Consider the following 141,699-nt stretch of genomic DNA (forward strand, 5'->3'; position numbering starts at 1 on the left):
ACTTAGCACTTGTGTTCAGCAAAACGAGGGCAACACGGCTACCACCTCATAGACAGGGGGACTGTGCGATAAATCTCCAAACAGGAGCGGCACTTCCGCGGAGCCGTGTGTATCCCCTGTCTCAAGAGGAGACTGCGGCTATGGAGACTTACATAGCCGAGTCCTTGGCACAGGGATACATACGGTCCTCCACTTCCCCGGTTTCCTCGAGTTTCTTCTTTGTGAAGAAGAAGGACGGGGGGTTTGCGCCCGTGTATTGATTACCGTAGTCTCAATCAGATCACGGTTAAGTACAGTTACCCTCTTCCACTGATTGCGACTATGACAGAATCATTACGCGGAGCGCAGTTCTTCACAAAGTTGGATCTCAGGAGCGCGTACAATCTGGTGCGCATTAGGGAGGGGGATGAATGGAAAACGGCATTTAGCACCACCTCGGGTCATTACGAGTATCTCGTCATGCCATACGGGTTAATGAATGCTCCTTCAGTCTTCCAATCCTTTGTTGACGAGATTTTCCGGGACATGCATGGGCAGGGTGTGGTAGTGTACATCGACGACATCCTAGTGTACTCTTCTACACGAGCCGAGCATGTAGCCCTGGTGCGCCGAGTGTTGAGAAGACTGTTGGAGCATGACTTGTATGTCAAGGCAGAGAAATGCCTGTTCTTCCAGGAGTCCGTCTCCTTTTTGGGTTATCGGTTGTCCGCGTCTGGTGTGGAGATAGAGGTAGACCGTGTGTCGGCCGTGCGTAATTGGCAAACTCCAACCACTGTAAAAGAGGTGCAGCAGTTCTTGGGTTTTGCTAATTACTACCGGAGGTTTATCCGGTTCGTTTGCAGTGGTCAGCTGAGGCGGACAGGGCATTTGTCAAACTGAAGAACTTGTTCACCTCGGCCCCGGTGCTGGCGCATCCGGATCCCTCTTTACCATTCCAAGTAGAGGTAGACGCGTCCGAGACCGGTATTGGGGCAGTCCTGTCACAACGGTCCGGCACGCCACCTAAGCCCCGCCCCTGTGCGTTCTACTCCAAGAAGCTCAGCTCGGCGGAGCGCAATTATGACGTTGGGGACAGGGAGCTGTTAGCTGTAGTCCAGGCCCTAAAGGTGTGGAGGCATTGGCTTGAGGGGGCTCAACACCCTTTCCTCATTCTGACTGATCACCGTAACCTGGAGTACATCCGGGCAGCTAGGAGATTGAACCCTCGTCAGGCTAGGTGGAACATGTTCCTGACCCGGTTTGTTTTTAAGAGCACATACATCCCAGGGTCCCAGAACGGTAAGGCAGACGCCCTGTCCCGGCGGTATGACACAGAGGAGAGGGCCATTGAGCCTACTTCCATACTGCCGGAGTCTTGTCTGGTGGCTCCGGTGGTATGGGAGGTCGATGCGAAATCGAGCGGGCACTGCGTGACCGACCCTACTCCCCCCGAGTGTCCTGTGGGGCGGACGTACGTTCCGCTCGAGGTTCGTGATCGTCTTATTTATTGGGCTCATACATCACCCTCCTCTGGACATCCAGGTATTGGCCGGACAGTGCACTGCCTTAGCGTGAAATACTGGTGGCCAACGTTAGCTAAGGATGGGAGGGTTTATGTCTCCTCCTGCTCGGTGTGCGCCCAGTGTAAGGCGCCTAGACATTTGCCCAGGGGTAAGTTACATCCCCTGCCCGTTCCACAACGACCATGGTCCCACCTCTCGGTGGATTTTGTAACCGACCTACCCCCTTCCCAGGGGAATACCACCATTTTGGTCGTTGTGGATCGGTTCTCCAAGGCCTGTCGTCTCCTCCCAATGCCGGGTCTCCCTACTGCCCTACAGACCGCCGAGGCCCTATTTACCCACGTTTTCCGGCACTATGGGGTCCCCGAGGATATTGTGTCTGACCGAGGTCCCCAGTTCACCTCCAGAGTCTGGGGGCGTTCATGGAACGCTTGGGGGTCTCGGTGAGCCTTACCTCGGGGTACCACCCAGAGAGCAATGGGCAGGTTGAACGAGTCAACCAGGATGTGGGTAGGTTTCTGAGGTCCTATTGCCGGGACCGGCCGGAGGAGTGGTCTAGGTATATCCCCTGGGCAGAGATGGCCCAGAACTCTCTCCGCCACTCCTCCACCAATTTAACACCTTTCCAGTGTGTTTTAGGGTATCAGCCGGTCCTGGCACCGTGGCATGAGAGCCCTGCGGTGGACGAGTGGATTCGGTGCTCGGAGGAGACGTGGGACGCTGCCCATGTCCATCTGCAGCGGGCCATCCGTCAACAAAAGGCGAGCGCCGATCGCCACCGCAGTGAGGGACCGGTGTACGCACCGGGAGATCGAGTCTGGCTCTCGACTCGAAACCTGCCCCTCCGCCTGCCCTGCCGGAAGCTGGGTCAGCGGTTAGTGGGGCCCTTTAAAGTCCTGAGAAGATTGAACGAGGTGTGTTACAGGTTACAACTGCCTATTGAGTACAAGAATATTAACCCCTCGTTCCATGTGTCTCTTCTCAGGCCGGTGGTAGCTGGCCCACTCCAAGAAGATGAGATAGGAGAGACCCCTCCGCCCCCTTTGGACATCGAGGGGGCCCCGGCGTACAGGGTCCGGACCATCTTGGACTCGAGGCGCCGGATGAGTGGTCTCCAGTATCTCGTGGAGTGGGAGGGGTACGGTCCGGAGGAACGGTGCTGGGTGCCTAGGAGGGACATCCTAGATCCATCCCTCCTGACTGAGTTCCATCGTGGGCATCCCACGCGCCTGGGTCCGCGTCTTCCTGGCCGTCCCCGAGGCCGGGGTCGGCGCACGGCTGGGGCCGCGCGTCAAGGGGGGGGTACTGTCACGGTTTCGGCCGAGACTGATCCTCCTCCTGGTTCAGGCAGGCTTCGGCGTTCGCCGTCCCCGGAGTACTAGCTGCCACCGTTGAATGTCCACCGGTCTGTCTTGTACACCTGTGTCTGTTTGTGTTCTGATTACGTGTCCTATAAGTTCCCTGTTTTGTATTGGTTAGATTGTGTGTTGTTGTCTGCCTGTATTTCGGAGCTGCGTGTTGACGCTCTGTTTGTTTGGTTAGTGTTTACGCATGGTATACGTATTCACTCGCCTCTGTTTGTTTCGAGGCCGTGTATTGTAGTTTTGCACTTTTGACTAGTAAAGTCTGTTGGACGAAGCCTCTGTGTCCTGCGCCTGACTCCTCCACCACATCCACATCGGTTCATCTGACACCATCTCTACTACGAACAGTAGTGATGGATCCGGGTGAGCCAGTACCGGGGCGGAGGTGAACAGACCCCGCAATCTACTGAAGGCCAAATCAACCTCAGCAGACCAGCGGAGCCGGGACGGCCCACCCTTCAACAAGGAGGTAATGAGAGCTGCAACCTTGCCAAAGCCCCGAATAAACCTCCAATAGTAGTTGGCAAAGCCAAGGAAGCGCTGTACCTCCTTTACCGTGGTTGGAGTCGGCCAATTACGCACGGCTGCAATGCGATCCCCCTCCATCTCCACACCTGTGGTAGTAATGCGGTCTCCGAGGAAGGAGATTGACTGCTGGAAAACCTCACACTTCTCTGACTTGGCATAAAGATCATTTTCTAGCAGTCGGACCAGTACCTTGCGAACCAGGGACACATGCTCGGCGCGCGTAGAGGAATACACCAGGATGTCATCGATGTAGACCACCACACCGCGACCAAGCATGTCCCGAAAGACTTCGTTCACAAAGGACTGGAAAAGAGATGGAGCATTCATCAAACCGTAGGGCATCACCAGGTATTCATAATGCCCTAAGGTTGTGCTGAATGCTGTTTTCCACTCATCCCCCTCCCAAATACGCACCAGGTTGTAGGCACTCCTGAGGTCTAAAAACGGGCCCCATACATTGACTCAATCACTGAAGGAATGAGGGGAAGAGGATAACTAAATTGTACCATCCCCTTATTCAGTGGTCGATAATCAATGCACGGGCGTAAACTGCCATCTTTCTTCTTCACAAAGAAGAAACTTGAGGAAGCAGGTGAAGTGGAGGGACGTATATACCCCTGGCGCAGGGACTCGTGACTTATGTTTCCATAGCCTCCGTTTCAGCCTGCGACAGGGGATACACATGACTCCTGGGAGGTACAGCGTCTACCCGAAGGTTTATGGCGCAATCCCCCTCCCGATTAGGTGGTAATTTAGTTGCTTGCGTCTTGGAAAACGCAAGCGCCAGATCATGGTATTTGGGGGGAATGCGCACAGTGGGAGTACCATCTGGACTTTCCACCGTGGTCGCACCAACGGAAACACCGAGACACCTACCCGGACACTCTCGTGACCACCCCGTAAGAACCCTCTGCGGCCATGAAAAAGTGGGGTTGTGAAGGGCTAACCACGGAATACCTAAGACTACAGGGTAAGCAGGAGACTCAATAATCAAAAAAGTGATCTGCTCAACATGCGTCTCCTGTGTAATCATGGTGACTGGTACAGTAACCTCCTTAACCAACCAGGACCCTAATGGTCGACTATCAAGTGCTCTGATGGGGAGTGGAATGGATAGGGGAACCAATGAAATGCCTTGATGGCGTGCAAATGCCCTGTCCATAAAGTTCCCAGCTGCGCCTGAATCGACTAGCGCCTTACACTGGGAAACTACCAGGTGATCGGGAAAGGAGATAGATAAGGTACAGTGCACCGCAAAGGACTCTGAACAGGTTTGGGTGTTCGTTACCTGGGGTGATGCGTGAGTACCCTGCCTACCGCCTCCAGACCCAAAAGAACGTTGACTGCGACGTGAGGTGGATTGTCCCTTCGTGCCACCAGAGTGGCACTGTCGCTGTCCTCCTGCGCTCTCTCGACCGGCGGCTCCCCCCAGCTCCATCTGCTCGGGGTCAGAGTCTTCCGGAGTGGGAACGGGCAGACCCCTACCCGGACGTCCTCTGGCTGCTAGCAGATTGTCCAGCCGGATGGCCATGTCCACCAGTTGGGAGAACGATAGCATGGCATCACGGCAAGCTAGCTCCCGTTGGACGTCCTCCCTTAGGTGGCACCGGAAATGGTCGATCAGGGCCCGCTCGTTCCACCCGGACCCCGCTGCCAGCGTCCGGAACTCCAGCACGTAGTCCTGTGCAGTCCTTGTCCCCTGCCTCAGATGGACCAGTCGTTTGCCCGCCTCTCGACCCTCAGGCGGGTGATTGAAAACGGCCTGAAAGAGGCGAGCAAACTCCCCGTAGTCCTCCAACGCGGCACCTCCCTCGTTCCACACCGCGTTGGCCCACTCCAGGGCTCTCCCACAAAGGCAGGAAACAAGGACGGATACCTTCTCCCGCTCCAGTGGCGCCGGCCTGATGCTGGAGAAATACAGCTCGAGTTGGAGTAGAAATCCCTTACAACGCGCTGCTGTCCCATCAAACGGCGGTGGCCGGGATATCTGGATCCCTCCAGGGGCTGGGGTGTAGGTGGCTGGGTCCGGTTGACCAGCTGGTCTCGATAGATCGCTAGATCGCTTCCCCCAAGCTGGCCAGCATCGAGAAATGCTCCTGGACCCTTGCCACAACTCCAGGCATGCGGTCTTCTTCTGCTGACTCCATTCAGCGGGTGAGTGATTCTGTGACGAGGTGTGAATGAAGGAGTCAGGCGCAGGAGGTAAAACACCAAAGTCCAGAGTTTATTCCGTTTACATAAAACAAACGCACCCAGCATGAAAACGAAACTATAACAAGGGAAAATATTCCACCTTGGCCAATACAAAACCGAGCTACTCACTCTCACAATAAACAATCATTCACAAAGAAAAGGGGAACAGAGGGAACATTTATACACATACTAATTAGGGGAATGAGCACCAGGTGTGTGTGATTGACAAGACAAGACATGACAAGTGGAGTGATGAGAATGGTATCGGCAGTAGCTAGTAAGCCGGTGACGACGAATGCCGAAACCTGCCCGAACAAGGAGGGGAGGCAGCCTCGGCGGAAGTCGTGACACAAGGTACGGTTGGTATACAGAAGATAGCCCTATTTGGTAAAAGACCGAGTCCATATTATGGCAAGAACAGCTCAAATAAGCAAAGAGAAACAACAGTCCATCATTACTTTAAGACATGAAGGTCAGTCAATACGGAACATTTCAAGAACTTTTAAAGTTTCAAGTGCAGTCGCAAAAACCATCAAGTGCTATGATGAAACTGGCTCTCATGAGGACCACCACAGTAAAGGAAGATCCAGAGTTACCTCTGCTGCAGGGGATAAGTTAATTAGAGTTACCAGCCTCAGATTGCAGCCCAAATAAATGCTTCACAGAGTTCAAGTAACAGACACATCTCAACATCAACTGTTCAGAGGAGACTGTGTGAATCAGGCCTTCATGGTCGAATTGCTGCAAAGAAACCACTACTAAAGGACACCAATAATAAGAAGAGACTTGCTTGGGCCAAGAAACACGAGCAATGGACATTGGACCAGTTGAAATCTGTCTTTTGGTCTGATGAGTCAAAATGTGAGATTTTTGGTTCCAACTGCCGTGTCTTTGTGAGACGCAGAGTAGGTGAACGGATGATCTCTGCATGTGTGTTTCCCACCGTGACGCATAGAGGAGGTGATGTGATGGTGTGGGGGTGCTTTGCTGGTGACACTGTCTGTGATTTCTTATGAATTCAAGGCACACTTAACCAGCGAGGCTACCGCAGCATTCAGCAGCAATATGCCATCCCATCTGGTTTGCGCTTAGTGGGATTATCATTTGTTTTTCAACAGGACAATGACCCAAAACACACCTCCAGGCTGTGTAAGGGCTATTTGACCAAGATGGAGAGTGACCTGGCCTCCACAATCCCCCGACCTCAAACCAATTGAGATGGTTTGGGATGAGTTGGACCGCAGAGTGAAGGAAAAGCAACCAACAAGTGCTCAGCATATGTGGGAACTCCTTCAAGTCTGTTAGAAAATAATTCCAAGTGAAGCTGGTTGAGAGAATGCCAAGAGTGTGCAACGCTGTCATTAAGGCAAAGGGTGGCTACTTTGAAGAATCTAAAATTAAAATATATTAATATTTGTTTAACACTTTTTTGGTTACTACATTATTCCACATGTGTTATTTCATAGTTTTGATGTCCCACTGGCTATCATAAGTTGAATGCACCAATTTGTAAGTCGCTCTGGATAAGAGCGTCTGCTAAATGACGTAAATTTAAATGTCTTCACTATTATTCTACAATGGAGAAAATAGTAAAAATAAAGAAAAACATATCTATGTTGCTAGGCAAGTACTTCATTGGTTCCTATCATGGAGTTTTGGTATTTGAGACATAGGAATGTTTATGCTATTTTCATCTGATCTGATTGTGGTTGAATTTTTCAATTCTAACTAGTTCAAGGATGTACTGATTGAACCCCCGTGTAGTTCAGTTGGTAGAGCATGGCGCTTGCAACGCCAGGGTTGTGGGTTCGATTCCCACGGGGGGCCAGTATGAAAATGTAAGCACTCACTAACTGTAAGTCACTCTTGATAAGAGCGTCTGCTAAATGACTAAAAATGTAACTGTAAAATGAATGAGTAGGTGTGTCCAAACTCTTGACTGGTACTGTAGATAGTTTAATGGGGTTGGGGAGAGGATTTTGGGGAAGGGGGAGGGTGTGGTAGAAGTTAGTAGGGATTAATTATTATTATTTTTATTTTTTCATGGTAGTACAGAATTGGGCAGATCATGATTGATCGTACATTTCAGCACAGTAGGTGGCGGCATTGCACTCAAATGATTGTTTGCGGACCGCCATGATATCATAGAAGATGAAGAAGAAAAAGAAGAAGACGAAGAAGAGTTACACCCGGAAACAGAATATTTGTTGTAGTTTTCTGCGTTTACCGCTGATGGAGCTAGCTGTGTTGTGGCGGGTAAGATAATGTATTGGTTTGTAAATTCATATTCACCAATTAATTTCAACATAGTATTCGCCATGTGGAAAATTAGTTTGTTGAAGTGTGGTCCTGTTGAGAATAATTGCCAAACGAGTAGCCAAAGTAGTTTGTTAGCTACTTAGCTAGCTAGCTTAGCTTGCTAGCCGACACACCACAACAAGAGTGATGACGCCATTGCCAACACCACTCACTCAGTAACAGCTAACATTTTAAAACTAAAGCTAACTGTATGCAAACGTCTTCATACATACTACCTCTAGCTAGCTATGTTACATAGCTGGGGGCTGATAGCTATCGTCAGTACTTTACAGAAGGAGCTGAGCAGTTAAGTATTGGCATTTAGCTTTGAGTGGTAGCTAATACTAGTAGGAGTAGCTAGTGCCCATATGTGTACAAAACATAGTGTGCATCTCTATCCTTTCCCTCATCCAATCTGAGTTTACAACTGGACAGGTAAAATCTAATTCCCTTATACTTACTAGCAAATATATTATATTCTGCCATATGGCTTCCCACCATCTTGTCAGACCAGTGCAGATCAAAGGGTTCAGAGGACACAAGGATAGGAAGACACTTTAGACTAGTAATACATACCCACCATAAACTCTTTCCATGCTTATTCTCAATCAATCTCACAGGTGGTACTACACAATGAATCTGGTCCGCAAACGCAAGTCCAGCTCTCTCAAAGGTGGCCCTGACAAATATATTAGGACAGAGAAACCACAGTCTACGAGACCACCAGCATCTTACAATGCATCATCACCACTCACAACAGAGGCCAGTGGCATTGTCACAACTTCCAAGGAGGAGAGAGGCCTGGAGGTCCATGGGACATCGTCGCCATGGAGACGATCTCCCAGGTTCAAGAGTCAAGGCCTGCTTGGCCAGGTTCACAGCGCAGACCTTGTTGCTGAGGGTAAGTAGAGGAAAGGGAGGAGGGGGCAAAGGAGAGTAGATCTCACTTCTTATTTAGCTTTAATGATACGTTTTATCTTTGTTTTGTGTCCTACCTAAGAAATTGATATATAGGTAAATAAGTGAGGCTGTTGTCTTTGCTGGATCTCCAGGTCAGGTGGAGAATGAAGAGGAGGCCGTCCAATGCAGCCCTGCACATTGCCCCCCTCAGACAGAAGAGGATACAGACACTGACCTGGTCATCACCATGGGTGAGGAAAATCTATATCTATTAACTGGTCAACCTTAGCAACTGAACCTGAAACAGTACTCACATCTTGTATACAACATGAACAAGGTTAGGAACAGTGCACAAAATGACCTCAGAGCAAGACCTGGCCCACAAATGACCCTGAAGTTAGCTCAGCTAACCATTTTCCTTTGATAGCATAAGTAAAGCATACTGTAGGAGTTCAAGACTGACTGGCTCTCTCTCTTTCTCTGTCAGATGAAAGGCATGGCGGGGGACGCAAGGGCAGCAGGAAGAAGGGAGGGGTAAAGAGGAAGAAGAGAGCTGCGGACGGAGAGGTGGGGTACAGAGAGCAGGAAGGGGCCGGTCCCGAGGTGGAGATTGACAGGGAGCTGGACCGTGAGCTGGAGAACAAGTCCAGACAACACAACCTGACCACCGCCAACGTCCGCAACATCATTCACGTGAGTGCAGAGGGTGGCCGATAGCTCCAACCTAGCCAATGTTCCTTATGCAGCTAGTGTGGACTGTGGAAGCGTCAATTTCCTACATTAGAAGTTTGCCTACAGAATATAGTACACATAGAATGACAGACAAATACAGACAGGCTGATTGTAAGCCTGGTTTGAAACATTTTTGACCTTTGAACCACAGGAAGTGATCACCAATGAGCATGTGGTGGCCATGATGAAAGCCGCCATCAATGAGACGGAGGCTGTGCCTGTCTTTGTGAGTGTCAACCATTGCATTTCCATGTCCAAATGAATAATTTTTCAATTGAGAATTGACACGGTCAAGTCTCTGTGTGCACTTTCATTCAACATCTTTCTCATCTACCTCTTAGGAGCCCAAGATGACACGTTCCAAATTCAAGGAGGTGGTAGAAAAAGGAGTGGTGAGTTCACTGTGTGTGTGTGTGTTTAGCGTAAATTTAGCTTTGTCATGTTTTGCTATTGAGTCTCTTGTAATTCAATCGTTGTGTCATTTAAGGTCATTCCCACTTGGAACATCTCCCCCATCAAAAATGTCAATAAAGAGAAGGTACCACCATCGTACTGCTATTAAAGTAGTATCATACACTCATTACCTGACTGGAAAGTATGGTACCGTACTAGAAAGGGCTGAAGTGCTTGTCTGTTTATTTTCTTCAATTTTCAGGCCCAACAGTTTGTGGACATTCAATTAGCAGAGGAAGACTCCTCTGATGAAGAGTACTGCCCCGACGAAGAGGAGGAGGACGAGACAGCGGAAGATGTAAGAGATTCATAGGATTGGGCTGTGTGTTAGCTTGTGGACTGAAAATGTCTTTTTTTTGCATACATTGTGAGGCATTCATCATGCTTACAGAGTCATTGTTGTGGTTAAAAAAGCAAAACAAAGTAGTTCAGCTTTATCACCTTTAGAATGCCAACAATAAATGATTGTAAGTGATCATAGATACGTTATGATTGGATATGTCAATCATTTAAATAAACAGAACATTTGTTGTGTTTCTATGCATCTCTATATATTGAAATGACTGTATTGAACTTTGTGTGTGTTGTAGACATTTCAGGAAAGTGACATGGAGAGCACGGCCTCGTCTCCAAGGGGAACCAGAGGAGGCTTCCACAGGAAAATAAACACAGAGTGGGACGACGACAGGAGCTGCAGCCCCATGCAGGTGACACACACACACTTCAATTCAATTTTAAATATTTGTATTTTTACCTCGAGCAATAACGTACAGTGAGGGGGAAAAAAGTATTTGATCCCCTGTTGATTTTGTACGTTTGCCCACTGACAAAGACATGATCAGTCTATAATTTTAAGGGTAGGTTTATTTGAACAGTGAGAGACAGAATAACTACAAAAAAATCCAGAAAAACGCATGTACATTTTTTTATAAATTGTTTTGCATTTTAATGAGGGAAATAAGTATTTGACCCCTCTGCAAAACATGACTTAGTACTTGGTGGCAAAACCCTTGTTGGCAATCACAGAGGTCAGACGTTTCTTGTAGTTGGCCACCAGGTTTGCACATATCTCAGGAGGGATTTTGTCCCACTCCTCTTTGCAGATCTTCTCCAAGTCCTTAAGGTTTCGAACCTGACGTTTGGCAACTCGACAGATATTCTATGGGATTAAGGTCTGGAGATTGGCTAGGCCACTCCAGGACCTTAATGTGCTTCTTCTTGAGCCACTCCTTTGTTGCCATGGCCGTGTGTTTTGGGTCATTGTCATGCTGGAATACCCATCCACGACCCATTTGCAATGCCCTGGCTGAGGGAAGGAGGTTCTCACCCAAGATTTGACGGTACATGGCCCCGTCCATCGTCCCTTTGATGCGGTGAAGTTGTCCTGTCCCCTTAGCAGAAAAACACCCCCAAAGCATAATGTTTCCACCTCCATTTTTGACAGTGGGGATGGTGTTCTTGAGGTCATAGGCAGCATTCCTCCTCTTCCAAACACGGCGAGTTGAGTTGATGCCAAAGAGCTCGATTTTGGTCTCATCTGACCACAACACTTTCACCCAGTTCTCCTCTGAATCATTCAGATGTTCATTGGCAAACTTCAGACGGCCCTGTATATGTGCTTTCTTGAGCAGGGGGACATTGCGGGCGCTGCAGGATTTCAGTCCTTCACGGCTTAGTGTGTTACCAATTGTTTTCTTGGTGACTATGGTCCCAGCTGCCTTGAGATCATTGACAAGATCCTTCCGTGTAGTTCTGGGCTGATTCTTGCATGGCGCCCCAGGCCGAGGGAGATTGACAGTTATTTTGTGTTTCTTCCATTTGCGAATAATCGCACCAACTGTTGTCCCCTTCTCACCAAGCTGCTTGGCGATGGTCTTGTAGCCCATTCCAGCCTTGTGTAGGTCTACAATCTTGTCCCTGACATCCTTGGAGAGCTCTTTGGTCTTGGCCATGGTGGAGAGTTTGGAATCTGATTGATTGCTTCTGTGGACAGGTGTCTTTTATACAGGTAACAAGCTGAGATTAGGAGCACTCCCTTTAAAAGTGTGTTCCTAATCTCAGCTCGTTACCTGTATAAAAGACACCTGGGAGCCAGAAATCTTTCTGATTGAGAGGGGTTCAAATACTTATTTTCCTCATTAAAATGCAAATCAATTCATAACATTTTTGACATGCGTTTTTCTGGATTTTTTTGTTTTTATTCTGTCTCTCACTGTTCAAATAAACCTACCATTAAAATTATAGACTGATCATTTCTTTGTCAGTGGGCAAACGTACAAAATCAGCAGGGGATCAAATACTTTTTTCCCTCACTGTATATGTAAAAACATTATTTTATTTTGTATGTAAAATTAATAAAATACAGAATATTTCCTTTTGTAAATAGTATAATATGCTCTATTCTGTTGAGATACATTTCAATGTTTATCTCAACATAAAAAAAAATAAAACTCCTTTCCTCCCAGGTTAATCGCAGCAGGTCCAGACACCTGAGGGTGGAGGTTGTCCCCATGGGCCCTCCCCCTCCCCCCCAGCCCTCCTCCTCCTCTGGCCCCCAGGGATTCTATACCACAAGGACCCCTCCAGAATTCAGCTTCCTTGAGAAGCTCCATGCCGTGGAGGAGGAGCTGGCCATCGGCCCCGTCTGCCTGGAGCCCTACCAGGTACCAGGGTGATTCCACAGCAGGATAGGTCGAACATATTTTTGCCATCTCAGATTGTTCTGGCATTTTTCACATAGAAACTTCATTGGGAGGAATGATGTTTGACAGGCTATTTACATTTGTATCACAAACCATATTTTTTGTAAATCATGATGAAAGTGGCTATTTTAGGCTCTTTTTAAACCTATACGGTAAAACCCTATAATCTGTGAACCGTACATGAGACAGACATCTGGGTGTCATTATATTCTTAGTGTGTGCTCTACAATATGGAGTATGTCTAGATTCTGAAATACAATTTTTCACACAAATGTATTCAACATAAACATTTTAATATGAATATCTCAAAAGTACCCTTTTTGATTCTGTTCATTTTAAACATATTCTTTGGAACAATATACTCCACAGAGTGGGCTTGTGCTAGCCTAATTTTGAAGTTTTTATAAATTTTATGAGCACCACCAACACATGGGAAAATGGATTCAAAGGGAACTCCCTCTACTGGTGATTTGCTGAATGTGCAGTAGGCTGTAATTGGTTAATGACCTATAATGTCAATTTCAATGTATAAAATGGTTCAGCCCTTCAAAAGTACCAGAGAGCCCACTCTGGAAATGTGACATGTTTGAAGAGTATATTGTTCCAAACAGTATGTCTAAAAATAAGCAAAATCAAAAAGGTACTTGTTGAATAAATTTATTTTCTAAATCGTTTTTCAGAATCTAGACATACTCCATATTTTAGAGCACACTATAAGGAGTAGGATGACACCAAGATGTCTGTATCATGTACGGTTCACGCATCATGGGGTCCTATAGGAGGCATGTATAGGTCTAAAAGGGCCTAAAATAGCCACTTCCTCATGATTTTCATTTCTTTTTTGATACAAATGTAAAAAGCATGTCAAACGTCTTTCCTCCCAATGAAGTTTCGATGTGCGAATTGCCAGAACAATCTGAAATATTTTCGGCCTATCCTGGCGTGGAATCGCCCACCACCCACACCAGATAATAGCTCCTGCTAGTCACAACCCATCAATTCGGTGCTCATAGATTTAGAATGGAATGCGATTTCTGCTTTCTGGGTCCTGTTCAGTAGGCTTGAAACAGGGAAAACATTTTGAAACGTGGTGAAACCGGAGGTACTACCTGAACTTGTCCAAAGAAATGCTTGGAGATTTACATGACTTTGCACTGTTAACCTCCCATCTTTCTCTCCCTTTCCCCCTCCCTCTTTCCATATTGTCTTTCATATGTCTTTTCCCCCCTATTCCTCTCCTTCCACCACCCTGTCTCCCTACCCCTCTCACAGCCACCCCTGGCGGACGGTCTAATGGCGTGTCGTACCCGCTCCAAGAGGCCCCTCCGGGACGTCCCCATGGGCCAGCTGGAGGCAGAGCTCCGTGCCCCCGACATCACGCCCGACATGTACGGGTGTGGCTCGGCCCCCGAGGACCCTGAGTGGACCCACTGGCTGCAGGGCATCATGACCTCTAACATGTACAACGATGGTGAGGGGGGTGGTGCGTGTGTGTGCGTTGCTCAATTCCAAATCCACCCCTAGCAACTACACTCGGCTGCTAGTGTAGATGTGAAATGACAATTCTATTCTAGCTATATCAGGGATGGGCAACATTCCTCGGGGGCCTGATTGGTGACATACTTTTGCCCCAGCTAACACACCTGACTCCAATAATCAACTAACCGTGGTCTTTAATTTAGAATGCAATTAGTTTAATCAGTTGTGTTAGATGTAGGGCTGAGGGAAAAGTGACACCAATCAGACCCCTGAGGACTGGAGTTGCCCATCCCTGATCTAGACTGAGTGTACAAAACATTAAGGACACCTTCCTAATATTGAATTGCCCCCCTTCCCCCTACAAGGTGTCGAAAGCGTTCCACAGGGATGCCGGCCCATGTTGACTCCAATGCTTCCCACAGTTGTGTCAAGTTGGCTGGATGACCTTTGGGTGGTGGACCATTCTTGATACACACGGGAAACTGTTGAGCGTGAAAAACCCAGCAGCGTTGCAGTTCTTGACACAAACCGGTGCGCCTGGCACCTACTACCATACCCCCTTCAAAGGCACTTCAATATTTTGTCTTGCCCATTCACCCTCTGAATGGCACACATACACAATCCATGTCTCAAGGCTTAAAGATCCTTCTTTAACCTGTCTCCTCCCCTTCATCTACACTGATTTTGAAGTGGATTTAACAAGTGACATCAATAAGGGATCATAGCTTGCACTCTGTTCCTCTTTCTCGATGTTCTCTCTCTTCCTCTTTTTTAGAGGAAGGCGATGATGATGATGACGACCCTGAGTATAACTTCCTGGCGGAGATCGACGAACCCGACGTGGAGGATTACCGTAATGACCGTGCAGTCCGCATCACAAGTGAGTTACCATGGGGACCCTAGGGACGGGGCTGCCTAGCAGCCAAGAGATGGAGTCAACTTATCTAGGCTGTGACTATGTCAGGCATTGGTCCTCATCTCCCATTTTATTTTTTATTTTTTCAGAAAAGGAAGTGAACCAGTTGATGGAGGAGTTGTTTGAGACGGTAAGAGGAGATCTATGTTGTTTGTCTGTTTCTTTTTTTCCCCCTCTCTTTCCCTCCAAACACCCCCTCTGTGTCCTTTCTTTACCCCTCTGTTTTTGGTATGTTATGTGGTTGTCTATGTATAGTTTATTTCTCTCTCTCTCTCTGTGTGCTCCAGTTCCAGGATGAGATGACTGCTCAGGAGCAAGATGGGGAGGGACACGAGGAAGAGGAGGAGAGGGAGGAAGAGGCACCTTCCCTGGGGACACCCGCCCTGGAGACACCCATCTTCAACACCCTCCCTGATATCCTGTTAGTGCACTTAAGCGCTTCATAGACAAACTGTTCTGCTGTTTGTTACACTGTCATCTTCACAAGAAGATAATTCCATATATCAAATACAATTTTAATTGTCACATGCTTGGTAAACAACAGGTGTAGACTAACAGTGAAACGCTTACTTACGGGTCCTTTTCCAACAATGCAGAGATAAAGATCCAAAAATAGAAATACTGAGACGAGGAATAAATTGTGATTGACTTTCTCAGTCAGTTCAGTTGCAAAACTGAATTCTGTATATTGATTTCAACCTCTAATCACAACCTTTATACCTTCAACTCACCCACCCAGTGACAACTTTCAACCTCCTCTGATTTGACCCTGTGTATAGCTGACCCAGTTTGACCTTTGATCCATAGGTTAGAGGAGCCCATGGCAGAGATGACGGCAGGGTGCTACTGTACGGTGAAGGAGCAGCTGGATGCCATTCGGCGTCGCCGGGCACTGCTGGAGAGCCAGGGCCTGTTGGTGCCCAGCAGCCTCATCCCCAAGCCCCGGGAGCCCCCGCCTCCATTCACCCCCACCCTCTCCCACCAACAGGGACTCCAGCTGCAGCAGCAAGTCCAACAGGTCTGGGGTCTTTGTGTCAGGGTTGGGGTTAGTTCCACAAATTCAAACCCTGTAAATTCATTTAATTCAATTCAAATTCCAGGTTAGTCTTTGAATTCAGATAATTAAATTCCAATGTTAGGTAAATTCTAAGAATTCTATTCCCAATTCAATATTATCCCCAACAATTCCTCATTCTATTCCCTCAGGCTTTCAGGCTGACCATGTCACTGTTCAGACAGCCTAGCTATACTGGAAATATAGGAATACATGTTGAAATAATTAAAAACAAATACTGCAGTAAATTTCTTACACTAAGTGCATTAAATGTACAATTATTGAATTCCAATTCCGTTCCAAAGATGAAATGATTTTACAAATTGAATTCAAATTGAATTCAACGCAAATTCTCCACTTCATGAGTGAATTCAAGAATTTAATTGGAATTTCAAATGAAATTGGAATTGACCCAAACCCTGCTTTGTGCTCTATATTTTGTTATTGAGCTTTTATCTCAATGAGATAAACCTGGTCAAAACAAACAAACATCTAAATCAAATCCTAGGTAGTGAAATCCGGGTCAAGGATCCACAATGGAAGAAAAACGTTTGTTTTTCGGTCGGTAATTACTGTATTTTCCTCTGTCTGCAGCACGTCCAGCTCCTGACCCAGGTCCACATGTTGACCAGCCCAGTGGCTGCACTGCAGAGCGAAGCTGCCGCCACCAAGCAGTTCCTGGTGAGAGAGAAACATACTGACAAACACACTTTCACTAGTACCTTTAGCTGCACCAACTTATAAACATACTCTTATTCTCTCTCTGATACTCCCACCATATATCTCTCTCTCTCACCCTCTCCATCACTCTCTACATCACTCACTCACAGATGGAGTTACAGATGTTTGCCCAGCGTGGGGAGTTGACCCGGGGCCCAGTGGAGCCAGGCTTCACCAGTGTGTTCAGAGCCTGTAACCTAGAGGCAGCACTGTCACTACTGGAGGAGCTCAGACTGTCCCCAATCCCTTACCAAGAAGCCCCTAACAAGCCACGAACATGCAGGAGAGGTAAGCGTGTGCATGCATGAGAGCCATGATGATAGTCAAATTGATGAGGTGAAGATGACTTCTAATTTACTCCATTTAATTACAACATACCTGTCTCAGTTGGAAATAGTTTGACTCATTCAGGATGTAGGCCTTATTCATGTTCAATTAATTTCGCTCACAATAACTGGTTTGTTGTGTGTTACCACGTTGCCAGTCCGAAAGCACCCGTCGATGCCCCCTCAGCTGGCATGGCTGTTTGCCACACGGCCGGTGTTCCTGTACCCTGAGCTACTGCCCCACGTCAGCCTGGACCCAGCCCTGCACTCTGCCCGCTCCGTCAGCATGTTCACCGCAGGAGAGGACTGGTAAGAATGACCTATTATAATGCCCAAATGTTATAGCTTCCTTTAATGCCCATATTGTATCTAATTCCTCATAGAATGCCCATATTATACTGAACAAAAATATAAACGCAACATGCAACAATTTCAAAGATTTTACTGAGTTACAGTTCATATAAGGAAATCTGTTAATTGAAATAAATAAATTAGGCCCTGATCTATATGGATTTCACATGACTGGGAATACAGATATGCATCTGTTGGTTACAGATACCTTTAAAAAAAGGTAGGGCCATGGATCAGAACCAGTCAGTATCTGGTGTGACCATCATTTGACTCATGCAGAGCGACACATCTCCTTCGATAGTTGATCATTCTGTTGATTGTGGCCTGTGGAATGTTGTCGCACTCCTCTTCAATGGCTGTGTGAAGTTGCTGAATATTGGCGGGAACTGCAGCACGTCGTACATATCGATCCAGAGCATCACAAACACGCTCAATGGGTGACATGTCTGGTGAGTACGCAGGCCATGAAAGAACTGGAAAATGTTCAGCTTCCAGGAATTGTATTGGGCCGTGCATTATCATACTGAAACATGAGGTCATGGCAGCGGATGAATGGCACGACAATGGGCCTCAGGATCCCGTCAAGGTATGTCTGTACATTCAAATTGCCATTAATAAAATGCAATTGTGTTCGTTGTCCGTAGCTTATGCCTGCCCATACCATAACCCCACCGCCACCATGGGGCACTCTGTTCACAATTTTGACATCAGCAAACCGCTCGCCCACACAACGCCATACACGTGGTCTGCGGTTGTGAGGCCAGTTGAACATACTGCCAAATTCTCAAAAATGACATTGGAGGCTTATGGTAGAGAAATGAACATTAAATTATCTGCCAACAGCTCTGGTGGACATTTATGCAGTCAGCAAGCCAATTCCACACTCCCTCAACTTGAGACATCTATGGCATTGTGTTGTGTGACAAAAATGCACATTTTAGTGCCCTTTTTATTGTCCCCAGCACGTGGTGCACCTGTGTACTGATCATGCTGTTTAATCAGCTTCCTGATATGCCACACCTGTCAGCTGGATGGACTATCTTGGCAAAGGAGAAATGTTCAATAACAGGGATGTAAACCGAATTTGTGCGCAACATTTTTGAGAAATAAGCTTTTTCTGAGATCTTTTATTTCAGCTCATGAAACATGGGACCAACACTTTTTAATGTTGCATTTATATTTTTGTTCAGTGTACTATATATGCTCTTTTAAATGCACAGCTTGTCCTAAATGAATTTGTTTCCGTAGTACGTAAACTTGGAATATATTTTTTTTAAATGAGTGTTAAGAACTCACTGACAGAGAAACGGAGTCCTTTACTCTCCGCCATCTTGTTTTTCCAGCCTGATCGTCCTGGGCCTGAGGAACCTGGGGGAGACCCTCCAGCCCAAGGAGCTGCTGTGTCACTACCTGCTCCGCGCCAAGAGGGTCTCTCAGCTCCGTGACCACATTGTGGAGATGTGTAAACCCACCCATCCCAACAACGTCATCAAGGTAGGACCCGGATCTACAAATGATATACAGTATTACTAAAGTAAATGTGTTAGGGGGACTGTTTATAGTTTGGGATAGTTCACACAAATGTTCTAAATAGTTTCTAGTTAGTTGTTTACTAGTTTCCTTAACTTGGACCTGTTCTATAGGCCAGGAGAGATTGCGATCCACACTCAAGATTTGTCCACATAGCCACTAACATTAATTAATACTCAACTACCATTAGCGTTGACCATAAACAATATGAATGAATGGACCTCAAAAAGTGCCTCTCCCCATGTCTTTTTTTTAAAGGCCTACCGACTCCAGAAAGTGGTCCATCCCATGCCAGTGGCCTGTGACCCAGTGAAGCCGGGTGACCTACGCCCTTCAGTGGAGAGAGAGGAGAGAGCCATGCCCGGATGGTTGAGGGTACCAACTACACTTAGAATACTACTTACATGCTTATTATTGTTAGATCTGCTAACAATAAAGGTTGTTTTGGACTGGAAGTTTGTATCAGTGAAGATAAGATCAAAGTAAAATAATTTTGGATAAAGAATGACGTTTCAGGAACCAACTAAATAGTTCATATTGATTTTAAATAAATGTTCTGTACCTACAGAGAAGTTTGCCTTATATCTACGAGGCAATCAGAGAACTCAACAGCTCGCCAGATACAGAAGCCATGTCGGCCTGTCAATCAAAGAAAGCCCCACTCGTCACTCTTCTCTTCAGATCCTCCAGAACCTTGGACTACAGCTTCCCTCCCGGGACTCGCTACCCGCCCCAACTCCCCGACAGCCTTTCATTCCAGCGCTGCGGCTTCAGGCGCTGGCACCGTCCACCACCCTGTGACCTCTCGCTGTCCCTGGCCGTATCGCACAGTGCCACCCAGAGTCTGGGAAGTGGAACTACACGCTCAGAAAGTAAAAGTAATTCCCAGACAGGTGCTGTGATTCAGCAGTGCATGGCCCACCAAAAACTGCAACCCATTCAGCCTGCAACATCCAAACCTCCTTCTCTTCAGCATCCCACCAAGCCTCATCTGAAACGTCCCCTCAGGCCTCAACCTTCCCAGAAGCCCCTGCAGGTCATCCTCAATTTGCCTGCCCCAGTGGCCGCAGCTGTCCTTTGTCCCGCCCCTTCCACCAGGGTGTTGGCCTCTCGGTTGTCACATTCCGCTCCATTGGCCAAAGACCTGGTTACTCGGAAGTGCAGCATGTTCGCCAACCTCCGCAGGCTGCCCAGGCTGCTGCCAGCTCCTCCACCCAACAACAAGAACCCTCCCCAAACAAACCTGAATACCGTGACCCCCAACAGTGGAGCAAACCACCTTTTGTTGCCCCATATGAGTAGTAGAACAGCCTCCACTATTACTGAAACCCAAACCTCGGTCTCTACTATGACTCCTATCGAACAATTCAAGAACAAATCCTCCAGGACCAGCCGGCGGGTGACGGAGAAACGCAAAAGCAGCCTGAAGAGTGAGGGGCAGCCCCAGCCTTCAGCCTCCCCGGAACCCCCTGCACTGGACCAGGCTCTGACCCCGGACGACTATGTCACAGTTATAATGGAGAAAGAGGAGGTGGTGAAGGAAGAGGGGGGAGATGAGGAGGATGAGAGGGAAGAGAAAGATGACTGTGGCAGGGAGGATGGGGATGGAGGTGATTTTGGAATGCCTCTCCTGGCCCTGTCGGAGTCCTCTGCCAGCCCCACGGGGAGCGTTGACTCCGTTAACCCCACGGAGGAGTCAGAGGAGGGGCAGGAGATAACGCTGACCCTATCGCCCGGGCCGTCGGACATGGGGGATGGAGGGTGGGAGGGTGAAGAGGGAAGGGAGAACAGAGATCAGGAGATAGAGGAAGTGTTGTCACCAGCCTCCGAGGAGTCCATGTTGTCCGTGCCAGAGCTGCAGGTGTGTGAGGGCATGCGTCACGTTGATATTACATGAAAATATTAATCCATTTTATTTACCAAGTTCTTTACCCATATCACACGTCTCATAGTTAGGGTTTGTGTGTTATCTTTCCTTGTAGGAGACGATGGAGAAACTGTCATGGCTGGCGTCAGGAGGGAGGTCAGATGACTCGGAAGAGGGTGAACGATCAGGCACACCGTCAGGTTAGCTTCCCACCAATCTTTAAACGCCACAACATGGAGAGACACACACATACAGTTTTTCCCTTGGATTTTTTTTCAGCAGCAGTGGCAGAGTTAGCAAGGGGGGGGGGTCTTCCTGCGCAGGGTGGTCGGTGGGGTCTTCCTGGGGCATACATCTATATATCTACATTATAAAATAAAAAATTGCAGTGGCGGGCACGATTTGGCAGCGGTGGTGCGCCGCTGCTAAATGCATATAGGGGAAACACTGCACATAGCATTGATATATTTCATAAACCTATTAAATCCTTTCAGATTTCTACAAAGTCCTAGGGGTCTATTTGGAATTAGGGAGTCCTCCTGCTCTTCTCCCATCTAACCACACCTGCTGGATTGGATTTGTCCTTCCCAGGCTGCCATAGTAGCAGCCCCAACCCTTCCAGCTCAAGGGATGAGCAGCATCACACTGGAGAAGTCGGAAGCAAAGGGAGGTCCAAAAGCCCACCGATCCTCTACGACGATGACGACCTACTTGACAGCGACCCCCTGAGGGAGAAGAAGGAAATAGCCTTCGCTCAGAATTATCTCAACAGGGTAAATAATAATAATTCATTTTATTTATAAAGCGCATTTCTCGCACCCAAGGCGTTTAAAAAGCTGCAAAGGCTTTGGGCTACATTTTCTGTCTGATGAACAGCCTCTCATTGTGCGAAGTTGGCCAAAAAAATCATTTGAATTGGACTGGGTGGCATTCAATCCGAAACTACATCGGAATAAGGCAGTTTGCGATTGGATGCAGTACATCATATGCAATACGTTGTTGCGCTATTTACAGTTATAGCCACCATCTCATCAACATCTTTTAGATTTCCGCCTAAATAGACTTAATAATAAACTTTATTATTTTCATGAGATGGTCATAAACAATAGCTGTTGTTGCATAGTTTTAGAAAGGTCTGGAACTCACCTTTCTGGTACATTTGTTTTATAAATTGCTGAGGTGTACTCACTTTGAGGACCCAAGCTCAAATACATAGTACAAATATTATGAAAATATGAAAAATCATATGAGATTGTTTTCCTATTCAACAAAAGTGGGGCAATAGGGCTTGAAATGACGGACATGCTTTCTAAATATAATAACAAATTATAAAGGACTTACTATAAGATATCACCTTTATTATAACAGTAAAATAAAAATGATCATACTTAGTGGCAGTACAATACTGTCACAATTTCATATAACTGACGACAGAGACATTTCTCCCAAACGTCCACTGAGTGGCGCAGAGACACCATTCAAATTCGTTACAACTTCGGCTTTAAAGATTTCGTCCTTCTGTGACCAAGAGAACGTGGTCTTGTTTCAATTCTATGAAATTATTTAGTACATGTTGAAAGCTCTAAATCCGGCTGAGAATATTACAGCGAGATGAAACCACAACTGTTGTATTCGCTAGACTCCCCTTTCATATGCCCTTTCCCAAGATGGGCTCAGTCACTCAGAGGAAGAGCAAATCAATTATATGTCTGGATAGGGCCGAAGATGTGATGTCACTCCCTATGCAAATGTAGAGTCTGAAACCTGACACTTCAAGTCAGCTCCGCTGAGAGAGTGGTAGCACAGAGCAAACAGATGGGGGTTTCTGGCACTATAAGAAACGGGACCCTACGACATTCACAGAGCGCTTTGTACACAAATGTCAGTTGGAACCAGTCCAGAACCGCCCAAAGTCCCCTATATAGGGGATTTAGCATCTAAGAGGATTTAAGAAATCCTTAATCTTACTGCAAATATAACTCTCTTGCTCTCTACTATGACCAGGTGTGCCATGCCCTGCAGGAGGTGCCGGGGCGCGTGGAGGAGTTTCTGGAGGTACTCTATGAGTTTGAGCAGGATGGAGATGAGCACACCTCTGTGGAACTCTTCACGAGGCTAAAGCATGTTCTGAACGAGTGGCCTGAGCTGCTCCGAGACTTTGCAGCCTTCCTCCATCCCGAACAAGCCCAGGAGTGTGGACTGGTATGTGCTGGCTTGGCCTCCTATACACTTTGAAAATACACACTTTTTAAACTCGTCCATTACGTGTGTGCACGCGCACATGTGTTTGTGTGCTTGCGTTTGTGTGTGTTACATCAAAACTAACTGTTATTTGTGTGTGACAGACAGTGCTCCGTCTTAATATTCCTTCTCCCCTTGCCGTAGCTCGCAGAGCAGCAGGCATTTGAGCGTAGCCGGCGCTTCCTGCGACAACTGGAGCTGAGCTTTGGGGAAAACTCCTCCCACTACCGCAAGATAGTGAGCATCCTTCAAGGAGGCCCTACTCTCAGTCCTGCTGGCATCAAGGAGGTGTGCTAGGGAGTGCTACATTGATTTCACACTCACATGAGCAGAATCTGTCTTGGAGAACAGCAGTATAACATCATTATTATCAAATCTAACAAAGCATATAGGAGTGAAATATCATAGTGGAGGAGGGTCCATTTATTTATCAGATTTGAGAGATAGTAGATTAGAACATGTATATGTCTCTCTGTCTTTCAGGTGAAGGCTCAGATAGCCAACCTTCTCCGAGGTCACAGCCGCCTGCAGGGGGAATTCTGGGTGTTTTTCAACGAGCTCCACTTACGGCCCTCGCTGCAGTGTCAGACTGAGAACAGAGGCTGTGGTGATGTGACCAACACAAACTCCACTTCCCAGAAGTCATCAGCAGCAAATAAACCTAAGAGATGCCAAGGCACTAAAACCCCAAAAGCCACACAAGTAAGGGAGGATGAAGCGGACAAGGAGAAAGAAGGGGATCACTACGTCCTCTCTGAGCACTCAGTCTGTGCCAAAAACATCTCGCTTACACCCAGTGGAGAGAAAGTCATCCTCTGGACCAGGTTAGAGCCGCTGTCCAATCTGCAGTTGCTACATACATTTGTTGACTTATAAATGAAAATGTACCGATTTGATTCTTGAAGAATATAACTTAGAAATGCCACATGAGCTTAGTTTAAACGGTCATCCCTCCTCAGAACCCAAAATATAAGCTTGTTTACTTCGATGTTTGTAAACAAAGTACATGTCAATAAATATTGTATAGCCTCAAAACATTATTACAACTATAATGTTGATCTCATGGATGGTCAGTTCTTGCATCCATAGCTTTGTCTATGAATTTGAGTGGTTACATTTCTACAGGCCCATCCGGCAGCTTTTTACCGAAACAGTGGCAGGGAAAACGCTTTGTCATTGTTTCAACTTCTGATTACCGCTTTAAGGAGTGGGATGCAAAGTGTATTGTACAATTCTGGTATATTGCCAAATAGATATTTCACAATTTAAATTGGTGTATTCAATCTTGTTTTGTGTTCGTTGTTCGTAACAGGGAGGCGGACCGTGCCATCTTGACCGCCTGTCAGCAGAAGGGAGCAAAGAAAATAACCTTTCAAGCCGTCTCCGCCCAACTTGGCAACAAGACCGCCAATGAGGTTAGAGAGAAGCATGGGGTCTTTTAGAGAGGCTGCAACAGAGTAATAGTCAGATCAGACATGGGTCCTTCTCCACTTAGTTATGGCACCACCTCTGTCTATGTTGGAGCATCTAACTCTTTTATTCCTTTACTGTAACTCTCCTAAATGTGTTCCCTCTAGGTTTGTGACCGTTTCCAGGATCTCATGCGCCTTTTCCGCTCCTCCACCCAGCGGGTGTGCTCCGACGAGGAGGTCAGTGACACAGAGCAGCCAACCAGCAGCAGAGAGCCAGACCCGGACTGAACAGGACCCAACACCAGTGGAACAGTAAAAGTCAGCTGGACTGACGAGACTGCAGTCCAAGCCACAGAAAAGGAGGGGCACTTGACTGTGCTTCCTCTCTGACTCAACACTACTGAGGGTGCAGAAATATGGGTACGTCTCCCGTTGATGGCATAAATGCAGGGCTATTACGACACAGCCAGGACTCAATGTTTATGTGCTGGTATGCATAGGCGAAGTACAAAGGTTCCAAATGTGTGAATATGTTCAGGCCATGAGGTTCCTAGTGTTATGAGGTGCTAAAATGTGAAATAGAATCCCTCTTGAATGTATGAAGGAGAAAAGTGCATAAGATGTACAAGAGGTCTTGGAGCTGTGTCGGGCTACAAGTAATATTAGATGAGCTCGAGGGCCTTCCAAATCACAAGAGACACATTGCACAGTAAGAATCAGCGTAGACAATGGTGCAATCGTGATTCATTAAATTGTCCGCTGAAATGTAAAAAGAGAATAAAAATGGACAATTGATTGCCAACTGTAGTGTTTTCATTATGACGTGGATTGACTGATACTGAAGAGTTAGAGATGTCAAGCATTCTTTGCTGGTTGCTAAATGACTGTTTGAATAAAGTGTACATCATTGTTTTATACAATGACTACCAGACTGTTATTTGCAATCAGTGATTGTTTTATTGCAATACTATGACTTTATTATGACTGTGACGCCAACCATTAAGTAGGCCTTATTATGAATGGTTCAAGAACAGTGTTAGACTATTTTATACAATGAGTTAAAAGTTGTCGTTTCCAGAACGGACTGAAAAATGCATCATTTACAACATTCATATACAATACAGTACTTTTATCCACTTCCAATAGATTTTGTGAGGTCAGCAGTAACTTAAACTACTATATACACAATTAGTACAATGCAAATGCAGTAGATGGACTACAGTAGATAAAAGTTAAACTATCACATCTCATATGTAATATACTACTCTGTATGCACTGAATATATGCTGATTGACTCCAGTCTAACTGGCAAAGTGTCAGCGTTGAGCCCATGTAAACTCCAAACGCGGGATGGAGGGGCTCGGTAAACGTGGTGTGGAATGTATGTAGGTGGGTCACTGTGTCACTGGCGACACTGTAGAAGGCTAGAGTGCCAGTCCAGACACACCCCTATTCTTTTTGAGGGAGGAAGTGGAGTGGCTATTTTAGTGATCCTCCCATTGTGACAGAAATGATATCCTTCACGATGACAGACCAAGCTAAAGGACTTGTTATTCATCCCGATCATACTTTCCGAGCCCTCGCCTTTCCTGTTGATTCTTTTATATGTGGCTCCAATGTCAACATTCGTCCTGCGCCACTCTATTTCCCAGTAACAGCGTGAAGTCAGATACTCTTTGCCCAGAACTTGGTGACAGTGCTGAAATCTATCTGGGTGATCAAGAGGTTGCTGGTTCTCTACGTTTCGCGTCACCTCTCGGTTCCCCTTTGAGAGTGACAGGTGTGGGTGCGCTGTGTTTGGGTCCAGACTGAGTAGACCGGCATCTACAGACAAGATTGAGGGCAATAAGAAAAATAGCTAGTGTCAGGCTTTGTGTTTGGGTAAACGGAACACAACTGAACCAGTGTAATTACTTTGTACAAGAGGGTACAAATTCTCTGTAACGTTAATGTTAACGTGTAAAATGCTATGCATTTGATTGACTACTTGTAATTGTAATTCCTATCTAGCACATAGACTTACATTTTCTCAGCCCTGCATTCCCCACCATGATCCACTCTGTGGAGTGAAGGACCAGTCAGTGATTTAGAGATGCATATTCCGTTGCAGTCACTATAGTTTAGTACAGAAGCTCAGAAACCCTGAGATGGTAAAAATATTTTCTTCCATTCTAGATTTTGCTGTTTCTTTTGAGTTTACCAGAGTTTCTTCAGCATACTGTGTGGATCTTCCAGTACAGTAGAACTGCTTCACTCCTGAGTGTCCTGGGTGATTGTAACTTAGGTCCAGCTCTTTCAGGTGTGAAGGGTTGGATCTCAGAGCCGAAGCCAGATAAATACAGCCTTCCTCTGTGACTCTACAGCCAGACAACCTGCAAAGAGACAAAATCAAGAACTCTTCACCTTCCTAGCATCTGGTCTTGAAAAACATTTCCCTTTAGAGAACGTTTCAGATTCTCAGAAAGCCGATTAAACAAAAGAAAAGGGTGCAACTTTGCATTCGAAACTTTTTATTTACAGAGCAAATCTATCAAGGGGAAGAGAAGAAGAAAAGAAAGAGGCGTCACTACAGACCCGGGTTCCATCCCAGGCTGTGTCGCAGCCGGGAGACCCATGAGGCGCCGCACAATTGGCCCAGGTAGGGGAGGGTTTGGCCGGCCGGGATGTCCTTGTCCCATCGTGCTCTAGCGACTCCTTGTGGTGGGCCGGGCGCATGCACGCTGACTTTGGTCGCCAGTTGTATGGTGTTTCCTCCGACACATTGGTGCAGCTGGCTTCCGGGTTAAGCGAGCAGTGTGTCAAAAAGCAGTGCGGCTTGGCAGGGTCGTGTTTCGGAGGACGCATTGCTCTCGACCTTCGCCTCTCCTGAGTCATTAAGGGAGTTGCAGCGATGGGACAAGACTAACTACCAACTGGATATCATAAAAAGGGGGGTAAAAAAATTAATAATGCAGTACAGTTGCACCCTGCCATTTTGCTTAATCAGTATCTATCATTACTAAAATGCTACACCGCAAAGCTGCTCTTACCCCATTCTCTGTACTTCACAATGCATGTCTCCCAGCCCAGCAGAGAGAAGTGCAACTCCTGAGTTTTGCAGGTTGTTGTCTCTGAGTTCCAATTCTTTCAGCTTTGAGTTGAATGAACACAAAGCTGTGGCCAAATCTGAACAGCACATACCCGTCATATTACACTCCCTCAGACTAAGAGACAAGGTAGAAAATAAAGTTGATCAAACCTGCATGGGCCCAGCAATGCTATAAAATGAGGCATTGCGAGCTGAGGCAACAATTACTTGTTATAAAATTGACACTACAAAAATTGTTTTTAAATGGATTTGTTGCTTTCATTGAACATTATGCCTTGTCTGTACGGTACACACAATAATACTCACTGCAGTATCTCTATATGACAGAATGGACTTGTCAGTCCAGCACAGAGCAGTTTCACTCCACAGTCCCCAAGGTTGTTGTAGCTGATGTCCAGCTCTCTCAGGCATGTGTTTTGAGACATGAATGCTGAGGCCAGAGTTTCACAACATCCATACGAAAGATAACAGCCAGCCAATCTGTAGTAATTAGTTTATTTAGTATAATAGTACCCTTGCAAAATGTTAGTGAGGTGTTACATATTTATTCAAAACATGTATTAGTACTGCTAGTTCACCCATACTATTGATAAACTCCACAAATGGCAATATTACTACTGGAATTATTGAATACACTGGAACCGCACTAACCCTAGTTTGCAATGTGGACTTCAGGCCATTACCCAGCAATTGAATCTCAGAGTCACCCAGGTTATTGTAGCTGAGGACCAGCTCAATCAGATGTGAGTTTGGTGACTGGAAAGCTGAGGCCAGAGTTTCTATGGATTCATGTGTCAGATTACAGCCAGACAATCTATTAGGAAGAGTGATACTGAGGATCATTTATTTAAGTTTCAAGGCAAACAAAATACATTCCGTTCACCGCTAGTCAGAAATGTGGTAGCAAAATATGAAAATATTTCAGGATGATTTTAAGAAGCAAACACCACTCACGCTAGTTTCTCCAGCTTCTCCACACTCCAGATTCCTCAAAATCATTGAAGCTGAAGTCTAGTATGTCTAGTTCCCAAAGTGGACAGCTCTGTCCAGCAGCACACAACTTCTTAACCTCTGAGCTCCCAAAGTTATTGTAGCTGAGGTTCAGCTTTTTTAGGCGTGGATCTGCCAACAGGAGAGCTGAGGCCAGAGTGTCACAAGATTCTCTGGATATATTACAGCCAGCAAGCCTGTTGGGAGGAATAAAGCAATAATTATTCCCAAACTTGATTTACCTTTTCATTTTATGTTTTATTCCCCACTAAAAATGACTGGAACATACAGTTGAAGTCGGAAGTTTACATACACCTTAGCCAAATACATTTAAACTCAGTTTTTCACAATTCCTGACATTCAATCCTAGTAAAAATTCCCTGTCTTAGGTCAGTTAGGATCACCACTTTATTTTAAGAATGTGAAATGTCAGAATAATTGTAGAGAGAATGAGTTATTTCAGCTTTTATTTCTTTCATCACATTCCCAGTGGGTCAGAAGTTTACATACACTCAAATAGTATTTGGTAGCATTGCCTTTAAATTGTTTAACTTGGGTCAAACGTGTCAGGTAGCCTTCCACAAGCTTCCCACAATAAGTTGGGTGAATTTTGGCCCATTCCTCCTGACAGAGCTGGTGTAACTGAGTCAGGTTTAGAGGCCTCCTTGCTCGTACAGGCTTTTTCAGTTCTGCCCACAACTTTTCTATAGGATTGAGGTCAGGGCTTTGTGATGGCCACTCCAATACCTTGACTTTGTTGTCCTTAAGCCATTTTGGCACTACTTTGGAAGTATGCTTGGGGTCATAGTCCATTTGGAAGACCCTATTTGCCACCAAGCTTTAACTTCCTGACTGATGTCTTGAGATGTTTCTTCAATATATCCACATAATTTTCCTTCCTCATGATGAAATCTATTTTGTGAAGTGCACCAGTCCCTGTTGCAGCAAAGCACCCCCACAGCATGATGCTGCCACCCCGTGCTTCACGGTTGGGATGGTGTTCTTCAGCTTGCAAGCATTCCCCTTTTTCCTCCAAACATAACGATGGTTATTATGGCCAAACAGTTTTATTTTTGTTTCATCAGACCAGAGGACATTTCTCCAAAAAGTACGATCTTTGTCCCCATGTGCAGTTGCAGACCGTAGTCTGGCTTTTTTATGGCGGTTTTGGAGCAGTGGCTTCTTCCTTGCTGAGTGGCCTTTCAGGTTATGTCGATATAGGACTCGTTTCACTGTGAATATAGATACTTTTGTACCGGTTTCCTCCAGCATCTTCACAAGGTCCTTTGCTGTTGTTCTGGGATTGTTTTGCACTTTTCCCACCAAAGTACGTTTATCTCTAGGAGACAGAACGCGTCTCTTTCCTGAGCGGTATGACGGCTGCGTGGTCCCATGGTGTTTATACTTGCGTACTATTGTTTGTACAGATGAACGTGGTACCTTCAGGCGTTTGGAAATTTCTCCCAAGGATGAACCAGACTTGTAGAGGTCTACAATTTTTTTTGAGGTCTTGGCTGATTTATTTTGATTTTCCCATGATGTCAAGCAAAGAGGTACTGAGTTTGAAGGTAGGCCTTGAAATACATCCACAGGTACACCTCCAATTGACTCAAATGATGTCAATTAGCCTATCAGAAGCTTCTAAAGCCATGACATCATTTTCTGAAAATGTCCAAGCTGTTTAAAGGCACAGTCAACTTAGTGTATGTAAACTTCTGACCCACTGGAATTGTAATACAGTGAATTATAAGTGAAATAATCTGTCTGTAAACAATTGTTGGAAAAATTACTTGTGTCATGCACAAAGTAGATGTCCTAACCGACTTGCCAAAACTATAGTTTATTAACAAGACATTTGTGGAGTGGTTGAAAAACGAGTTTTAATGACTCTAACCCAAGTGTATGTAAACTTCCAACTTCAACTGTATTCAGTCAATCTGGTCCAGACATCGCCACTTACTTTAGTGTTTGCAGTTTGCAGTGAGGGCTGATCAGTCCATCACAGATCAGATGTATTTCTAAATCTCCCACATCATTGTAGCTCAGATACACCTCTCTCAAGTTTGAGTGCCCAGACATGAAAGGAAAGGCCACAACTTCAAAGGATTTATCTGTGAGCTTGCAGCCAGCAAGTCTTAAGAAATTAAGAGGTTTATATACTGCTCAAAAAAATAAAGGGAACACTTAAACAACACAATGTAACTCCAAGTCAATCACACTTCTGTGAAATCAAACTGTCCACTTAGGAAGCAACACTGATTGACAATACATTTCACATGCTGTTGTGCAAATGGAATAGACAACAGGTGGAAATTATAGGCAATTAGCAAGACACCCCCAATAAAGGACAGGTTTTGCAGGTGGTGACCACAGACCACTTCTCAGTTCCTATGCTTCCTAGCTGATGTTTTGGTAGTGGTAGCATGAGACGGAGTCTACAACCCACACAAGTGGCTCAGGTAGTGCAGCTCATCCAGGATGGCACATCAATGCGAGGTGTGGCAAGAAGGTTTGCTGTGTCTGTCAGCGTAGTGTCCAGAGCATGGAGGCGCTACCAGGAGACAGGCCAGTACATCAGGAGACGTGGAGGAGGCCGTAGGGCAACAACCCAGCAGCAGGACTGCTACCTCCGCCTTTGTGCAAGGAGGAGCAGGAGGAGCACTGCCAGAGCCCTGCAAAATGACCTCCAGCAGGCCACAAATGTGCATGTGTCTGCTCAAATGGTCAGAAACAGACTCCATGAGGGTGGTATGAGGGCCCGGCGTCCACAGGTGGGGGTTGTGCTTACAGCCCAACACCGTGCAGGACGTTTGGCATTTGCCAGAGAACACCAAGATTGGCAAATTCGCCACTGGCGCCGTGTGCTCTTCACAGATGAAAGCAGGTTCACACTGAGCACGTGACAGAGTCTGGAGACGCCGTGGAGAACGTTCTGCTACCTGCAACATCCTCCAGCATGACCGGTTTGGCGGTGGGTCAGTCATGGTGTGGGGTGGCATTTCTTTGGGGGGCCGCACAGCCTTCCATGTGCTCGCCAGAGGTAGCCTGACTACCATTAGGTACCGAGATGAGATCCTCAGACCCCTTGTGAGACCATATGCTGGTGCGGTTGGCCCTGGGTTCCTCCTAATGCAAGACAATGCTAGACCTCATGTGGCTGGAGTGTGTCAGCAGTTCCTGCAAGAGGAAGGCATTGATGCTATGGACTGGCCCGCCCGTTCCCCAGACCTGAATCCAATTGAGCACATCTGGGACATCATGTCTCGCTCCATCCACCAACGCCACGTTGCACCACAGACTGTCCAGGAGTTGGCGGATGCTTTAGTCCAGGTCTGGGAGGAGATCCCTCAGGAGACCATCCGCCACCTCATCAGGAGCATGCCCAGGCGTTGTAGGGAGGTCATACAGGCACGTGGAGGCCACACACACTACTGAGCCTAATTTTGACTTGTTTTAAGGACATTACATCAAAGTTGGATCAGCCTGTAGTGTGGTTTTCCACTTTAATTTTGAGGGTGACTCCAAATCCAGACCTCCATGGGTTGATAAATTTGATTTTCATTGATAATTTTTGTGTGATTTTGTTGTCAGCACATTCAACTATGTAAAGAAAAAAGTATTTAATAAGATTATTTCATTCATTCAGATCTAGGATGTGTTATTTTAGTGTTCCCTTAATTTTTTTGAGCAGTGTATATCAATATTAACTTTGTTACAGGATGTTAAAACTGCACTTGTCAATTTTCTACAGTTTGGTTTTTCTAGCAATCACACCTTCCACATGGTTAATCATGATGCCATGAATAGTGTGCAATAGATTCAATATTTCAAACCACCATAGTGTAGAGGCAGTAGCAGCATGTTTAATACTATTGGTCATTTATTTTTGTAAGTTACATTGGAAATAACAGTAAATGCTTATGACTGAATTATGAATTACTCACGGCAGTTTCTCCAGTTTGCAGTGTGGACTCATCAGTTCAGCATCAATACACAGAACTTCTGGGTCTCCCATGTCATTGTAACTGAGGTCCAGCTCTCGCAGGTCTGAGCCGGGTGACTGGAGAGCTGAGGCCAGAGTATCACAGCACTCCTCATTTAAGATTACATTTGTCCAGACTAAACATATGGGTGAAAAGAGTACATTAATAACTATGAATTTGAATGGTTGAAGCATGATCAAGGCAATACCATGTCTTCATCACGTGCAACAGTACTCGCCTGGCACTCCTGACGTTCTTCAGGACAGGTATCAGCCGCTGTTGACCGGCTGCTAAGGTATTGTAACTCTTCTGGTCAAACTCCTCCATCCTCTCCTCTGACATCAGCAGCACATAGGCTAGGGCTGAGCATTGGTGTGGCTCCAACTCTTTGTCTGAAAGAGTTCCCGATCTCAGGGAATCCTGGATCTCCTCCACTAGAGAGTTGTCACCCAGTTCATTCAGACAATGGAACAGGTTAAGTGTCCTATCTGCAGAAGATTCCTTCTTGCTCTTGTCTTTGATGTACTTGACTGTCTGTTAAAATGTATTCCTCTCCCTTGCTGTCTATCCTGCTTCATGTTGAAAGAAATTGCAAGTGTTCACACACACTTTTTATATGGTGACCAATTGTGGTTACCACTGTGAAATCAATTAGCAATAACGAGTAGTCATTATGTATGGTTATCATGTATCATACATGTAATTTAGATGTTTATACTTTACAAACATACATTTTATTTATGTAGTTCTCAAAATCCATATAGTAGACAAACTAGTTTAAAATCTATAGGTTTACCAAACGGTTAAGTGATTAACCATTAAGCGCAGTTGGATTAAGTGATGGTCAAATTTAAACAAATAAGAGAATCATATGAAAAGTATTGTAAGCATTGCATTGTGAAAGGCAATTTCTTTATTTCTAGATGAAACTGATTAGGTTTGGTGAAAAAGTAACTGTGATTTTGTGTGTTGTACTTAGTCAATTGAAAATGTGCTTAAAGTTGAGAAAAAAAATGCCTTTTTGATGATCTGTTTTGAGTTTTTTACTAAGAGTTGTGAAATTTTACCACATACTTGTGAAAATAGTACCAAAGCGATAAAAAAAAAAAAACGAAATACATGTTTCCTGATCTTTCTTACGGTATATATTTCAGATATAGGGCAGACACTTCAGAACAAATGTCTTTTTTTGGGAGGGGGGACTATCTGTTGTTCCACGTAGTGAATTGGTAATTCAATGCGCTTGTATGGGCTAATGGCAGTAAGGCCAATGTTTTTTTGATACTTCAAGGGGTCTTAAAATTCAAAATCATATAGCTAAATGATCCTTGGTATGACCTTCTTAAAACAATTCCATATAGCTATAGCTTAGTCCTGTATGGTAGAGTAGGGTTGTACTATGATTGACGTCAAAGTGGACCAATGTACTACTTACATCGCATCAACGTATGTCCTCCTCGACCAATGACAAGACCATTTTCCGGCATATTCTGTTTATGTCCCACCTCCCACTTGTCTACTCTATTGCGTTTTTCGGAAGAGGAGCCGGCAGGTGACAGTGAGGGTCTTCTCCACAGCATAGGGGCTCTTTTATGTTTCTGTATTTCATTTGAAGATTCTGTTTACTTGAAGTATTTAGAAATATGGCTTCCTTTTTGACGCTCATCCCGCCTTTCTTGTTATCGGTTCTCATATTTTCTGGAGTGGTAGTCGCACGGGGTGATGTGCTCGAGCTAGGGGACGCAGATTTTGATTACCTGGCAGCGGAGCACGAGACCATGCTAGTGAAATTCTACGCTCCATGGTGAGAGAAAATACAAATGAAACATTATTTTATGTCTATATCCATTTTCATTTGTAGACATGCAATGTCATTTTATGCAAATGTCATTTTATCGGCTAGGCAACTGTCCCAAGACATGTTCCGTTAGTCAGCTAGTAGCTAACGTTATGTAGCTATATTTTCAGTATCAGCAATCAGCTGCCAAGCTCAAGGCAAGTAGTTAGCTAGGAGATGGCCATATTTGCAAACAGTATTTGAGCAGTGGCGGTGCGTGGGTAAAATCACTGGGGAAGCCAAGGTCGTCGTCGTCCCCCCCCAAAAAAACAAAACAAATTACAACCTATGTGTTGTGATAATTGCGTTAATTCATATGCCATATGCCGAGACAATAAGAAGACACCTTTGTTTTATCACAAAACCGGAGAGCAACTTCTGTCCAGTGAAGTCCACAAACCATATTGCATGTACAGTATCATACTGTTACATGACCTACAGCATGGTCAAGCAAGTTAATGTTTCTGACATTTTCGGCCACTAAACAACTACAACTATTGATTTAGGACCACAGTTACCGCAAGTTGCAAAGAAAACAGGAGCTGCCTCCACTATTCCAGCACCATTTCAACTTCAACATTTCAACATCATCAAATCACCTCTGCTTAGTCTAAAACAGTGACAACTAAAAGATACCAAAACAATTTAGTCCAATCAACGAAAACTAAATATGATGTGGCTGTCCAGGGTCCTGATTTCTGTGTGTGTGTGCCTTCATGCAAGTAGAAAAACATGTTGACTCACCCTACTTGTAGAGAAAAGCCAATGCCATCCTCCTCCTCTTTTTCATGTGGGCGAAACGGTCTATCACTCTGTCATATAGTACAGGCTTACATTTTTTGTTGTCCTAGGTTACCTGGCTAAAATGCTTGCTCGCTAGCCTAACTTTCATTAGCTAGTTAATATTAGCCTTCTACATCTAGCTACATATTGCACTTTCATCCTCTCAGGCCAGGGGCACAATGTATTAATTAATGGTTGGATCAGAATCGCCCTTATAATCATTGGCCAGTACAGAGAATTAAGTAAAACCACAAGTCCAACTCCCTATCTCCATCCATGGCTAATTTAGAAAAGGGACAATTTTAACTAGCTAGCCACCGGAGGACAACACAACGAGATGCAACAATTCACGTTTTTATGTCAATGACGTATACTCTCAATGGGATTTGATAGGAGTGACGCCAAATCCAAACTGGCTTCCCTTGACATATTTTTTGGGTGCACCAGGACCATTCACAGTTGAACTTGCTCAGTTTAGCTCAACGCTGATTGGCTAATTTTGTATACTTTTTTTGTCAAGGGAGGCCAGATGCTCGCTGGCTTCCCTTGGCTTCAATGCTATGGGTGGCAACAATGTCATACTCGTTTGGACCAGACATAATCAGATAGATGGCCTACACGTACAGAGACAGAGAGTCGCTGTTTCAATCCCTCGGGTGCTTTCTCCTCTGAGATACATTCAGCCTTTTGCAAATTGAAGGAAAATTATGAAACACAGAAAGACGAAAGATACATTATTTTATGTTTTTAAACATTTTTCTTGTTCAATTTTTTGGGGAAGCCTGGCTTCCCTTGGCATCCTTGAATACACACCACTGTATTTGAGGGTGAGCTATTGATATTATTCTTCAAAATTGGCTTACCTTGGTCAATATGATTTCTTTAAAACCCCAATTTTACAGGTATAACAAATTTCTACCCACTTATAACTATGTTATCAATTGGATTGCCTGTTCCTTGATTCTGATTCTGTGCCTTGCGTTATATCTACACTAATGTACTGTATGTTTATTTGCTCTTCAGGTGTGGACATTGTAAGAAACTAGCCCCAGATTTTGAGACCGCAGCCACTCGACTAAAGGGGACAATTCCACTTGCTAAGGTGAATGCATAACAATGAACACTACCGGTCAAAGGTTTTAGAACACCTACTCATTAAAGGGTTTTTCTTAATTTTTACTATTTTCTACATTGTAGAATAATAGTGAAGACATCAAAACTATGAAATAACACATATGGAATCATGTAGTAACCAAAAAAGGGTTAAACAAATCAAAATATATTTTATATTTGAGATTCTTGAAATAGCCACCCTTTGCCTTGTTGACAGCTTTGCACACTCTTTGCATTCTTTCAACCAGCTTCACCTGGAATCCTTTTCCAACAGTCTTGAAGGAGGTCCCACATATGCTGAGCACTTGTTTGGCTGCTTTTCCTTCACTCTGCAGTCTAACTCATCCCAAACTATATAATATAAATAAATATAATAATATAATATGCCATTTAGCAGACGCTTTTATCCAAAGCGACTTACAGTCATGCGTGCATACATTTTATTTTTTTGTGTATGGGTGGTCCCGGGGATCGAACCCACTACCTTGGCGTTACAAGCGCCGTGCTCTACCAGCTGAGCTACAGAGGACCACAATATATCATATCAATTTGGTTAAGGTCGGAGGATTGTGGAGGCCAGGTCATCTGATGCAGCACTCCATCACTCTCCTTCTTGGTAAAATAGCCCTTACACAGCCTGGAGGTGTGTAGGGTCATTGTCTTGTTGAAAAACAACTGATAGTCCCACTAAGCGCAAACCAGATGGGATGGCGTATTGCTGCAGAATGCTGTGGTAGCCATGCTGGTTAAATGTGCCTTGAATTCTGAATAAATCACAGACATTGTCACCAGCAAAGCACCCCGACACCATAATACCTCCTCCTCCATGCTTTAGGGTGGGAAATACACATGCGGAGATCATCCGTTCACCCACTCTCACAAAGACACGGCGGTTGGAACCAAAAATCTCAAATTTGGACTCCAGACCAAAGGACACATTTCCACCGGTCTAATGTCCATTGCTCGTGTTTCTTGGCCCAAGCAAGTCTCTTCTTCTTATTGGTGTCCTTTAGTAGTGGTTTCTTTGCAGCAATTCAACCATGAAGGCCTGATTCACAGTCTCCTCTGAACAGTTGATGTTAAGATGTGTCTGTTACTTGAACTCTGTGAAGCATTTATTTGGGCTGCAATTTCTGAGGCTGGTAACTCTAAAGAACTTATCCTCTGCAGCAGAGGTAACTCTGGGTCTTCCTTTCCTGTGGCGGTCCTCATGAGAGCCAGTTTTATCATAGCGCTTGATGGTTTTTGCAACTGCACTTGCAGAAACGTTCAAAGTTCTTGAACTATTCCGTATTGACTGACCTTCATGTCTTAAAGTAATGATGGACTGTCGTTTCTCTTTGCTTATTTGAGCTGTTCTTGCCATAATATGGACTTGGTCTTTTACCAAATAGGGCTATCTTCTGTATACCCCCCCTACCTTGTCACAACACAACTGATTGGCTCAAACGGATTAAGAAAAACAGAAATTCCACAAATTAACTTTTAAGAAGGCACACCTGTTAATTGAATTGCATTACAGGTGACTACCTCATGAAGCTGGTTGAGAGAATGCCAAGAGTGTGCAAAGCTGTCATCAAGGCAAAGGGTGGCTATTTTAAGAATCTCAAATATACTTTTTTGGTTACTACATGATTCCATATGTGTTATTTCATAGTTTTGATGTCTTCACTATTATTTTACAATGTAGAAAATAGTACAAATAAAGAATAACCCTTGAATGAGTAGGTGTTCTAAAACCTTTGACCAGTAGTTTATAACAAAATGACCAGGTGTTGAACTCTTGCCGTCATGCAGGGTAACACAATGTTAATTGGGAGTTGCATGCCCTGCATGGCCCACTCTCACTGCACTGGCATAGTGTAAAGTTTGTTAACAGAATGACAGCACAAACCGTCATTCTGTTACCAAATTTGCATCTGACCTGTTCTTCAAGTATAAGTGTTTTTGTAAAGTTTTCTGTGGAAATTGATAAAAGTGTACCTTGTGCATAGAGTTGTCTGGTTTGTTTAACTTCGCAATAATTGAAATGAAGTTATACCTAGGCTAAATATAAGCCTTCCACAACCCACTAATCATTTAATTAGTCTATCAAAATAGTTTAACCTGCTTTTTTTTCTTTAAAGAAAATATATAATCACTGATCTGGCTTTCAAGTCTGTCTATGAAAATGCCCTTTTTTGTTACAGATTGAACTAGAACCATGCATAATGCACATTCACTAATAATGACTAACTTCTTGCAGCAGGCATTAGACTATAGAAACACAGGTCTCATCAACAAATCAGATCAAATCAAATTTGTATTTGTCACATACACGTGTTTAGCAGATGTTATTGTGGGTGGAGCGAAATGCTTGTGCTTCTAGCTCTGACAGTGCAGTAATATCTAACAAGTAATATCTAACAATTTCACAACATATACAGTACCCAATACACACAAATCAAGTAAGGAATGGAATTTAAGAATATATACATTTATGGACAAGCAATGACAGAGTGGCATTGACTAAGATACAGTATAATATTATAGAATAGAATACAGTATATACATATGAGATGAGTAGTGCAAGATATGTAAACATTATTAAAGTGACTAGTGTTCCCTTTCTTAAAGTGGCCAGTGATTTCAATAGGCAGCAGCAGCCTCTAATATGCTAGTGATGGCTATTTAACAGTCTGATGGCCTTGAGATAGAAGCTGTTTTTCATTCTCTCGGTCCCAGCTTTGATGCACCTGTACTGACCTCACCTTCTGGATGATAGCAGGGTGAACAGGCAGTGGCTTGGGTGGTTGACATTGGGTGCTGTAGGTGTCTTGGAGAGCGGGTAGTTTGCCCCCGGTAATGTGTTAGGCAGACCGCACCACCCTCTGGAGAACCCTGCGGTTGTGGGCGGTGCAGTTGCCGTACCAGGCGGTGATACAGCCTGACAGGATTCTCTCAATTGTGCATCTGTAAAAGTTTGTCTCAATGTCTCAAGCCCACGTGCTAGTGATTAGCCAGCTAATCTTTAGAAAGTTAACTTCTCCTCTATTACAGTAAAATAATGTCTCAATGTGATTCAGTGTCCATATGACCGATTCTGTTGGATCCAAACTCAAATGCAAATAGCGAGTTGAATCCGCTTGACAGAGAGGAAGATGTGATCTCTTAACTTTGTTGGCGCGAGAGGCAGGGGGAGGGGCTTGGTGTGTGTGTAAACCATAGAGGAAGAAGCGAGAGGTTTCACTCTCAATCAAATCTGTCCAAAATAAGGCCAATGCGTTTCTATGGGCTTATTTTGGACCTAAGCTTGTCGCTTGCCTTCCCCCCCTTTGGGACAAGACTCCCATTGTTAGGGCGGAGACGTGCATCTCGTCATTATATACTGATCTCTGGTGTAAATGGGAAGGTGCACACAGTACAGAGGAGTGAAGGAGACGAGACCAACAATACAGCACGAGAACAAGCGGACATAAATGCTCATAACGAAAAATAACACAAATAACACACTTGCAATACAGGCATTTGGAATATCGCGCAAAAACATCAATTCAAATTAATCGAATTAATTCTATATATCGCCCAGTCCTACTTTATATTGCCTCTGGCATCTCTCTGTCATTCTCTTCCCCCCCCCCCTTTTTCTCACTCATTTTGCTTTCTATCATTTTTTTTTGTATCTACCCCTTTCTTTCTCTCTCCTCTCGCACTCCCTCTTTATCTCTCTACCTCCCTCCTTCCCTATCCTCTCTATCTTTCCCCCTCCATCCATCTCTCTCTCTCTCACCCATCAGGTGGACTGCACAGCGAGCCCAGACACATGTGGGCGTTTTGGGGTCACAGGGTACCCCACGCTCAAGATCTTCAGAAACGGAGAAGACTCCTCGTCCTATGATGGGCCACGCTCAGCAGGTGTGTGTCGTTGAATGTTGTTAATTAGAGTACACTAATCATGTAGGCCTACTAATGAATTTGTCTGCATACATACAGATGGCATTGTAAACTTCATGAAGAAGCAGGCTGGACCCAACTCCGTTACCCTGCGCAGGGAGGCAGATCTCGAGGCCTTTGTCAACCACTTTGACGCCAGTGTAGTGGGTAAGTAGTACTCTAGAAGAGTATAGTTATGTTTGTTCATAAAGGTCCAATGCAGCAGTTTCTATCCCAATATCAAATCATTTCTGCGTAACAATTAAGTTCCTTACTGTGATTGCTTTTAATTAAAATAGTAAAAAAGAAACAAAAATAGCTTCTTAGCTAAATGCAATTTGTCAAGCATTCCACAAGGATGCTGGCCCATGTTCACTCCAATGCTTCCAACAGTTGTGTCAAGTTGGCTGGAAGTCCTTTGGGTGGTGGACCATTCTTGATACACATAGGAAACTGTTAAACGTGAAAAACCGAGCAGCGTTGCAGTTCTTGACACACTCAAACCTGTGCACCTGGCACCTACTACCATACCCTGTTCAAAGGCGCTTAAATATTTTGTCTTTCCCATTCACCCTCTGAATGGCACACATACACAATCCATGTCTCAATTGTATTAAGGCTTAAAAATACTTATTTAACCTGTCTCCTCCCCTTCATTAACACTGATTGAAGTGGATGTAACAAGTGACATCAATAGGGAAGCAAAGCTTTCACCTGGATTCACCTGGTCAGTCTGTCATGGAATGTTTTGTATACTCATTGTATATGCATGGGCGTTATGGCCTAAAACCATATCTAGATCACAGAACGGGACCGCCGAGTGCTGAAGTGCGTAGCGTGTAAAAATCGTCTGTCCTCGGTTGCAACACTCACTACCGAGTTCCCATCTGCCTCTGGAAGCAATGTCAGCATAAGAACTATTCGTCGGGAGCTTCATGAAATGGGTTTCCATGGCCGAGCAGCCGCACACAAGCCTAAGATCACCATGCGCAATGCCAAGCGTCGGCTGGAGTGGTGTAAAGCTAGCCGGCATTGGACTCTGGAGCAGTGGAAACGCGTTCTCTGGAGTGATGATCCACACTTCACCATCTGGCAGTCCGACAGACGAATCTGGGTTTGGCGGTTGCCAGGAGAACACTACCTGCCCCAATGCATAGTGCCAACTGTAAAGTCTGGTGGAGGAGGAATAATGGTCTAGGGATGTTTGTCATGGTTCAGGCTAGGCCCCTTAGTCCAAGTGAAGGGAAATATTTTCGCTACATCATGCAATGACATTCTTGACGATTCTGTGCTTCCAACTGTGTGGCAACAGTTTGGGGAACAAAGCGAGGTTCATACATAAATGGTTTGTCGAGATCGGTGTGGAAGAACTTGACTGGCCTGCACAGAGCCCTGACCTCAACCCCATCGAGCACAATTGGGATGAATTGGAACCCAGACTGTGAGCCAGGGCTAATCGCCCAACATCAGTGCCCGACCTCACTAATGCTCTTGTGGCTGAATGGAAGCAAATTCCGGCAGCAATGTTCCAACATCTAGTGGAAATCCTTCCCATAAGAGTGGAGGCTGTTATAGCAGCAATGGGGGGACCCACTCCATATTAATGCCCATGATTTTGGAATTAGATGTTTGACAAGCGGGTTTCCACATACTTTTGGTCATGTAGTGTATATCTCCATTTAAAAAAATACATATTTTCTCTAAATAAGCTTTGCTGTACAATTAAAGGTCAAATACACTGCATTTCAAACAGTCAGCAATAATCCAATGAATTCAGGGCGTCTGAAATTAGCCTAAATATAAGCCCCACTAATAATTGAAATATTTTATCAATCAATTGTTTAACCTGCTTTTTTGCAATAATCACTGATCTGGCTTTCAAGTCTGTCTATGATAATGCCCTTTTTGTTAAAATTTTTACCAAAACCATGCATAATGCACATTCACTAATAATGACTAACTTCTTGTAGCAGGCATTATAAACAATCTCTCAAGCACAAGCTCACATGCTAGTTAGTAGCCAGCTAATCTTTATATTTCAAGTTTAGCCAACTTGGATCTATTTGCTAGCTAGCAAGGCAGAACAGTTGAATTGTTATAAACACACCCTTCTGTCCTTCTCCAACTGTTTGAACAGAATGCTAGCCTGTCCACTTCTTTCAAATCAAGTGGCCTACCTTATTTCTCAGAATGAGAATGAGTTGCCAATTCCTTATATAATAATGTTTTATGCTTATTGCACATTTATAAAACACAGATAAGACAGCTAGAATAACAGTCTTTGGCTAAAATACTGCTAACGGTACATGGTACCGCAATATTTTAGCATTAATTTTCCAGAATCAATGTTCATTGATACAGTGTCTGCTCTGCACGCAATTTGAGTAGTTGAGACATAAAAAGGGTATTGTTAGACAGGTTAATTTCTCCTCTATTACAGTAAAATAATGTCTCAAATGTGTTTCGGTGTCCATATGACGGATTCTGTTGGACCAAACCTCAAATACAAATAGCGAGTTGAAACCGCTTTTCAGAAAGGAAGAAGTGATCTGTCAACTTTGTTGGTGTGGGGTGTAGGGGCTTGGTGTGTGTGTGTGTGTGTGTGTGTGTGTGTGTGTGTGTAAACAAAGAGGAAGACGCGAAGCGAGAGGTTTCACTCTCGCCAACATCTGTCCAGAATAAGGCCAATGCGTTTCTATGGGCTTATTTTGGACATAAGCTTGTCGCCTGCCTTCCCACCTTTGGAACAACGACTCCCATTGTTAGGGCGGAGACATGAGCATCTCGCCATTATATTCAGATCTCTGGTGTAAATGGGAAGGTGCACAGAAGGAGCGAAGGAGACGAGACCAAAAAGACATGAGAACAAGCGGACATAAACACTCATAAAAACCCTAAATACAAAAAAACTTGATTCGTGCGATACAGGCATTTGGAATATTGCGCAAAAACATATTCAAATTAATCAAATTAATTCAATATGTCGGCTAGCCCTAATATACATATTCGTCTCCATTTCAGCTCCAACTGGTAGATTTAAAAATACTCTGATCTTGTAGATCAGGGGTTCCCAAACTGTTTTGGCCCACGACCCCATTTTGATATCAGAAAATTTTAGATCAGAAAAAAATTATGTAATTAACAGTATGAAAATATATGCACTCACTTACTATAAGTCGCTCTGGATAAGAGCGTCTGCTAAATGACTAAAATGTAAATGTAAAATAATGTTTACTTTTTTATTTGGGGCTACGACAGTCAATTGAAAAACATTCCAACAGTATTTCTGATTGTCTTCTCAACTCACCATCACATACATTTAATGTGGGGCTCTGACATAATGTCTCTTATCGCACCACCACTAATGAGATGGGTGTACTTGATGCATGTCACATCAGAGCTTCTCAAAGTCAGGGGGCGTAGTCGACAGTGCGCACCTCATCTCTGCTGTCACATCCAACCTGGATCGATATTTGGTTTTGATGCAGACGAGAGCACTGAATCCAGCATCACACAGATATGAGCTGGCAAAGGGTAGCCTACCATGAGTTTTATGGTGCTTTCAAGACAACTGGGAACTCTGAAAAATACAAGGTCAAATCATGACGTCATTGATCTTTAGGTTGGAAATTGGAGCTCTAGAAAGAGACCAGAGTTGGAATTCCGAGTTGGATGACCGTTCAAAACAATTTTTGCCAGTCGGAGCTCGTTTCTTTCCGAGTTTCCAGTCGTCTTGAACGCACTGAAGTCGGAAGTCGTTGATTTCAGAGTTCCCAGTTCCAAGTTCCCAGTTGTTTTTAACGCGGCATTAATGCTCAGAGGGAGACGGCAGGGTATTCCTTTGAATCAGGAACCAAAACTCCTCTGTGGTGACCCGTGAATGCATTCGGTCACATGACAGCTTGATTAGCTGTTCAATTTCACTTACTGGCATGTCAACTGAGCCAGGATCACAGTCAAACAGATTGGGAAGTAGGTCCCAAAGTGCTCTTCCAAGTGAGTGTTGGAGGTGAGCAGTCATCACTCGTGTGGGACTCTTACTGATGCTGTTTTCTGTTATTTTCTTTTCTTCAGAAAGTCAAGCAAGTCTGTTTTTTTTTTACATCCATTGTGAATGACAACAGTTCCTCTCTCAATGTGAAAAATCTTTCCAATACTCCCCCTCGATAACCACCAAGCCTCTGTGTGAAATAGAACATTGTCATGCTCTGATCCCATATCTCCACATAGTTTTGCGAACAGGCGTGCGCACAGTGGATGTGGTTTGATGTAGTTTACAATCAAAGTTACATGCTGCAGTATATCTTAGAGTTCTGTGCTCCGCTCTTTTGCTGCCAGTTGCTTTCAGTATATCATACAATTCGTCCATATGGCAGAGGGAGACACATTCATAACTAGAGTGCAGAGGACTGCCCGCCGTCCCGCCATAGATGGAGCCCCATCTGTGCAAAAGCCCACCATTTGATCCCATATGGAATCTGTTTTTTGTCAATATAGCCACGCAGCACACTGAACATCCCCTATGATGTTTTATGCTTGGGAATCGTGAGACAGAACAATATGTCCTCGTGAATAGCATCCCCCGACATGTATAGCGGACGAAAGTTAGTGCGTGGGCATCTCGGCCCTCACAGCTAACGGCCATTTGGAGAGCATAAGCTGGGGAATTTTTGAGTCGTTCAGCCAGAGCATAAATTATTTGTTTAACAGTGTTATCTGACAAAGACAGCTAGCATGACAGTCTTTGGCTAAAATAAAATGAGTTTCTGTGCCACTGCCTCCCCATACATTGTTTTCACCATATCAATTGCGGCCGGTAATATCAAAATCTCTGCAAAAGTGTGTGGTTTTGTAGCGTAGCAGGCCTAGCCATTCACCGTGAGAATGATTCAAGTGCAACGGTCAAGTGCGACCTTTTCCAATGATCTAAGGGCGCTCTCATTGAATTTTATCTTTAGATTTGAATAATTGTCATTTAGATTTTTAAGGTTAACCACATTACAATGATTGAGATACAAAGACGATATATATATATATATATATTTTTTTTTCTCTTCAGGATTTAGAAAATTCTCCTGCGACCCCATTTTCATATCAGTAGACCCCACATTGGGCCGGACCCCTAGTTTGGGAACCGCTGTTGTCGATTATTTAGGCACATTTTAGGTTTGGAGAGCCTTTACACACAAAATATATTGATGAATAAAAAATACAGTGGTTTGATTAATCCTGAAAGTTGTTATATTCAAGTTCAAACCATGAAATATTGGAAGGTGGAAAAAAGTGTACAATAAGGGTTGAACAATAGTCCTATAAATCTACCCTAATCCTCACTAATCATGGAACTGTATGACAACGGTCCAGTTGTCGTGAACCGTGCGCCAGGCTCCAGGTTTAACCTGCTACGTGTGGTCTGAGTTCCATAATCATTTAAATAGGCTACATGTCCCAAATTATTGCACAATGTTAGCCTAATATGATCCACAAATGCTAGTGACCATCATAAACAACTACACAGACGTGACAGAGGAAAGAAAGGTAAACCTAATGATATGAAATGATGCTAAATGAAAGCTACAAATTGAAGAAAACTAACACTAAAGTGACAGTTATAAATGTATGTGGTTATTACTGACGGTGGCTCCCGATATTGGCTAATATTTAACATGATACAAATTGTCAAATAAAATAAAGAAAAGCCTGAGCATATAATTACAACATTCTCATGCTTAAATTCAAGGTTAGAATACACATAGAGAGAAGTGCATAAAAAGGGAATTACGTTCCATTTACGTGCCTTAACTCGGGTCAGAATTGGCCCCAATGTGTATAATAGTGTGGATAATAATAATCTACTTCATAGTGTGGAAATGTGTATATAAAACTCAGGAAAATCACGTTTTTAACTGCACTGCCCCTTTAACTGAATCTTTGGCTCCCTGAATCTGTACTTTTCACATTGGTCATAAATAATTGAATTCATGTCCACTGCTCTGAAAAGCGTGTGAGAGGTGAATACAATATGGTGGAAGCCAACACACTAGATGTGTTTGAGAGGGCTAATGTACTTTCTTTCCATACTTCTCTCTCCCCTCTCAGGTTTTTTCTCTGGGCCTGACAGTGATCAGCTGGCAGAGTTTCTGAAGGCGGCCAGCGTCATGAGGGAGCACTTCCGCTTCGCCCACACAATCGACATGGCCCTGGGCCTCAAACACGGGGTGGACACTGAGTGAGAGCAAGAGAAAGGGAGGGGGAGGGATAGAGAGATGGGAGGGAGGGATAGAGAGATGGGGAGGGAGGGATAGAGAGATGGGGAGGGAGGGATAGAGAGATGGGAGGGAGGAAGGGATAGAGAGATGGGAGGGAGGGAGGGATAGAGAGATGGGAGGGAGGGAAAGAGAGATGGGAGGGAGGGAGGGATAGAGAGATGGGAGGAGGGAAAGAGAGATGGGAGGGAGGAAGGGATAGAGAGATGGGAGGGGAGGGAGGGATAGCGAGATGGGAGGGAGGGAAAGAGAGATGGGAGGGAGGGAGGGATAGAGAGATGGGAGGGAGGGAAAGAGAGATGGGAGGGAGGAAGGGATAGAGAGATGGGAGGGCGGGAGGGAGGGAGGGAGGGAAAGAGAGATGGGGAGGGAGGGAGGGATTAGGAGATGGGGAGGGAGAGATAGGGAGATGGGAGGGAGGGATAGAGAGATGGGGAAGGAGAGATAGGGAGATGGGGAGGGAGGGATAGGGAGGGATAGAGAGATGGGGAGGGAGAGATAGGGAGATGGGAGGGAGGGATAGGGAGATGGGAGGGAGAGATGGGGAGGGAGGGATAGGGAGATGGGAGGGAGAGATAGGGAGATGGGGAAGGAGAGATAGGGAGATGGGGAGGGAGGGATAGGGAGGGATAGAGAGATGGGGAGGGAGAGATAGGGAGATGGGAGGGAGGGATAGGGAGATGGGAGGGAGAGATGGGGAGGGAGGGATAGGGAGATGGGAGGGAGGGATAGAGAGATGGGGAGGGAGGGATAGGGAGATGGGAGGGAGGGATAGAGAGATGGGGAGGGGGAGATAGGGAGATGGGAGGGAGGGAGGGAGATATAGAGAGATGGGAGGGAGGGATGGGCAGAGAATGGGAAGAAGTGAGCGTGATAGAGAGTGAGTTCAAGATAACCCTGTAGAGTTCAATCAGGTGTCTTAGTGCTGGGCTACAGCAAAATTGTGTACACCCAGGAATGGATTGAGAAACACTGCTATAGTGTGACTGTAGAATGTGTGACCAACCGACTACAGTCTTATCTTTCTCCTCTGTGTCTCTCCAGGCGTGTTCTGCTGTTCAGACCCCCAAGGCTGAGCAGTAAGTTTGAGGAGAGTGTGCTGCACTTCACTGAGAAAATCACCACCCACACACTGCGCCGCTTCATCAGAGACAACATGTAAGACTACTACTCCCATCTGTCTACTCTTCATCTACTCTAATGTCTGTGTTATTTGAATGTCTATTTTTTCTGCCTTACTCTTTCTTTCACTCTCTCCCTTTCTCCCTATCATATCCCTATCCCTCTTTCCATTACATTTTAAACATTTTAGTCATTTAGCAGACGCTCTTCTCCAGAGTGACTTACAGGAGCAATTAGGGTTAACCCTTGCTCAAAGGCACATTGACAGATTTCACCTAGTCGGCTCGAGGATTCGAACCGGCAACCTTTCGGTTACTGGCCGAACGCTCTTAACCTATATTTGACTGTCTAACATTATTGGTCTCCCTTCTTCCAGTTTCGGCATGTGCCCTCATCTGACCAATGAGAACAGAGATAAGCTGAAGGGGCAGGACTTGTTGACTGCGTACTATGATTTGGACTACTTGCGGAACCCCAAAGGCTCCAACTATTGGAGGAACAGGTTGGTACCACAAGACTTTAAACCAGTGATTCTCAACTGGTGGGTCACGGTAGGTTTTGAATGGGTCACGGGTGTCTGAGTAAAAAAACAATACTCCAATCTGATCTACATTTTGAGTTAGTTTAATCTCTGAAAAATATTTGTCTTCAATCACAGTATTTTAATTATAGAGCTATTAGCAGCGCTACTTAGCGGATTTGGTTGATTTTGTGGTCTCAAACCAGTGAGTTTACCGATATTCTTCATCAAAAATATGATGAATGGAATTATTGACAATGAAAAGGTGGGAATGTTGTCATATAATTACTAAATGTACTGTCAATATAGGAAAAAATATATGGTTTTCCAGATTGCATTTTGTAAAAAATAATTGCAATGTGAATATTGGGTCACGACAACCTGGTTCAATTTGGTTCCTGAGGCAAAACTAGTGTCACGACTTCCGCCGAGGCTGCCTCCCCTCCTTGTTCGGGCAGGCGTCTGCGTTCGTCGTCACCGGCTTACTAGCCACTGCCGCTCCATTATTCATAATTCCATTTGTCTTGTCAATCACACACACCTGGTTCTTATCCCCTCATTAGTCAGTGCATAAGTGTTCCCTCTGCCCCCCTTGTCCTTGTGGGTGATTGTTTGTTCGTGAGAGTAGTGTAGCTCGGTGGAGCTACTCGTACATTGTTATTGCCGGGGTAGATTTTCCCCTGTGCCTGTTTTGTTTGTCGCTATCCAGCGCTATTTGTGTACGACGGAATAAACTCTGCATTCGGTGATTCCCCTCCTGCGCCTGACTCCTTCTATCACACTCATCACAACCAGTTGAGAACCACTACTTTAAACCACACTCAGATAACCCACATTTAAAATAAACTTTATATTTTATTACAGTTCTGTTTTTCATTTAATACTGAAATCCTATTAGGTACATGTTGTTATTGTATTAGTTACAATTATGCTACACTCGTTTTTTTTATTGAATGATATTGAAATAATACCGTACATGGTTGTTGGGCAACTTATAAAATGTGACCAAGTAGTAATGTAGATATGTATGTATATATTCGCTTATATTATATGTATGTCGTATGTATATTTGTTTATATTATTTCTTTTGATTTAGATCTTATTCTACATACAATACATATAATATCTCAGCCCCAAATATTGTATACAAGGTGGTATATTAAGTCTCTTATTATTATTTCATGTCTTTCATTCTCTCTCTTCAGGGTGTTGAAGGTAGGTTCTCAGTTTGCGTCCCAGGAGCTGAGTTTTGCCGTGGCCAATCGCAGGGACTTTGTGGATGAGCTGGAGCAGGAGTTTGGTCTAGGTGCGTCGGACGGAGGAGATCTGCCCTTCGTAACCATCAGAACACGACAGGGCTTCAAGTACACCATGAGGGAAGAGTTCACGTGAGTTACAGACATAGAACCTCAACTAAGTCTAACTTCTGAGCTCTACCATATACAACCCTACTACCCCTCATTTTAACCATGAGGACATGGTCGTGAGTTACAGCAATATCAGACCCGTAACCACAGACAATTACTCATCCTTACCCAAACTCTAACCATCATCTAACATTAACCCTTATCAAAGAGGGTGATGTGGGATTGACAATGCCATAGAATAATTATTATTTGTTGAACCAATTTAACAGGCGAGATGGGAAGTCCCTGGAAAGATTCCTGGAGGATTACTTTGCTGGACGACTAAAACGTTACATCAAGTCGGAGCCTATCCCTGAGAAAAACAAGGGTCCCGTCAAGGTATGTTTGTCCTTGTGTATGGGTGTGTGTGTGTCTATTTCTGTGTTATTATTCGATACTCAATCACAGTATATTTGTGTTTCTGATTTTGTTAATTCTCACGACAATTCACACGGATTTTCTCACCACTCGCAGGTAGTGGTGGCGGAGTCATTTGAGGAGATTGTGAATGACCCTGAGAAGGATGTGCTGATTGAGTTCTATGCCCCCTGGTGTGGTCACTGTAAGAGCCTGGAGCCCAAGTACAAGGAGTTGGCAGAACAGGTGAGCAAGACCAAACACTCATACACAGGCTCACCAAGGCCGCATTTAACATCATTTAAAACTGTTAAATACTGGAACAGAATATTTTTATTTATTTACTGCCACCGTTCACGATTATAGCTTTCCTCAGAACAATTGTATGCCATTGAAAATTGTAATTTGTCAATAAACTAAGGAAAAGAGCTAAAGCCAAGTAAGGCCCTTTGTTCTCACTTAGTACGTTTACATGCACAGGAATCATTTGATACTAAACTGATTATGGCAGTAGGCAGATTATGCAATAGTCATGTAAACACCTAACTCTGCTTATCTTAACCAGCGTAAGGTCAAAATCGAAGTAAGCATACGGCGATTAAACACCTGGTTTTCTAATCAATCTTTGGAATTATTAGGACATGTAAACACCTTCATCCGCGTTCCAGCGGTGTGTTTGATCTGCGCATATGCCAGCACTGGTAGCGCAAGCCTCCCTCTTTAATGCAAGAGAAGTGAGTTCGGAACAACTGAATGTATGTGTCTTAGAAATAATGTTGTTTTCACATGCAAATGTTATATGTCCGAACTCAGAATCAAATATACTTCCCAAAAATAACATGGTCACTGTGGTAGAATGTTTATTTTGATTGGCGATTTTCTGCAGTGCCATCAGGTAGCCTGATTTCAGATGTGTCCATGTAAACAGGATTATTAGGGAAATCATTCTTCGTGCAAAGCATGTAAAGGTTTTAATCAAACTATTATATTAATCTGACTATCCACAATAATCGCATTATTGTGTGCATGTAACCATACTCATTGGTTGTTTCTCCTGTTTTCTTCTCCCATCAGCTCTACTCTGACCCTAAAATTGTCATTGCCAAGATGGACGCCACAGCCAATGATGTTCCACAAGGCTTTGATGTGCAAGGGTGAGACGCCACATTTCATCACCTGGTTATCCTTTCCCTTCTATCAGCACTCACTTATCTTTCCATTTATTTTCCCCCTGTCTCTGGTCATTCATTCATTGTGTTTCTCTCGCTCTCGCTTTTATTGTTCTGTAGGTTTCCCACCATCTACTTTGCTCAGGCAGGCAAGAAGGACCAGCCCAAGCGATATGAGGTGAAGTCTCCTTACACTGTTATTACCATTTTACGCAAGCAGACACAAACTAGTCTTAGACCAGTGTTTCCCCTATATTCATTTAGCAGCGGCACCCTGCCACTCCAAAACAAGTCAGTTCGTTACATTTCTGCCCTGCTAGAGCTGACCCGATCAACTGTAAGTGCTGTTATTGTGAAGTGGAAATGTCTGGGAGCAACAGCGGCTCAGCCGCAAAGTGGTAGGCAACACAAGCTCACAGAACGGGACCGCCGAGTGCTGAAGCACATAGTGTGTAAAAATCATCTGTCCTCGGTTGCAATACTCACTACCGAGTTCCAAACTGCCTCTGGAAGCAACGTCAGCACAATAACTGTTCGCCGGGAGCTTCATGAAATGGGTTTCCATGGCCGAGCAGCCATGGAAACCTGCCTAAGATCACCATGAGCAATGCCAAGCACTGGCTGGAGTGGCGTAAAGCTCGCCGCCATTGGACTCTGGAGCAGTGGAAAGTTCTCTTGAGTGATGAATCACGCTTCACCATCTGGCAGTCTGATGGACGAGTCTGGGTTTGGCGGATGCCAGGAGAAAGCTACCTGACCAATGCATAATGCCAACTGTAAAGTTTGGTGGAGGAGGAATAATGTTATGGGTCTGTTTTTCATGGTTCAGGCCTCTTAGTTCCAGTTAAGGTAAATAAAATAAAATAAAATTGTATTTGTCACATGCGCCGAATACAACAGGTGTAGACCTTACCGTGAAATGCTTACTTACAAGCCCTTAACCTCTACGGGACGGTTGAGCTAACGTGCGCTAATGGGATTCGCATGACTGTTGTAAGTAACAGCAACCTTTCCAGGACATAGACATGTCTTATATGGGCAGAAAGCTTAAATTCTTGTTAATCTAACTGCACTGTCCAATTTACAGTAGCTATTACAGTGAAAAAATACCATGCTATTGTTTGAGGAGAGTGCACAACAACAAAAAACTTATCACGGCAACTGGTTTGATACGTTCACCTCTGAAGGTAAATAATGTACTTACATTCAGTAATCTTGCTCTGATTTGTCATCCTAAGGGTCCCAGGGATAAAATGTAGCATAGTTTATTCAAATGTAGGAACTGTGTTCTACAGTTTGAACCCCTGCTGTCTCTGGCTCCACACCCACCCCGCCCGGCCATCTAGATGTGTGAAAGTTAGTGTATAAGCTAATGACCCATCATGTATGACATTCCTCGGAGTGTGTAAACTTACATTTTGTATAACCATATCATTTTTGTATGTTCTCTATAGGTGTGTATTTGAAAATTTATCAATTGACCAATTCGGCACATTTGGGCAGACTTGATACAAAATAGTCCAGTATTGCAATGCTTCACTTGATCAATCAGAAATTTTGCACACACACTGCAGCCATCTAGTGGCCAAAATCTAAATTGTGCCTAAACTGCAATATTATATTGTGGCCTTTCTCTTGCATTTCAAAGATGATTAAAAAAAACACATGTTTTTTGGTTTGTATTATATTTTACCAGATCTAATGTGTTATGTTCTCTTACATTAATTTCACATTTCCACACACTTCAAAGTGTTTCCTTTCAAATGGTATCAAGAATATGCATATCCTTGCTTCAGGTCCTGGGCTACAGGCAGTTAGATTTGGGTATGTCATTTTAGGCGAAAATTGAAAAAAAAGGGTCCGATCCTTAAGAGGTTAACCAACAATGCAGTTCAAGAAATAGAGTTAAGATAAATAAAATAAAAAGTAACACAATAAAAGAACAATAACGAGGCTATATACAGGTGGTACCGGTACCAAGTAAATGTGCGGGGTACAGGTTAGTCGAGGTAATTTGTACATGTAGGTAGGGGTAAAGTGACTGTGCATAGATAATAAACAGCGAGTAGCAGCAGTGTAAAAACAAGGGGGGTTGTAGATGATTCTGTGCTTCCAACTTTGTGGCAACAGTTTGGGGAAGGCCCTTCCTATTTCAGCATAACAATGCCACCGTGCACAAAGCGAGGTCCATACAGAAATGGTTTGTCGAGATCGATGTGGAGGAATTTGACTGGCCTGCACAGAGCCCTGACCTCAACCCCATCGAACACCTTTGGGATTAATTGGAACGCCGACTGCGAGCCAGGCCTAATCGCCAAACATCAGTGCCTGACCTCACTAATGATCCTGCAGCAATGTTCCAACATCTAGTAGAACGCCTTCCCAGAAGAGTGGAGGCTGTTATAGCAGCAAAGGGGGGACCAACTCCATATTAATGCCCATGATTTTGGAATGAGATCCACATACTTTTGGTCATGTAGTGTATATATTTCTGCCAAGATGTGCTTTTAAAGGAATAGTGTCAGATTGACTTTTTCTACTTACCCAGAGTCATTAACTCATGGATACAATTTGTATGTCTCTGCGTGCAGTTTGAAGGAAGTTGCTAACTAGCGTTAGCGCAATGACTGGAAGCAATGGCTAGCGAAACTACTTCTCCCGCTACCTTTGCCACCACTGCTGAAAGAATCCTAGGGGAAACACTGCATATACTGATGTATCAGATTTTAGGGCGCTTACAATGTTTTCCTCTGTAATTCCAGGGAGCCCGTGAAGTGAAGGACATCATCAAGTACTTGAAGAGAGAAGCCTCGCACGTCCCTGTTGTCAGCGGAGTGAGAGAAGACCTGTGAACAGAAGTAAGGCGATGGCAGGGGTATATGATGGGAAATGTAGCTTAAGACCCCTGGAATTACGGTTGTGGATACTCACAACTTCTGCTAAGATTCTTTATTTCTGATTAAATGACACTCCAAGAACCTACATCTACCCACAAGGATTTCTTTCCATGAAACAACAGTTTTGAAAGTCACACGATTGACTCTCCAGGAACAGAGCCCCTTGTAATTGTTCAGGAGGAGAAATAACATTTCTACAGAGGAAGAGAAAACAAAGAGTGAGGACTGCCAACCTCTAATGTCAAGTGACCTGGAAGGGAGATGAGGCTGATTGACTTGGCATAAGACTGAACCAAACCTTCCCAATTTACATTCATAAAAGGCCAAAATCAAAATGGACATCAACGGCATCAACTCACCAAGGAGCAGTTTGGTGCAGGTTTATCATGCTTCAAATACCATGAGATGAATAGGCGCTATATAATCTATTTGTTTCTATATAGGTCTTGACTTACCACCTGTATCTCAGAACTATAGGTCTTCCTCACCATTATAAGCCATACCATCCATTCCACCAATAATAACCCATTAACACCCCTAGATTGGCAGCTAATATTGAGCACTCTTTTGCAGTGGCATTTCACAAAGCAGGAGCAAGGAGTTGGTCAGCTAACCTTGCTTGTGTAAAATACTCTGAAATGGCTCCATATTTCCTAGTTCTAAAAGAAGTTCAGACAGGTATAAATACCCGCTGGTCTTTTTATGTGTACTTGAGCTACAGATTTGGTGTCATTCCAGACAGCACCAACAACCAACCGCTCACCCCCTATTTAGCGGCCTACTGACTGCATACATAACCCAAAACATCCCCACCCATTCTCCTTTTTTTTGTTCATGCAAATATCGAATTAACCATATTGGAAAACTGTAAAGGCAATATTCAGATTGGTGGTAAAAAATGACAAGGAGCCACCATGGTCTTCTTGAAAACAAATGTTTGCACTTTATGTTTTTGAATATTCAGGTTTTTATTTATGTTTCTATCATTATATGCCATTTTGCCAGGATTTATTAGAGCAACTAACTTCCGAAAGGCATGTACCATGTTTGGATTTGGCTATGAAGGACAGCTGTGTGTGTGTGTGTGTTATTTATCATATTTATTAAATAGTATAGGCAATACAGTAAACAACATACTTTGTGCATAATGTGTGAAAACATAATGGATATTTGCTATCTTAATTGTCTCTTTTTTGACAGAGCCTTATGATTAATTTATTGATGTACATTTTATTTGTTGCAAGAGTTTGGCACTCAGAGGACCCATTATCCTTACAGTTTCTTTTTTATCTGCTAAGAAATGTTGATATGTCTTTAGCGTTTTCTCAATTAAAAGATGCTGAAACCATTTAATACAATTACTGACTTTGATGTCTTTGAATTTCTTCTGGCTAATAGTCAGACTGGTTGAGTCTTATCGGGCCTTGTCAGGTATCCTTGAATTTCAGAAAGGGTCTAGCCGATGTTGGATTACTGTATATGGCTTTGTACAGTGTAATGAATGTACAGGGTGTGTCTCACAATGATGCCCTGTACATACTCACCTCCCATTTAATCCTCTGGCGTTGATCCCGTCTCCCTAATTGGTGGAATTCACAGTAGATCATTCTTTCCTCGAAGTTTATTGGTTAAGATACTGGAAGTAAACCGCCTCCGATGTGGAGTTTTTTCCTCTCGTGTTGCCCAGAAGGTTCCAGACCGTTGTCAAAATGATGGGCCAACAGGTTCTCGTGCTGAGTAAGTAAATAGAAAAACCATAAGCAACAATAAATGTTACATCTTAACTTAGATTTCTGTGGAAATGTGACTTATTTTGATGTTTCTGTCGTTTGTAATATCCCGACAATGGCCAGTACAGGCTGCATAGCTAGCGCCGGTTTCTAGCCAGCAACAAAGCATGTGCTTCTGCTTCCTTGCCGACAACTGACAGTGTTCGCTAGCTAGCGTTAGCTAACTGGTTCTTTGTATGACTTTTTCGGCTGTAACGTCAGATAATGTTACAACAAACCACTGGCTAGCTATAGTGCAACTTACACAACCGTTAACTAATTAGATAGATAGCTAAGTACTCAACTAAAATGTCCATTCTCAATAATACATTTTGCAGTAACGTTACATATTGACAATCATTTCTAGCTAACTACATACAGTAACGTTAGCGGTTGACCAAATGGGGCTTAAAATATGGCTCGGGAGCCCATCTGTTCGGCAACATATTAACGTTAGTGAAGCTCAAAGAAAGATTCACTCAAATCAATGGCATTTGAACCTGGTCGTTGGAGCTTCCAGGCATGTCAGTAGCTAACCTGTCAGATGAATGAAGCTAACTTGGGTGATGTATGTAACTATGTACAGTATATGTTAGCAGCAAGGCATATTACAGTATAAAATATCAGTCTTCCAAAATATGAGACATCCCAAATCCACACATGATATGCCTAGCTAGCTAGCTACATATTAATTTGTACATGGAAATAATCAAAACGTGCAGAACAGATGTAGGCTGGTTGGATCCCACACTTAACTAGACTAATTGCTGTAATTATGTTTTGGTCTGCTGTGTTTTTGCAGCACTATTTTTCACAACATACAGACTTTTAACTTCGTTTTCATGTTCCACTACAGGCCAGAATATGAAGAGGGAGTCTGGACGGAAGGTTCAGACTGGAAATATCAGTGCAGCCAAGGTGAGGTATCATTAATTGGTGTCTGTGAGAAGGACCCGATCACATGATGGGCATTGGCTAGTAAGAATTGAGATATGAGAGAGCCATGTGAGTGAGAGGTGCTTCGGAGCACGGCAGTCGGGAGAAGGGAATTATAATTATTATATTCAGCCCAAGGGCACAACGGCCAATTTGGCCGCAAAAGGCATGGATTTTTTAGGGGGCATTATGGCCACACTAGGGGGATGCCGCCGGGAAATTTGAGGCCTGGTGAGAATATTATCAAGTGCTTGTCAAATTGTGAATGAGAGACTGATTAAGTGTGTATAGCCTGCACAAGAAAACAAATCAGAGCTCATGCCTTTCATGCAACTTTTTTCAAATCATCATTAGTCGCATCATGCAGCCTTAGAATGTATTAAAAATCAAAACATATAGCCCAACGTTTGTATCACAACTAAAGTTGCATAAATAACTCTAAATTAAGCATATAGGAGGACTTGTTTCTTTGTTAACCGTTGAACACAGAATAGCCACATGTGCGCACTTCCTTGGAAATCGTTTGGAGAAAATATCCTTTCTATTTTATTCAGCTATGTTCAATTGTATTCTTCATACTATAAAATAATGCCATGGAATTCTAAGCAAATCCTGTCTGCTAAATGGTTCGATCCCCGGGACCACCCATACTTAAAAATGTATGTGTCTGCTAAATGGCATATTATATAAGCTATCATCAAGGCAAAGGGTGGCTACTTTGAAGAATCTCAAATATAAAATATATTTTGATTTGTTTTACACTTTTTTTGGTTTCTACATGATTCCATGTGTTATTTTTTTAATAAACTTTTTTATAAACTATTTCCTAGTTTTGATGTCTTCACTATTATTCTACAATGTAGAAAATAGTAAAAATAAAAACCCTTGACCCACACTTTTGACTGGAACTGTATATATTATTTATTTATTTTAAAAAATCCTGAGCTTTCTTATATCTCCTAGATAGAGGACAAACACTTCAAAATCTTGTTTTTTATTATTTGTTTTATGACTATCTTTTTTTGCCATTTATGAATGTTATTCAATGCGTTTCTCTGGGCTATAGTAGTAAAGGCCAAATTCAATATTTTGTCAAATAATTGTTTTATTTTATTTTTATACCTAAAGTTCAAAATCAAATAGCTAAATGATCCATAGTATGACCAGCTTAAAACAATTGCACATGTCAGCTTAGACTTTTAAGAATTAACATTGTTTCTAGCTATGTTATTTCATCATAATTGGATGTTTAATTTATGTCTATGGGGCCCAGTACTAGGGCCGAGACGATACCAGTATCGCGATACTCTTTAGTATCGTGGCAAGGAAACAAAACACGAAGCGGATTAAACTTCTTTAGGAAAACAGCCCTAATGTTGGAAACATTTATTTATTTTCCAAGTTATAGCACACACTATTTTACATACAAGTTTCTAAAGGACCAAAGCGTTAGGTCTGCTTTGTGTTTACATTTTTACTTATGTAAAAAATATTGCGATACTGTTATCGTCACAGCCCTACTCAGTACGTTGGTACTGTATTTATGAGGAATGTAGGATAGCCATGATGCATTGCCTGTCGGCACTGTATAGATAAACCTTTTTTTGTGTGTGTGTTGTAGACGATCGCAGACGTCATCAGAACATGCCTGGGACCGAGGGCCATGATGAAGGTGAGCTATAGGTTTCCTTTTATCCTCAGGTTTTTGTCACAGTTTTGTCTGGAACATACTTTATGGTAGCACTTGAATCCGGAACCATAACATGCTTTGTGTCTGTGTGTGTAGATGCTGTTGGACCCCATGGGTGGGATCGTGATGACCAATGATGGTAACGCTATCCTGAGAGAGGTGAGAAGAGCACACTTGCTATTATTCCCATACATCTACTTCCATGCAAAAAATATCTATGTTCAGTGTCCCAGTGCAAAGCCCACCTCATTCCTTCTATCTCTGCTTCCACACACAGATCCAGGTCCAGCACCCGGCTGCCAAGTCCATGATTGAGATCAGCCGCACTCAGGACGAGGAGGTGGGAGACGGCACCACCTCTGTCATCATCCTGGGTGAGTCACCACATTCCCAATACTGTGAATACACTGCACCATCAGGTCTATTCTCTTAGTAGTAGTACACTAGTAGTCCAATCCATCCTATTCCTCATATATTACTTGTATTATTCCTGTGTCTCAACCTGGGGGACATCGTACATTTTATGCATCTCTCTAGCGGGTGAGATGCTGTCAGTGTCAGAGCAGTTCCTGGAGCAGCAGATGCACCCGACAGTTGTCATCAGCGCCTACAGACAAGCCCTGGATGATATGCTCAACCTTCTCAAAGAAATCAGGTACTGTTCCAGCCTCTAACCACCCACCAACACACACAACCTTTTAATCGTTAAAGAAGCTTTTAAAAAGCAACAAATCCCTTTGAAAACGGCCAATGTGGCATCGATATGAGTCAGAAACAGTTGACTACAAAGTGTAAATAGGATAACTTTAGTCATAAAGTCAGTCTCGTCTAAAATGGAGTTTGGAACAGCCGTGCGTCACAACGGGTAAATTAAGGTTGGGTTTTGATTTGACGATGTCCATTTGCCCACTAACATGGGGTGAACAGCTGCGGTGATTGCGCTCTTTCCAGTAGAATAGACAGTGAGACAGACCTGCCCAGCAGCCCGACTTTGTTTACACAAGACAAAACGTCGCACATTTTTTAACTTGAGAAATACTGCACCAAACACCTTGGTTAGATGTAAAATTGTGAATCTATAACCTCTTTGGCAAAACTCAAGAAATCTGTAATAAATTGAGTTTATCATAGATTCATCCTGGGGATTTTGAGGAAGTGAAATAGGCTTCTTCGTCTAAAGTGTCTCATGGGGGACAAACATCATTAACCGAACGCCTCCCAGACTGAAATCTTGTTTATCTAATGAGCAACAGAAAAACACACATGCCAATCAGCGTGTTCAGTGGCTCTTTAAGAGCTGAATTCTAACTTGACATCTGTGCATAATTTCACTTATGAAAATCTGGGATTGGCATTGGTACTTGATTTACAGAAGTCTAGAATATTGGCCCAAATACTTTTTCTGGTCACTGCATGTTTTCGGTGACCACTGCTTTTACACTCATAAGTTGTTTAACAACACTCTCTCCTCCATCCCCTCCTCCCCCCAGCACCCCAGTGGACGTGAGCGACAGGGAGATGATGCTGAAGATCATCAACTCTGCCATCAACACCAAGGCCCTGAGCCGCTGGTCTGACATGGCCTGCAGCATCGCACTGGACGCTGTCAAAACTGTGGAGATGGAGGAGAACGGACGCAAGGAGATCGACATCAAGAAGTATGCCAAAGTAGAAAAGGTAAGGGTCAGTGTGTATGTGTGTGTGTTAATTTTCCTGTGCAGTCCAAGTTCTGCATCAGGTCAGCTTCAACGTCCGCTTTATCCTCTGTGTTTGTGTGTGTTTGTTCAGGTTCCTGGTGGGATCATCGAGGACTCGTGTGTGCTGAGAGGTGTGATGGTAAACAAGGACGTGACTCACCCGCGCATGCGCAGAATGATCAAGGATCCCCGCATTATCCTGTTGGACTGCTCCCTGGAGTACAAGAAGGGAGAGAGCCAGGTATGGTAGAAATGGACTCACACACACAAAAAGGAGAGAAGAGAGGACCAGGTCCTATGTATGACACAGTTACACAAAGTGAGAGGGTGCCATCTACCATACACACACACAAAATGTTGGACCTGTTCTGAAACGGACCCAGGGCTTTCCCACACGGACCCGATATGCATAAATTATATTTGTTTATGTAGAGAACCGTTCCGAAAGGACCCGAGGACAACTACACCCGTTCCGTATAGACCTTGTCGGATCCAGCAACCAACCGTGCCTACTTGCGCTATAGTAGACTAATAGCTGCCATCGCTATGTTATTTATGAAATATGATTACGTAGTACCTGTCTTGACTGCATCAAACCGGGAGAAGCTAGCTAGGCAAATTGAGGCTGCAGTGCACCCGCTTTCTCATTCGATCGTTACAAATAACAACTCCATTTACAATATTAACCCCCTAAGGTCAATGTCTGTGACCCCGCTGAAATTGAATTCGCATAATACAAAAATCCCCATGAAAATCTGTCAGTTTAATCTGCGGTGAAAGGTGACAGAGCTATAGCGGTGTTTGTAAGACCATGCGAGACAAAATCGTCGGTAGCGTCCGAACGGTTTGGTGTTCTCCGTTTTGATCTACGACCTCCACAAGTGTCACAAGACTCATCTGAAGGTCCCTGGTACCAGTTGAAAAAATGAATGGAAGTATATATGGAGACAAAAATATGGAGTTAAATACATGTAAAAAAAAGAAAAAAAAAATCCTGATTGTTCTTACAGTGCATTCGTAAAGTATTCAGACCCCTTGACTTTTTCCACATTTTGTTACGATACAGCCTTATTCTAAAATGGATTACATTGTTTTTTTCCCCTCATCAATCTACACACAATAACCCATAATGACAAAGCAAAAACAGGTTTTTAGGCTGCTTTTCCTTCGCTCTGCGGTCCAACTCATCTCAAACCATCTCAATTGGGTTGTGGTCGGGTGATTGTGGAGGCCAGGTCATCTGATGCAGCACTCCATCACTCTCCTTCTTGGTCAAATAGCCCTTACACAGCCTGGAGGTGTGTTGGGTCAAAAAAAACAAATTATAGTCCCACTAAGCGCAAACCAGATGGGATGGCGTATCGCTGTGGTAAATCAAATCAAATCAAATTGTATTGGTCACATGCGCCGAATACAACAGGTGCAGACATTACAGTGAAATGCTTACTTACAGCCCTTAACCAACAGTGCATTTATTTTAAACAAAAAAAAAGTAAAAATAAACCAACAACACAAAAAGTGTTGAGGAAAAAAAAGAGCAGAAGAAAAATAAAGTGACAGTAGGGAGGCTATATATACAGGGGGGTACCGTTGCAGAGTCAATGTGCGGGGGCACCGGCTAGTTGAGGTAGTTGAGGTAATATGTACATGTGGGTAGAGTTAAAGTGACTATGCATAAATACTTAACAGAGTAGCAGCAGCGTAAAAAGGATGGGGTGGGGGGGGCAGTGCAAATAGTCCGGGTAGCCATGATTAGCTGTTCAGGAGTCTTATGGCTTGGGGGTAGAAGCTGTTGAGAAGTCTTTTGGACCTAGACTTCGGTAGCAGAGAGAACAGTCTATGACTAGGGTGGCTGGAGTCTTTGACAATTTTGAGGGCCTTCCTCTGACACCGCCTGGTATAGAGGTCCTGGATGGCAGGAAGCTTTGCCCCAGTGATGTACTGGGCCGTACGCACTACCCTCTGTAGTGCCTTGCGGTCGGAGGCCAAGTAGTTGCCATACCAGGCGGTGATGCAACCAGTCAGGATGCTCTCGATGGTGCAGCTGTAGAATTTTTTGAGGATCTGAGGACCCATGCCAAATCTTTTTAGTCTCCTGAGGGGGAATAGGCTTTGTCGTGCCCTCTTCACGACTGTCTTGGTGTGTTTGGACCATGATAGATCGTTGGTGATGTGGACACCAAGGAACTTGAAGCTCTCAACCTGTTCCACTACAGCCCCGTCGATGAGAATGGGGGCGTGCTCAGTCCTCTTTTTTTTCCTGTAGTCCACAATCATCTCCTTTGTCTTGGTCACGTTGAGGGAGAGGTTGTTGTCCTGGCACCACACGGCCAGATCTCTGACCTCCTCCCTATAGGCTGTCTCATCGTTGTCGGTGATCAGGCCTACCACTGTTGTGTCGTCGGCAAACTTAATGATGGTGTTGGAGTCGTGCCTGGCCATGCAGTCATGGGTGAACAGAGAGTACAGGAGGGGGACTGAGCACGCACCCCTGAGGGGCCCCCGTGTTGAGGATCAGTGTGGCAGATGTGTTGTTACCTACCCTTACCACCTGGGGCGGCCCGTCAGGAAGTCCAGGATCCAGTTGCAGAGGGAGGTGTTTAGTCCCAGGATCCTTAGCTTAGTGATGAGCTTAGAGGGCACTATGGTGTTGAATGCTGAGCTGTAGTCAATGAATAGCATTCTCACGTAGGTGTTCCTCTTGTCCAGGTGGGAAAGGGCAGTGTGGAGTGCAATAGAGATTGCATCATCTGTGGATCTGTTGGGGCGGTATGCAAATTGGAGTGGGTCTAGGGTTTCTGGGATAATGCTGTTGATGTGAGCCATGACCAGCCTTTCAAAGCACTTCATGGCTACAGACGTCAGTGCTACGGGTCGGTAGTCATTTAGGCAGGTTATCTTAGAGTCCTTGGGCACGGGGACTATGGTGGTCTGCTTGAAACATGTTGGTATTACAGACTCAGTCAGGGACATGTTGAAAATGTCAGTGAAGACACTTGCCAGTTGGTCAGCACATGCTCGGAGTACACGTCCTGGTAATCCGTCTGGCCCTGCGGCCTTGTGAATGTTGACCTGCTTAAAAGTCTTACTCACATCGGCTACGGAGAGCGTGATCACATAGTCATCCGGAACAGCTGGTGCTCTCATGCATGCTTCAGTGTTGCTTGCCTCGAAGCGAGCATAGAAGTGGTTTAGCTCGTCTGGTAGGCTTGTGTCACTGGGCAGCTCGCGGCTGTGCTTCCCTTTGTAGTCTGTAATAGTTTTCAAGCCCTGCCACATCCGACGAGCGTCAGAGCCAGTGTAGTACGATTCAATCTTAGACCTGTATTGACTCTTTGCCTGTTTGATGGTTCATCGGAGGTCATAGCGGGATTTCTTATAAGCGTCCGGGTTAGAGTCCCGTTCCTTGAAAGCGGCAGCTCTACCCTTTAGCTCAGTGCGGATGTTTCCTGTAATCCATGGCTTCTGGTTGGGGTATGTACGTACGGTCACTGTGGGGACGACATCATCGATGCACTTATTGATGAAGCCAGTGACTGATGTGGTGTACTCCTCAATGCTGTCTGAAGAATCCCGGAACATGTTCCAGTCTGTGCTAGCAAAACAGTCCTGTAGCTTAGCATCTGCGTCATCTGACCACTTTTTTTATTAACCGAAGTCACTGGTGCTTCCTGCTTTAGTTTTTGCTTATAAGCAGGAATCAGGAGGATAGAGTTATGGTCAGATTTGCCAAATGGAGGGCGAGGGAGAGCTTTGTATGCGTCTCTGTGTGTGGAGTAAAGGTGGTCTAGAGTTTTTTCCCTCTGGTTGCACATTTAACATGCTGGTAGAAATTAGGTAGAACGGATTTAAGTTTCCCTGCATTAAAGTCTCCGGCCACTAGGAGCGCTGCATCTGGATGAGCGTTTTCCTGTTGATTAATGGCCTTGTACAACTCATTCAGTGCAATCTTAATGCCAGCATTGGTTTGTGGTGGTAAATAGACAGCTATGAAAAATATAGATGAAAACTCTCTTGGTAAATAGTGTGGTCTACAGCTTATCATAAGATACTCTACCTCAGGCGAGAAAAACCTCGAGACTTCCTTAGTATTTGGTTTTGTGCACCAGCTGTTGTTTACAAATATACACAGACCGCCACCCCTTGTCTTACCGGAGTCAGCCGTTCTGTCCTGCCGATGTAGCGTATAGCCTGCTAGCTGAATGTTATCATTGTCGTCGTTCAGCCACGACTCGGTGAAACATAATATATTACAGTTTTTAATGTCCCGTTGGTAGGATAACCGTAATCTTAAGTCGTCCACTTTATTTTCAAAAGATTGAACGTTGGCTAATAGGATTGATTGAAGAGGCAGTTTACTCGCTCGCCGTTGGATCCTTACAAGGCACCCCGATCTGCGTCCACGATATCTCAGTCTCTTCTTCACGCGAATGACGGGGATTTGGGCCTTGTCGGGTGTCTGTATGATATCCTTCGCGGCCGCCTCGTTGAAGAAAAAATCTTCGTCCAATACGAGGTGAGTAATCGCTGTCCTGATATCCAGAAGCTCTTTTTGGTTATAAGAGACGATGGCAGAAACATTATGTACAAAATAAATTACAAATAACACGGAAAAACACACATAATAGTACAATTGGTTAGAGGGCTGTAAAACGGCAGCCATCTTCTCCGGCGCTGTTCTGATGGAGGCCATGTAGCCATGCTGGTTAAGTGTGCCTTGAATTCTAAATAAATCACTGACAGTGTCACCAGCAAAGCACCATCACACCACCTCCTCCATGCTTCACGGTGGGAACCACACATGCGGAGATCATCAGTTCACCTACTCTGCGTCTCACAAAGACACGGCGGTTGGAACCAACAATCTCAAATTTGGACTCATCAGACCAAAGGACAGATTTCCACCGGTCTAATGTCCATTGCTCGTGTTTCTTGGCCCAAGCAAGTCTCTTCTTCTTATTGGTGTCCTTTAGTAGTGGTTTCTTTGCAGCAATTCAACCATGAAGGCCTGATTCACGCAGTCTCCTCTGAACAGTTGATGTTAAGATGTGTCTTACTTGAACTCTGTGAAGCATTTATTTGGGCTGCAATCTGAGGTGCAGTTAACTCTAATGAACTTATCCTCTGCAGCAGAGGTAACTCTGGGTCTTCCTTTCCTGTGGCGGTCCTCATGAGAGCCAGTTTCATCATAGCACTTGATGGTTTTTGCGACTGCACTTGAAGAAACTTTAAAAGTTCTTGACATTTTTCATATTGACTGACCTTCATGTCTTAAAGTAATGATGGACTGTCGTTTCTCTTTGGTTATTTGAGCTGTTCTTGCCATAATATGGACTTGGTCTTTTCCCAAATAGGGCTATCTTCTGTATACCACCCCTACATTGTCACAACACAACCGATTGGTTCAAACGCATTAAGAAGGAAAGAAATTCCACAAATTAACTTTTAAGAAGGCACACCTGTTAATTGAAATGCATTCCAGGTGACTACCTCATGAAGCTGGTTGAGAGAATGCCAAGAGTGCGCAAAGCTGTCATCAAGGCAAAGGGTGGCTACTTTGAAGAATCTGAAATATAAAATATATGTTGATTTGTTTAACACTTTTTTGGATACTACATGATTCCATAAGTGTTATTTCATAGTTTTATGTCTTCACTATTATTCTACAATGTAACCCTTGAATGAGTAGGTGTGTCCAAACTTTTCACTGGTACTGTGTGTGTGTGTGTGTATATATATATATATATATATATATATATATATATATCTATATCTCAAAAATATAAATGCAACATGTAAAGTGTTGGTCCCATGTTTCATGAGCAGAAATAAGAGGGCAGAAATGTTCCATATGCACAAAAAGCTTTTTTCTCTTACATTTTGTGCACAACTTTTACATCCCTGTTAGTGAGCATTTCTCCTTTGCTAAGATAATCCATCCACCTGACAGGTGTGTCATATCAACAAGCTGATTAATCGGCATGATCATTACATAGGTGTACCTTGTGCTGGGGACAATAAAAGGCCACTCTAAAATGTGAAGTTTTGTCACAAAACACAATGCCACCGATGTCTCAAGTTGAAGGAGCATGCTGAATGCAGGAATGTCCACCAGAGCAGTTGCTAGATAATGTAATGTTCATTTCTCTACCATAAGCCGCCTCCAACGTTGTTTTAGAGAAGTCCATGTGTATGGCGTCGTGTGGGCGAGCGGTGTGCTGATGTCAACGTTGTGAACAAAGTGCCCCATGGTGGCGGTGGGGTTATGGTATGGGCAGGCATAAGCTACGGACAGCAAACACAATGTAATTTTATCGATGGCAATTTGAACGCACAGAGATACCGTGACGAGATCCTGAGGCCCTTTGGCGTGCCATTCATCCGCCACCATCACCTCATGTTTCAGCATGATAATGCACGGCCCCATGTCGCAAGGATCTGTACACAATTCCTGGAAGCTGAAAATGTCCCAGTTCTTGGTTTGCATACTCACCAGACATGTCACCTATTGAGCATGTTTGGGATGCACTGGATCGACGTGTATGACAGCGTGTTCCAGTTCCTTCTAATATCCAGCAACTTCACACAGCCATTGAAGAGGAGTGGGACAACATTCCACAGGGCACAATCAACAGCCTGATCGACTCTATGCTAAGGAGATGTTTCCTGCTGCATGAGGCAAATGGTGGTCAAACCAGCTGACTGTTTTTCGGCTCCACGCCCCTACTTTTTTAAAAAGTTATCTGTGACCAACAGATGCATATCTGTATTCCCAGTCGTGTGAAATCCATAGATTTATTTCAATTGACTGATTTCCTTATTTGAACTGTAACTCAGTAAAATCTTTTTGAAATTGTTGCATTTTTATTTTTGTTCAGTGTGTGTGTATATATATTTTTTTACCACATGTATTGTTCTGCAGACTGATATTGAGATCACTCGTGAGGAGGACTTTGCCCGCATCCTGCAGATGGAGGAGGAGTACATCCAGCAGATCTGTGAAGACATCATCCGCCTCAAGCCAGACCTCATCTTCACAGAGAAGGGCATCTCCGGTACTACACACATACACACACTGCTTAAAAATGCATTGCTCTTGGTAAGGCACATATCTGATGCAACTGACATTTTTTACTTTGCTGTATTTTGCCACTTTCTTCAGACTTGGCTCAGCATTACCTGATGAAGGCTAACATCACGGCTATTCGCCGTGTCAGAAAGACCGACAACAACCGGATCGCCCGGTAAGTCCAATACACTATGAAAGCAAACAAATAATTGGTTGACATTCCATCATTATTGGAGACACTTATTTCAACACTTATCGCTGTTCTGTTTTGCTTGTCTTCACTGCGTCATGTTACTTTGTACATAGCTAGCAAATGACCGGTCACTTTAATTGCGAATTGGTTTAATTCTGTCTCTTTCACAGGGTGTATGCTCTTTACAACCACTGCTCTAACTAAACCAACCATCCTCTCTTTCCCTGTTACCTCTCAGAGCGTGTGGTGCACGTATTGCCAGCCGTACGGATGAGCTGCGCGAGGAGGACGTGGGCCTGGGGGCGGGCCTGTTTGAGATCAAGAAGATTGGAGACGAGTACTTCACCTTCGTCACAGAGTGCAAAGACCCCAAAGCCTGCACCATCTTGCTGAGAGGAGCCAGCAAGGAAATCCTGGCGGTGAGAAACTGAGAAAATAAATATGTTCAAATAAAATGCGCTTTTTATTGTACAACGATCACTAAGTGCTAAAAGAGAGAGAGGCATGATGGTGAAAATAATGTTAATGAGATTAGTTTCTACTCCCCTCCTAGAACCTGTCTTTTTTTTATTGTAAGTTATCAGAGGAAAGATGACTGAATGAGGTTTTACTTTTGTTCTGAAATCTCTCTCCACCATTTTCCCTCTCCCAGGAGGTGGAGCGTAACCTGCAGGATGCCATGCAGGTGACCCGCAACGTGCTGCTGGAGCCCAGCCTGCTGCCTGGCGGCGGCGCTGCCGAGATGGCCGTGTCCCAGCGGCTGATGGAGCGATCCAAGTCCCTTACTGGCGTGGAGCAATGGCCCTACCGTGCCCTTGCCCAGGCCCTGGAAGTCATCCCCCGCACCCTCATCCAGAACTGTGGCGCCTCCACAATCCGTGTGCTCACCTCCCTCAGGGTAAGAGAGTGACGGAGAGAGTGTGTGTGCAAGAGAGTTAAAGGTAGAACCTCATACCATCTTGTAGTAAGACCGGTGGGAGAGTGGGTGTGTGTTGTGTGAGAGAGCACGCTCGAGAAGGAGAGAGATTGGGTGAAAGGGAGATGGAGGATTTACTGTACATTTTAGTAGACTTTTCACTGAGCTCCATACCTCACCCCAGGCCAAGCACACCCAGGAGGGCTGTGTGTCGTGGGGGGTGAACGGAGAGACTGGCACCCTGGCTGATATGACCGCCCTGGGCATCTGGGAGCCGCTGGCCGTCAAGGCTCAGACCTATAAGACCGCAGTAGAGGTGAGACTTCTGACCGCCTGCTTAATACAATGTTAAGAGGGCATTCAGATGCGCTATATAAGTGTTGATTAGGTACATGTTGTTTGGATGTGCAGCGCTACTCCCTTGAACTCATTCTCCTTCTTTCTCCAGACGGCCATCTTGTTGCTGCGCATCGACGACATTGTCTCCGGACACAAGAAGAAGGGAGACGAGCAGACAGGAGGAGGACAGGGTGCTGAGTAGAGGGGAAGAAGAGAAGGATTGGGAACCAGGAGGAGGAAGAGGGTAATGGAGGAAAAGGCAATCGGAGCTGTGACAACACTGTTCTATAAACCACTCACTCAGATGTGACATTTGTTATGGACACTCTAAGCAGACTGTGATAGGGTTGTTGCATGTAATACATATGAATATATTGGATTCGGTATCAAGGCACCCCAGTTAGCTTCAGTCAGTGTGTGTGTTTGTGCAGTATTTATGACAGTAAGTAAGATGACTGAATATGTTCTCCTGGGACCAAGGTTTACCTCAGCTAGTCACTCTGTAGGTATTTATTTGTATGGAAAAACTCCTTTGTGTGACATTAGTTGAAGAACGGTTGCCAATGGATAGTGACCAAATCAAGTGACCGACAAGTCATTTGAATGAACTACTAAAGCGCTGTGATACTTTTTAAAAATGGTATACTTTGCAAATGATTTATAGCCCGCGATGTCCACTTCTGAAGGTCCTTTTTAAATGTTTAAATTCTACATTCTATGGATTGTATCCTATCACATTTGAATTAATGATAATGCTTTCTCTCTAAGAAATGGTTGGAGTTGTTAGATTGGCACGGTCATTCTGATTCTGAATCCTGTTACTCCACCTGAACATGTCCCTCCATTTCCCTTTGCCTGGGGCTGCTACCTGTGATTAGCATCAACCTCAATAAAATTGGATACAAATGGCATAGGCCTATGGTTGTTTCGTTCACTTTGATGACGCCCATGATGTTTGTATATAAATATTTAAAAAAAAAAATATATATATATATATATATATATATATATATATATATATATATATGATTCTCTCACCACTTGTGTTAATGATGTAGCCTATAGTGAAATATGTTGTTTAATTAATTGCTACGGCGGCATTACATTTGCTGTATCCGGAAATCGACACTGGCGAGTCAGCTGATCAAATAAGGAACTAGGCACGTGATTCCTCCATGGGAATTCTGAAAAGGAAATATGGCGGCGGAGGTTATGTACACAATCCACTTTTATGTCTTATTTCTGCTTTTAACGGTTCGGTTTTCTTCTAGTTTTATCGGCAATGGTGAGAACTACCGAAGGAATGTGAGTTGGATAGTAAATTGTTTATATTTATGTTGTACACTAATAAAGTGCTATGAAGGTAGCTAACTAACTTCTCAATGCTAGCGGCAGCTACTGTAGCTAGCTAACTTCTGTTTGGAGCCAGTTCTCAGTATTTTGATCCGCTATACTGCTAGATGGTAAGTTATATATTTTAGCTAGTTTTGGATATACACTTTGTTTGGGTTTGTATTTATAGCGCGAGCCATATTGGCATGATGACCAAAAATCTATGAAACTAGCTATCATTATTTACACATTGTTGGACCCCAGCCAGCAATACATACCGTAGCGACATTAGACTACACAATCCGTTGTGGGTGTGATTTTAAACTAGGAACATAGTTAGGCCTAAGTGTTTGGGTGTTATTTTTTTATATATATTTGTGATTAATAGCGGTGGGTAAGTAAAACCCAATCTGTTATGGCCCAGAGACTCCTTTCAAGGTATTTGGGGGTAAACTTGTGTAATTAGGTGAACTGCCTCACCTGTACCCAAGAGCCATCTGCTGAAGATGCTGATATAGTGAGGTCAAGTATTGCTGAAACAAATCTAAACCGAACACTGCTATGTGCTGGCAATCCAGCCATATCAAATATGAATAAAATATTATTGATTCCACAAAAGTATGGAATAAGTATTGAATATGAACTAAGCGATCACATTTGAGACTTCCTTGCGTAGGTCAGTACTCCGTAGGACTCTGACCATGTCAGGACCAGTCACCAGACAATATTTTTTTAGGGTTTTTGGCCTGTGCAGGACGCTGTGCAAATCTGTTTAATAATTTATGAACCACCTCTGCTTACAATTTCAGTTTGCTTGTAAGAATCTCATTCTGTGTCGCTATAGGAAAATTATAAAACTTACCGTTTGTGTTACTTACCTCTTCCCAGGTATCCCTGGAGCTGAACCCTGGTCTGAACTCCTCACTGAAGCCGCTGCCCCCTGGTGTTGACTTGCTCCATGTGCGGGCGCTGGGCAAAAACAACACACTGCACTACCTCCTCTGCAGTCAGGGGGCGCCAGCATTATTACTGGTGCACACAAGCTCTGCTTCATCCAAGGTGGAGGTAGACTGGCCTGCCTTCTTGGTACAAAATACCACAGGCAGCCTAAAAGTGACTCCGGAGAGCAGTGTTCTGTACAGCAACGCACTCGTCTTTACCAGGGTGAATCATATGTAGTACTAAATTGATGGTCATCCTGTTCATAAGTGTCAGTTGAGGTGATTATTCTGAGTGTCTGATACAGGTATCTAATCCAAACGCATAAACCATAAAGACGAGCGAGGTGCTAGGTTTTGATCCATAAAACAGGTTATTGAAAAATCCAAACTCTAGACATTTCTTGTAGATCTTAAATGTTTGGATGGTTGTTAGCAATATGGTAATAGCTCTAACAAATACCTGGCTATTAACAATGGGTCGATTTCAGACTTGGCAAAGCCATACGTAACTCACTCACTAAACCAACTCGCCATTTGTCTCCCGTCAGCTGTGGGAGTACGACGATGTCAACGACACAGCCGACCCGGAGCACCTGCCCCCCTCCAGCTTCTTCCAGCCCTACGAGCTGCAGAACTTCACCTGGGACGACCTGAACAAGACACTTGACCCTACAGCCCACACCGCCCTGCTCTGTGGAAGAGACGCCAGCGAGAGCTTCAGCAATGGCTCGCTCTGTCTGAAGGTAGGTGGAACTGCATCATCTAAAGCCTGCGTGATGAAATTAGACGTTTCCTATCTTTCCGAGATTCAGACCTATGTCTGGATCCACTCAACAGATAGCGTGGGACATGGACTCATCTCCTACATTAGACCACTTTAAAGGTCTAAAAATGTCTGACAAACTTTGATTTTATCCCTTAAACTTGGTTACTGAAGTGAAGTGAGTATTAATGATCAGTGTGATATGATTTATTTTATTATATGTTAGCTAGCCTGTATTAAACTACTATTTTCCTATTCTAGTTCTCAGCCTTTGATGCTGAGGGGCGGGACCAAGGCTGGCCCAGCCTCCTCCACAATGCTAACTCCTCCCAGCTGAGGGTGGGGCTGGACGGCGTGTTGCCGAGGTCCAATCGCTCTCGCTTCTCCCTAGAGCTACAGGTCGTAGGCGGCACCCAGCCCATGAGCAGAGTGGATGTGCTCCGGTCAATAGATGATGAATACACACCCTCCATATTCAAGGTAATGTCTCTGTGTGTGTTATAGACATGCAGTTATACTGTAGTACATTTTACTGAGTAACAAGAGTATTTAAATGTTTATATTTCAACTAATTTTGTGTGGTTGATAATTTATGGTTGATTCACTGTTCTTAACCTTCATCTGTCACTGAAGCTTTCAGATTCTACAGTGACCTTGTCTTTTCTCTCCCTTAGGTATCTCAGTGGGTGTCCTCTCCAGTCAACTCCACCTCCCCTGTTCTTGGTTACGCCCAATGGAAGCCCGTGGCCTACCGCAGGCCATCGCCTGTCTTTGAGGACGCCACTCCCTGCCGGCACTCAACCCCTGTCCCCATAGCCCAGCTTCCCCCCTCCGGCCTGGTGCTGGCTTATTTTGGAGGGGAGCGCCAGACCTCCGGGCTCAACATGACCTTCAGTATTGCTGGAGACCCATTCTACAACACCACCAACTACCTCAGCTGGTAGGTAGCAGTTTACATCCTATTGGTTCATCCTTGCTATAATAGGTTGCATTTTAGCAACTTGAACTGAATTATACAGTAAATTGCAGTTTATAGCCCCTCCGTTAACCAACTATCAAGCATCTGAGGTTGATATCTCACACCATCACCAACTACCTGAACTGATAATGAAATTGTCAGCACGGATGATATTCATCCTTCTCTTGCTTTTCCCCTTTCTTATTCCCTAACTTTTTCTCCCTTCTACTTCAGGACTGTGTTGGTGGGGCTGGGCTCTCCTCCTGTGGACTCGTTCTCTCCCCTAGTTCTGGTCATCATGGCGGTGGGGCTGGGCACTCCCTTGCTGATCATCCTGTTGGGCGGGGTGTGTGTGTGTGTCCGCAAGAACAGGCTCCAACCGCAGGTCTACGAGCCAATCAACTGAGGCCAAGCTAGGATATGTGTACTTTAAGTCCCGCTTTGAACCATTTTCTTGCCAATGAGCAGAGACACCTCTGGGCCCATGTTTTCAAAAGTTATCTGATAGGATTAAATGCATAGAAATATAATGAGTAGAATGGACAAATCATTGACTTGAATGGGGACAACTGTTCTATTAATTATATTTCTATGCAGTTAATCCTATCCGATAGGCAACTTTTGAAAAACTGAGCCCTGGTGTCCGGCAGGTGTCACTTTTTTATTTTTTATGAGGTGCACTGATACATGTGAAATCCACTACTTGCGCAGGACTGTCAAATATAGCCACCCATTGTTGGCACAACCGGCCAATAAGGCTTTGACAAAAACTCATTTAGGAATGGACTGAATCATCCTGTGGAAGAGAAAGGTAATGAATGAGTGCATTTATTTGTGCTTGGGAATGCCAAAGGCTCCCATCTCAACCCTAACATTTTTATACAGCAAATTGTGAAAAGGCTTCTTACTGTAGGTAGGTTTAATTAAAAAATAATGTAATTGTGAAACTAAAATGGAGTACACTGTCCTCCATTTCTGTGTAAAACAGTATATTATCTTATCATTGTTGCTCAACAAACATTTTGTACATGATGACATGTTGCACTGAAGTCGTCCATGTTTGGCACTGCCTATCTAGATATACTGACCTTGCATGGGTCCTTCCTAATGATAGACTCACGCACATATAAATATCTGATGACAGAAGAAGAGTCAGAAGGGAGCAGGGCCTTTTTTCAAAACACTGATCTGAGGTCAGGTTGTACTGTAATGGCTTAGGAATTGGTAAGAATAAGATGATCCTAGATCTGCGCCCGAGGGAGACCCATACCTGGAGCAGTGAGAGGAAAATAAATCTCAGAAGAAACTTATAGAAACAAGGTTTGTTACTTTCTTTCCCAATCCCTTGAATGTTAGTTATCGGTTGGGGAGATGGGAAGCATAGTTTGGGTCCATGTGCTACCCAAAGTAAACTGAAATGTGATAATTGTAAAAAATAAAAATAATAAAAGTTTCGTTTTAAATTAGTTTTACATTTTAAGATGACATTGAAGCTCAAATTAACATTAATCAAGCTTCATAATCATATTCAGGTCGTAATCACATTACAAGATAAATGGCCTTGTGGAGTATTTACCTGTCTTTTTCTATTAGGCAACAATGTTACCTTAATTTTAGGACTAAATGCAAAATTTAATGCAAAAACACCAGTACCTGAAATATTATTATGCAAGCATTTAATACACAAGTCATATTAATTAGTTTTTTGATTAAACTATCCCTTTAAATTAAGTGAATTGTAATGTAATGGTCTCAATCCCCATACAATTGTATTTTTCTTGAAGAAATGGACTGGCAAGTTATTTCCTGCTCTCATTTTATTTTTCTTGTAAAACAATGTCTGGTACACAATGTCATTACAGAAATGTCATAAGATGTTTACAAAAAGCAACAAGGACCTCTAAATATAACTGGTTTCTTGGCCACATCTTTTAAATACACAATATCGTTTATATTGTTTAGATATGTTTTACTTTTCATCTCTACTAGAGTGAAAAGGCAGGCTATTCATTATATTACAAAAATCCATATCAATACAAAAATATATATTTTGTTATACAAGTGAAAAGGCAGGCTTTACATATCTGATCTCATTATTCAACTACATTTACACTAAGGTGCAGGGGATGCCAGCTCTTGGGGTGCATTTTTCCATTGCAGGCAAGCATTAAATTACAACTAAAAAAAAAGTGCAGTCAGCTAACTGAGGCAGTCAATGAAATAACATCTGAATGTCCAAACAAATTATGTCCAGCAGTGAGAGATCCCGAGACAGATAGTTGGCTGTAATTTATCTACAACTGACATTGCTGCCATCAGACTATACCAAGACAGCCATCTTAGTTGAAAGTAGTGTTCCTGGATACATCCAACTCCCCAGGTCACCTAAGTAGGTTAGAGCAGTGTCCTTTCACAGTGTCCTCGACCATGTCTCCACCTGCCAGTATGTTAAGCTCCTCCAGGTCTAGGGGATCGATCTGAAGGGGGTTATGCAGGGTGAAGGTGTCTGCATCAAATCCCAGCATGGGCAGAACACCAGAGAAATCATCATAAGATGCTTTGTCTGTTAAGTGGGAAACAAAGACAAAGTGGATAAGAGAGAAAGAGTGAGGCCGGGATTCAATCCGATTGTGGGTTATAGGCATTGTGGCTTTTAAAGTCAATGTTCTCGTTCACGGATATCCCATTCACGGTAAACGCTGCATGACGGCTTAATCAGAAATTGCTTTTAAAAGCCGCCATCGGATTGAATCCCGGCCAAACTTTTAAAATAGACAACATAAGCTTTAAAGGTTACAATTGCAGTGCAACAAAGATTTTAAACATGTTTATGTTTCAATTACCAGGTCCAACATTTCAGGGATTATTATTTACTTATTTAGGGTGTAGTTTAATCCAGACAGTTTTTAAGTCCATTAGTTGGTATTGAGTAACAACTATCTGGATGAATCAAAAGCGACCTGTGTAAGCCGAAAATAAGGTAATATCCATCTCTAATATCTGCTGCAAGCAATTAAAAAGTGCAAGAGGGGGGAGAGAGTGGGTCCTACCCATCATAAGGTTGTTATGACAGTCCACACTGGTTTGGTTCTGGCAGTGGAGGGATATGTGAGGACCCTGGTTCCCACAGTAAACCCCTCCATCTTTCACCTCCACAGACTGAGGCCCAGAATCTCCCCAGAGAGGCTCCTTACTGAGCTGTTCCAGCTGGGCAGAGGTGTGGACAACCAGACAAGATTAGAGACAGTTAGATTAAAAATATGCACAGTGAGTGAATCAACAGGTAAAATAGAGTTGTCCTTTCAATACTGTTAGATTATTTACAGTTTTAGGCTACCTGCTGGGAGAGTGCCTGAGTCTGGCTGGGTGTGAGGTGTAGGCCCATGTAGGACTCATGCTGTAAATGGTTCCGTATGGAAGAGTCCTGAGAGACCAGAAAGGGGGTGAGTGTACCATTAATATTAATAGGGCTGCACAATTCATCTTAATTCACATCGAAATCACAATATTGACATGTGCAATATCCATATCGCATGCAATATTTTGAAATGCATCTGAGCCACGTGTAACGTCTGTTTTGATAGTTTACTCTTTTTTCTCCTCTTGTGGCTGCTTCCCACACAAGAAGCCCGCCACGTCACTGAATCAGCGCAGTTCCTCCTCTCTGTTAGTCACTATACAGATGTAGGATCTTCATTTGAACCAGTTTGCTACAGCAGGAAAGTAATCCTGCAGCAACAGGAAATGTGGATTATAATTAATGGACATTTTTATAGGGGTTGATACATTCTTCGTAAGGGAAAATCAAGTCTGAAATTTCAAAGTGAAAATTACAAAATTCAGATGCCTTTTTAAACCTCAAATACACTACAAGTTTAAAATCTCCTGCAACAGGGTGATCAAATTAAGATCCTACATCTGTAAGTTTGCATGCGGTTCAGTTAGGTCAAATGCAGTCAACCGATTGTTCCAAACAAGAACGATGCTGCTTTCCACTTTGTTTCTACATTCTATTCCAACAGTTCACCCAAGTGTCGATTTATATCGCACGTCAAATCGCAATATCGTAGACATTTTTTTGGGGGGGCCCATATCGTGCAGCCCTACATTACCATACCTTTCTGACAGACCAAACATCAAATGGTGTCTTACTGACCCTAAACATAGCCTACATCACAGAAAAAACAAAGAGGCTGATAAAAGTGCAAAATATACACAGACACTAGCCAAAATCAACTCGAACTAGTGAAAATAGACAACATAATATGCAACAGATGGGGTTATTCTCACATTGTAGAGGCCCGGATTGTTGTCCATTAAGGAGTTCATCTGTGAGGAGATTTTGGTCGACTCAATCTGGTCCTTCTGACCTTGCACCTTCTGATGAGCCCAGCTCCTTCCCTGGGCTTGGGTCTGATGCTTACGAGTCATCTGCATCGTTGGTACTTTTCGTGGGTTTGACATGTTCTGTCCATTCAAGTCAAGGCTCTGAGCTGGCGGGTACGCACACTTGGGATGCCACTGATGTTGCTCATGCTGCTGCTGGTGGTAGGGTTGAACCTGCTGGAGCTGATGTTGCATCTCATCTTGTCGAAGTGCTTGGTTTTGCTGAGGTTGTCTTTGGTACGCTTGTTGTTGATACTGTTGCTGGTGTGGGTGTTGCTGGTGTTGTTGCCTTTGCTTCTCTTGCTGTTGCTGTGGAAGGTTTTGGTACACTTGTTTCTGTTGTTTTTGCTGTTGTTGTCTTTGATGTTGTTCCTCTTGTGATTGATGTAGGTGTTGTTGCTGTGGATTCTCACACTGGTTTGACCCTCTTTGATGTTGCGGTTTTATGTCCAGGTTCTGACCTTCTGTTTGGACATGCTGGATCTGGCATTGATATAGTTGATTTGGGTGTTGGTACGGTTGTCGATGGTGATATTGCAGTTGTTGGAGATTGTGTGTCTGTGGGAGCTGTTGCTGTGGGTGTTGTTGGTCTTGTTGTTGTTGCTGCTGCTGATGTGCACCTTGTTGTTGATGCCTGGATTTCTCTTGGTGTAGTGGTGTTTTTTTCAGTTCCTGGCTGGGTTGCTGCTGCCCCTCTGTCAGAGAATGCTGCTGCTGTGGCAGACCTCCATGCATGGGCTGCTGAGCTGCTGGAGGTCCCTCGTGTTGAGGTTGGCAGTGATGATACCCTGGTGGCCTTGACTCCTGTGGTAATTGGTTGGTGTTCAGGAGAACTCCCTTGGAATTGAAATAAGAGCAATACATCAAACAATGTCTTAATATGGAGTTCTATGAAATCATCTTACTAACAAAACAATGACGTCACTTACATTCCAGTTTGTTTGAGATACCTGAGTTATAGAAGATAACTTTGGAGACCCAACAGGTGAAAACTGTTTAGATTGGAGCCAGCGAGACTCTCCACCAGTGGGAACGACCAGTGGGCTGAGGGGAGTCTGCCTTCTTGACGAAGGCACCTGCGTCTGGCTAGTTGGACGTGGGGAGCAGGATAGGGACGAGGAGGAGCAAGTGCGAGATCCGCCAATCCCACTGCTGTAGCTACAGTGGCTAGTTGCACATTGCAGGGATAGGCCGCTTAGGGAAGAGCTGCTGAGGAAGGACTGGAGGGATTGGTTGCTAGGGGATGACTGCAGGGAAGAGTTGCTGAGTGACAAGTTCAAGGAGGTGGAGTTTAGAGAGCTGGAAAGGGAGTGGCTGCGGAGAGAGGATTGGATATTGGGGTTGCTGTGGAAGGATTGGAGCAATGGGTTACTGTACGAGCCTTGGAGAGACAACGACAAACCTGAGAACACAAGGAAAGAAATGGACACCATCATCACCATATGAACAAACCTAAACCGATACCAACATACACTAAGAACTTGGCACACAGACTAACACACCTGGCAAAGGAAATTCATCATCCCTGGCTCCAAGGTGAGAGGGAGTTCCAGGTAGGTGGTCAGTGCTGCAGGCAGTGGGTTTGTGTGAGTCCACGCCTACTGGCTGGGGGGAGGGGAGGTGCAGGCTGGAGAGGTTGGGCAAGGAGCCACTCGCATTGAGAGGGGAAGGGACATTGAGAGCACTGAACTGCTGATCTGGTGAGGACAGGATGCTGGAGAAACCGCAAGAGAGAAGGATAGGAGAAAAGGAGGTGGTTCAATCAGGGGTTTACTTTCTTTTAGACAATATCCATTTGGAAAAGAAGAACATACTTTATACCAGGGACTTTACGCGATTTGATTCCAGTGGGAAGTGCAGGAAGCTAAGATGAGACAAACAATTAGCAAGGATACATCAATGAGAAAAATAGTCATGCATCTGCTAGAGCAAATAGTGCAATACTGAACCCATTCGCATAGGACATAGTGGATGGTTATATTGGCAAGAAATTATACCTTTTTGGTATTCCTTAATGATTTTCCCTCTTCTAGGACATTCTCCTCAATTGGAGGCACTGGATATGGAAAAACTGAGGTGACAGAGAGGAAACCATCAGGTGCAAAAATGAATAGATGAATACATGGCAAAGGAAAGAAAACTCACTTTCAAGAGGCATTTGCAAGAATTACCTAAGGAATAATACTGAAATACTGAACACAATACTATGACTATTTCAATACAACTGGCATTGTGGATTTACCCCTGTGCCTGTTCCGTGAGGTTAAAGCCTGCTGGTCCCCTGTGTGGGTGTTCCTCATACTGGTGTGCAGGGCCGAGTCTGAGTTAGTTCTGGGGAGGAGAGCACACATTTCAGAGGGGAAAGCAAGAGTGTAGAAGAACAGTAGAGAAACACCACGGGTACATTGCTCACCTATTAAGTGCTGTGAAGGGATGGTGCATCAGGTGGCTTTTGTCCACTGGAGAGCTGCTAGACAAGTTCCTATTTGGGTGACAGAATCAGGCAGAATATGTATTAGGATGTTTAAGTGCAAGTGAACCAAATGTATAAGTTTGGATTGCGCCCGACCCTTACCTTCTCCAGCTGGGTTCAAGTGGTGGAGACAGGTGAACTGAGCAGTAGGGGGAGTTGTCAGTCTGTGAGGGAGTGTTAAGGCTAAACAGCGTGCCCTTAGAAAAACCTAGGCATAGGTCTAATGTTGGCAAACAATGGTACACAAAGTTGACAGGGCATTGCCTGTGTACAGCGTGGCTGTGTACATGATTAATACCCTCTGCTACTTAAGTGGATCAACAGTTAAAAAGGTCCAATGCAGCCGTTTTTATTTCAATATAAAATCATTTCTGGGTGATTGTTTTCAATTAAAATGGTCAGAAAGTAACAAAAATAGCTTCTTAGCAAAGAGCAATTTCTCAAGCAAGAATTCTACTAGGACTGTCTGGGAGTGGTCTGAGTGGGGAGGGGAAAACTAGCTGTTATTGGCAGAGAGGTTTGGAACTGTCTTTGTTATTGGTGGTCTATTAACTGGCCTGGTGACATTAACTGATGTCACCAGGCCGGCCAAATCTCCATCCCACCAAAAGAGGATGATATTTCAGGCACTCTTTTCAAAGTCTTCCACTAAAATCATATATCATTTTTAATCTCTCTCTCTCTCTCTCTCTCTCCCTCTCTCTCTCTCACACACACAGTACCAGTCGAAAGTTTGGACACACCTACTCATTCAAGGGTTTTTCTTTATTTTTACTATTTTCTACATTGTAGAATAATAGTGATGACATCAAAACTATTAAATAACATACGGAATCATGTAGTAACCAAAAAAAGTCTTAAATGAAAATATATTTGAGATTCTTCAAATAGCCACCCTTTGCCTTTATGACAGCTTTGCACACTCCTGGCATTCCCTCAACCAGCTTCACCTGGAATGCTTTTCCAACAGTCTTGAAGGAGTTCCCACGTATGCTGAGCACTTGTTGGCTGCTTTTCCTTCACTCTGCCGTCTGACTCATCCCAAATCATCTCAATTGGGTTGAAGTCGGGGGATTGTGGAGGCCAAGAGTGTGCAAAGCTGTCATCAAGGCAAAGGGTGGCTATTTGAAGAATCTCAAATATAAAATATATTTTGATTTGTTTAACACTTTTTTTGGTTACTACATGATTCCATGTGTGTTATTTCATAGTTTTGATGTCTTTACTATTATTCTACAATGCAAAAAAATAAAAATAAAAACCTTGAATGAGTAGGTGTCCAAACTTTTGACTGGTAGTATATATATATATACAGTGGGGAAAAAATGTATTTAGTCAGCCACCAATTGTGCAAGTTCTCCCACTTAAAAAGATGAGAGAGGCCTGTAATTTTCATCATAGGTACACGTCAACTATGACAGACAAATTGAGAAGAAACAAATCCAGAGAATCACATTGTAGGATTTTTTATGAATTTACTTGCAAATGATGGTGGAAAATAAGTATTTGGTCACCTACAAACAAGCAAGATTTCTGGCTCTCACAGACCTGTAACTTCTTCTTTAAGAGGCTCCTCTGTCTTCCACTCGTTACCTTTATTAATGGCACCTGTTTGAACTTGTTATCAGTATAAAAGACACCTGTCCACAACCTCAAACAGTCACACTCCAAACTCCACTATGGCCAAGACCAAAGAGCTGTCAAAGGACACCAGAAACAAAATTGTAGAACTGCACCAGGCTGGGAAGACTGAATCTGCAATAGGTAAGCAGCTTGGTTTGAAGAAATCAACTGTGGGAGCAATTATTAGGAAATGGAAGACATACAAGACCACTGATAATCTCCCTCGATCTGGGGCTCCACGCAAGATCTCACCCCGTGGGGTCAAAATGATCACAAGAACGGTGAGCAAAAATCCCAGAACCACACGGGGGGACCTAGTGAATGACCTGCAGAGAGCTGGGACCAAAGTAACAAAGCCTACCATCAGTAACACACTATGCCGCCAGGGACTCAAATCCTGCAGTGCCAGACGTGTCCCCCTGCTTAAGCCAGTACATGTCCAGGCCCGTCTGAAGTTTGCTAGAGTGCATTTGGATGATCCATAAGAGGATTGGGAGAATGTCATATGGTCAGATGAAACCAAAATAGAACTTTTTGGTAAAAACTCAACTCGTCGTGTTTGGAGGGCAAAGAATGCTGAGTTGCATCCAAAGAACACCATACCTACTGTGAAGCATGGGGGTGGAAACATCATGCTTTGGGGCTGTTTTTCTGCAAAGGGACCAGGACGACTGATCCGTGTAAAGAAAAGAATGAATGGGGCCATGTATCGTGAGATTTTGAGTGAAAACCTCCTTCCATCAGCAAGGGCATTGAAGATGAAACGTGGCTGGGTCTTTCAGCATGACAATGATCCCAAACACACCGCCCGGGCAACGAAGGAGTGGCTTTGTAAGAAGCATTTCAAGGTCCTGGAGTGGCCTAGCCAGTCTCCAGATCTCAACCCCATAGAAAATCTTTGGAGGGAGTTGAAAGTCTGTGTTGCCCAGCGACAGCCCCAAAACATCACTGCTCTAGAGGAGATCTGCATGGAGGAATGGGCCAAAATACCAGCAACAGTGTGTGAAAACCTTGTGAAGACTTACAGAAAACGTTTGACCTGTGTCATTGCCAACAAAGGGTATATAACAAAGTATTGAGAAACTTTTGTTATTGACCAAATACTTATTTTCCACCATCATTTGCAAATAAATTAATTAAAAATCCTACAATGTGATTTTCTGGATTTTTCCCCCTCATTTTGTCTGTCATAGTTGACGTGTACCTATGATGAAAATTACAGGCCTCTCTCATCTTTTTAAGTGGGAGAACTTGCACAATTGGTGGCTGACTAAATACTTTTTTTCCCCACTGTACACACACATATATATATATATATACACACACACACACATTTGCAAAAATGTCTAAAAACCTGTTTTCACTTTGTCATTATGGGGTATTGTGTGTAGATTGATGAGGAAAAAAATTAATTTAAACAATTTTAGAATAAGGCTGTAACGTAACAAAATGTGGAAAAAGTGAAGGGGTCTGAATACACTATACAGGAAAATCAAGTTTTTGACTGCACTGGGCCTTAGACAGTAGTGTGGCATTTGACCCCGGGAACGCTTTTACACACAATAGTTGTTTGGTCATCTCGCCATACAGACAATAGGAAGTAGGCTACTATGGATGTAAAGCAAGAGTTCGCCACTTTATTGCAATATAGTGGTGAACTATTGCTTTACATCCACTGTTATGGTCGTCCACCATGCACTTCAGATATCTGGAGGAAGACCATAAATATTGTGTGCTTAGTTTACTACAGTTGCAAATGGCTAACGTTAGCATTGACCATTAGAAACCCTTGCCCTAAAAGCATCTGTTTGTGCTTTAGCCCTGCATATATTAACTTCAAGGCATGGGAGCCACTAAGCAATACAGACGTTACACTAGCAGTGACCTCGCTTCACTTTGTCACTTTAAGTGACCCATCACTGGCTGCCCTTTGACTGAGCATAAAGGATACATTTCTCCTGTTTGGCCTGACCGGGAAATTGAGCCGCCCCTCTCCTTGTGCCCTCTCTGCCATTGGGTGAAGTCTTGTAGGGCAGCCATTGTCTGGACTACATGGGAGTTGACCCTAACAGAGTCAGACAGATAAAGGGTTCATTTGACTTTCAGTATCCTGCATCGTATAACCATTGCTATAGCCCGTATGTAAGTAGGCTAATAAATAGAAATGTAGTTCTAAGTAGTAGGTCATGAAATTATAAGTAATAACTCTCACCTGTACACCTGAAGTGCTTCTCCCAAGCTGGTTGACATTGGGAAGGGAGCCTCCATAATAGGTGCCCAGGCTTCTTGCCTGCCGCACTCTCTGGACCTGAATCTGAGACCAGGAAAGAGTGGGGGTATAAATAAAAACAACAACTAGTTTAATTTAGTTGATTATCAGAAAAAGCAAATGCCATTTACAGTCAGTGCTATAATAGTCTCACTTGTAGAATAGAATTCCTGGTAAATGTCAAACTCAGACAAAGTATATTCCATATATAGTGACACTATAAGAGTGAGTCAAGGCGACTGTTGGCTCGATCTCGGAAAGAATACCCTCCGACTGCCAACCCTTGGCATGAACATGGGAATCAGATACTGCAGGAGAAAGACTCTTGCATACTTTAAAAGTCAATGTGTAATAAACCACGAGTATAGCTGGCTACAATCTCCCACATGTACTGTATTTTAAGGAAAGTGTTGCATGGTGGTTAGGTGAGAAAAAATAAGAAACCCGCACACTGCTCTTGCTAGTATCACTTCCCTTTATTAAGCTTTAAGTATCGGCCTCAAGGCCTTCATCAGAGCTTTTGTGAGTGTTTTTAATTTGCACCCTTATGTAGACATTGCTCCACCCAAATCCATTCAATGCATCGAATGGGGTTGGAGTATAAGGAAAACAAGCATATGTTACCAAATATAACAATGTGCATTTCATAAGTATTCTAATAATTCGAATAAAGTGTGTACATAAAACGTATTACACAAGACTGAAACCACAATGAGGACATCGACATATCAAGTAAGTTTTCATAAATCATTGGGTACAGTACAAGAAAAAAACGTCGGACTAATCTGAAGTGGAAGCATTAACTCATGTTCACATTTACAACATAACATGAATGGACATTTCATTATTAAAACCGTTTGGGTATAATGTCTAGCGGGTGAAAATCCCAAAACATTCTCTTTTGCTCAGAGTATTATTTATATCACCTCCCCGGTCTGATATCTTGACTTTCTCTATGCCACAAACTCTAAAAAGGTAGAAATATAATGTTTTTGGTCATTAAAATGATAATCCCTGTCGTTTCTCCTGATTGAACTTTTATGTTCATTAATTCTCTGTTTGAGAGATTTTACCTACATAACACAGCCCACGTGGACATTTGATCATATAGATAACATGGTGGTGGTGGAGCATGTAATAATGTCATTTATTTGGAACTGTTTTCCTGTATGTGGGTGGCAGAAATATTCACACTTCATCATATTGTTGCACTGTGTGCAACCTCTGCATTTATAGATACCATTCGGAAGATGGCGTAAAAGAGCCTGGCTCATTTTCTTTTGTGGCTGGCAGTTGGCATGGACCAATTTGTCGCGTACATTGCGACCTCTCCTATATACAATAAGTGGTGGGTTCTTATACTCAGCATCTCCGCTGCATTTTCTAGATAGTCCTCTGTGGAGTAGCATATACGGCGCAGTCTGAAAAACGGGCTTCTTGGAAGTCCTCTTTTTAATGGCTCAGGGTGGAAGATGTCCCCCTGAAAGAGTATTTCTGTCCGTTTTCTGTACAGAGTTGTAAACAGGGTTCCATTTGATTTCCCAATCCACATATCGAGGTAACGAACATGTTTAGTGTCACATTCCATAGTGAATTTGAGATTGGGGTCAATGTCATTGAGTAATGCCATAAAGTCTGACAGCTCTTCTCCCGTTCCTCCCCATATGCAAAAAAATGTGTCCATATCGATACCACTTCAGGATTTTATTCAAAAATAGATTTTCATTTTAATTGTTAACAAAACATTCTTCAAAATGATCCACATAAAGGTTAGCATAGCTTGGAGCGAATGTGGAGCCCATCGATGTTCCATTAGTTTGGAAGTAGTATTCATCATCATACCGGAAATAGTTATACGTCAAAACATATTCAGCCAGCTCTAGAATACAGTTTGTTGGTGGGTATTTGTTAGTATCTCGGTCTCTCGAATAGTGAGCTAGGGCTACCAGCCTCCCCGTATGGGGAATTCAGGTATATAGACTCTCGACATCTAATGTGACCAAAATACAGTATTTTGTTAATCCCGTTATTGGTGAGATTTTATTTATGAAGTCTATAGAGTCTTTCACATATGATGGCAATGCTTGCACATGAGATTTAATAAAATAGTCTACAAAGTTTGACAATGGCTCCAGCATTGAGCCTATTCCTGCAACCACTGGTCTGCCTGAATAATTGCCTTGTGTTTTAGGTTTGTGTAATTTAAGAAAAATGTACAGGCATGGACATATGTCACATTTGCAGCAAAGGTATTCATATTCAGGTTTTGAGATAAGGTTGTTTAATAGGGCTTGCTTCAGATTAGAGCTAATATCCCTTTGGAACACCTGTGTGGGATCAACACTCCGTTTTCTATAGAAACGTTCATTACTGAGTTGTCTCAGAATCTCTTCTTTGTATTTTTCATAGTCTAAAACGACCACAGCTCCCCCCTTGTCTGCAGGTTTGATAACCAAAGATGAATCTTTCATTAGTTCATTGAGTGCCTGTTCTTCTGTCCTGGGGAGGTTCTTCTGAATATGGTTTGTTTTTCTTTTATATACAGACATGGCTTCTTGTTCGACTAACCTACAATAGGTTTTAATCGAGGAGTTGTTAACCATAAGACAGAATTTGCTTTTGGGCGTAAAATAGGTAACAGTTCTTTGTTGGGTTTCTAGGCCAGAAACGGTGTTTTAGGAAAACACGTGTTTATGTTTAATCTTGCGAAATAATTTAAACAGATCTGCTTTCGTATGAAATGGTTTGTCTGTACATGTAGGTACAAAAGAGAGGCCCTTGGATAAGACTGAGACTTGTGCATCAGTGAGCTCTTTTGGTGAGGTAACATGACTTGAGACCTTATGAATTCGGGTATTAATGATATGCAAAGTGTGGGCTATGTAAGCAGTCAAAGCGCTACCATAAACAAGTGCCGTGAGGTCTAGCCTCCTCCGTTTCAAGCCAAAGCATGGGGCTGCACCTCATTTCACCTGACACCAGAGACCTACCGTAATCAATACGATACTAGGCTAGCTATAAGATGGACGGTGCGCTCTATAATGCAGAATAGGGAAACTCAAACTTGTGCACTTTACACATAGTTTCAAACATATATTTATTACACCCCTGTAGGGCTGACCCCATTTAGTCAGCAGGTCGACCGAAACTTCTTTAGTCGAGCAGTAGCAAAAAAATTAAATAATAATAATAATAATGGTGTACAAGACACCTGTCTGATTCGCGCCAGTCTGAGTGGACTAATCCATTGTGGAGGCCGTGGGGATGGCACAGTCCATCACTCTAAGACGTGTTACTGAAATTGTATATGGTTATATTACATAAGATCAACGGTGCAACACTAATACAAATATGATTTTTTAACGAACGCGCTTTCCCACATTGGATAGTGGTCGCTGTCTGCGGTTCTGAAACATCAGTGCGCTGTTGAATTGGCGCCTTTTCCTAGACCATGTTGTTATGTGCATAATAGCAAAGTTAACCAGCATATTGGTGTTGAGAACACTATCGAGCTGTAGGCCAAAGAGCGCATCCTGTTTAGTCTTAATACCATAACTTAATTAGGCCTAATACCATAACTTACTTGGGGGGGGGGACTGCTGATGCATTTAGCCAACACTACAAGAAACATACAAGGTCCAATTCCTCATTAAGCCTTGTATGTTTCTTGTAGTGTTGTCTACAACAGTGGTTCCCAACCCTTTTGGGTTATTGTACCACCAACTGAATTTTACTCTGTCCGGAGTGCCCCTGAAGTACCCCCTCATGTGCATTTTACCAGTAAGTCTATGGTCTCATGAGTCTTCAATGGATTGGTCAAAATAACAGACGACTCTCAGTCTATCAATATTTTTTTTAGTCAGGGACAGCCCTACACCCCTGGCAAAAAGCTGGAGTCAAATGCACAGAAGGCAATTACATTACAAAACGATAACATAAAGCATAAGGTGAGGTTGTAGCACTCCAACTGTGTAGTGGGACACTGACACTGACACTCACATAAAAATAGAATAGTAATTATATTTCCTATGGACACAATAACAAATCAGGGCCCCCCTAGCCTAATAGACACCCCCATAAATAGCAACGTGGGGGCATAACTCATAAGCGTTAACATATGCACATTGGTCAAGCCCACTACGCAGGCTACCCCAAGAGTGCAATTTGTAATTCTAGCCTTGGGAGGTTGTGGGCAGCCTGCACTCCATGCAGCTATATGGCAAATCAACAGGTGTTATAAGCATAAATGTGGTATAAGTCAACATAAAGCATATATTATGTTTAAAGGTTATATTACAGTAAGAGTGTTTTAAAGTTAAATTATGTCGACACTTTGGATTAAACTGAGATTTGTCAACCGGTGTTTTAGCGGTGAAAGTCTATATAGTGCAAAATTGAGCGCGCGGAATATGGCGTGGAATTTATTGCGCCTCTGAAAAGTGAAAACAAAGTGCTCTGACTGTCGGGTGGTCAACATTACTGACGTTTGAATATTTTTGACAGCTTTATGGCGTCTCCTGTTTTATCAACACGAAGCTCGTAGGCCTGTCCTCTTGACTCACCCTGGTGGAAGTGATGTCCATCATAACCTCCTGGAAGGCTGCGGTGTCCTCAGCTTGTCGCTGGGTGAGAAGTGCTATCTTCTCGCTAAACTTTCGCGGATTGCAGGACCCAGAACTAGAGCCTGGCCTCTGGCCAATCCCACAGCACCCGTTGCCTGTACCTGCCAGAAACATAACTGACCACAACTAGTGTACAGTTAACTAGACACAAGCCTCCGGAGAGAAGTTGCATCCCGTGACGGACCACGTTATGCACGTCGTTTCGAAACGCATTGTGGGATATGTTGTTATTTAATCGAAGAGGGAGGCGTGTAAACTAAAAAATTCAACTACAACACCCATGCTTAGTTTTTTCATTACCGTCAAAAACAACTTTGTGGATGTGGGATGTCGTTTTGAGTGTTGTAATTACATTACAGAGTGCCTGTTTGCAGTTTCTCACATGTTGACATTTCTAAAACAAATTAATTATTGCTAATGTATTATAGGTTTATATATAAACCTCACCATAGAACAACCAACCAGGTATAATTGTATTATAGAAGTGTGTATCAAACCAAATCAAATTTGATTGGTCACATACATGTGTTTTGCAGATGTTATTGCGGGTGTAGCGAAATGCTTGTGTTTCTAGCTATGACAGTGCAGTAATATCTAACAAGTAATATCTAACAATTTCACAACATATACCCAATACACACAAATCAAAGCAAAGCAATGGAATTAAGAATATATAAATAAATATATGAACGAGCAATGTCAGAGCGGCATAGACTAAGATACAGTAGAATAGTATAGAATACAGTATATACATATGAGATGAGTAATGCAAGATATGTAACATTATTAAAGTGACTAGTGTTCCATTTATTAAAGTGGCCAGTGATTTCTAATCTATGTATATAGGCAGCTGCCTCTAATGTGTTAGTGAAGGCTATTTAACAGCCTGATGGCCTTGAGATCGAAGCTGTTTTTCAGTCTCTCGGTCCCAGCTTTGATGCACCTGTACTGACCTCGCCTTCTGGATGATAGCGGGGTGAACATGTAGTGGCTCGGGTGGTTGTTGTCCTTGATTGTCTTTTTGGCCTTCCTGTGACATCGGGTGCTCTAGGTGTCCTGGAGGGCTGGTAGTTTCCCCCCAGTGATGCGTTGGGCAGACTGCACCACCCTCTGGAGAGCCCTGCGGGTACTATGGTGTTGAATGCTGAGCTATAGTCAATGAACAGCATTCTTACATATTCCTCTTGTCCAGATGGGATAGGGCCGTGCGCAGTGTGATGGCGATTGCATCGTCTGTGGATCTATTGGGGCGGTAAGCAAATTGAAATGGGTCTAGGGTGGCAGGTAAGGTAGAGGTGATATGATCCTTGACTAGTCTCTTAAAGCACTTCATGATGACATAAGTGAGTACTACGGGGCGATAGTCATTTAGTTCAGTTACCTTTGCTTTCTTGGGAACAGGGACAATGGTGGCCATCTTGAAGCATGTGGGGACAGCAGACTGGGATAGGGAGAGATTGAATATGTCCGTAAACACACCAGCCAACTGGTCTGCGCATGCTCTGAGGACGCAGCTAGGGATGCCATCTGGGCCGGCAGCCTTGCGAGGGTTAACACGCTTAAATGTCTTATCTACAATTGTTTATGAATAGACACAGCCATGGTCTAACAGTATATATACTGTAATAAAAGTATTGGGGATACATATTGGGGACACAGTGTACTTGTATCCCCAATAACCTCCTGTACCCGCCTATATATCAAATCAAATCAATTTTTATTGGTCACATACACATATTTAGAAGATGTTATTGCGGGTATAGCGAAATGCTAGTCAGGTATTGGGGGCATGCATTGGCTACGGTCATTGTCAGAGCACCTTACCGATCACTGCACCTGTACACAGCCCTTCTGAAATTAGCCCACTCAACTACCTCATCCCCATATTGTTATTTATTTTGCTCATTTGCACCCCAGTATCTCTATTTGCACACCATCTCTTGCACATCTATCATTCCAGTGTTAATACTAATTGTAATTATTTTGCACTATGGCCTATTTATTGCCTTACCTCCATAACTTGCTACATTTGCACACACTGTATATATATTTTCTGTGGTATTTTTGACTTTATGTTTTGTTTTACCCCATATGTAACTCTGTGTTGTTGTTTTTATCGCACTGCTTTGCTTTATCTTGGCCAGGTCGCAGTAAATGAGAACTTGTTCTCAACTGGCTTACCTGGTTAAATAAAGGTGAAATAAATAAGACAATAAAATAAAAAAACTGGAAATTAAGTAGGCCTAGATTTGTTCTGACATCAACAAATATCAGGTTAGATACTATAGAGCCGTATTATACATAAAACCAATGTAAGCCCAAAAGATACCTTTGAACGAAAGTGTAATAGAGTAGTAGGTCAACATGATATGAAACAAAAAATATGTTTTATTTTACCTTTATTTAACTAGGCAAGTCAGTTAAGAACAAATTCTTATTTACGGTGACCGCCTACACCGGCCAAAACCGGACGACGCCCTATGCGACTCCCAATCATGGCTGGTTGCGATACAGCCTGCAAAATTGAACCAGGTGGTCTGTAGTGACGCCTCAAGCACTGAGATGCAGTGCCTTAGACCGCTGCGCCACTCGGGAGCAATAGGGAGGACCTGGGACCAGTGAGCTACGATTTTGTTGAATTATAAGGATTTTTATTGGATGGGGTGGAGTCCTGCTGTGTTATCCGTATGTTGTGAGCAGTTCAATGCACTATTCCCAGAACCAGGTAGAATATAGACAAAATAGGGCATGGTGGATTGATCTCCTATCAGCAGCATCCGGGCAGACCGGGTCCCTGGTCATTTCAGTTATCCAGACTCAAAGCAACATCATTTGGCATTTAAATTGGTGTACAGTTCTGTCAGTAACAACAGACCTAGACACACGTTATTTCCCCCGAACAGATAGGTTTAACACTTGGGGTTGTTAACAAATTACAGGTCTGCCAGAGTTTGCGTTCAAGACAAGCGCTAGGCGGCGCTGTCGCTAATGACACCGGCGCAACCAGTGTGCAACGCATTTGATGACGTACGTATTCATTAACGTTTACAACATGACTCAAAATGGCTGTGCACTTTTCCACTAAACTGTTACTGTTTTGGGGGGTTTTGTACTAAAAGGCTATTCGGGAACTGAAAGAAAGCAGCAAAATCACACACATTCTTTGTTAGACATCTATTAAGGTTTGCTTTTCAACGAATAATATCTTAATCTAACGTTACATTCTTTTGGTCGATTCTGTCAGCATGCTAATTAGAAGCGATTCTGGTGAGTATGCTAACTCTAGTCATCTTCTCATTATGTTAGCTAGTATACCTAAACCGATAGGCTAACGAGACTAGCTACTGTACTGGGAACAAAATAGCCAGCTGTTAATCATGTTGCTTTGTATGTAATGTAGCTAACTTGCTAGCTAGTTAGTGCCTAAACCAAGTTATGATAGTGCTACGTTCCTAACTTGCTATTATGAAATGATTAGTGGCACGATGTCAAGCTAACCTATTACCTAAGTAAGTTATCTTAACTAGCTAACAGTTAGCTAGTTAAGTTCGTTAACTTCGCTTTAGAACTGTTGCCAGCTGTTCACTAGTTAGTTAGCAACTACACTCTCTAAAAGCGACCCGCGTTATCTGCTTTGTTCATATGCTTAGGCAGCAATGACCTAATATCGCTGTAATGGAAAGATGAGATCAAGGTTAAAGTCCGGTTGACTGGTGAAAGGTTTGCTGCATTGTCTCATTCACTGATGAGTGAACAGAGAGAAATGGCTGGATAAACCACGCCTGGCCAATGTATTCATCATGATGTCAGTTACAGATATTTAGCTAGTTAATACCTTGTTCAGCAGACCCTGCCCACATAGGTAGCTGTCCACAGGCAACCTACGGCGTATCTGTTGGGGGAGGTAGTTTAAAAGACTGGTAGACAGCGTATGCGGTCCAGCTCTAGGCTAGGGAGGAAGACACAGTTGAACTTGAACCAGCATGCTTCAATTGGACATGTAATGCGATTAACAGTGGCAACTAGATAAGCTTCTTTGACCTCTATTAAACAGTGTCTTAGTGGTTGCTAATTATAAATGGGCTAAATTGATGTTTGGTTGTTGAACATGGGCATCCCCCCTTGCCAATGTTTCAGTCTCTTATTCGTGTAGTGCTCATTTGATTGTGTGACACGTTTCAACCATTTTGGACCATAGAGAATCATTCCACTATGACAAGCTTCGGGCCTTGGTTGTAATTGTGGCGCACACCACACGCACCTGCATGGGGAGGATGGAGAGCGATTGCAGAATCCCCATTTCGTGCTTGAGGCCCAGAGTCCTGGCCTTGCATGCACTCTTCTGGGTTTTGGTGTCTCTCAGGTGAGTGTACTGGTGTTATACTTCTTGCTGATAATGCTTTATGCTCTGCATTGCTTCAGAGCTTAACCTTCATTACTGTCTCTTTCAGAGTGTTTGGTGCAGCTCTGCTGAGTGAGGAGAAGACCACAGGTGCTATATTTTTTTGTATCTGTATTGGATAAGAATGAGTTGGAGAACTTGAGTACAGGATTGATGTGGTGCTGCAAACACAAATGCCAGTGACCGCTCATACATAGTTCGTATAGCAAGTTAGCAACACATTTCACAGAGAAGCACATGTTTGTGTGTGGGGCTGATATGGATATCTACTATTTGCAACATTTAGCAATGTTCCAGTAGATGCTCCAGTTTACTTCACTCCTGTCAGGGGTATAAAAAAAAAGGTGTGCCACTGGTCATGTCATTCAGCATCATTTCTGTCAGAACTATTCCCAGTCCTTTTCAGATACTGATTCAAGGCATTGTGTTTCGCCTGTGTTCTAGTGGCCAGGCCTGTAACCACCCCCTGTTGGCAAATGGAGGAGTTTGTGGTTGCGGTGGAATGCTCCCGGTGCAACACCTTCCAGTCGGTGAGATCTCTCTTTGTCCATCTCCCTCCCCACACTTCTCCTTACATTTCCTTTCTTCCACCAATAGTTCTCTGTTTAATAGACAGGTTATTATTGGGAGATATGAATATCTCTCCTTTAAAGATATGTGCAGTATATTCAATGTATGCCATTAATGTAGGCATGATTTATGCTACCTCACAGTCCAAATGGTTGCTTATGACGGTGGACTTCAAGCTGCAACAAGCCCTTTTAACTGTAAGCTGTAGAGCTTACTGGGATACTCTTATCTGATCTAAAGTAGGCAGGTTTAAGCTAGCCCAGTGAAGAGAAAAACACTGTCTGATATTGTAACCTGGTTTAGGATGCTTCCAAGCCAAAACACAAACCCTGTTCGACTTGTATATCCAGTGTAAACCCATTGAATTTCCTTGCACCTTCCACCAACACATCACTGTCATGAAAACATTGTTTTCTGTGTCTGATGCATCATTTTCGACAGTTGGTAGACTAGGAGCCCTTAACCATCCTGTCCTCTCTCTAGAAGTCGTGGGCAGCATGTATTCAGACGGGATACGTGGAGAGGATCAACTGCACCAAGTCTAATAAAGACGAGTACAAGAGGTGAGTCCCCACACCTACAGCTGCTATTGACATTTCGTTATGATCTTGGGATCCTTGCTGTGATGCCGAGCTGTCTCTTGATTTGACAGGTTGGATCCACATCTTCTGTGAATTGGATGTAATTAACCAGAGTAAATAGATGACTAATCTTTTTTTTTTTTTACTCTGAAGCGCTTTTTCATTATTTTTTTAGTCATTTAGGAGATGCTCTTATCCAGAGCGACTTACAGTTAGTGAGTGCATACATTATTTTTTCATAATAGATTACAGGAGACAAACTCAAATGTTTAGACTACTACACAGACATATTTCTAAGGTTGAATAAAGATGTGTTTGTGATTTTGTTTTTACATATCATAAAAACGATTCTGTCAAGCTTTCCATAATTAATCCGCTTGTTTCCCTTCTGCTTTTAGCTGCCGCTCTACCCTGATGGAGGAACACCTTTTCTGGAAGTTTGAGGGAGCCATGTTGGGCCTCACCATACTGTTCGCACTCATAGTGGTCGCTAGGCAACGTTCGCTGGACCGGCTTGCCTCCGAGAAAGTCCGCCGGCAGATCGAGTCCATCTAGCACAGTACACCAGAGTGAAGAGACTAGTAGAACTCACCATGGTGGCTCATCTCAACATTTCAAACTGTTAAGAATTACCACAGCCACCAAATTTCAACGGCATGGGGGTCTGGAGAACGTTATGTCCGACAATGGGCCAGACTTACTGGACTTAATTAAATGTTGGCGTTGAAGAAATTAGGCCTGACAGTAACAAACTTATAATATCAAGATTGACAGTGAAACTCCAGCCCTAATTTTAACCTGCCAAAGCACAAATGATGAACAGTGTCTGGCATTTGTCAATGGAATGAATATCCCTAAAAGGAATGGCTCTTCTGAGCAGGCAACTTGCAGTACTTTGATCTAGACAAAGTCTGTGAAAGTGATGAACTGACTGCATTGTAAGTAGCAGACAACTGATGGATTAGTTCAAGTCACATACATGTTTCTTTGATGCCATTTAAAAAAGTATATTGAAGCCTGTGTTGAATATACAGAATTGTCTGACAAATGCCAGAGAAGTTTCTGGCATATGTTTCTGTTCTCTGAGAGAACCAATAATCTCATCTAGTGTCAAATGCCCTGTCTGACTTGGAAACATGGACTAATAACTAGGTCTGTGACTCAAGTGGATCTAGAATCTGTCTTATAGGAGGATGGGTGTTGCACAGTGTTACTGTGTACTGTTTTATGAGTTTCGTGCTGTTTTCACCGCCGTGGGTTTCATATTTTGAAGGTTCAGTATTGGTGTTCTGGCAAAAGTCTACAATCACTAGATTGTGAAAGGCGAAGTCTTGTGTGTTTGGAGAGTTCAGGCATGGTTCTAAATGCAAACACTGACATTTGCCTGTTAGAGATTTTGATAGGGTATATAGTGTTATCCAATATACACGAACGACACACTGCACATCTTTTTTCTGCTTTCATTCATTTAAAAACTTTGTTGGATTTCCACTGATGGAGACTGTCACTTTTTTCGATTCCCCTAGTAGGCTCCTAGTAACGTTGGTCTATGAGCTCAGTGATTGCCAGTATTTTCATGATTTTATCAAGGTTTTACATTTCAACTGTAAATAATGTATTTTTAGGAAATATGTCAGATGTGTTTTCCAGCCTCAGCAGCTCACAAAGAGATGAGAATTCTGCAAGAATAAATGGAAAATCGGAAAACACTTAATCTGGGTTTTTGTTGTAATTAAATAGGGTAACACTTGACACCCAGCGTCATAACACCTTATGACACAGTCATAACAGCTGACAACCTGTCATTATATGGTCATAACACTGTCATGACCCATTTATTTACACTTGTGACATATTGCGTTATTTTATGGCTGGTTATGACACCTACATAAGTGTCAACCCACTTTTATTCAAATGCTTTTTTCCCTGCCAAGAATTTTCCTTCCGTTTGAAAGTGTGTTTCTTAAGTCATGATATTTTAAATAACTTGCAGATAATACACTTTGACACTGTCATGAAGCATTATGACCATCCTGTGTCACTTGGACTAAGAAAGTGCACTATGAGACTGTCAAGAAGCATTATGACCATCCTGTGTCACTTTACTTGGACTAAGAAAATACACTTTATGACACTCAAGAAGCATTTATGACCATCATAATCATATACACCAGCAGGGGTGGAAAAAGTGCTAAATTGTCATACTTGAGTAAAATTAAATATGCCGTAATAAAAAATTACTCAAGTAGATGTCACCCAGTAAAATACTACTTGAGTAAAAGTTTAAAAATATCTGGTTTTAAATGTACTTAAGTACAGTGGTGGAAAAATTACAACATTTTCATACTTGACTAAAAGTATAAAGTAAGAGTAAATGCTATACATCAAATTACTCATATTAAGCAAACGTCACCATTTCCCCCCCCCACCCCCTTTTTTTCTTTACAGACAGACAGGCACATTCCAACACTCAGACCATTTACAAATGCAGTATTTGTGTTTAGTGAGTCCGCCAGATCAGAGGCAGTAGGTATGGCAACGTGTTATATTGATAGGTGCGTGAATTGGACCATAAATCTGTCCTGCCTGAGCATTCAAAATGTAATGAGTACTTTTTGGTTTCAGGTAAAATGTATGGGAGTAAAAAGTGCACATTTTCTTTAGGAATGTAGTGGAGTAAAAGTTGTCAAAAATATACAGTGCCTTCGGAAAGTATTCAGACCCCTTGACTTCTTCCACATTTTGTTATGTTACAGCCCTATTCTAAAATGGATTAAATAAATACAAAATCCTCAAAAATCTACACACAATACCCCATAATGACAAAAAGCAAATAGGTTTTTAGATTTTTTTGCGAATGTATTACAAATAAAAAACAGAAATACCTTATTTACATACAGTACCAGTACAAAGTTTGGACACACCCACTCATTCCAGAGTTTTTCTTTATTTTTACTATTCTCTACATTGTAGAATAATAGTGAAAACATCAAAACTATGAAATAACACATGGAATCATGTAGTAACCAAAAAAGTGTTAAACAAATCAAAATATATTTTATATTTGAGATTCTTCAAATAGCCACCCTTTGCCTTGATGACAGCTTTGCACACTTGGCATTCTCTCGAAGGAATTGTCCGTAGTGCTCCAAGACAGGATTGTGTCGAGGCACAGATCTAGGGAATTTCTGTAGCATTGAAGGTCCCCAAGAACACAGTGGCCTCCATCATTCTTAAATGGAAGAAGTTTGGAACCACCAAGACTGTTCCTAGAGCTGGCCGACCGGCCAAACTGAGCAATCAGGGGAGAAGTGCCTTGGTCAGGGAGGTGACCAAGAATCCGATGGTCACTCTGACAGAGCTCCAGAGTTCCTCTGTGAAGATGTGAGGACCTTCCAGAAGGACAACCATCTCTGCAGCACTTCACCAATCAGGCCTTTATGGTAGAGTGGCCAAACGGAAGCCACTCCTCAGTAAGGCAAATGACAGCCCGCTTGGAATTTGCCAAAAGGCACCTAAAGGACTCTCAGACCATGAGAAACAAGATTCTCTGGTCTGATGAAACCAAGATTAAACTCTTTGGCCTGAATGCCAAGCTTCACGTCTAGAGGAAACCTGGCACCATCCCTACGATGAAGCATGGTGGTGGCAGCATCATGCTGTGGGGATGTTTTTCAGTGGCAGGGACTGGTAGACTAGTCAGGATCGAGGGAAAGATGAACGGAGAGATCCTTGATGAAAACCTGCTCCAGAGTGCTCAGGACCTCAGACTGGGGCGAAGGTTCACCTTCCAACAGTATAACGACCCTAAGCACACAGCCAAGACAACGCAGGAGTGGCTTCGGGATAAGTCTCTGAATGTCCTTGAGTGGCCCAGCCAGAGCCCGGACTTGAACCCGATCGAACATCTCTGGAGAAACCTGAAATAGCTGTGCAGAGACGCTACCCATCCAACCTGACAGAGCTTGAGAGGATCTTCCTAGAGCTGGCCGCCTGGCCAATCTGAGCAATCGGGGGAGAAGGGCCTTGGTCAGGGAGGTGACCAAGAACCCGATGGTCACTCTGACAGAGCTCCAGAGTTCCTCTGTGGAGATGGGAGAACCTTCCAGAAGGACAACCATCTCTGCAGCACTCCACCAATCAGGCCTTTATGGTAGAGTGGCCAGACGGAAGCCACTCCTCAGTAAAAGGCACATGGCAGCCCGTTTGAAGTTTGCCAAAAGGCACCTAAAGACTCAGACCATGAGAAACAAGATTCTCTGGTCTGATGAAACCAAGATTGAACTCTTTGGCCTGAATGCCAAGCGTCACGTCTGGTGGATACCTGGCACCATCCTTACGGTGAAGCAATGTGGTGGCAGCATCATGCTGTGGATATGTTTTTTAGCGGCAGGGACTGGGAGACTAGTCGGGATCGAGGCAAAGTACAGAGAGATCCTTGATGAAAACCTGCTCCAGAGCGCTCAGGACGTCAGACTGGGGCAAAGGTTCACCTTCCAACAGGACAACGACCGTAAGCACACAACCAAGACAACGCAGGAGTGGCTTCGGGACAAGTCTCTGAATGTCCTTGAGTGGCACAGCCAGAGCCCGGACTTGAACCCGATCGAACATCTCTGGAGAGACCTGAAAATAGCTGTGCAGCAACGCTCCCCATCCAACCTGACAAAGCTTGAGAGGATCTGCAGAGAAGAATGGGAGAAACTCCCCAAATAAAGGTGTGCCAAGCTTGTAGCGTCATACCCAAGAAGACTCCATGCTGTAATCGCTGACAAAGGTGCTTCAACAAAGTACTGAGTAAAGGGTCTGAATACTTATGTAAGGTAGGTGCATGTCTGACATCAGTGTGTGCGCAATTACAATGATAATTTAATATGGTCAATTTCAGAAAATGTTATATAACATAAACATACTGTTGACAAGTAGGCTATGGTGTTTTGCCCTGTGTGGTATGTTTTGTGGGTTTTGACACTTATGTGTCATGACAGTGTTATGACCATATTATGACAGGTTGTCAGCTGTTATGACATGGTTATGATGTGTCATAACTTGTTATGATGCTGGGTGTAAATTGTTACCTTAAATAGGGCCACTTTTCAGAGATAAGAGACAACACAAGTTGAACATAAAATATGAAAAATAAGCTTCCCAGAGTCAACTTGGACTACTGTATTCTTATCAAAAGACACTATTTGTGACGTACTGGGAAGTGTTCAATGTATTTTTCTCTTGAAAATGTACATTTATTTAGTAATCAATACAGTTTGAGGGGAGACAAACAGCACAACTGACAAAGGCAATCTAGATTGAGCTCTACAGACTCCTCAGAAAGAAGTATTTACACTTTGATGCTCTTGGACAGCGGCAAATGTGGCCATGTTGAATTCCTTCTTTGACCGAACAGTACTTGCCCACGTTGGAATTGCACTGAAAGGGAAAAGTACATGACAAAGTTGATTCCATTGTTGATTTGTGTGTGCTACATTGTACCGATGCCAAACAAAGGCACTGTGAAGTTGGTGGTGGTTTCCAAGTTACCACTAGATGTCGCACTAGTGCCACAATCAAACTGAAGACTAACTAGAGCAACTTGGGGCCCTACTCAATCAAAGCTGGTAGTCCTCACTGGGTTTTGATTGGGCCCATGGTTTACTAAATTAGGAAAAGGGACATGGGTAGGCTACTAAAAACAAGTTGTCCAACTGCATTTTTGACAAAACAGCTCAACAGAAAAGCAGCTCTAGGAAGCATAAAAGATAGGGTGAAGCCTGTGGTTAGTTACAGCCAATAATGTACCAGAATTGTGATTCTCCTTCTGCGTAGACGTTGACATACTCCAGGAAGGCGGTTGAACTTATTTCTCAAAACGGAGGAAGCCATTTCCCTCTGAAGGTGTCCCTTATCATGGACAGGGACACCCAACTAGAATAGAAGAGTGAAAATTAGTTGGCTATATTGGGGACGAAACCATAGGCCTAATCATCATAGTCAACTTACCATTAAACAATTATGTTCACTAGACTGAATTGATTCATAGAATAAAGTTAGCCTTATATCAAACGACTATGCTGTTTAAATCATAGCCAGGATATCTAACCAAACTCACCTGTTTTTGGTCGCGTGAGTCTCGCATTTCCAACAACGGAACGTCTGGTAATCTTGCCTCTACTCCGACAGACAGAAAGTGCACACATAGAACACAACACATTAGCAGAAACAGCACCGTGACATTCGTCATAGCGTGATTACCACTAAATTGTCAGAGTGACGCTGCTGATCTGTATACACTACGCCGCCTTGTGATTTACAACGCGCGAGAGCTCTCCAAGGTACTGAGCGCATTTCAGGTCAACTAGTTGGTCGTTTGACTCCGTTGTCCACAAACAATATTTTGTCTCGACGTCGATAGCAGACACTATAGCGGAGCCTCTTTAAGCACCCTGCCCAATGTGAGCAAACACTCTCCTCAATGCACGGTAATCTTTCCTTTTTATAAACGGATTTAATGACCACATGACATCCGGTGCAAATTACACTTTGACAGGTTGACACAAGCTGTAGGCCTTGGCGTTTAGCTCAAATTAACCAACCGTGGTGTAGCCTATATCCACACAATAGGGCAAACATTGCCTATTTGCCTATAACACAATTTCCTTAAATTAATCTACAGTGCCTTCAGAAAGTATTCACACCCCTTGACTTTTTCCACATTTTGTTGTATTACAATTTATTTAATCCATTTTGAATTCAGGCTGTAAAACAACACATTTTTATTTTATTTTATTTATTTAACCTTTATTTAACCAGGTAAGCCAGTTGAGAACAAGTTCTCATTTACAACTGCGACCTGGCCAAGATAAAGCAAAGCAGTGCGATAAAAACAACAACACAGAGTTACATATGGGGTAAAACAAAACATAAAGTCAACAATACCACAGAAAATATATATACAGTGTGTGCAAATGTAGCAAGTTATGGAGGTAAGGCAATAAATAGGCCGTAGTGCAAAATAATTACAATTAGTATTAACACTGGAATGATAGATGTGCAAGAGATTATGTGCAAATAGAGATACTTAAAGTCTCCCGAGTGGCGCAGTGGTCTAAGGCACTGCATCGCAGTGCTAGCTGTGCCACTAGAGATCCTGGTTCGAATCCAGGCTCTGCTGTAGCCGGCCGCAACCAGGAGACCAATGGGGCGGCGCACAATTGGCCCAGGGTAGGGGAGGGAATGGCCGGCAGGGAGGTAGCTCAGTTGGTAGAGCATGGCGTTTGCAACGCCAGGGTTGTGGGTTCGAATCCCATGGGGTATGAAAATAAAAAAGAATAATGTATGCACTAACTGTAAGTCGCTCTGGATAAGAGCGTCTGCTAAATGACGTAAATGTAATACTGGGGTGCAAATGAGCAAAATAAATAACAATATGGGGATGAGGTAGTTGAGTGGGCTAATTTCAGAAGGGCTGTGTACAGGTGCAGTGATCGGTAAGGTGCTCTGACAACTGATGCTTAAAGTTAGTGAGGGAGATAAGAGTCTTCTTTTGGAGTTCGTTCCAGTCATTGGCAGCAGAGAACTGGAAGGAATGGCGGCCAAAGGTGTTGGCTTTGGGGATGACCAGTGAGATATACCTGCTGGAACGCATACCATACTTGCTATGGTGACCAATGAGCTAAGATAAGGCGGGGATTTGCCTAGCAGTGATTTATAGATGACCTGGAGCCAGTGGATTTGGCGACGAATATGTAGTGAGGGCCAGCTAACAAGAGCATACAGGTCACAGTGGTGGGTAGTATATGGGGCTTTGGTGACAAAACGGATGGCACTGTGATAGACTACATCCAATTTGCTGAGTAGAGTGTTGGAGGCTATTTTGTAAATGACATCGCCGAAGTCAAGGATCGGTGGGATAGTCAGTTTTAGGAGGGCATGTTTGGCAGCATGAGTGAAGGAGGCTTTGTTGCGAAATAGGAAGCCGATTCTACATTTAACTTTGGATTGGAGATGCTTTATGTGAGTCTGGAAGGAGAGTTTACAGTCTAACCAGACACCTAGGTATTTGTAGTTGTCCACATACTCTAGGTCAGACCCATCGAGAGTAGTGATTCTAGTTGGGTGGGCGGAATACTTTCTGAAGGCACTGTAGACATAACGCGTCTTAAAGGTCCAATTCTGCCGTTATCTCAATACCAAATCATTTCTGGGTAACAATCTTACTAGCTAGGTTTCCATCCAATTGGCGACCGATTTTCATGCAAATATTTTAAAAATCTGCATAAAACTATTTGCATTTTCCCACCCCATGTGTTTCCATAAATTGACTTGTTGCGGATAAAACCGTTATGACGTAGTGTACATACAAATACATTTTGCAGTTAAATTCCCATTTACCGAAAAAAGTATCAATTTTAATGGATTTCCATCGCATTATAAACCATACTGATGGTTTTGGCACACAAAAAATGTGGTCGCAGGTCTTGGCACGTGCGCTCTAGCCAACAGCTTGCAGATACAATGCGGGTATAGTTTACTACATGATGAGATTATTATGGACAAAAGAGTGAGATTATTTTTATTTGTCAAACAGCAGCCAAGCGTCGATCATCATTTCACCAGAATAAGACCCTTGATATTTATTGGAAATGAGCATCAAGCTCATCACAGTGCACTTTCATTAAACTGTGAAGTTCATCGTCATTTATTTAATCTGTACCCTAATAAACTGCATGTTTTTCCGAGTCATAGTGGGAGGACCACACGCCATATCATCGCAATACTCCAAGTTTACCTCGATATGATGGTTATTATATCAATATTTGAGCGTAAAGGCGTTTCCACGGCCATTTCTCGCATTATACATTTTACAGACACAAAAAGATCTCACCTTGTCTAGCGTTTTAGTTTAATCAGGCCTGTCATTACATTTACTATCAGATATATACATTGCCTTCAGCAGTGGTGTAAAGTACTTAAGTAAAAATACTTTAAAGTACTACTTAAGTAGTTTTTTGGGGTATCTGTACTTTACTTTACTATTTATATTTTTGACAACTTTTACTTCACTACATTCCTAAAGAAAATAATGTACTTTTTACTCCATACATTTTCCCTGACACCCAAAAGTACTCTTTACATTTTAAAAGCTTAGCAGGACAGAAAATGGTCCAATTCACACACTTATCAAGAGAACATCCCTGGTCATCCCTAATGCCTCTGATCTGGCGGACTCACTAAACACAAATGCTTTGTTTGTAAATTATGTCTGAGTGTTGGAGTGTGCCCCTGGCTATCCATACATTTAAAAACAAGAAAATTGTGCCATCTGGTTGTTTAATATAAGGAATTTTTAATTATGAATAATTTTACTTTTGATACTTAAGTATATTTTAGCAATTACATTTACTTTTGATACTTAAGTATATTTAAAACCAAATACTTTTAGACTTTTACTCAAGTAGTATTTTACTGGGTGACTTTTACTTGAGTCATTTTCTATGAAGGTATCTTTACTTTTACTCAAGTATGACAATTGGGTACTTTTTCCACCACTGGCCCTCAGAAAGTATTCATACCCCTTAACTTATTCCACATTTTGTTGTGTTACAGCCTGAATAAAATAAAATAAATCCTCACCAATCTACACACAATACCCCATAATGACAAAGTGAAAACATGTTTTTAGAAAGTTTTGCACATTTATTGAAAATTAAATACAGAAATATCTTATTCACATAAGTATTCACACCCCTAAGTCAATACTTTGTAAAAGCACCTTTGGCGGCGATTACAGCTTTGAGTCGTCTTGGGTATGTCTGAATCAGCTTTGCACATCTGGATATGGGGATTTTCTCCCATTCTTTCTTGCAGATTTTCTCAAGCTTTGTTAAGTTAAATGGGGAGCAACGGTGAACAGCAATTCTTCAAGTCTTTCCACAAATTTTTTTGGGGATTCAAGTCTGGGCTTTGTCTGGACAACTCAAGGATTTCTGAATCCATTCCAGTGTTGCTTTGGCTGTATGCTTGGAGTCATTGTCCTGTTGGAATGTAAATCTTCACCCCAGTCTAAGGTCGTTCACACTCTGAAGCAGTTTCTCATCAAGGATTTGCCTGTATTTGTCTCCATTCTTCCGCCGAAAAGCATCCCCATAGCATGATGCTGCCACCACCATGCTTGGTAGGGATGGTGTGTCACGACTTCCGCCGAAGTTGGTGCCTCTCCTTATTCGGGCGGCGTTCGGCGGTCATCGTCATCGGCTTTCTAGCTGCCACCGATCTACGTTTCTTTTTCCATTTGTTTTGTCTTGATTTTACACACCTGGTTCCCATTACATTATATTATTTCCCTATTTAACCCTCTGGTTCCCACATGGTTTTGTGCGTGTTTGTTCTTTGTTTTGTGGTACGAGACTTATGTGAGCTGGTGTGTTTTCCCTGCGTGGAAATTAGTGTTGTTTATTTTTCGAGTAAAGTACGTTGTTTATTCAGTTCTGTGTCCTGCACCTGACTCCGTCCTACCGCTGCACATTGACACTTGACATGGTGTTAGATGGGTGATGAGCTATGCCTGGTTTTCTCCAGATATAGCGCTTTGCATTCAGGCAAAAGAGTACATTTTTTGTCTCATCAGAGCACCGAATATTTCGCCTTATGCTCAGAGTCTTTCACGTGCCTTTTTGCTCCAGGCGTGCTGTCATGTGCCTTTTTCTCAGGTGTGGCTTCTGTCTGGCCGCTCTCCCATAAAGTCCAGATTGGTGAAGTGCTGTAGAGACTGTTGTCCTTCTGGCAGGTTCTCCCATCTCAGCCAAGGAACTCTGTAGTTCTGTCAGAGTGGTCATTGGGTTCTTGGTCACCTCCTTGACCAAGGTCCTTCTTGCCCGGTTGCTCAGTTTGGTCGGACGGCCAGCTTTAGGCAGAGTCAATTTCCCAATTATATAGACCACTGTGCTCTTGGAAACTTTCAACACATTTATACCCTTCCCCAGATATATGCTTCATCACAATCCTATCTCGGAGCTCTATTGACAGTTCCTTGGACTTCGTGGTATAGTTTCTGCTCTGACATGCACTGTCAACTGTTGGACCTTATATAGACCAGTGTGTTTCTTTCTAAATCATGTTCAAACAATTGAATTGGCCACAGGAGGACGCCAATAAAGTTGTAGTGACATCTGAGCACGCCCCCATTCTCATCGACGGGGCTGTAGTGGAACAGGTTGAGAGCTTCAAGTTCCTTGGTGTCCACATCACCAACGAACTATCATGGTCCAAACACACCAAGACAGTCGTGAAGAGGGCACGACAAAGCCTATTCCCCCTCAGGAGACTGAAAAGATTTGGCATGGGTCCTCAGATCCTCAAAAAATTATACAGCTGCACCATCGAGAGCATCCTGACTGGTTGCATCACCGCCTGGTATGGCAACTGCTTGGCCTCCGACCGCAAGGCACTACAGAGGGTAGTGCGTACGGCCCAGTACATCACTGGGGACAAGCTTCCTGCCATCCAGGACCTCTATACCAGGCGGTGTCAGAGGAAGGCCCTCAAAATTGTCAAAGACTCCAGCCACCCTAGTCATAGACTGTTCTCTCTGCTACCGCACGGCAAGCGGTACCGGAGTGCCAAGTCTAGGTCCAAAAGACTTCTCAACAGCTTCTATCCCCAAGCCATAAGACTCCTGAACAGCTAATCATGGCTACCCGGACTATTTGCACTGCCCCCCCACCCCATCCTTTTACGCTGCTGCTACTCTGTTAATTATTTATGCATAGTCACTTTAACTCTACCCACATGTACATATTACTTCAACTACCTCAACTAGCCGGTGCCCCCGCACATTGACTCTGCACCGGTACCCCCCTGTATATATAGCCTCCCTACTGTTATTTTATTTTACTTCTGCTCTTTTTTTCTCAACACTTTTTTTGTTGTTGTTTTATTTTTACATTTATTGTTAAAAATAAATGCACTGTTGGTTAAGGGCTGTAAGGAAGCATTTCACTGTAATGTCTGCACCTGTTGTATTCGGCGCATGTGGCCAATACAATTTGATTTGATTTGATTTGATTTAAGGATGGAAATTGGATGCACCTGAGCTCCAATTTGGTGTGTCATGTCAAAGGGCTGTGACTACTTACACTACCAGTCAAAAGTTTGGACACACCTACTCATTCAAGGGTTTTTCTTAATTTTTTATATTTTTTACATTGTAGAATAATAGTGAAGACATCAAAACTATGAAACAACACATATGGAATCATGTAGTAACCAGAAAAGTGTTAAACAAATCAAAATATAGTTTATATTTGAGATTCTTCAAATAGCCACCCTTTGCCTTGTTGACAGCTTTGCAAACTCTTGGCATTCTATCAACCAGCTTCATGAGGTAGTCACCTGGAATGCATTTTAATTAACAGGTGTGCCTTCTTAAAAGTTAATTTGTTGGATTTATTTCCTTCTTAATGCGTTTCAGCCAATCAGTTGTGTTGTGACAAGGGAGGGGTGGTATACAGAAGATAGCCCTATTTGGTAAAAGACCAAGTCCATATTATGGCATGAACAGCTGAAATAAGCAAAGAGAAACGACACTTTCAAGTTTCTTCAAGTGCAGTTGCAAAAACCATCAAGCGCTATGATGAAACTGGCTCTCATGAGGACCGCCACAGGAATGGAAGACCCAGACTTACCTCTGCTGCAGAGGATAAGTTCAATAGAGTTACCAGCCTCAGAAATTGCAGCCCAAATAAATGCTTCACAGAGTTCAAGTCACAGACACATCTCAACATCAACTGTTCAGAGGAGACTGTGTGAATCAGGCCTTCATGGTCGAATTACTGCAAAGAAACCACTACTAAAGGACACCAATAAGAAGAAGAGACTTGCTTGTGCCAAGAAACACGAGCAATGGACATTAGACCGGTGGAAATTTGTCCTTTGGTCTGGAGTCCAAATGTGAGATTTTTGGTTCCAACCGCCGTATCTTTGTGAGATGCTGTGTGGGTGAACGGATGATCTACGCATGTGTATTTCCCACCGTAAAGCACGGAGGAGGAGGTGATATATATGGGGGTGCTTTGCTGGTGACACTGTCTGTGATTTATTTAGAATACAAGGCACACCAGCATGGCTACCACAGCATTCTGCAGTGATAAACCATCCCATCTGGTTTGGGCTTAGTGGGACTATCATTTGTTTTTCAGCAGAACAATGACCCAACACAACTCCAGGCTGTGTAAGGGCTATTTTACCAAGAAGGAGAGTGATGGAGTGCTGCATCAGATGACCTGGCCTCCACAATCCCCCGATCTCAACCCAATTGAGATGGTTTGGGATGAGTCGGACCGCAGAGTGAAGGAAAAGCAGTTAACAAGTGCTCAGCATATGTGGGAACTCCTTCAAGACTGTTGAAAAAGCATTCCAGGTGAAGTTGGTTGAGAGAATGCCAAGAGTTTGCAAAGCAGTCATCAAGGCAAAGGGTGGCTATTTAAAGGTTCTCAAATATAAAATATATTAGATTTGTTTAACACTTTTTTGGTTACTACATGATTCCATATGTGTCATTTCATAGTTTTGATGTCTTCACTATTATTCTACAATGTAGAAAATAGTAAAAAATAAAGAAAAACCCTTGAATGAGTAGGTGTGTCCAAACTTTTGACTGGTACTGTATGTAAATTAGATGCTTCTGTATTTCATTTTCAATAAATGTGCTAACATTTCTAAAAACATATTTTCATTTTGTAATTATGGGGTATTGTGGGTGTATATGGGTGAGAAAATAAATATATTTAATCTATTTTGAATTCAGGCTGTAACACAACAAAATGTGGAATAAGTCAAGGGGTATGAATACTTTCTGAAGGCACTGTACTTTACTCGCATTAAAAGATTGGATGGAAACCTGGTTTCTGTGATTGTTTTCAATTAAAGTAAAAAGAAACAAAAATAGCTTAGCAAAAAGCAAGAATTTTGCTAGGACTGTGTGGGAGTGGTCTGAGTGGGGAGGGGAAAACTAGCTGTTATTGTCAGAGAGGTTTGGGACTCTCTTTCTTAGTGGTCTATCCACTCATTTACAGGTGGTCTTTTCAAACAGCTCTTAGACAAAAGGGCATTATCATAATCTTAACAATTTCACAGTATTATTCCAACCTTATAGTGTGGAAATATATATAAAATACAGGACAATCACGTTTTTGACTACCCTGGTCCTTTAATATCTGAAATCTGCCTTTTAAAAAAGCCATAGCTCATCTTCATATCGCACGCATTATTCGTATGATCTCAGCCAAAAGGTCAGACAGGTTGATATAAGATGTGATAGAAAAGTGCGTCATAGAATTTGTTTTATATACACCGCCTCATTAACCATTGACGGAGACAGGCTCCAAATACATCTGGTATTAAAGATCACCAAAAGAACAATAAATAATTGTCTGAGTTTCATCCAGGTCAACTCAAATCTTGAGAGACTGATTCATATTTGATTGGAAAGTCTTAATGATGGCTGCACAATTAGTCATATGCATAGTCATTATGGAGCGAAGACATCTGCAGCAAGACAGCAGTGACTGCATCACTCGGCAAGATTAAGGCCTATTGCATTATTGTCAAATTATTTCCAAACGTGCAGATTATCACCTTAGTCTTTTATCCCAAAAATATTGGACAACGTGTTTTAATGAAAAGGGCATTTTAGACAGCTTTTCTGATGTGTGAAACTTCATCTCATTTTTCGACTTTCAATGTCATTATAAGCAACCCATTTGGAGTATAACCTAAATAAACTGATGTAAATGCAGATGTAGGGCTACAAATGCAATAGGAAAATAGGAAGTTAACTTTTGATTTAATGGGACATCAAAAGGGGCTAGTCCACAATGCAAGAGGATGCATGGAGCTTTATGAAGATGTTTTATTAAATGAAAATAAATACATATGCTTATACTTCTAGAAGACAAAGGAATTCAAGACAGTCATACATGCAGACTGACATTTACATTGGTAACGGTATAGGTGCATGGGGGTGTCACAAGCCTGGGTCTCGGAAATGTGCGCCTGAGGGGATATTTCTGTGACCTGGGTCAATAACAACGCAGGAAGAATGTGTTGCATGCGGTGCCTCGCAGACAGTCACAAAGCCTTCCGATGCGCGGCCCGTGCTTCATAGCGCACCGCTCTCCAACATCACACTGTAAATATGAGAGAGGAGAGAGAGTATAGCAAAATTCGTTAGGTCCTACTTTCACATTTCTGTTCCCAAATAAAAGCATCTTCAATGTAACAGACAGCTTCTGACAGCACCATAGGCTATGTTGGCTCTCCAAATATATGGCTCTGGTACAACCTGTTGCGCTCATTCAGTTGTGCATCAGGTGCGTTTTTGAACTGAGAGATATAAGGTAGATGTGAAAATACGAAGGTTATTCTTGACTTAATTTACTTACCCGTGGAATGAGACTTGCTTTTTTCTCCACTGATAGACCTATCCTGTTGTCTTGCTGCCCGCCTTCCAGAAGCCCCTCGAGCGCATCGGCCTGAAAAAAGTCGCCAATAAAGATTATTAGAACCATCTTCATTATCAACCCAAAAAAATATTGCATGGCATCTATTTTTCGACATTAGCTTGAAGGGGGAACGATAGAATCGGCTACTTGACATTGGGCAATAATGGGCACAAATGTATCATGTAGATAACATATAGCCTACATAGCTAATTTGAATACATAAGGTAAAAGTAGACTATCCTCCATCTCTATCACAGAGTAGTCACACATTCGTTGATGGCAAAAACAAACTGTTTTATCCTAAAATCCTGAAGAATGACCCCCAAAAAAGTAAATGAGTAAATTCGACTCACCAAATGTCTGGTGACATATCCCAGTGGAAAGTGTTCCTCTTGTGAAGAGAGTCTGTTATCGGGTGACATCTGCCCCTGGCAGACAACGCTGAAGACAGACATACAGACGCCCAGGTAGACGACTGTTCGGACCCTGACGCTGTCCATTGTGCTAAAAATCTTGCGCTTGAACTGAGAGGACGCGAAACAACTCGAACTTCAGCAAAGTTCTCTTGGCAACTATCCGTAACTTTGGTATTATTATCTCCCTCTCTATTTCGTAGCTCAGGTCCTCACTCTTCTGCTCATGGGTGCTGCACTTGCTTCTGTTGTTGCTTGGAAACTTCTCTATTTATACAGAATCAGCCCTGTGCTGCTCCCATTTCGTTCGAACGTCATCACCTTGGTCTTCTCAGACGTTGTTTTGCACGGATTGGGTGAGATGGGTATCTCAATGATAATTAACATTCACGCCAAACCAAGGAATTCATCCACCAGGGTGAACCTTTAGGAGCCTATACATAGCCGCGGAAAGTAGTTTGGGGGTGCTGCGATTTTTGGGGGTGGGGGGAGGGGATGCTCTACCAACTGAGCCACATCATCACATCGCATCATCACAAACCACTTCATGTCTCAAATGTACTCATGGTGATGGGAAATCTACAGGTACCAAACCTGGATGACCAGCCAATGTACAATAGAGTAATGTACATTTACATTAAGTGGTTTGTAAGGATGGTAAATTAATACTGCGCAAAAAGTGGTTGTTTTCCATGTTATTTGATCAAGAAACATATGTAATTTGATGTGGATGTTTTGTGTCTTTGTCCATAACATTGCACCTTTTTATGTAAATGTTTGAGGACAGGGCTTTGTTCTTTCTGGATCTCATTAAAATGATAATGGCAGAGAAAGGGGCAGGGAAACAACTCTTACAATTCCAACTATTGAATCCTGCAAGACACTGTTCTTAATTATACAACTACCTTTTTTGCCAAAGGGGAGATGCTGATATTTTTTTTTGCCCGCGCTATAGACATCTATATCTGTCCGTGTACTACTTTTGTGCTGCAGCACCCTCAGCACCCCTACTTCCAGAGACTATGAGCCTCTCCATATATGACCAGCAGGTTTATATCATGCCTTCAAAGTTGCAGCCTGGCCTCAAAGACGTAACATAGTAAACGTAAATCTGTGCCACTCAAATTAGTATATGTTACTTTGTTATGCTTACATAAGACAGCAGGCTATTTTAGCTAAAAACAAAAAGAGGGAGGTTGGTCGGGGAGGATGGACGGGCATATAACACGAACGTCTAGCAACCCAAAGGTTGCATGTTCGAATCACATCACAGACAATTTTAGCTCATTAGCAACTTACTACTATTTAGCTATTTAGCACGTTAGCTAGCCCTTCCCCTACCCCTAACTCCTAACCTTAACCCTAACCCTAACCGTAACCTTAACCCTAACCTCTAACCCTTACCCCTAGCCTAGCTAACGTTAGCCACCTAGCTAACTCTAGCCACAACAAATTGGAATTCGTAATATATCAATAGTATTTCAAATTCGTAACATATTATATGAATTGCAATTCATAAATGTACTGTATCATACGAATTGTAATTCATAATATATCATACGAAATGGATGATGGACATCCACAAATTAATTCATACAAAACTTAACATATAATACTAAATGGAGGGAGACAGATTCACATTTACTATGTTGCGTCTACCCCTGAGTCCAGGTTAAAAGAGAAGTCACCATTCTGAATAATGCTTTATGATTTATGTTGTTCTCATTTCTTCAATTGGCAACAGCCCGAAGGAAGGAAACTGCAATATGCCTAGTATAAACGCATATCAAGCACAACTTAATTTCCATAGTTTCATTTTGATGAATTATGTTAATTAACTTATGGCTCACTTGGAAATAAAATGCCTTGTGATACCATCCCGAATAGGACGAGATTGTGTAATATAGTCTAATATGAGATTACTGATCATCTCATTGTCAGTCAAAAGTGACCTACACCTGTGACCCATAGTCACCTTTACAATAGGCATAACTGACATTATTAAATTAAATGCCATATTACTCTTATATATTTAGGCCTAAATGCACATGAGGGGTTTATGGATGTTTCTCAATGTTGTGTGACTGACTCTGCCTATAGTGCTTAAAGCACCTAAGCAAGTGACACTCTCCCATATGTAATTTGCTAGGATACTTAATGCATGGCTCCCTTGGATCCCTTGCGTTGACGCTTGAATTATTGCCTCTGTGGAATGTCCTCTGTTTCTTTAATGATATTCTAGTATGATTGAATCCAATAATTATCTGCTAGTGTGTATGGGCAATCAAGGCTACGGTTAGAGAATAGGTTGACCATTAATGTCAAATGACTCAATCTATGGTGTCCAAGAGATATATCCTAGGCCTAGACAATATCTGAGTAAATTCTGGTCCGTAAACAACTTGCCTACAATCAATACAATACCAAAAAAAGTTTCCTCAAAGCAAATCTCAAAGGAAGAGCGCCGGTGTCAGGTGCACAGCTTGTTTCAGAGAATGAGGGCAAGTTGTGCGTTCCTCAGATTTAGTACGGCGCGTTGGAATTGGACTCCCGGGGAACGTTAAATGCGGCCATGCATGCACTGGTCTCTCTTCGAATTATGGCTTTGATGAGTTAGAAAGCAGCTTGCGCTTTGTGGAACTCAAAGTGCAAGGAGCCTCAGGCCTCTATGGCGCGCATCACGTGGGTCCATCTTATATTAGACCTATAAGTTGTAAACACGTCTACAGACTTGACCTCCGGGTCTGTAACAAAAGTAGCATATTATCCTTTCTTGGTTCATAATAATAATAATATGCCATTTAGCAGACGCTTTTATCCAAAGCGACTTACAGTCATGCGTGCATACATTTTTGTGTATGGGTGGTCCCGGAGATCGAACCCACTACCTTGGCGTTACAAGCGCCATGCTCTACCAGCTGAGCTACAGAGGACCACTGAGGATTGCACAACAGGTGCTAGAGAACGTAACTGAAGCATCACACAAGCACAAGCTTTCTGGAACATTGTGCTATGAACATTTTAAGTATGAAACAGTATTTCTGTATCGTGTTGAAATTAGTCAAATGCCGAATCAAACATTTTAGGAACATCACAGTTGATAGATACATAATAATTTGACATTTTAGTAATTTAGCAGACGCTCTTATCCAGAGCGATTTACAGTTAATGAGTGCATACATTTTCATACTGGCCCCCCGTGGAAATTGAACCCACAACCCTGGCATTGCAAACGCCATGCTCTACCAACTGAGCTACACAGGGCCTACACGGGGCCACTGCAGAAGGTCTAGCTCAAGGGTCCCTCTCCATCACCAGGGCGTAATTAAGTTCATACTTTCCTGACACTCCCCAGCCACAGACGCGTGAAGGTGGAAACGGGACTGCAGTGTTGAGCCATGATGGACGTCCATTGGGAAAGTGGCTACAGGTGATATGCAATTAGCACTTGGTGAGTAGAAAGGCACACGCTGTTGTGCAAGTGACTTGGACTTTCACATTTGGCCACCTTAAGGCTGCTGCTATCCATTGTTGACTAATTGACAGGTCAAGTAAAGGTGTAAGTAATGAAATGATTCAGTGATTCCAGAGTGAACCGATTGGCCTCATCACAGTGGTTCTTGGATTAATGTGGTAATTGGGGTTAATTTGGGAATTTGGATGTGGGGGAGCCCTAGGAGGGGTTAGGGTAAGGGTTGAGCCAGGGTTCATCAAAGGGGTTAGGGTTATATCAAGATTAGGGTTAGGCTTGAGGTAGAGTGTGGACCAAGGTTCCAGGGTTCCGGTCTAGAAGCACGGTTTTGACTGCTCTGTCACACCCTGATCTGTTTCACCTGTCTTGTGCTTGTCTCCACCCCCCCACCAGGTGTCTCCCATTTGTTTCCATTATCCCCTGTGTATTTATACCAGTGTTTTCTGTTTGTCTGTTGCCAGTTCGTCTTGTCTCGTCAAGCATACTAGCGTGTTGTTCCGTACTCTTCTTTTTTCCTAGTCCCTGTTTTCTAGTCCTCCCGGGTTCCGACCTTTTCTGCCTGCCCTGACACTGAGCCCGCCTGCCATACCATACCATTCAGCCTGCCCTGACCTCGAGACTGCCTGCCGCCCTGTACCTTTAGGACTCAGACCTGGTTTACGAACATCTGCCTGTCCTCGATCCGCCTCTTGCCTGCCCCTTGTATTTAAAAAAATATCAGAGACTCAAACCATCTGCCTCCTGTGTCTGCATCTGGGTCTCATCCTGTGTCGTTAAATACTCCTAAGGTTATGCTTCTGTACTGCAGTTTAACTGATGCTGGCCCATAGACGGCCACATAGAGAAGTCAGATTAGAAAATTCCTAATAAGACACTTTGGTCATCACCTTTGTGCACAAAACATCCATTGCATTATTCAAATAATTGTAGCTGAGGCTGATACCATTACTTTTAAACAATGACGTTGATTCAAGCAAATATATTTTATATGAGGTTCTTCAAATAGCCACCCTTTGCCTTGATGACAGCTTTGCAATATAAAATATGTTTTGATTTGTTTAACAATTTTTTGGTTACTACATGATTCCATATGTGTTATCATAGTTTTGATGTCTTCACTATTATTCTACAATGTAGAAAATAGTAAAGATAAAGAAAAACCCTTGAATGAGTAGGTGTGTTCAAACTTTTGAATGGTAGTGTATGTCTAATCAAATCTCAAATTCAACATAACTTCAACAACCCAATTGATTCTAGGATGATTTTTAAAAAATGTTTCTATGTGGAATTTTCTATGCAATTTCTACATTTACATAGTTCTGATGATTATGTTGAAATTAGATTGATGTAACAACTTGTTAGTCAGCTTAAGCCAATTAATTTAAGTTTAAGCTTTACCCTAATTTCAATGTTTACAACGCTGGTTGAAATGAGATAATAACAGTACTGGTTGATTACTTATTTCAAATCCAATGTCTTTTCCACATTGATTCCACATCACAATACATTGACAAATTACATTGAAACAACGTTGATTCAACCAGTGTGTGCCCAGTCTTTGACGTAGAGATCTAATGCTGTGGTTTGTACCCGTGAACCGATCACAACCCAGCAAGCAAGGCCCATTCCCCAATGTATCTCTTTAATTTCAGCAGACAAGTGGTGTGGTAGTGGGTGGTGATAGTGTTAATGAGCCATCAATGCAAAGAAAGCAATTAAATCCCTTCTATTCATCCATTCTCCACGATAGACAACTGCTGCTCTGATTTACAATGGCAATGATGTTGCGTAGAATGATTTCCTGTGTGTTTGGTTGTGATACAGACAACTCTCTCAGTCACTAGGATTAGTCTCTCACTGTGGAAGAGTTCAGGGCATCAGTAATACAGAACTGAGGTAAGAAAATACATCTTGACATGTAATTTACACCTTGGCCATTATGGAGGAGACAGATAGTGTGAGTTCATCCTGACCTCACTCGATCACAAATCCTCTCTCCATCTCTCCCTCCCTTGAATGTGGAATGTGCAGGGCCTTGCTGGCCAGTTCAGACCAGTTTCTAATACTTCACATCTGATTCCCAGGTAAATTCTTGGTCCACTCTCACGACCGCTCATTATAATGCTATAGGAATGGACATTTGCTCTTTATCCTGCAGTGCATCGTCACAGATAGGGAATAGAGAGGGATCACTCCTCCACCCTTTTATTCATTATTGAATGGCTTGGAATTGTCAATGAGCCACCCCATCTAGATGACTCACTCTCAGTTTATTGGAGTGACCCGTCTTATTTGACAACTGGTAAGAGGTAAGACCAAAAACTGTTAAGTGTCAATGAACTACTAAATTTCAGTGTTGCATTCCTGTCGAAATACAATACTGGAAAAAACATACCACAAAGCAATTGGCTGAAGTAGTTGGAAGATATTACCTAAATGTTTTGCATGCGAAGATCACTGAGAGAATAATTTAGGCAAAGAGCACACACTAGATTGTACACCAAGGCCATAATATAAATTAAAACTTGTCAACATATATTGGTCGGTTTTGATTGTTTACATGTCTGTGTGTGCGCACGTGTGAGTGGGAGCCTTTGACAGACAGCCCTGCATTATTCAGAGGTGTGGGGTCTGCGATGTCCCCGTCAACAAGATGTCAGATCATTTTTCAACCCCGCTCCTGATTATCCCAATAACCTTGTGAAACACACTCACAGAGGAACAAACACTCTGAAATATGTATAGGTAGTGTGTCACCGGCATCGTGCGAGGCCTCCCCAAGGACCTCTCACGTAGGAGGGAGTTGCACTCTAGAGCGGGCTCTAGTAAGTACTCACTGACTCAACAGGTCTGCAATAGTCCACAAAGACTTGTTATGAGATTTACTACACTTCACTTCTGAATTACTCTAGCCAGTTAGTCTGCACATCACCACACTTTCACGTGTAGCCGGTGGGGATTTAAGTTAAAATATTCCCAAGCTGCTGAAAGCTGGTACAATCACGTCTCAATATATGTATCCTTAATTCAGACCTCCATACATACAGTACTCCGATCTAACAGTAGCTAAGGAAATGCGTATCAAGTGGTATTTGTTATCAAAGAAAATGGGATTTCAAAGGGAAATCCTAGAGAACTGTTTGATCTGATAAGCCACATCACACTGTGTTAACAAACCTACAAACGAGCTTCAATGCCATACAACACTCCTTCCGTGGCCTCCAGCTGCTCTTACACGCTAGTAAAACTAAATGCATGCTCTTCAATCGAACGCTGCTTGCACCTGCCGCCCGACTAGAATCACTACTCTCGGCGGATCTGACTTAGAATATGTGGACAACTACAAATACCTAAGTGTCTGGTTAGACCGTAAACTCTCCTTCCAGACTCACATTAAGCATCTCCAATCCAAAGTTAAATCTAGAATCGGCTTCCTATTTCGCAACAAAGCCTCCTTCACTCATGCTGCTAAACATGCCCTCGTAAAACTGACTATCCTACCGATCCTTGACTTCGGCGATGTCATTTACAAAATAGCTTCCAACACTCTACTCAGCAAATTGGATGTAGTCTATCACAGTGCCATCCGTTTTGTCACCAAAGCCCCATATACTACCCACCATTGTGACCTGTACGCTCTCGTTGGCTGGCCCTCACTACATATTCGTCGCCAAATCCACTGGTTCCAGGTAATCTATAAATCACTTCTAGGCAAATCCCCGCCTTATCTTAGATCATTGGTCACCATAGCAACACCCACCCGTAGTACACATTCCAGCAGGTATATCTCACTGGTCATCCCCAAAGCCAACACCTCCTTTGGCCGCCATTCCTTCCAGTTCTCTGCTGCAAATGGCTGGAACGAACTGCAAAAATCTCTGAAGCTGGAGACACTTATCTCCCTCACTAACTTTAAGCATCAGTTGTCAGAGCAGCTTACCGATCACTGCACCTGTACACAGCCCATCTGTAATTAGCCCACCCAACTACCTCATCCCCATATTGTTATTTACATTGTTATTTATTTTGCAAATTTGCACCCCAGTATCTCTATTTGCACATCATCTTCTGCACATCCATCACTCCAGTGTTAATACTAAATTGTAATTATTTTGCACTATGGCCTATTTATTGCCTTACCTCCATAACTTACTACATTTGCACACACTGTATATAGATTTTCTATTGTGTTATTGACTGTACGTTTTGTTTATTCCATATGTAACTCTGTGTTGTTGTTGTTTTGATCGCACTGCTTTGCTTTATCTTGGCCAGGTCGCAGTTGTAAATGAGAACTTGTTCTCAACTGGCCTACCTGGTTAAATAAAGGTTAAATAAAATAAATAAATACATCTACATGACCATTTCGGGTGTGGTATTCAAGGGCATGTGATGGTATTACTCCTCTTAATCTTATAGTGGTCTATTGTAACCAAGCTAATACGTACGTGTGCTTGGTGCTTGGTAGGTGGCATTTATTGTCATTTAACAACACATTTAACAACACACTATCATCGAACAACATTGATTGAAATCAATGTGTAGCAGCAAGTGCCCATGAGTCAGACATTTTACACCTTCACTCAGGTGTGCCACAGGGATCAATTCTAGGTCCTTGATGATTTCTTATAGACAACGTTGGGAAATACTTCAAAACAACCATTGTACTCATTATGCAGACAATACCATTGCTTACTCTAGTGGCAGTAGTTCAGCCTATGCTTTTGGAAGAGTGCAGTGGGCAGCATTGATAATTCTACAAAACTTGTCCACAGTCCTCCTGTTATTGTAAACCATAGGTATTGTTTTGTCTGGCCAAAACTTGCCTGTGGAATGATCTTTGTCTGGGAGCTGTGAATAGAGTCAAAAGGATATCGGAGGGATATCTCCATCTCTCTGTTGGTTCACTCGCTTGTACAACTGGCCCTTCCTTGTTTTATCTGAGAGTATTCAGTGTTGATGGAACCTGACTTGATGCAGTTGGACAACTACAATGAATTTCTTCTCACATTTTCACCCAGTAGCTAATGATAGTAACTTAAGTGATAGTGTTCTGAGTATAGATGTGTTCTATAAATGTCATGGAAATGGAGGACTATACAGGACATGACATTATCTGGCCCAGTATAGCAGTTTGAATGCCATGGCATTTGTATGCCACAAATGTTAATTTATGCACTGCCAGGCCATGTTACCGTTTCCAATGTTTGTGTGTGAGAAAGCTGAAGATACAGAACATGGTGTATTTTTGTTGTTGTTGTATCTCTTGGGATGTCTTCTGCTGAAAGTAGATCGATTATAGCATTATTGGCATGTGTGAAAATAAAAGGGATGGTTCTACACATCTCTTTGTGCTCTAGCCTCTCTACCATAGGCGAGCCGAAGACCGTGTCTGTCTATCATAAGCGAAAACAGCTAGACCCTCCACCATAGACCTCCAAAGAACACCCAGCTCTGTACCCATTTTTTAAAATACATTTTTTAGTACATGCTCAATTGTTCTAGGGAATACATTAATGAATTTTGGGCAACTAAAAGGACCAAAATATGATGTTACACTATTGTTTCTCAAATAGGAAATTCATGAGAATGCTGGTTTCAAGACTAGCCCCTTGTTATATTGGTGTCAGAAGTGGAATTGGAGACCGCAGATGAGACAACCAAATATTTAGTATTAGAGACTTGAGATAAAGTGTGGCTCAATGTAATGGGAAACAGTGAAAACCACCACTTCATTTGGGGTCCAGTCTTCTGCCCAACAATTAAGTTTGGGTTGGCATCCCTGCAATAAATGTATCTGTAAACCCAGAGGTCTTGCTTGGTTTCTTTCTTAATGGGGACTTGGTGTAGCCCCTTATGAATGATACAATAGAGCCTATATGAGTTATTTATACAATGCACAGAGATGCTTTATCACATGTTCAGATTTCAGAGGAGTCCAGCTGAAAAGAGCAGATTAATAACCGGTTCAGACTCGTCTTATCTCTCCTCCTCATCAACGAGCCGACCAGGTACATCTCTGCTGACCTTACCATGTATTTGTTTTTAAATGCCTTCTGACACCTATTTTCTCTCTCTGTGCGGACCTATTGACACTGACGCCGCTTCTCCTGCCCATGCGAACATCATTAATATCTTACTGACTCCCAAATGAAAGTAGCAGACGCAGGATTCGGAACCAGCGTGACATTTTCAATCCCCATTTGTTTTGTTTCTTAATTATCTGATCGTACTGAAGTGGCAGCAACTAGATAAATCTGGGTAATATATAGGAAGATAGGCATTGTTATGGCAGCATGTTGGTGCAAAATAGTGTTTTAACCAGAGGGTTTTAAGTGGTTGTTTACATGTACAACCTACTGTCAGGCAAAGAGATGATTTCAACAGCTTTTTAGGTTTGACTAATTAGGTAATGTTGACTGACCAGATTTGTAGACTTCATGGCGAACGTGCCCTGAAAACATGCGATACAACCACATTTTTCCACAAATTGAGTTTTCCTGAATACTGAATTGTCAATATGTGCCTTTGAGGTGGCTTTTAGTGTATAATATAATTCAGCTGAGGCCTAGTTAGATGGCAACTTCATTCCACAATGAATAATATGGGCAGAACCTTGTGAGACTGCCACACATTCATAAGTTTAGTCATTTCTTCATAGCACAGTAGCACAGTGTGTTCCCATAGCTTGAAAGCTCAGGTCCAACAACATGCAGCATGCAAAGTTAAGATTAAAATGCCAAGCTAAGGAAATTATTAGAATTGTTGCCTGAATCTAGGTAATTTTCTAAGACGCCAATGTCCGTTTTTTCAGCTCCTTACAACGGTTTTCTCTTGGCAATCTAAAAATGAGGGGTTCAACAAGGGTTCTGCTAAGATCCTCAAAGTTCTTCGAAGAACCTTAGGGTTCTTGGCACTGAAAATCTCCCCCAAGAGGTAAGAATATGTATGCTATAAGAATATGTTGAAGGCTAGCTGTTTTGGGTGCAGATGACTGAACTGCTCACTTTTGTGTCTGTGTCTGCAGGTATACAGACGAGGAGGCATACATATGTATGTCAATTGGTATTGGTATGTTATGCAGAATACATGTACCATCCTCCTCCCTTACCTCTTCAATTAAAATCCCATAGGCCTACATTATGGACAAGGTATGTGTATGAAAACCATTATCAAAACAGTTTTCATTCACATTTACTACAGAAACCAAGGTATGAATACTGTCGTGTGCATGTTTAATTAAACATCTGTATAATTAAAATGTGTTGGATTCACAGACTTCACCCTCCCTACACCTCTGATGAATATAACAGGAAACCTGTTTGATCACCATGCACTGCAAAATCATTCTGGCTATGGATACGGAGAACATCAACACATTAACGTCAACATGCCAAAGGATATACCCATTGGACTTGGCGCTCTGCTGGGAGTTTACCTTATATTTGGATATTTTATTCTACTTTGCCACAAAAATCATCACAAACACTGACAACTAAAATATGATGTTATTGTTATGCGTATTATTAATAATATTAATAGTAATAATAGGGGAGGGGGGGTAGTTCAAAAATGAACCCCAAAAGGTTATTCAAAAGGTTATTTGAGGATAAATTAAAAGGGGTTATTTGAATAACCATTTTAAAGGGTTCTTCTAAGAACTTATAGGGGTTCCCTCACAGTTTCAATTTGAAGTACCCCTAAAGGATACTCCAGGAACCTTTTATTTTTGAGAGTGCAGTCTGACTTTGCATTCATATCAATGTGAAAGTGCTTTTGGCAGACAATTGCTCAGCCACTGACTGTGGTTAGCCGATGTCACGCCCTGACTCAGGGGACGCTTATATGTTGAGTCAGGGTGTGTATATTCCTTGTTGTGCTTGTTCTATGTTATAGGATCTAGTATGTCTAGATCTATGTTGGCCGGTGTGGTTCCCAATCAGAGGCAGCTGTCGCTCGTTGTCTCTGATTGGGGTCCATACTTAGGCAACCTATTGGCACTAGTGGGTTGTGGGATCTTGTTCCGTGTGAGGTTTGTTGTGTGTTACCTTTGGACGTCACGTTTCGTTGGTTTATTGTTTTGTCGTTGTTTATTAAGTTTTAAATAAACATGTATGCATATCACGCTGCGCCTTGGTCTGACCCGTCTATGAACGAACGTGACAGAAGATCCCACCAAACGAGGACCAAGCAGCGTGTCCAGGCGGTGCGGATGGCCATGTCACAGGTGGGCAAATTGTGGTCATGGGAAGAGATATTTGCGGGGAAAGGACCATGGGCTAAGGTAGATGCCCAGGCAGGAGAGGAGAAACGGAGGCAACAGTGCCGACAACGGAGACCCGAGAGGCAACCCCAAGAAAAACATTTTTGGGGGCACACGGTGTGGATGACGAGGCAGCAGGAGGCCGTGGAAGGGCGAATCTGCAGGTTAGGAGAGGAGGCCACCATGTTACGGGGGCTATTGGTTCAGAGGGAGCAGGAGTTTTTCGGTCAGAGGGAGGCGCTACAGGAGGCTAAAAGGGAGAAGGAAAGTGTAGAGGCACGGCGAGAGGAGCTAGTTAGGCAGCAGAAGGAGCGGGGGTTAATAAAGGAACCCAGTCCCGCTCCTCGCACCAAGCAAGTGGTGCGTGTCGCCAGTCCGGTCCGGCCCGTTCCTGCTCCCCGAACTAAGTCAGTGGTGCGTGTGCCCAGTACGGCCCGACCCGTTCCTGCTCCTTGCACCAAGCCAGTGGTGCGCGTCGCCAGCCCGTCCCGGCCCATTCCTGCTCCTCTCACCAAGCCAGTGGTGCGCGTCGCCAGCCCGACCCGGCCCGTTCCTGCTCCTCGCACCAAGCCAGTGGTGCGTGTCGCCAGCCCGGCCCGGCCCGTTCCTGCTCCTCGCACCAAGCCAGTGGTGCGCGTCGCCAGCCCGGCCCGTTCCTGCTCCTCGCACCAAGCCAGTGGTGCACGTCGCCAGCCCGGCCCGTTCCTGCTCCTCGCACCAAGCCAGTGGTGCGCGTCGCCAGCCCGGCCCGGCCCGTTCCTGCTCCTCGCACCAAGCCAGTGGTGCGCGTTGCCAGCCCGGCCCGGCCCGTTCCTGCTCCTCGCACCAAGCCAGTGGTGCACGTCGCCAGCCCGGCCCGGCCTGTTCCTGCTCCTCGCACCAAACCAGTGGTGCGCGTTGCCAGTCCGGTCCGGCCCGTGCCTGCTCCTCGCACCAGACCAGTGGTGCATTTGTCCAGTCCGGCACGGCCCGTGCCCGTTCCACCGGTACCTGGTCCGGCACCGGTCAGCTGCTCCACTCCGGAGCCAGAGCAGTCCGCTCCACCGGTGCCTGATCCAGTTCCGGTCAGCTGTTCCACTCCAGAGCCAGAGCAGTCCGCTCCGCCGGTGCCTGATCCAGCTCCGGTCAGCTGCTCCACTCCGGAGCCAGAGCAGTCCGCTCCACCGGTGCCTGATCCAGCTCCGGTCAGCTGCGCCACTCCGGAGCCAGAGCAGTCCGCTACACCGGGGTCCAGTCCAGCTCCGGTCAGCGTCTCTACTCCGGAGCCAGAGCAGTCCGCTCCACCGGTGCCCAATCCAGCTCCGGTCAGCGGCTCCAGTCCAGACCATGACGTCAGCCCCTCTCCAGATTCGGGGGCTCCCACACCAGGGTCCAGACTGGGCCTGGCATATCGTGGGAGGAAGGAGAGGGGAAGCAATGTGCCGAGGTCTAGACCAGACCAGGGGCGCAACAGGGAGGCGAAGAGTGAGAGGTCGTCACGCCCTGAGCCAGATCCGCCTCCGAGGCGGAATACCCACCGGCCCCTACCCTGTTATGTTTATGTTGTGCGGTCGGAGTCCGTACCTTTGGGGTGGGGTACTGTCACGCCCTGACTCAGGGGACGCTTATATGTTGAGTCAGGGTGTGTATATTCCTTGTTGTGCTTGTTCTATGTTATAGGATCTAGTATGTCTAGATCTATGTTGGCCGGTGTGGTTCCCAATCAGAGGCAGCTGTCGCTCGTTGTCTCTGATTGGGGACCATACTTAGGCAGCCTATTGGCACTAGTGGGTTGTGGGATCTTGTTCCGTGTGAGGTTTGTTGTGTGTTACCTTTGGACGTCACGTTTCATTGGTTTATTGTTTTGTCGTTGTTTATGAAGTTTAAAATAAACATGTATGCATATCACGCTGCGCCTTGGTCTGACCCGTCTATGAACGAACGTGACAGCCGATCATCGGTCCTGTGTGCTCTTCTTTAGACATCGTTCTCCCCAGCAAAGTCTGTCCAAGTCTTCCTCCCCCACAGACATAATTTATATTTAATAGTTCGGTGGACGAGTAATAAAGCAATCATTGACCTGAAGGAACAAAAATGTTCCATGATTGCACAATCTTGCACAACCTGACAAAAAACAATGTTCAAGTCAAGGTAAACAATAATTTTATACTTTTCTTCACTTAAGCTGTCATGAGTGGAATGCACAAGCATACCAAGGTGCTGAAATTCAAGAGCGCTGAATGTATTAGTTGAGAAATATACAGATTACGAGAAAGTACACAAATGCTTTCCTTAAATATATAAAACCAGGTGGAGTATTCAATTATTTATTATGAAATATAAACAATATGTATAAATGCATACACTACACTGACAAAAACATTCATCAGTTGACATGATTAACCTTGTGTGCATTTGAGTTGTCGGTATGACCACCTCTGTAGAGTTAATTTATACACCGACTATAAAACATTTATAAAACATTTGTAAAAATGGTAGAAAACACAACATGGTAAAGAATGGTGTGCTGCAGAGAGTTACCTGCCCTTATGAGGAGGTGACTGGTGATGCAGAAGTGCCATGTTCTAAGGAAAGTGCCTGTGTATTTGCTCAAAGTCAATAAACAGCATGGTTTAGATTAGAAGGATGCTGTGCGGTATTTGTGTATGATGGTTCTGACGTCATAAACACAGACGAACCAGGGTAAATGCGACACACAGGAAGTAGCGGCGCTGGGAATGAACACACGTGTGAAATGGAACATCAGATATATTTGTGCTATTGGTATCGAGAGGTTCACAATATTTTCAAACCAGTCTTTTGGGAGCTTTTCATTGACAGAATGATGAGTTTTCTCAATAAAAATACAAATGTATCACCCTGATGGACAAAGCACGTAACAGGTCATGCGTTGCTGTGGGCTTGTAGCTACTTTTTGAGCAACACATTGAAGTCCTCTCATTAACCTGGCCTACTTTCACATTTAGACCTTATGCCCTTTAATAAATCGTCATTGGACATTTCTTTCTAGCAGCCTAATGGTGCCTGAACCAACCTTACAGATCAGCTACCTCCCTGAATGATGCAACATGGAATGTATATGAATATTGTGCAGTGGTGGCGTTTGTTACATAAGCAGTGTTGTGTTTGTCATAACACATAAAAGCACAATTATGTGTCGTTATTTATCCTACAGTATGTAGTGGTTTTTGACTCTGCACTGCTATAGAATACTATGGGTGATGTTGTAGTGACATGTCCAGTGGGAGCAGTGGTTTGAGTCCCTGGTTTTGGCTTCAGGTCCATTGGGGGAGCAGTCATAGACTGAGGGGTTCTTTGCATAATAATGTTTGAGTTCACCGTTTTTAGGTGAAATGTCCCCAAGATTCACTGTTGGTGAGTGTTGAGCCCTGTCCCTCCGTTCTTTCTTGCGTTTCCCTTCATGCTTAGATATCTGAAATGTTAGAGAACAATATTAGTCATGTTTTCAACCAAATAATAATGAACTCATCACACTATACACAATGTAACGCACATACACTGAGTATACCAAACATTAGGAACACCTTCCTAATATTGAGTTGCACCCTCTGAATGGCACACATACACAATCCATGTCTCAATCGTCTCAAGACTTAAAAAATCCTTATTTAACCTGTCTCCTCCCCTTCATCTATACTGATTGAAGTGGATTTAACAAGTGACATCAATAAGGGATCATAGCTCTCACCTGGATTCACCTGGTCAGTCGATGTCAAGAGCAGGTGTGGTTTGTATACTCAGGGTATGTAGAGATAGAGGTATATTATGTTTTATACTAATGGTGTGTCCACCTCATAATCTACAAGTAGGCTGCAAATAGCTCTGTAGCAATCAGACATATTCACCACATCATTTAGTGTGCACAAAGCGCCATCTACTGTATCAAAATATCACTACATCTACATACCACAAAACATTGTGTTATTATTGGAAGTGTAGTACACAATTATTGGAAGTGTATATTCAGCTTACGCTGAATATATGTTCTACTGTATCCCACTTCAATCTGTAGTATGCATTATTATGCATTCGTGTGTTTCAAGAGTGTATTCAGTACATGTATTTTAACGTGTGTGTGTGACCCACCTCCTGAGTGTGTGTATGTGTGTGTCCTATAATGTCAGTGGTACCTCTCATAGGAGTTGGCCCAGCTGGTGCACGGTCAAGCCCAGGGCGAGCAGCAAACAAGGAGGAGCTGTCCTGGAGCCCTGTACAAACCAATACATAACAGCAATGTAAGTCCTTCTCAACCGTATTAAAATAAAATGATAACAGTCCTGCCAAGGATAAAACAAAAGATAACCAGAGAGTTATAAACGGAGGAGTGGCAAGGTGCTGAGTAAGAAACAACCACTGCCATGGACATCCAAAGAAAAGTTCAACTGAAAGGTTCAACTGAATTTCTTGTGGGAGAGATGTATGGTTCAAGTCTGTCATATAAATACGGTATGCTTGTGTTGGGCTAGAAGGCAATAATAACAGCTGCCTTCTAACATTCCTACAGTTATGTGAATGTGTTAGTGCATTCGGAAAGTATTCAGACCCCTTTACTTTTTCCACATTTTGTTACGTTACAGCCTTATTCTAAAATTGATTTTTATTTTTATTTACTTCATCAATCTACACACAATAACCCATAATGACAACACAAAAACAGCCTTTTAGAATATTTTGCAAATGTATTAAAAATAAAAAAACATAAATACCTTATTTACATAAGTATTCAGACCCTTTGCTATGAGACTTGAAATTGAGCTCAGGTGCATCCTGTTTCCATTTGTCATCCTTGAGATGTTTCTACAAGTTGATTGGAGTCCACCTGTGGTAAATTCAATTGATTGGACATGCTTTGGAAAGGCACACACCTGCCTATATAAGGCCCCACAGTTGACAGTGCATGTCAGAGCAAAAACCAAGCCATGAGGTTGAAGGAATTGTCCGTAGAGCTCTGAGACAGGATTGTGTTGAGGCACAGATCTGGGGAAGGGTACCAAAATATTTCTGCAGCATTGAAGGTCCCCAAGAACATAGTGGCCTCCATCATTCTTAAATGGAAGAAGTTTGGAACCACCAAGACTCTTCCTAGAGCTGGCCGCCCGGCCAAACTGAGCAATCGGGGGAGATGAGCCTTGGTCAGGGAGGTGACCAAGAACCTGATGGTCACTCTGACAGAGCTCCAGAGTTCCTCTGTGAAGATGGGACAACCTTCCAGAAGGACAACCATCCCTGCAGCACTTCATCAATCAGGCATTTATGGTAGAGTGGCCAAACGGAAGCCACTCCTCAGTAAGGCAAATGACAGCCCGCTTGGAGTTTGCCAAAAGGCACCTAAAGGACTCTCAGACCATGAGAAACAAGATTCTCTGGTCTGATGAAACCAAGATTAAACTCTTTGGCCTGAATGCCAAGCTTCACGTCTGGAGGAAACCTGGCACCATCCCTACGATGAAGCATGGTGGTGGCAGCATCATGCTGTGGGGATGTTTTTCAGTGGCAGGGACTGGTAGACTAGTCAGGATTGAGGGAAAGATGAACGTAGCGAAGTACAGAGAGATCCTTGATGAAAACCTGCTCCAGAGTGCTCAGGACTTCAGACTGGGGCGAATGTTCACCTTCCAACAGGACAACGACCCTAAGCACACAGCCAAGACAACGCAGGAGTGGCTTCGGGATAAGTCTCTGAATGTCCTTGAGTGGCCCAGCCAGAGCCCGGACTTGAACCCGATCGAACATCTCTGGAGAAACCTGAAATAGCTGTGCAGAGACGCTACCCATCCAACCTGACAGAGCTTGAGAGGATCTGCAGAGAAGAATGGGAGGAACTCCCCAAATACAGGTGTGCCAAGCTTGTAGCGTCATACGGAAGAAGACTCGAGGCTGTAATCGCTGCCAAAGGTGCTTCAACAAAGTACTGAGTAAAGGGTCTGAATACTTATGTAAATGTAATATTTCAGTTATTTATTTGTATAAATAAATACGATACTCCACATGGCCATCCCGCACTCTATTGTTACACAGACAAGGGAGAGCTTCTATCTAAACATGAATTCCAATGATAAGTGTTTGTTTAAATGCCGAAGACTAAACCCCCCTAGAATTTACATTAAGAGATGAACATTTGTGTAGGTTATTACGGCTGGTCACACACATTGACACGCACTTATAACACTGTACAACATAACATCAATGTAAAGGGTGGTAAAGGTATACATAGGAAGACCAACATAAAATAAAGTGTTTTCAGCCCCTGACAATGTAGTCACACATAAACACACTGTGTGGGCTGTATTGACTGTTGGGGATTGATATTGCTTTTTGGCTGAGGGTCCTCCTGCTTTCTCATGGTTGGGAGAGTGTTCGTTGATGATGGTTTCCTGGACTTGAGTTTGAGATATAAAGCAGATGGGGCTTTCAGACAGACCCATATTGATAATAGGATCCACCTGTTGAGATCTTGACTAAGCCACTGAAATGTGCTGAATTTGTACTTTTAAAATAAGCACCCTCAAAGCAATATGCATCAGATGTCATCACTAAGTTGAATTGTCTTTCCAGAGAAAGTATGCATGTTTGAGGACTTAAAAAATGTAATAATCAAGTACTGTTACCATTTTGGTAAAGCTATCCACTCATTTTGAAATACGACTAGGCTAACTAAACAAAAGTGGTTTGTCAGTTTGTTCTTGCTGTCAGTTAAGATTTGAATTTAGAAATGCTGTCTATTTTAAAATAACACTTACAATACTGTAGTGGAAACAGCAGCAGGAGAAGTGGCTCCAAAATTGCTCAGATTCAAAGTACTATTATTGTTCCAAATCAACCCATCTGTCAAATCTCTTGGTTGGTTTGTCCCTGGGTAATCCACACACAAACACAAAACACAAGTAAACTACTGCAAGCTTGGAAGAGAAGGTCAGTGTGACAGTGTTGTCAGGGCAGAGGTACAGTGGCTTGTGAAAGTATTCACCCCCCTTGGCATTTTTCCTATTTAGTTGCCTTACAACCAGGAATTAAAATGGATCTTTTAGGGCTTTGTATAATTCCCCCTACCCCACCCCCCAAAAAATTTTAAAAATAATAATAATAATAATAATAATAAAATAAAATAAAATAGGACAAAAAATAAAAAGAATACAGTGGGGGAAAAAAGTATTTAGTCAGCCACCAATTGTGCAAGTTCTCCCACTTAAAAAGATGAGAGAGGCCTGTAATTTTCATCATAGGTACATGTCAACTATGACAGACAAAATGAGAATTTTTTTCTCCAGAATATCACATTGTAGGATTTTTTATGAATTTATTTGCAAATTATGGTGGAAAATAAGTATTTGGTCAATAACAAAAGTTTCTCAATACTTTGTTATATACCCTTTGTTGGCAATGACACAGGTCAAACGTTTTCTGTAAGTCTTCACAAGGTTTTCACACACTGTTGCTGGTATTTTGGCCCATTCCTCCATGCAGATCTCCTCTAGAGCAGTGATGTTTTGGGGCTGTCGCTGGGCAACACAGACTTTCAACTCCCTCCAAAGATTTTCTATGGGGTTGAGATCTGGAGACTGGCTAGGCCACTCCAGGACCTTGAAATGCTTCTTATGAAGCCACTCCTTCGTTGCCCGGGCGGTGTGTTTGGGATCATTGTCATGCTGAAAGACCCAGCCACGTTTAATCTTCAATGCCCTTGCTGATGGAAGGAGGTTTTCACTCAAAATCTCACGATACATGGCCCCATTCATTCTTTCCTTTACACGGATCAGTCGTCCTGGTCCCTTTGCAGAAAAACAGCCCCAAAGCATGATGTTTCCACCCCCCATGCTTCACAGTAGGTATGGTGTTCTTTGGATGCAACTCAGCATTCTTTGTCCTCCAAACACGACGAGTTGAGTTTTTACCAAAAAGTTCTATTTTGGTTTCATCTGACCATATGACATTCTCCCAATACTCTTCTGGATCATCCAAATGCACTCTAGCAAACTTCAGACGGGCCTGGACATGTACTGGCTTAAGCAGGGGGACACGTCTGGCACTGCAGGATTTGAGTCCCTGGCGGCGTAATGTGTTACTGATGGTAGGATTTGTTACTTTGGTCCCAGCTCTCTGGAGGTCATTCACTAGGTCCCCCGGTGTGGTTCTGGGATTTTTGCTCACCGTTCTTGTGATCATTTTGACCCCACGGGGTGAGATCTTGCGTGTAGCCTCAGATCGAGGGAGATTATCAGTGGTCTTGTATGTCTTCCATTTCCTAATAATTGCTCCCACAGTTGATTTCTTCAAACCAAGCTGCTTACCTATTGCAGATTCAGTCTTCCTAGCCTGGTGCAGGTCTACAATTTTGTTTCTGGTGTCCTTTGACAGCTCTTTGGTCTTGGCCAGAGTGGAGTTTGGAGTGTGACTGTTTGAGGTTGTGGACAGGTGTCTTTTATACTGATAACAAGTTCAAACAGGTGCCATTAATACAGGTAACGAGTGGAGGACAGAGGAGCCTCTTAAAGAATAAGTTACAGGTCTGTGAGAGCCAGAAATCTTGCTTGTTTGTAGGTGACCAAATACTTATTTTCCACCATAATTTGCAAATAAATTCATTAAAAATCCTACAATGTGATTTTCTGGATTTTCTTTCCTCAATTTGTCTGTCATAGTTGACGTGTACATATGATGAAAATTACAGGCCTCTCTCATCTTTTTAAGTGGGAGAACTTGCACAATTGGTCGCTGACTAAATACTTTTTTCCCCCACTGTATATATATATATATATATATTTATATATATATATTGTAAAGAGGTTGTCCCACTGGCTATCATAAGGTGAATGCACCAATTTGTAAGTCACTCTGGATAAGAGCGTCTGCTAAATGACGAAAATGTAAAATGAAAATGTAAATTTGATTTACACAACATGCCTACCACTTTGAAGATTCAAAAAATTTTTTGATTGTCAAACAAACAAGAAATAAGACAAACAAACAGAAAACTTGAGCATACATATACTTTGTAGAGCCACCTTTTGCTGCAATTACAGCTGCAAGTCTCTTGGGGTATGTCTCTATAAGCTTGGCACATCTAGCCACTGGGATTTTTGCCCATTCTTCAAGGCAAAACTGCTCCAGCTCCTTCAAGTTGGATGGGTTCCGCAATTGGATTGAGGTCTGGGCATTGACTAGGCCATTCCAAGACATTTAAATGTTTCCCCTTAAACCACTCGAGTGTTGCTTTAGCAGTATGCTTAGGGTCATTGTCCTGCTGGAAGGTGAACCCCCGTCCCAGTCTCAAATCTCTGGAAGACTGAAACAGGTTTCCCTCAAGAATTTCGCTGTATTTAGCGCCATCCATCATTCCTTCAATTCTGACCAGTTTCCCAGTCCCTGCCGATGAAAAACATCCCCACAGCATGATGCTGCCACCACCATGCTTCACTGTGGGGATGGTGTTCTCGGGGTGATGAGAGGTGTTGGGTTTGCGCTAGACATAGTGTTTTCCTTGATGGCCAGAAAGCTAAATTTTAGTCTCATCATCCCAGAGTACCTTCTTCCATATGTTTGGGGAGTCTCCAACATGCCTTTTGGCGAACACCAAATGTGTTTGCTTATTTTTTTCTTTAAGCAATGGCTTAAAGCTCTGTGGAATGTACGGCTTAAAGTGGTCCTATGGACAGATACTCCAATCTCCGCTGTGGAGCTTTACAGCTCCTTCAGGGTTATCTTTGGTCTCTTTGTTGCCTCTCTGATTAATGCCCTCCTTGCCTGGTCTGTGAGTTTTGGTGGGCGGCCCTCTCTTGGCAGGTTTGTTGTGGTGCCATATTCTTTCAATTTTTTTATAATGGATTTAATGGTGCTCCGTGGGATGTTCAAAGTTTCAGATATGTTTTTATAACCCAACCCTGATCTGTACTTCTCCACAACTTTGTCCCTGACCTGTTTGGAGAGCTCCTTGGTCTTCATGGTGCCGCTTGCTTGGTGGTGCCCCTTGCTTAGTGGTGTTGCAGACTCTGGGGCCTTTCAGAACAGGTGTATATATACACTGTGACACTTAGATTGCACACAGGTGGACTTTATTTAACTAATTATTGATTTCTGAAGGTAATTGGTTGTACCAGATCTTATTTAGGGGCTTCATAGCAGAGGCTTCATACATATGCACGCACCAATTTTCCGTTCTTTTTTTCATTTCACTTCACCAATTTGATCTATTTTTTGTATGTCCATTACATGAAATCCAAATAAAAATCAATTTAAATTACAGGTTGTAATGCAACCAAATAGGAAAAACGCCAAGGGGGATGAATACTTTTGCAAGGTACTGTATGTGGTTTTGGTTTAAGCCTCCATCTTAAAATATATGTTCCTCAAAGGTGAACTATATACACAATAGAGAAGAACAGGCAGTGTTTGGGAGATAAAAGGGAGCATAATCAGACACAAAGGACTGCAGCAACATGATGGGATACCTTCGCTATGGTGACTATGCTGCTGTCTGTGGTCGACATAGTGGTCGAGAAGGTTGTGTCTTCCTCTTCCCCCATATCCTCTCCCTTATCATCCTCCTCTTCACCTGCTCTTAGAAACTTTTCCAGGTCCTCAGTACTAGTGTTACCTAGTGAACAGCACATTTTATTTGTGAGGTACTTTCCAGTACTTATTTCAAAGAATTAAACACAAACAATGAAGCAGATTAAATGATTTTGTACTAACAGGGGGATAAACACATCAGTCAAAAACGAATAAAAAGTTAAGGTGTTTTAACATACTGAAAAATATGTATTCAAAGGTGGCGTTGTAGTTGTAGTCGTAGTCCGGTGTCTGTGTTGTGTCACCGTAGTCATCATATACATTTTGGCCTGTAGGGATGGAGCAGAAACAGAAGGTTACGTCAATGCAGTGAGGCAAGAGCAGATTGTGTTTGGTCCAAAAAACAACAAATAAAAGCTTCTGACGAAAATCAAGGTCAAAGATGAGGGGAAAGCTGACCTACAATGTTTTATTTTCCATGTGCTGTCTGGCACACGGCTGGCATCAGCATAGCTTAAAGGGATGGTACACTCAAAATGCATAGTTTATCAGATATTTTCAGACCTAAAAAGTGGTCTAATGTCAAGATGAGTCCCAAGCTATCGGTTGTATAGATACAGCTATATGCCTCAATTCCAAAATAATGGGAAAGATAGGCACCAAATCAAATCTGCTCCATCTTATATTCATTTAGAGTTGAGGCATATAGCTGTATCTACAGTACACAACCGATAGGTTGGGACTTCAGAGGTCTGGAAATGTCTCACAAACAGTGATCTTATAGTAAATTATCACTTAAGAGGCCAAATGGACAGTTCAATCCCCCCCCCCCCACCAAATAAAAAAATTAAATAAAAAGGAGAAATAGATCATGTTGCCAATCCTAAATCCATCTCGCCTTTTGTTTAACTTCCCTGAGCTCTTTCATCTTCAATCTATGAACTTATTTTTTATCAGTATTTACAGACATTTACATTTTAATTTACGTCATTTAGCAGACGCTCTTATCCAGAGCGACTTACAGTGCATACATTTTCTTTCATACTGGTCCCCCGTGAGAAACGAACCCACAACCCTGGCGTTGCAAACGCCATGCTCTACCAAATGAGCTACACGGGACTACAGACACCCCATTAACTCTCCTAAAATTATGTGATTAACTTTTATATTCTGAATAATCTAATGCCATTTGGTCAGTAAAGATTCAGCAGAGGCTGTTGAACGTTAATGGCAGTCTTAATAATTTACTATGATTAATGGATGTAAAGTCCAGTGCTAAACAAAGCTGATCGACTCAAGAACAGAAACTGACTCAAGGTAAATCATGCTTAGTTTTGGCACGCGAGAGGGGGGCCATCCATGAATCGTGCCTGGCCTACAAAGCAGTGGTGTGTATTTATGGATGCAAAGGGAAGCCAGGCTTCCCCCAAAAAATGACCAAGAAAAAAAAATATATATATATTTATCTTTCGTCTCTCGTGTTTCATAAATGTCCTTCAATTCTCAAGAGGCTGAATGTATCTCACCGGAGAGAGCATCCAAGCAAACGAAACAGCGCCCCTCTGTATGTATAGCCCATCTATGCAGTCTGGTCAAAAAGAGTATGACATTGTTGCCGCCCGTAGCATTGAATGCAAGGAAAGCCAGCGAGCATTTGGCCTCCCTTGATAAAATAATAACAGCCAATCAGCGTTGCGCTAAACTGAGTGAGCTCAGCTGTGAATGGTCCTGGGAAGGGAAGCCAGTTTGGATTTGGCTTCAAACCAATCACATCACATTAAACAGAAAACTTGAATTGTTGCATCTTGTTGTGTCGTTGTCCTCCGGTGGCTAGCTAGCTAAAATCGTCCCTTTCCTAAATTAGCCATGGATGGAGAAAGGGATCGTGGTTTTACTTAAATCTCCGTACTGGCCAATGATTATAACGACGATTCTGATCCAACCATAAATTCATACATTGTGCCCCTGGCCTGAGAGGATGGATGTTCAACATGTAGCTAAATGTAGTTGGCTGGCTAATGTTAACTAGCTGTCCTGGCGCATCGTCGTCTATGAAAGGAAGTTAGGCTAGCGAGCAAGCATTTTAGCCAGGTAGCCTAGGACAACAAAAACTAAAAGCGTGTACTGTATGACAGAGTGATAGACCATTCAGGCAACATGATAGAGGAGGTTGGCATTATAGGGTGAGTCAACATGTTTTTTCTACTTGCACGCATGCACACACACACACACACACAGAAATCAGTACCATGGACAGACACATCAAATTTAGCTTACGTTGATTGGACTAAATCGTTTTTGGTATCTTTTAGTTGTCACTGTATTAAACTAAGCATAGGTGAATAGATGATGTTGAAATGTTGAAGTTAAAATGGTGCTGGAATAGTGGAGGCAGCGTCTGTTTTCTTTGCGACTTGCGGTAACTCTAAATCAATAGTTGTTTAGTATTCCGAAAATGTCTTAAACATTAACTTGCTTGACTATGCTGTAGGTCATGTAACTGTTTGTTACATGCAATATGTTTTGTGGACTTCACCAGACAGATCTCTGGTTTTATGATGAAAAAAGGTGTGGTTGAATTTATTCTGCCACTGTGTCTTCTTATTGTCAAGGCATATGAACTAACAGGTTATAGAGCAAACAACGCAATTATCACAGCACATTGCTTCCCCGGTGATTTTACCCACGCACCGCTACTGCAACAAAGATGTTTCTGTGAGGAAAATGTATCTCTCTCACGATAGGTCCTAAATATACTGGGTAGTGAATGCCATCTCACTAATTGTAAGTACTGTATATCTGGATAAGAGCGTCTGCTAAATTACTAAAATGAAAATGTAAAATCTCTGCATCTTTACAATTAAAAGCAGTGGTTTCACCATTTTCTACCCTTTTTCCCCAACAAGTGAGAAGCCTAAACAAATATGCCGCAGATTGTTCTACAGTGCCCTTTTCATTTCCAACACATTTTCCTTTTATTATCGAACAGTGATTTTGATAGGAGGAGGTAAAGCGGTAATATGAGACTGATCTTTCACCCATACACACCTTGTACGTTAGTCAGCAGGTGTTTGGCTGACTGTTTGAAAAGGGCAGAGTTGCACAGCACTGAACCAGGAAATGAAAGGTCAGCTCCTCTAAACCAATCAAAATCAGCGCAGCACTTAGTTCTGACAGCTGTTGCTCAAACTTGATTTAGAACAGCTTATCTGGTAAGGCAATATTTGAGATAAACTCAGGTTATTTGAGATAAACTTTGCTTCAGCAAAGCTGGTTCTGTCAGTCAATCATGATGGTGGACACAGGTGGCAAAAGGGTTACAGCAAGTCAGATTTTATTTGGACAGCACTGATGTCACTCAAGGAAATTATGTAGTACCCCAATATAAGTATTGACATAATTGTTTTGTTAGTATATTCATCTGTTATTCATTTCACTGCATCCCCAAATGTTGTGTTGAAACAGTTACAAATTGGTCTCGGTCAGTTCAGAGTATTTTGTTTGATTAGTTTACCTTTATAGGTCTAACGAAGGTTGTATGGCCGAAACATTTGAATTAAATAAGTGATACTTTGAAAGTGCAGTGTGCACTTTTCTTTACTGCACCAAAATGTTATACCAGCGATCTGTCCACCTCAAAGTTATTGTGACCCCTAACTTCCTTAAGCATCCAAGTCTGAACTTACTCAAGAGAATCAGTAATCCTCTCTATAACATCATTCAAGCTGCAGAACTTCCATCCAGTCACCTGAGACCTTACTAATGGGTGGATATCAGGGAGAGACGATGGCAGCCACGGGATATCTCATCAGCAAATAGTTCGGAAAGTCACACATCACTTAGGCCATGCGAACCAGGGCTAGAGTCCAGGAAAAGAGGACATGATTTGCTGCTTTAAAAAAAAAAGAGAGATATGGGAGACCTCAGGACAGGGGTCACCTTGCTGCCCACTACAGTGCTCTGGTGGTTTTTGGACCATAGAACTCACAGAAGCTTTGGACCCTCCCCTGTGGACCGGAAGTTCTGAAGAACAGAGGATGAGAACTGAACTGACCCCAAGAGCCCACTTCCTTATTCCTAAAAATGTCTATATGAATAGGGATCCATCAGTTGCATGTGATTCATTTATATAGATGCATTAGTTTCACTGTGAGTCTAGTGCATTTCCCAAGGACACAATATATTGTATGTGTCTGCCTCTGTTATTTCAACTGGGACTCCCTGCTATTAAGTTTACTTAATGTTTTTTCAAGATGGGTTAAAATGCCCTCAAAGTCAGTGAGACTCATCATGATCATCTGGGTGGACTAGTTTATACTGTTTTTGTGCCCATCTCCCTCCTCATTCCAGTTTCACATGCAACCATTGCCCCAAACTTCCTCCTGCTTCAGTTCGGTCTACTTGAGCCGACCCCAATAAATCCTGTTCCAGTCTCGCTCCCTGATCATCTGTTTCTGGTGGAGTCATAAAGGCTGCCTTGAAGTAGAAGAGATGGCCTACACATATTACAATGACTGATGGGAAGGGTCAGTGTAAAATGATAAGGTACATGTGGTCAATGTTACTACCAAAGAACTAGCAACAACTTTCAGATGGGCTTACTTAAAAAAAAGGTTTAGCCCAGAGATGAACCGTACTACTCAGTCTGCCATCATGACTTCAGATACACAATCCCATTATCTTTAAACATGCCACGACTGGCAACGGAGTGCTACGCGGAACAAAACAACAATGCACTAGTATCAGCATTGTGTGGGCAGCTGTGGGCAGCTTAGAAAAAACAGTTGAATCTTGGGTCAAAGCTAACTACGTTGAAGCTCACATGCACCATTAATGAGGCAATGTGTGTCCTCCTGTCCTCTATATCCTCCTGTCCTCAACCCTTCCTGTCTTGTGAGTCACAGTCTCCTCTCAGGACCAATATTTATGCTACCTCTATGAAAGTCAATGAACAACTATTAAAAAACCTTCTCATACACAACAGTAAGTGACACAACCCTTTAATAGTGAGTATAAGTGGATCTGTGCTTCATCTGAGAAGACAGGATGCTAGTCTTAACTCTTCCCACCAGTTTAGGAGGAAAATATCCCTTTGTGGTCACAGTATGTGCTGTCCAGGGAGAGAACTGTGGGAAGGGAATCTCACTCCCATTGCTTTGCATACTGAAGATTCAGCTGATTCACCTAGTGGGCTCTGATACCAAACTAAATACAAGTTAGTTCAGAATACCCACCACATCACATGTTAAGCCTGTAGGGGAAAAGGTATTACCAACCGACAGTAACGCCAGCCATATAAGCAAACTGGGGGTAGGTGTTGAATGACTGTTTTCGCACACCCTATTGAAGGAGAGGCCCTTTCATGTCTCCCTCCAACAGGGAACATTAATGAAGTCACGGCCCAAGTTGAGCTTGTCCAAACACTGTCAAAACGTTATGAAACATTGGGAGCCAACAAAAAAAGGAAAAAAATAGTGAATTTTCTCCGTACATCCCCAGATGAGCCAGTCACACTTCAAATGCAATGTAGGCTATGGGATGGTAGCTAGCTAAGTGCACAGACGCAATGAACACAACACTAAATACTTCCCCCAAGCTTGCTAACCACTGTCGCTAGTATTGACATTATAATTAAATCACAATGGATTAGTTAGTTTCCATGAAACAGCTTCCGGTGTTAGCTACCGAGTTAGTGCAGTGTCTTTAGCTAGTTAGCTAGCTATGTTGTGCTAGCTAGTGAATATGCTAACGTTAGCTAGCTATCTAAACATTTGGCTATGGGCTGGCACTGGCAGTATGGGATTATGGACAGTGAATAAAATTGTCTCTTCTTCATCTTGCTAGGTAGTTATCTAGCTGTGGCCATCTGGCTAGTATCAACAAGGGCTTTCTACAAAATAGCAACATTAGCGCAGATAGCTTGGAATCTACACCATAAGCAATACGCACGGATATCCATTGCCAAACAACGCCACTGTCACCTTCTGGTTTGGAGTATTTTAACAAGGCTGAGTGGCTGACAACTTCCAAGGTCTTTGCTGTGTGAACACAAAAGAGATTGACTGCCAACAATGTTCAGAGGTGCTAAGTACTGTCCACAGGCAAACGTTTGACAATCCTAGCGGTGTGTCTGAGCTTTTAATTAAGGCATCAGCTTAAAGACGTCCTACAGCAATGTTTTTACTTTTCTTGTTAGAAAGTGATATCCCAAGTATAAATACAGTACACACACTAAAGGGTAAACAAATATATATTTTGAGCAAAATAGTGCTTTTTAGACACAACTGCAAACTTCAAGGAGTACGGCATGCAAGGAGTCTGATGGGGAGACGTGATGTCATTGGCCTCCCCCTTGCTTAATAAGGAACAATAGAGGAGCAATAGAGAACCAAAGAGGAAAGCACCCCCCACCCACTTGTGCCATGTCATGTCATACCTGGACCACCTATTGAAATGTGTGTTGGTCCCATGTTTCATGAGCTGAAATAAAAGATCCCAGAAATGTTTCATACGCACAAAAAGCTTATTTCTTTAACATTTGGTGCACAAATTTGTTTTCATCCCTACTAGTGAGAATTTCTCATTTGCCAAGACAATCCATCCACCTGACAGGTGTGGTATATCAAGAAGCTGATTAAACAGCATGATCATTACACAGGTGCACCTTGTGCTGGGGACAATAAAAGGCCACAAAAAATGTGCAGTTTTGTCACACAACACAATGCCACATTGTGTAATTGACATGCTGACTGCAGGAATGTCCATCATGACCTGTTGCCAGAGAATTGAATATTCATTTCTCTACCATAAGCTGCCTCCAACGTCATTTTAGAGAATTCGTCCAACCGGCCTCACAACCGCAGACCACGTGTAACCACGCCAGCCCAGGACCGCCACATCCGGCTTCTTCACCTGCGGGATCGTCTGAAACCAGCCACCTGGATAGCTGATGAAACTGTGGATTTGCACAACAGAATAATTTCTGCACAAACATTTTATCGATGGCAATTTGAATGCATGATAATGCACAGCCTCATGTCGCAAGGATCTGTACACAATTCCTGGAAGCTGAAAATGTCCCAGTTCTTCCATGGCCTAAATTCTCACCAGACATGTCACCCATTGAGCATGTTTGGGATGCTCTGGATCAACGTGTACGACAGCGTGTTCCAGTTCCCGCCAATATCCAGCAACTTCGCACAGCCATTGAAGAGGAGTGGGACAACATTCCACAGGCCACAATCAACAGCCTGATCAACTGTGTCACGTTGCATGAGGCAAATGGTGGTCACAGCAGATATTGACTGGTTTTCTGATCCACCTTTTTTTAAGGTATCTGTGACCAACAGATGCATATCTGTATTCCCAGTCATAGATTAGACGCCTAATGAATTTATTTAAATTGACTGATTTCCTTATATGAACTGTAACTCAGTAAAATCTTTGAAATTGTTGCATGTTGCATTTATATTTCTGTTCAGTGTAAATCAGGTTTAACACATGAGGTGAAAAGGAGACTGGAGTAGGACACCCCATACAGAATCACAGCTTTGCTTGGTTTTTAGGTCTATATTTCATCCTCTTATGTGTCATTACCACCAAGGTTTGCAAGATGATAACAATTCCTGAATCTAGGAGGTGGCCCAAGTCAAGGTACATTTATTTTAAGGAGGCTGAACACAGCCTGAACATTGCAAAGCGCGGGCAAAAGATTCTCACCAGCAAAATTTGAGAAGGCAAACAGGGTTAGCGTGACATCAAATTTTGCCTAATTCGCTCTATTTGTGATTAATAAAACATTTAAAACGTAAAAAGTCCCTGTCGGTACAATCCCCAGAAGTAGAAGTTGCCAACCCTCATGAAAAGCCCATGCCATGTTAAGCCTCCAACCATAATGAAATTCGAAAAAAACTATCAAACTCTATCTATACTGTGTACTTTTGAGATTTCAAAACAAAAAGGCAACCATCAAGGCCATTCATCATCATTAAGAAGAGTAACATCTGAAACGCATCCACCACTGCTACCCGATGGGCCGATTGTTTGACAGGCACTTTGCAAACATATCCTGAGAACAATCAAGCCTCCCACTCACTGTCTTAAAGCCAGCGCGGCCCACGTGGGACAGGGGGTGAGTGAAGGATGCTGGCTGGGAACTGCGGTGGAATTACATCGCCGGGTGATTGTTCTGCCCCCAGGGTTTGAGAGAGGAACGTGGTTACGTACGGCTTGGTTCACTGGCTTGTGTGTTTTCAGACTTTTCCCATACTTTGACGCGTTTTAGCTGATTAGCCTCCGATAAAATATTTGTATGGAAAGTCAGACCAATTAACTGGATTTGTAAATCTGATAGTCGGCAATGGCTCATCCCACTATTATCTTGTAACTACAATTGTGAAACAATTTTGCAAGTCTGGCAAAACTTTCAGGGGAGAAACGTTCATCTTTGTGTTATCTTTCGAAAATGATCTTGCAAAAAGTTCCCAGTCTTAAAATTCACCTAAATACACAACCCACTGGGCACAGACGTCAATTCAACGTCTATTCCACGTTAGTTCAATGTAATTTAATTGAAATGATGTGGAAACAATGTTGATTCAACCCGTGTGTGCCCAGTGGGAAAGCTCTGACACCTGCCCACCTCAGTACTCACTCAAGCTATGTTCTAGATCACCCAATAATACTATCACACACCTGACTGTCACTTTCAGAGGTCAATCCAAACAGATACACATGCCACAGGTTCTCAATTCTTACGTTCCGTTTTTTCATGGTACTCAATCTCCCCACAGACAACTCTATACTACGCACCCACAAATAAACACCCTGCCTATTGCAGTACTCACCCCAGCAGAGAGGTAGCAACAGTAGCACTCCAGTCAAGCAGACAGAGAGAAGGCAGTAGTGGGTTAGCATGTGCATGTTGCTCCAAAAAGAGATAATGTGAGTGTGTGAGGAAGTGATTAGACTCCAAACTGGGCTCTGAATGAATGTGGTGTGTGAGTGTGTGAGAGGGGAGGGAGTGAGGGGTGGGGGAAGAGGGAAAAGAGGGAGGCGGCAGTAGCGGGGAGTTCTCCTTTGCCTCAATGTGTCTCTCCATGTGCCAAGGAGCGTAAACCAAACATACCCCAAAAATGACAGTGGCACACAAAGTGGCTGTGGTCTGGATTAAGGTGAGGTAAACTGATTCTGGATCCATCATGGCCTTTTAACACTGATGGGTTGAAGTCGGGAGGCAGCGACCGGGAGACCCATGGGGCGGCGCATAATTGGCCCTGCGTCGTCCAGGGTAGGGGAGGGAATGTAGAGTTGGTAGAGCATGGCGTTTGCAACGCCAAGGTTGTGGTTTCAATTCCCACGGGGGGCCAATATGAAAAATAAAATAATGTATGCACTCACTAACTGTAAGTCGCTCTGGATAAGAGCGTCTGCTAAATGACTAAAATGTAAATGTAATTACAGTAGATTAATCTGATTTGGAGTCAGTGACTAGTGACCACTTTTTACAAACTGTAGTTGGGGTTAGGGATTATACTTGGATGACCTGATTCGGGGTTATAAAAGTCTGGGTTATAAAGGACATGGATTGGTGGTCAATTGTTAAAACAGTGATTCCACTAAATTAACAGTGCTCATTTGAACAGACTCCAGTACACAAGGCACTGAAATGGAAACTTTGGCATGAGAAAATGTATTTCACAATTAGCGGAAAGGTTACCGGGTGGCGAGAAATAGTATTCTGTCTTTCTTATAAATTACACATTAAATTCATATACATTCCAATCGAACATGATGATTAGATAACATTGTGCCTCTGAAAAGCCATTGTTGTTTGGACAGCTCATCTTGCTGTGAACCGGCCAGTAAAGACACAGGCAACTACTCTTTCCCTATTGTATCTGTTGTAGAGGAAATGCTCTTTGCCAAATGCCAGATGTTTTTGAGGTTTACAAAAAAAAAGGGAGGGGGGGTTTCGACCGCCCCCAT

The 141,699-nt window shown here is 43.2% G+C and overlaps 8 protein-coding genes and 2 long non-coding RNA genes across 16 annotated transcripts; 5 read left to right on the forward strand and 5 right to left on the reverse strand.

Moving 5' to 3' along the window:
* Positions 1 to 7,777: 7,777 nt before the first annotated feature.
* On the forward strand, positions 7,778 to 25,505 carry LOC121571782 (GON-4-like protein). 3 transcript variants are annotated; one of them, XM_045221967.1, is made up of 28 exons: positions 7,778 to 7,843; positions 8,506 to 8,786; positions 8,938 to 9,036; positions 9,273 to 9,478; positions 9,669 to 9,743; positions 9,859 to 9,909; positions 10,005 to 10,055; positions 10,173 to 10,268; positions 10,561 to 10,677; positions 12,436 to 12,633; positions 13,945 to 14,143; positions 14,927 to 15,031; positions 15,157 to 15,197; positions 15,355 to 15,488; positions 15,875 to 16,085; positions 16,716 to 16,802; positions 16,952 to 17,129; positions 17,326 to 17,476; positions 18,862 to 19,012; positions 19,307 to 19,423; positions 19,617 to 20,909; positions 21,031 to 21,115; positions 21,507 to 21,688; positions 22,920 to 23,117; positions 23,301 to 23,444; positions 23,640 to 23,980; positions 24,469 to 24,571; positions 24,734 to 25,505. In XM_045221967.1, the coding sequence occupies exons 2-28, from the start codon at positions 8,519 to 8,521 to the stop codon at positions 24,854 to 24,856; spliced, it is 5,004 nt and encodes a 1,667-aa protein (XP_045077902.1). In that variant the 5' UTR covers positions 7,778 to 7,843; positions 8,506 to 8,518; the 3' UTR covers positions 24,857 to 25,505. The 3 variants fall into 3 exon arrangements, with proteins under 3 accessions (XP_045077902.1, XP_045077903.1, XP_045077904.1); XM_045221968.1 differs by having other exon boundaries at positions 10,005 to 10,040; XM_045221969.1 differs by lacking the exon at positions 10,005 to 10,055.
* Positions 25,506 to 25,620: 115 nt separating this feature from the next.
* LOC121572856 lies at positions 25,621 to 28,127 on the reverse strand. Its single transcript, XR_006001926.2, has 5 exons — positions 27,963 to 28,127; positions 27,598 to 27,771; positions 26,769 to 26,940; positions 26,592 to 26,627; positions 25,621 to 26,392 (listed from the first exon to the last, which is right to left on the reverse strand). It is a non-coding gene; the product is annotated as an uncharacterized LOC121572856 (long non-coding RNA).
* Positions 28,128 to 28,326: 199 nt separating this feature from the next.
* LOC123491516 lies at positions 28,327 to 30,821 on the reverse strand. Its single transcript, XR_006661358.1, has 3 exons — positions 30,607 to 30,821; positions 28,611 to 28,843; positions 28,327 to 28,470 (listed from the first exon to the last, which is right to left on the reverse strand). It is a non-coding gene; the product is annotated as an uncharacterized LOC123491516 (long non-coding RNA).
* Positions 30,822 to 34,169: 3,348 nt separating this feature from the next.
* On the forward strand, positions 34,170 to 55,369 carry LOC121571783 (protein disulfide-isomerase A3-like). Its single transcript, XM_041883464.2, has 13 exons — positions 34,170 to 34,433; positions 36,273 to 36,351; positions 40,139 to 40,256; positions 40,335 to 40,442; positions 46,374 to 46,503; positions 47,585 to 47,698; positions 48,039 to 48,164; positions 49,388 to 49,570; positions 49,819 to 49,927; positions 50,063 to 50,191; positions 51,020 to 51,099; positions 51,235 to 51,292; positions 53,877 to 55,369. Exons 1-13 carry the CDS (start codon positions 34,273 to 34,275, stop codon positions 53,964 to 53,966), a joined length of 1,485 nt encoding a protein of 494 aa, XP_041739398.2. The 5' UTR covers positions 34,170 to 34,272; the 3' UTR covers positions 53,967 to 55,369.
* Positions 55,370 to 55,641: 272 nt separating this feature from the next.
* On the forward strand, positions 55,642 to 69,531 carry LOC121571784 (T-complex protein 1 subunit gamma). Its single transcript, XM_041883465.2, has 14 exons — positions 55,642 to 55,748; positions 56,637 to 56,698; positions 58,338 to 58,388; positions 58,503 to 58,565; positions 58,684 to 58,780; positions 58,944 to 59,061; positions 59,897 to 60,083; positions 60,195 to 60,344; positions 67,026 to 67,158; positions 67,266 to 67,347; positions 67,604 to 67,784; positions 68,018 to 68,263; positions 68,466 to 68,597; positions 68,730 to 69,531. Exons 1-14 carry the CDS (start codon positions 55,721 to 55,723, stop codon positions 68,820 to 68,822), a joined length of 1,623 nt encoding a protein of 540 aa, XP_041739399.1. The 5' UTR covers positions 55,642 to 55,720; the 3' UTR covers positions 68,823 to 69,531.
* Positions 69,532 to 69,784: 253 nt separating this feature from the next.
* LOC121571787 (glycosylated lysosomal membrane protein) lies at positions 69,785 to 74,077 on the forward strand. Its single transcript, XM_041883468.2, has 6 exons — positions 69,785 to 69,925; positions 70,841 to 71,116; positions 71,442 to 71,636; positions 71,918 to 72,136; positions 72,331 to 72,596; positions 72,849 to 74,077. The coding sequence occupies exons 1-6, from the start codon at positions 69,818 to 69,820 to the stop codon at positions 73,018 to 73,020; spliced, it is 1,236 nt and encodes a 411-aa protein (XP_041739402.1). The 5' UTR covers positions 69,785 to 69,817; the 3' UTR covers positions 73,021 to 74,077.
* A 336-nt stretch (positions 74,078 to 74,413) lies between these two features.
* Positions 74,414 to 88,552, reverse strand: crtc2 (CREB regulated transcription coactivator 2). Of its 3 annotated transcripts, none has more exons than XM_041883467.2 (14): positions 87,928 to 88,551; positions 83,309 to 83,410; positions 83,048 to 83,161; positions 79,576 to 79,637; positions 79,414 to 79,482; positions 79,243 to 79,331; positions 78,998 to 79,071; positions 78,815 to 78,864; positions 78,503 to 78,714; positions 77,951 to 78,402; positions 76,905 to 77,837; positions 75,952 to 76,038; positions 75,665 to 75,821; positions 74,414 to 75,177 (listed from the first exon to the last, which is right to left on the reverse strand). In XM_041883467.2, the coding sequence occupies exons 1-14, from the start codon at positions 88,099 to 88,101 to the stop codon at positions 74,996 to 74,998; spliced, it is 2,757 nt and encodes a 918-aa protein (XP_041739401.2). In that variant the 5' UTR covers positions 88,102 to 88,551; the 3' UTR covers positions 74,414 to 74,995. The 3 variants fall into 3 exon arrangements, 2 of the variants coding, with proteins under 2 accessions (XP_041739401.2, XP_041739400.2); XM_041883466.2 differs by having other exon boundaries at positions 77,930 to 78,402; XR_006001761.2 differs by lacking the exons at positions 74,414 to 75,177; positions 75,665 to 75,821 and adding an exon at positions 76,204 to 76,343 and having other exon boundaries at positions 75,953 to 76,038; positions 77,930 to 78,402; positions 87,928 to 88,552.
* A 2,457-nt stretch (positions 88,553 to 91,009) lies between these two features.
* On the forward strand, positions 91,010 to 95,254 carry LOC121571788 (protein JTB). 3 transcript variants are annotated; one of them, XM_041883469.1, is made up of 6 exons: positions 91,010 to 91,254; positions 92,186 to 92,350; positions 92,439 to 92,479; positions 92,834 to 92,919; positions 93,443 to 93,522; positions 93,939 to 95,254. In XM_041883469.1, the coding sequence occupies exons 2-6, from the start codon at positions 92,253 to 92,255 to the stop codon at positions 94,093 to 94,095; spliced, it is 462 nt and encodes a 153-aa protein (XP_041739403.1). In that variant the 5' UTR covers positions 91,010 to 91,254; positions 92,186 to 92,252; the 3' UTR covers positions 94,096 to 95,254. The 3 variants fall into 3 exon arrangements, with proteins under 3 accessions (XP_041739403.1, XP_041739407.1, XP_041739405.1); XM_041883473.1 differs by having other exon boundaries at positions 93,446 to 93,522; XM_041883471.1 differs by having other exon boundaries at positions 91,010 to 91,169.
* A 3,265-nt stretch (positions 95,255 to 98,519) lies between these two features.
* si:ch211-191i18.4 (uncharacterized protein LOC799350 homolog) lies at positions 98,520 to 100,010 on the reverse strand. Its single transcript, XM_045222352.1, has 3 exons — positions 99,647 to 100,010; positions 99,337 to 99,462; positions 98,520 to 98,967 (listed from the first exon to the last, which is right to left on the reverse strand). Exons 1-3 carry the CDS (start codon positions 99,776 to 99,778, stop codon positions 98,854 to 98,856), a joined length of 372 nt encoding a protein of 123 aa, XP_045078287.1. The 5' UTR covers positions 99,779 to 100,010; the 3' UTR covers positions 98,520 to 98,853.
* Positions 100,011 to 108,337: 8,327 nt separating this feature from the next.
* Positions 108,338 to 109,729, reverse strand: LOC121572857 (cocaine- and amphetamine-regulated transcript protein-like). Its single transcript, XM_041884887.2, has 3 exons — positions 109,391 to 109,729; positions 108,978 to 109,067; positions 108,338 to 108,722 (listed from the first exon to the last, which is right to left on the reverse strand). The coding sequence occupies exons 1-3, from the start codon at positions 109,535 to 109,537 to the stop codon at positions 108,615 to 108,617; spliced, it is 345 nt and encodes a 114-aa protein (XP_041740821.2). The 5' UTR covers positions 109,538 to 109,729; the 3' UTR covers positions 108,338 to 108,614.
* Between the last annotated feature and the right edge of the window lie 31,970 nt (positions 109,730 to 141,699).

This window comes from Coregonus clupeaformis, chromosome 8 (genome assembly GCF_020615455.1).
Source record: "Coregonus clupeaformis isolate EN_2021a chromosome 8, ASM2061545v1, whole genome shotgun sequence".
In the NCBI taxonomy this organism is placed as follows: domain Eukaryota; kingdom Metazoa; phylum Chordata; class Actinopteri; order Salmoniformes; family Salmonidae; genus Coregonus; species Coregonus clupeaformis.

What these genes read in the sequence shown, in the direction of transcription:
- crtc2 (XM_041883466.2), bottom strand. Translation starts at nt 88,101, where the DNA reads ATGTTTCTGGCAGGTACAGGCAACGGGTGCTGTGGGATTGGCCAGAGG. An exon ending in GAAGCACTTCAGGTGTACAG is followed by an intron (nt 83,162 to 83,308) that starts GTGAGAGTTATT and finishes TGACTCTGTTAG; the next exon opens with GGTCAACTCCCATGTAGTCC. An exon ending in TGATGAATTTCCTTTGCCAG is followed by an intron (nt 78,403 to 78,502) that starts GTGTGTTAGTCT and finishes TTGTGTTCTCAG; the next exon opens with GTTTGTCGTTGTCTCTCCAA.
- LOC121571788 (XM_041883469.1), top strand. Translation starts at nt 92,253, where the DNA reads ATGGGGAGGATGGAGAGCGATTGCAGAATCCCCATTTCGTGCTTGAGG. An exon ending in GAGTGAGGAGAAGACCACAG is followed by an intron (nt 92,480 to 92,833) that starts GTGCTATATTTT and finishes CCTGTGTTCTAG; the next exon opens with TGGCCAGGCCTGTAACCACC. An exon ending in AATAAAGACGAGTACAAGAG is followed by an intron (nt 93,523 to 93,938) that starts GTGAGTCCCCAC and finishes TTCTGCTTTTAG; the next exon opens with CTGCCGCTCTACCCTGATGG.
- si:ch211-191i18.4 (XM_045222352.1), bottom strand. Translation starts at nt 99,778, where the DNA reads ATGACGAATGTCACGGTGCTGTTTCTGCTAATGTGTTGTGTTCTATGT. An exon ending in ACTCACGCGACCAAAAACAG is followed by an intron (nt 99,463 to 99,646) that starts GTGAGTTTGGTT and finishes CTTCTATTCTAG; the next exon opens with TTGGGTGTCCCTGTCCATGA. An exon ending in GAAGGAGAATCACAATTCTG is followed by an intron (nt 98,968 to 99,336) that starts GTACATTATTGG and finishes TTTCCCTTTCAG; the next exon opens with TGCAATTCCAACGTGGGCAA.
- LOC121571783 (XM_041883464.2), top strand. Translation starts at nt 34,273, where the DNA reads ATGGCTTCCTTTTTGACGCTCATCCCGCCTTTCTTGTTATCGGTTCTC. An exon ending in GTGAAATTCTACGCTCCATG is followed by an intron (nt 34,434 to 36,272) that starts GTGAGAGAAAAT and finishes TTTGCTCTTCAG; the next exon opens with GTGTGGACATTGTAAGAAAC. An exon ending in ACCATGAGGGAAGAGTTCAC is followed by an intron (nt 49,571 to 49,818) that starts GTGAGTTACAGA and finishes CCAATTTAACAG; the next exon opens with GCGAGATGGGAAGTCCCTGG.
- LOC121572857 (XM_041884887.2), bottom strand. Translation starts at nt 109,537, where the DNA reads ATGGACAGCGTCAGGGTCCGAACAGTCGTCTACCTGGGCGTCTGTATG. An exon ending in GATATGTCACCAGACATTTG is followed by an intron (nt 109,068 to 109,390) that starts GTGAGTCGAATT and finishes GACTTTTTTCAG; the next exon opens with GCCGATGCGCTCGAGGGGCT. An exon ending in AAGCAAGTCTCATTCCACGG is followed by an intron (nt 108,723 to 108,977) that starts GTAAGTAAATTA and finishes TCATATTTACAG; the next exon opens with TGTGATGTTGGAGAGCGGTG.
- LOC121571782 (XM_045221967.1), top strand. Translation starts at nt 8,519, where the DNA reads ATGAATCTGGTCCGCAAACGCAAGTCCAGCTCTCTCAAAGGTGGCCCT. An exon ending in CGCAGACCTTGTTGCTGAGG is followed by an intron (nt 8,787 to 8,937) that starts GTAAGTAGAGGA and finishes CTGGATCTCCAG; the next exon opens with GTCAGGTGGAGAATGAAGAG. An exon ending in CTCAGAATTATCTCAACAGG is followed by an intron (nt 21,689 to 22,919) that starts GTAAATAATAAT and finishes TACTATGACCAG; the next exon opens with GTGTGCCATGCCCTGCAGGA.
- LOC121571784 (XM_041883465.2), top strand. Translation starts at nt 55,721, where the DNA reads ATGATGGGCCAACAGGTTCTCGTGCTGA. An exon ending in GAAATATCAGTGCAGCCAAG is followed by an intron (nt 56,699 to 58,337) that starts GTGAGGTATCAT and finishes TGTGTGTTGTAG; the next exon opens with ACGATCGCAGACGTCATCAG. An exon ending in CCAGCAAGGAAATCCTGGCG is followed by an intron (nt 67,785 to 68,017) that starts GTGAGAAACTGA and finishes TCCCTCTCCCAG; the next exon opens with GAGGTGGAGCGTAACCTGCA.
- LOC121571787 (XM_041883468.2), top strand. Translation starts at nt 69,818, where the DNA reads ATGGCGGCGGAGGTTATGTACACAATCCACTTTTATGTCTTATTTCTG. An exon ending in ATGGCTCGCTCTGTCTGAAG is followed by an intron (nt 71,637 to 71,917) that starts GTAGGTGGAACT and finishes TTCCTATTCTAG; the next exon opens with TTCTCAGCCTTTGATGCTGA. An exon ending in ACACACCCTCCATATTCAAG is followed by an intron (nt 72,137 to 72,330) that starts GTAATGTCTCTG and finishes TCTCTCCCTTAG; the next exon opens with GTATCTCAGTGGGTGTCCTC.